Source organism: Dipodomys spectabilis, unplaced genomic scaffold, assembly GCF_019054845.1.
Source record: "Dipodomys spectabilis isolate Male_0828 unplaced genomic scaffold, ASM1905484v1 ptg000599l, whole genome shotgun sequence".
Lineage (NCBI taxonomy): Eukaryota > Metazoa > Chordata > Mammalia > Rodentia > Heteromyidae > Dipodomys > Dipodomys spectabilis.
Genome location: NW_024871276.1, coordinates 158575 through 300791, shown reverse-complemented (window position 1 = coordinate 300791; position 142217 = coordinate 158575). Strand labels below are relative to the sequence as shown.

At 49.3% G+C, this 142217-nt stretch overlaps 2 protein-coding genes across 3 annotated transcripts; one reads left to right on the top strand and one right to left on the bottom strand.

The window, feature by feature from the left end:
- Nucleotides 1-24976: 24976 nt before the first annotated feature.
- Prdm11 (PR/SET domain 11) lies at nt 24977-84937 on the top strand. 2 transcript variants are annotated; one of them, XM_042671112.1, is made up of 8 exons: nt 49613-49689; nt 50305-50429; nt 50739-50842; nt 51590-51849; nt 64568-64635; nt 78026-78213; nt 81049-81675; nt 82763-84937. In XM_042671112.1, the coding sequence occupies exons 2-8, from the start codon at nt 50311-50313 to the stop codon at nt 84925-84927; spliced, it is 3531 nt and encodes a 1176-aa protein (XP_042527046.1). In that variant the 5' UTR covers nt 49613-49689; nt 50305-50310; the 3' UTR covers nt 84928-84937. The 2 variants fall into 2 exon arrangements, with proteins under 2 accessions (XP_042527047.1, XP_042527046.1); XM_042671113.1 differs by lacking the exons at nt 49613-49689; nt 78026-78213; nt 81049-81675; nt 82763-84937 and adding exons at nt 24977-25006; nt 68462-68883; nt 71556-72722.
- An 11463-nt stretch (nt 84938-96400) lies between these two features.
- Syt13 (synaptotagmin 13) lies at nt 96401-135676 on the bottom strand. The gene is made up of 6 exons (XM_042671114.1): nt 135490-135676; nt 111729-111954; nt 108462-108596; nt 104736-105037; nt 99150-99279; nt 96401-96782 (listed from the first exon to the last, which is right to left on the bottom strand). The coding sequence occupies exons 1-6, from the start codon at nt 135670-135672 to the stop codon at nt 96478-96480; spliced, it is 1281 nt and encodes a 426-aa protein (XP_042527048.1). The 5' UTR covers nt 135673-135676; the 3' UTR covers nt 96401-96477.
- Nucleotides 135677-142217: the final 6541 nt, after the last annotated feature.

Here is a 142217-nt window from a genome sequence, read left to right as displayed (position 1 = left end):
AAATGAGCCAGGTGCTGGTTGTTCATGCCTGTAATCCTAGCTACTCAAGAGGCTGAGATCTGAGGATCATGATTCAAAGCCAGCCAAGAAAGAAAGTCTATGAGACTCTTATTTCCAATCAACCACCAAAACGCTGGAAGTGGAACTGCAGCTCAAGTGGTAGAAGGGCTAGGCTTGAGCACAAAAGCTCAGTAGCAGTGCCCAGGCCCTGAGTTCAAGCCCAAGAACCAGCAGGAAGGAAGGAAGGAAGGAAGGAAGGAAGGAAGGAAGGAAGGAAGGAAGGAAGGAAGGAAGGAAGGAAGGAAGGGAGGGAGGGAGGGAGGGAGGGAGGGAGGAAGCTGGGAAGCTCAAGATTGAGGCTCGGCATCTGAGGAGAGTCTTTGTGCTACACTGTCCTGAGGTGGATGGAAGATGAAGGTGGGGGTGGGCAGGAGGGAGGAGCAGAGCTCCCATTGACATGAAGCCATCCAGAGGTCCCACTTCTCAACACAGCTGCCCCACACAACCGTAAAAACACAAATCAGACTCTAGCATTGTTTCTTTTATATCTTCTGCTACTTTTTTTTTTTTTTTTTTTTTTTTTTTTTATTGTAAAGCTACTATACAGAGGGTCACAGTTACATGAGTGAGGTTATGAGTACACTTCCTCTTGAACATTGTTACCCCCTCCATTGTTTTCCCCCTACCATCCCCTCCCTCCCTCCCTTCCCCGAGGTTCTTTTTTTTTTTTTTTTTTTTTGATTGTGATTAAATGATTACATAATTTCAAAGTCACAAGTTCATTCTAACTTCCCTGGAGCAAATTGTCTACCACAGTCTGTAATATATAACAGTGTTCACATGTTATATACCATATTTGTGATCAGCAGCATGAGGATATTTAGTAGTGGTTCAACCAGATGAGCGGGAGTTCTTTGTTTCTTAAGTCCTGTTAGTTTTGTCGTATCACTAACCTTTTGGATTTAGCATCCACTTATGAGGGAGACCATGTACCGTTTGTCTCTTCGTTCTTGGCTTACCTCGCTCAACATGATTCCTTCTAGCTCCATCCATTTCCCTGCAAATGCCATTATTTTGTCATTTCTAATGGCTGCATAATATTCCATTGTGTATAGATACCACAATTTTTGGATCCATTCATCTGTGGTGGGGCACCTAGGTTGTTTCCATATCCTAGCTATTGCGAACAGTGCTGCAATAAACATGGAGGTGCACGTGTCCTTGTATATTGGTTCCTGTTGTTCAGGGTAGATGCCTAGAAGTGGTATGACTGGGTCGTAAGGGAGGTCAATCTTTAGCTTTCTAAGGACCCTCCAGACTGCTTTCCAAAGTGGTTGTATAAGTGTACATTCCCACCAGCAGTGTAATAGGGTTCCTCTTTCTCCACATCCCCTCCAGCATTTGTCGTTGGCTGATTTGTGGATGTGGGACATTCTGACTGGGGTAAGGTGGTATCTCAGGGTTGTCTTTATTTGCATTTCCTTCACCACCAGGGATGATGAACATTTCCTCATGTGTTTCTTTGCCATTTTTATTTCTTCATTTGAGAAGTCCCTCTTTAGTTCCCTTGCCCATTTAGTAATTGGTTTGTTAGGTTTGGGAGGGATTAGTTTCTTGAGTTCCCTGTATATACAGGATGTTAACCCCTTGTCTGATATATTGCTGGTAAATATTTTTTCCCAATTAGTTGGTTGTCTTTCTAGCTTAGTTGCGATAGATTTAGCTGTGCAGAAGCTTTTTATTTTAAGGTAGTCCCATTTGTCGAGTCTCTCTCCAACTTGTTGTGACCCTGGGACTCTGTTCAGGAAGTTCCTTCCTGTGCCTATTAGTTCAAGTGTCTCTCCTACTCTGTCCTGCAGTAGTTTCAGAGATTCAGGTTTAATGTTAAGGTCTTTAATCCATTTTGAGTTGATGTTGGTGCATGGTGATAGGCTGGGGTCCACTTTTAGTTTTCTGCATGTGGCTGCCCAGTTTTCCCAGCACCAGCGGTTGAAGAGGCTGTGTTTCTTCCATTGTATGTCTTTGGCTCCTTTGTCGAATATCAGCTGGCTGTAGGCCTGTGGATTTATATCTGGATCTTCTATTCTGTTCCATTGGTCTTCGGGTCTGTTTTTGTGCCAGTACCATGCTGTCTTTGTGATTATAGCTCTGTAGTAGAGTTTGAAGTTCGGCATGGATAGCCCTCCCATATTGTCTTTATCCCCTAGAATTGTTTTGGCTATTCTAGGTCTTTTGTTGTTCCATATAAATTTTTGGACTGTTTTCTGTATTTCAGTGATGTACGTCATTGGGATTTTAATAGGAATTGCATTGAATTTGTATATTAATTTTGGAAGTATCACCATCTTTACTATATTAAGTCGGCCTATCCAGGAGCATGGGAGGTCTTTCCATTTCCTAGTGTCTTCTGCAATTTCTTTCTTTAACTTTTTATAGTTCTCATTAAATAGTTCTTTTACATCTTTGGTTAGGTTAATTCCTAAATATTTTATTTTTTGGGAGGTTATTGTGAATGGGGTTGCTCCCTTTATTTCCCTCTCTTCCTGTGCGTTATCAGTGTATAGGAAGGCAACTGATTTTTGTGGGTTTATTTTGTATCCTGCTATTTTGCCGAAGTGACTTATGATTTCTAAAAGTTTGGGGATGGAGTTTTTGGGATCGTGGAGGTATAGTATCATGTCGTCTGCAAAAAGGGATAGTTTCACTTCTTCTTTCCCTATGCGGATCCCTTTAATGTCTTTTTCTTGCCTTATTGCCCTGGCTAAGGGTTCTAGGACTATGTTGAAGAGGAGTGGAGACAGTGGACATCCTTGCCTTGTTCCTGTTTTTAGGAGGATTGGTTGTAGCTTTTCCCCATTAAGTATAATATTGGCTATTGGTCTGTCATAAATGGCTTTTATTGTTTTTAGAAATGTTCCTTCTATTCCTATTTTCTCCAGAGCTTTTAGCATGAATGAATGTTGAATTTTATCAAAGGCCTTTTCTGCATCTGTGGCGATAATCATGTGATTCTTGACCTTGGCTCTGTTGATATGCTGGATTACATTTATTGACTTACGTATGTTAAACCATCCCTGTGTCTCTGGGATGAAGCCTACCTGATCATAGTGTATTATTTTTTTTATGTGTTTCTGGATTCTGTTAGCTAGAATCTTGTTAAGGATCTTTGCATCTGTGTTCATCAAGGAGATTGGCCTGTAATTCTCCTTTTTGGTTGGGTCTTTGCCTGGTTTGGGGATGAGTGTGATATTGGCTTCGTAGAATGAGTTTGGGATAGCTCCCTCCTTCTCTGTTTCTCTGAAGAGCTTGAGGAGTATGGGTATTAGTTCTTCTTTAAAGGTCTTATAGAATTCTGCTGTGAATCCATCTGGTCCTGGGCTTTTTTTTGTTGGAAGACTTTTGATAGCTTCCTGTATCTCATTATAGGATATTGGCTTATTTAATTGGTTAACTTCTTCTTTGCTCAGTTTGGGTAACTTGTATTTCTCTAAAAATGCATCCATTTCCGCCAGATTTTCTTCCTTTAGAGAGTATAGCTTTTGAAAGTAGTCTGTTAGAATTGTTTGGATATCTTGGGTACGTGTTGTGATGTTTCCCGTGGCATCCCTAATCCTATTAATATGGGTTTCCTCTCTTCTTTTTTTAATTAATCTTGCCAACGGGCCATCAATTTTGTTTATTTTTTCAAAGAACCAGCTTTTTGTTTGGTTTATTTTGGTTATGGTTTTCTGATTTTCTAATTGGTTAATCTCTGCTCTCAATTTGGTTATCTGGCTTCGTCTAGTAGCTTTAGGTCCCATTTTTTCTTGTTTTTCTAGCTGTTTTAGTTGCAACATGAGATTATTTACTTGGTCTGTCTCCATTCTCTTGATGTGGGCACTGAGGGCAATAAATTTGCCCCTCAGGACTGCTTTTGCTGTGTCCCACAAGTTTCTTTGTGAGGTGTTTTCATTTTCATTGAGTTCTAGGAAATGCTTTATTTCTTCTCTGATCTCTTCTGTTACCCAGGCCTTGTTAAGGAGTGTGCTGTTCAATTTCCATGTATTAGAGAAGTTTCTGCGGTATGCTTTGTTATTGAGAGCTAGCTTGATTCCACTGTGGTCAGATAGGATACAGGGGATTATGTCGATCCCTTTGTATTTGCTTAAGTTCCTTGAATGAACTATGATATGGTCTATTTTGGAGAAAGTTCCATGAGCTGCTGAGAAGAATGTGTACTGTGTTGTTTTAGGGTGAAATACTCGGTAGATGTCAGTTAATTCCGCTTGAAGTATGGCCTCACTTAATTCGGTAGCTTCTTTGCCAATCCTCTGGTTGGTAGACCTGTCCTTTGGTGAGAGTGGCGTGTTAAAGTCTCCTAGTATTATCGTATTGGGATCTATTTTATTCTGTAAGTTTGAGAGCATTTGTTTAACATATCTGGGTGCACCGATATTTGGGGCATATAAGTTGATGATGGTTATATCCTCCTCTTGGATTGTTCCCTTTATTAATATGTAATGTCCGTCCTTGTCTTTCTGTACTGATTTTAATGAAAAGTTTATTTTGTCAGATATCAGGATAGCTACACCTGCTTTCTTATTGGGGGAATTTGATTGGTAGATCCTTTTCCACCCCTTCACTCTGAGTTTGTTTGTATGTTTGGCTGAGAGGTGGGTCTCCTGAAGGCAACAGATGGATGGGTCTTGTTTTCTGATCCAGTCCTCAGTTCGTTTTCTTTTAATTGGCGAATTCAGCCCATTTATATTAAGAGAAAGTATAGAGAGATGCATTGTTGTCCCTGCCATTCCGTTTTCCTAAGTTTTTCTTCTTTCCTTTCCTCCTGTGCTTGCTCAGTTAGACTTTGAGTAATGCCTGTTTGGGGCAGGTCCCAGTTCCTGGTTGCTTTCTTCAGGTTGTGTCCCCCCTCTTAGAATTCTTTGTAATGCTGGCTTAATGTTTATGTATTCATTTAGTTTTTCTTTGCTATTAAAAGTTTTCAGTTCTCCATCGAATGTGAATGCTAGCTTTGCCGGGTATATCAGTCTGGGTTGGCAGTTATTGGCTCTCAGGGCTCGTATGGTGCTTTCCCAGGCTTTTCTTGCATTCATTGTTTGTGTGGAGAGATCTGCAGTGATTCTAATTTTTTTCCCGTTGTAGTATAGCTCCTTCTTCATTTTTGCTGCATGCAGGATTGTTTCCTTATTATTCAGATCCATCATTGTTACTATTATGTGCCTAGAAGTGTTTCTCCTGGGATCTTGCTTGTTGGGTGTTCGATAAGCTTTTGTGATGTAGTTAAGATGGTCGTTTTTGAGGTGGGGAAAATTTTCATTGACTATCTTGTTAAATAGGTGTTGCATTCCCTTGCTCTGGAATTCCTCACCTTCGTCCACTCCGATTATGCGAAGGTTAAATTTTTTAGCATTATCTGCTTGCTCTTGAATTTCCCTTTGGTTTAATTTGAGTGATTTTTCCATATCTGTCACTTTTTGGTCCAGTTGGTGTATTCTGTCTTCTGTATCTGACACTCTACCTTCCATTTCATTCACTCTGTTGACCGTGGCTTCTATTGTGGTTTGCATGATGGAAATGGATCCCTTTATGGATTCAATGTTGGTTCTCAGAGTACTGATCTCACCTCTCAATGAGGTGATATCAGTATGCATTACCTCTAATTTGGCGTTTATCTCACTTCTTACTGAGGTTTGTGCAGCTTCTATTTTTGCATCCAATTTTTGTTTGATATCCTGTATATCTTTTGATAGTTCATCCTTGTGCTCTTTCAATTTCTGATCCATTTCTCGCTTTATTTCTTGAGTCATTGCCTCCAGCAACCCTTGGATGTAGTTTTTGTCTTCCATTCCTGCTTTGCTCCCACTGGGGCTCTCCCCTGCGTGGCTGCTGGCTTTTGAGGTGAGCTTGCTGTCCTGGGTAGTGGTAAACCTTGTGATTTTTCTCTGTGATTTTCGCATGGGGGTTCAGGAGACTGCTCTTCAATCTTGTTTTGGTGTGTCTGTCTTTGCTTGGTTGCTGATTCTCTATTGGTAGAGAGAGTCTGTGTCTGATCTGGATTCTGTTGGGAGCCTATTTCCAGCTGCTATTCACTTAGGATTCTCAGCTCTCTGCTGTAGCAATTCCCGCCTTTGGAAGGGTTGAGCAGCCTAGACTGCTTGTGTTTGCTCCTGCGGGTGCTCTTGGGAAGATCAGATGCTCTGGATGCACTCTCCCAAATACTGGAGTCTGCTATGGGCTCCTGATGTGTTTTTGTTTGTTTTGGGCTGGTTGTGGGCTTGAACTCTAGGTTTGGGTGCTGTCCCTCAGCTCTTCAGCTCAGGGCTGGCACCCTACCATTTGAGCCACAGCCCCACTTCTGACCCTTTTTGCTTTGTTCAGGCGCCGGTCCCCTGGCCTGGTTCCGGCCCCAGCCTGGAGCGCGCTCGTTAGGCCTGTGCTAATGTGTATACCACCTTGGTTATGCAGCCTGGAGGACACAGTTCAAATTTCTTCTACTGTTGGTAGTCTTGACCCAGGGGCACTGTTCCTGGCTTGAGCATTTAAGCTCCCTTCCCGGGGCGCTCTTGCTCTGGCCTGGCCAGCAGAGTGTGCTCCACCGGCTGGTGGGGCTCTCGAACAGTTCCCAGTTTTAGTGGGTCCTGTGGTCCGGGTGTTGGGGTAGGGAGTCTAGGTCAGGGTCTGGGGATTCCCTCCAGCTCTGGTCTCCCTTGATGGATTCCCTGTCCCCTGATGGGTACTCACCCTGTAGGTCGTCAGTTGTTGTTGCAGTCCGTCAGTTGTTGTTGCAGTCCGAGTTCAGTTGGGGTGGTCGCGGGCTGGGTTGGGCGGCCCCCCGCCGGGTCGTTGCGATCGCGACAGGTCCCTTTGTGGCGCTGCTGGTGCCGGGCGGCTTTGGCGGGATGGAGCCTCTCCGCTCCGGTGGAGAGTGATGGGTGGGGTGGGATCCTCCTGGAGACTCCCGGCTGGTAGGTTTCTCTGTTCCTGGCGATCCGCTGTTCTGCAATCCGGTACCTGGTGATCTGCAAGCAGCCCCCTGTGTCTCTGTGGCTCCGGCAGCCCCCGCCGGGCCGGCTGGCCGGCGGCTTGGCGCACTGCCGCGCGGCCAGTAAAGGTTGGGGGAGGGGTCTTCGCTCTTCTCTGTTCTGAAATTCTTCTTTTCCTCTCTTTCTTTTTTTGTTATTTTCCACCTCTGGTTTTTCTCTGAGTGTTCGTCTTTTTGTTGTTGTCGGTCTCTTGGGGAGATTAAAGGTTGGAACTCGAACTCTCTTTTTGGTTGGAGAGAGCTGTGGCGTTTCCCTACTGCCCCGTCGCCATCTTCCCTCCACTCCCCCCTCTTCTGCTACTTTTAAAAATAACTCATTTGTAGTGCCAGGTGCCTTTTTCTTTGGTGAGGGGAATACCAGGGGTTAAATACCTGGAGCTTGCTAGGCAGACACTCTATCACTGAGCTATGCCCCTAATCCTAGGTCTTGACCTCTCTATTTTTGACACCATCTTTGACTCCATATTAGAAGATACAGGTACATCCTTCTAACAGTCCACTCCTACCTGTTCTTCACCTCCTCCCATCCCCCCATAGCCTTATCATCCCCCTTGATTTCCCTAACTCCATATTCTGACTACTTACTTCCCTTTCCTTCAATGGAAGTACAGGTATGGCTCAAGTGGTAAGAGAGTCAGCCTTGAGTGAAAAGCCAAGTGGGAACTCAAGGTCCTGAGTTCAAGCCCTAGTACCAGCACACACACACACACACACACACACACACACACACACACACACACACACACCAACTTTACATTCTCTTTTTTTCCCTTGGTATAGTCCTGAGGCTTGAACTCAGGACCTTGGCATTGTCTATAAGCTTTTTTGCTCAGGGCTGGTGCTCTACCACTTGAGCCACAGCATCGCTTTCCTTGGTGGTTAATTGGAGAAAAGAGTCTCACAAACTTTCCTGGTTGGGCTGGGTTCGAACCACAATCTTTATATCTCAGCCTCCTGAGTAGCTAAGATTACAGGCATGAGCCACTGGCAATTCTTTAAAAGGTATGTATTGTTAGAAGCAAAAATGATGACATAGTATGGAGTTCATGAAGGATACAGTTGTAGCACAGGTGATAAAAATAATGCACAAAACAGGTGGTTGCTGCAAATCTCTTACCGCTAATGGGAAATGACGGTGTTTGTGATAAGCTAAGGTTGTAGGATGACACATCTGGAGGAAATGCTTCGGAACAGCATAGGCAAGCTAAGCTAAAAGTTAAAAGAGGAACGTTTTGGTTATTGTTGTTGTTTGTTGTTTTGCTTTTCCATATTGCATTTATTCAACAGATAATTTTCAAGGCCACTTTGGACGACACAGGTTGAATACACAACTCTCAAGAGTGTCGTTCACACAATGGATAACAGATTTCAGGGCTGATGGACAAGCGCGTGATGGCAATGTTTGCTGAGCACCTACAGTGTGCTGGGTACTGACCTGTGACATAGGGAAAGGGTGTTTTAAAAATTCTTTAACTCAAAAGGAGATAGGAAAGGAGGAAGGAAGGTATAACAGGTAAAGAAGAAGACAGGGAACAATCAGCAAAGTGGATAGATTTCTATTCAACAATGTCAAAATTATGTTAAAGGAAAAAGGGATTAAACACTCCAGTTAAGCCAGGATTTGTGTAGTGCCAGTGACTTGCACCTATAATCCTAGTTACTCTGGAGGCTGAGATCTGAAGATTGAGGTTCCAAGATAGCCTGAGTAGCAAAGTGTGTCCTTGACACTCTTATCTCTAATGATCTCTTTAAAAGCCTGAAGTCGAACTGTGGCTTATGTGGTAGAGTACTAGCCTTGAGTAGAGAAAGCCAAGCAAGAGTACAAAGCCCTGAATTCAAATTTCTGTACCGGCACACACACACACACACACACACACACACATACACACACACACCACACACAGTTATATTAGAATCTTCCATCATGTAATCTACATGAACAATAGACAGCAGTCCTTTGAATGATAAGACATTAAACCACTCATCTTTAACCCACGGACCAAAGAAGAAACTGGATAGAAGAGTCCCAAGGATTTTGTACTGAATGATTAGTGACAACACAACATTCAAAACCTGTGGACTGCTCCTCCAGGATTGTCAGAAAAAAAACTTGTGTTTAAGCACTTATGTATGGTGCCACATGCTTACCTACGTGCCTGACTCACCACGGCATATGACTTACAATTCTTGACTTTATAATGGTACAAAAATAGTAGGAATTTGTTAGAAGCCACACTTTGAATTTTGAATTTTTCCAGGCTGGGCAGTGTTGCACTCTTGACTCTGGGTGGCAGCACTGAGCCACAGCTCTCAGCCACCTAAATGATCCCTGGGGAAAACAGCCCACATTCCCCATGCTATGCCCTTAACCAGGTTGTTTTGTTTTGTTTTTGATGTAGACAGCCAATAAATCACGCCTTACTATAAAGCAAGCTGTTAAGTGATTCTCCCCAACTATAGATGAGCAGAGTTCAGAGCACAATGGACGTAAGCCAGGCTAAGCTGTGGTGTTTCACAAGATAGGAGTGTTAATAGCATTTTTTTACTTCAATATGCTCAATTTACAACAGTGTGATCTGTATGTAACCCATAAGAAGTTGGGGAAAACAGCATGGTACAACATACTCCAGTAAGGAAGGAGGGGCTCCCCTCTCCCAGACGGAGAAGGAAACATGAGAGAAGCCTGCAGGAACATACTGCACTTCTAGAAAATCAGGAAGGACACCAGAGGAAGGTTCTAGAAAGTCAAGAAGGGCTCAGAGGAAAGTTCTAGAAAGTCAGGAGAGATTTGGGAAGAAAGTTTTAGAAAGTCAGAAAGGACTCCAAAGGAAAGTTGTAGAAAGTCAGGAAGAACTTGAGGAAAGTTGTAGAAAGTCAGGAAGAACTTGAGGAAAGTTCTAGAAAGCCAGGAAGGACTTAGGAGGAAGTTTGTCCAAAGTCAGGAAGGACTCAATAGGAAAGTTCTAGAGAGGCAGCAAGGACTCAAAAGGAAAGCTCTAGAAAGTCAAAAAAGACTAGGAGGAAAGTTCTAGAAAGTCAGAAAGGACTCAGAAAGTTCTAGAAAGTTAGAATGGACTCAAAGGAAAATTCTAGAAAGCCAGGAAGGACTTAGGAGGAAAGTTCTAGAAAGTTGGAAATGACTCAGAAAGAAGGTTCTAGGAAGTCAGGAAGGACTCAGGAAGAAAAGCATGTCCCACACATGGATGAGCCACATTCAAGAATAGGAATCTGTGGCACAAGGCCCCCGTGGTTCAGTGGGAGTCAGGGGAGCCATCAAGTTAACCAAATGTTAGTGAATAAAATGGAATCATAAAATAAATGTCCCTGAGTCCACATTGAAGCAAATTAATGGTGTGGTAAGTTATACGTGGGGGAGGAGGGGCAGAGTACTTGATCAGAACAATTACAAATAATCAATGTAATGAGCCAGTCCTCCAGAGAAGGAATACCACTGCTTGGGTGTGGCCACAGATGGCAGCCTCCTTCCCAGGGCAGTGGGAAATGGAGGGGGGGGGGGAACTTGACAGTGGGCAGACCTCACAGCACAAGCCAACACCCACAGCCAGCAACTATGCAGGTAACCGGCGTGACATGGACGGCCCCAGGGGTCTTCCGGGGCCCCAGTCTGTTGGCAGGCAGTGGCCTGCTGAATATGCAAACGACGTGATTAACCATTCATCCAGTGAACACACACTCATCCTTCTCCTGAACTGCCACCTAGAGAATCTTCTTTTGAAGCACTGGTAAAACATTTACAAAATAGACTAGACTGGCAATTAACATAGGCTCTATTAGTCACAAAGCAATTAACAAAAATTTCACAGGCTTGAAAATGATACAGAATGAGCTCCGGAGTGGAATAAAATCAGAAATGGGCACAAAAAGGAGCTAGACCGTCTCCAAATGTCTGGAAATTAAGCAATCCATACAAGCCAGCACTGGTGGCTCAGGTCTGCAATCCTAGCTACTCAGAAGGTAAAGGGGGAAGAATCAAATGGGCAAAATAGTTCACAAGCTCTCAACTAAACGCTGGGCAGGGAAGTACACGTTTGTAATGCTAGCTATTTGGGAGGCTGAGATGGAGAGGATTGCAGTTCAAAGCCAGACCAGGCAAATTTGGGGATCATAGACCCCCATCTCAACCAAATAACTAGGTAATGTGGCATATACCTGTCATCCCAGCTATGTGGGGAGTCTAAAGAGGTTATCACAACCCAAACTGGCCTAAACAAAAGTTAGACTCTAGCTGGACGCCAGCGGCTCATGCCTGTAATCGTAGCTCTTCAGGAGGCTGAGACCTGAGGATTTCAGTTCAAAGCCAGCCAGACTCTTGTCTCCAATTAACTACCAGAAAACCAGAAGTGTTGTTGTGGTTCAAAGTGGTAGTGCACTAGCCTTGAGCAAGAAAGCTCAGGAACAGCAAAACAGTTGGAAGAATGGCTCAAATGGCAGAGCATGTGCCTAGCAAGTACCAGGCCCTGAGTTCAAACCCCAGTATCACAAAGAGAGAAAAAGAGAGGGAAAAAAGACAGGTCACATGTCTGTGTGCAAAGCACCCAGAAGAAAGAAACAAGCCCTCTCTCTCGTCTGTGACCAGTGATCATTGGGTGTCTGTGAATGGGTCACAGAGGCAGAACTTCCCCTAAGTCCCAAGCCACAGGAAGTTGAACTCTCCTGGCCATCACCCCAAGAGTGGGAATAAGCTGAGCCAAGGCCTCCACCTTGTCTCTGGGTTATAAGACTGTGCTCACCTTTCCTAACATTTTGCTGTTAGCTTTCTTCATCAAACATGTATTGTTTTGTTTTGTATTCAAAACAGAATGTGTGTGTGTGTGGGGGGGGGGGGTTGTAGCTTGAACCCAGAAGCTGGGCACTGTCCCTGAGTTTTGCTGCTCAAGGAAAACACTCTACCACTTGAGCCACAGCTTTACTTCCAACTCTTTTGGTGCTTAATTGAACGTAAGAGTCTCACAGACTTTCGTGCCCAGGCTGGCTTTAAACCACAATCCTCAGATCACAGCCTCCTGAGTAGCTAGGATTATAGGTGTGAGCCACAGGTACCTGGTAAGAAAGTCTTACCACTGATTTTTTTTTTTTTTTTGGTTGGTTATAGGGCTTGAGCTCTGGACTGGGTGCTCTACCACTTGAGCCACAGCACCACTTTCAGTTTTCTGGTAGTTAATTAGAGATAAGAGTCTCACAGACTTTCCTGCCTGGGCTGGCTTTGAACTGCAATTCTCAGATCTCAGCCTCTTGAGTAGCTAGGACTACAGGTATGAGCCACCAGCGCCTGGCTTGGTTTATTTTTACCCTCCAGGTGGTCACCATCTCCTCTTTTCTGTTTTTATGCCTACTCAGACTCTGAGTCTGGACAGAGGAGACAGGAAGCCCAGGAGGGCAGCTGACCCAAGCTCACCTGCTGACTGGGGAGAGGGCCCCAAATCCAGGATGACTGCATGAGGGACCCTCCAAAGGACACAGGTGTCCCCAGTTCCAGGCTCTGTCTGGGGAGAACTCACACAGGTACGTGCCTTGTGGTGTCCTAGAATGACAGAAGAAAGGAGGCAAACAAGGCCCTTCTGTTCTCTTCCATACAGGCAGTAACTCCATTCATGAGGGCCCCACCCACACGACCTGCCTATCACCCCAGACCTCCAGTCTCCACCGGCTAACCCTACCTCATCAGGGATCTACTCTCTTTAGCAGGGGTGGGATTCAGATCACAGCAGATGAGTACCTCTTTCGTCACCACCTCCAAAGGAGCATGGAAGTTCTCTCTAGTGCTACCACTCTACTTTTGCCCTTGCCTTTTTCTCAGGCTCCATGCCCCTAAGCTGGAAATAGGCCTGATTTTCTCCCATTCTTTAAACAAGTGAAAGCCTCCTCTCCCATCTCTTGATCCAAATAGCTCACAAGATAACTCTGGTGGCTCAACACCTGTAAATCCTAGCTACTCAGGAGGCTAAGACCTGAGGATTGCAGTTCAAAGCCAGCCTGGGGAGGGAAAGTCCATGAGACTCTTATCTCTGATTAAGCACCAAAACGCTGGAAGTGGAGCTGTGGCTCGAGTTGTAGAGCTCCAGCCTTGAATAAAAAAGCTAAGGGACATGCCCAGACCCTGAGTCCAACCTAGGACACACACACACACACACACACACACACACACACACACACACACACCACACACACTACTCACAGGCTATTGCAAATGAAACCAAAAATGGCAGACACCAAAATACACTTTGTTTCTAAATCTCTAAAAACTATCTACCTGGATGCCAATAACTATAGCAATCAGTAGTCTGAAGAACTAACCTTGATACAATTGATTCTAAGAATGCAAAGCTGATTAAATAATTATCAAAACCTGTAATGGAATACAGTTTTTACAAATCATTGCAGAACAATAATTATTGCATTTAGAGGTTAATGTGGAAACGTAGGTGTTGATACTGACAGATAGCACAAAAAGCTTTTGACAGAATCCAATTACATCCTAATACATATAAACTGCTAAACTAAGACTGGAAAGACAATTCTTTCATTTCTTTGTTTGTGCCAGTGCTTGGGCTTGAACTCAGGGCCTCATACGCTCATTTGGCATTTTTTTTGTTCAAGGCTGGCACTCTACCACTTGAATCAAATCACTCTTTCTGGGGTTTTTTGGTGGCTAATTGGAGATAAAAGTCTCACAGACTTTCATTCCTGGGCTGGCTTTGAAGAGTGAAACTCAAATCTCAGCCTCCTGAGTAGCTAAGGTTATAAGATTACAAGCATGAGCACCAGCACCTAGCTAGAAGGACTTTTTTTTTGCAATTTTCTTATTGTGATTAAGAGATTATATAAATTTCACAAAATTCACAGTATTGTGGGATAGTGATAGTTAAAGTCACAAACACATTCTAACCTTCGTGGGGCAAATTGTCTTTATTGTGGTCTATAAAGTTTATGAGTTCCAGCCGGGTGCCGGTGGCTCACGCCTGTAATCCTAGCTACTCAGGAGGCTGAGATCTGAGGATCGTGGTTCAAAGCCAGCCCGGGAAGGAAAGTCTGTGTGACTTTTATCTCCAATTAGCCACCAAAAAACCAGAAATAGTGATTTGGTTCAAGTGGTAGAGTGCTCGCCTTGAGCTGAAGAGCACAGGGACAGCGCCCAGACCCAGAGTTCAAGCCCCACGACCACCACCACCAACAACAAAAAAGGTTATGAGTTCCATGAGCTTTGACAATACAGTTATTTCTCCCACACCGGGTGATATGTACATTTCTTTTCTTTTGCTTAGTGTCAGCTGTTCCCTCTTTCCCACTCATCCCCTCCCTCCAATCGCTGCCATTAAGTTCATTTTGATCAATGTTAGAAGGACATTTCTTTCTTAAATAGGATAAAAAGATACTCAGAAACCCAGAGCAAGCACCATGAGAACAGAAAACACTGATCCAGTGCCATCCAAAAGTACCAAAGGTGCTTTTGTTTTGGAGTGTCTAATACATGCCACCATGTGAGAAAAAGAAGTAATGTTCGCATATAGTTAAAAAGGACTAGGCAAAGTAATTATCTGCAGATCCTCTAGTCTATTCACAGAGGTCAAGAGATTCAACTCAGGGGCTGGGGGTTTAGCCCAGTGGAAGGGTGCCCGCCAGGTGCGCGCAAGGCCCTGGGTTCGGTCCTCAGCCCTGGAAAAAAAAAAAAGAGATTCAACTCCGAAACCATGCAGGCAGTATGTAAAGCTGGGAGAAATGCAGGTCAGAATATAAATTTATAAAAATCAATACCTTTCCAGTAGAGCAGCAGAGATAATTTGGGAAATAAATCTAATTGAAAAAGGTCCAGCCACAATAGCAGCAAGAGTCATTACAAACCTAGACCAAAAAATAAACAGACAAAAAACTAACAAGAAATATTATAGAAGAATAAAACCACAGGACAAACCTCATCTAAGAGTGCAACAGACTTGAACACTGTGGAGAAGATACCCATCCAAGAGGGCAATGAAAACAGCCTGGAAGTATGATCAGAATCCCACTGGTGCTCTGAAGGTGTGGCTCAGTGGTAAAGCACCTGCTTAGCAAGCACAAGGGTCCTGAGTTCAAATCTCAGTACTGAAAAAAAAATCACAATGGCTTCTTCCCTCAAACTCATACATCTGGCCCAACCATGAAGAAAACACTGGAAGAACTATAATAGAGGAGTAGTCTAGAAAATATCCACCACTTTCCCTCATAACTGGGATTGTCAGAAACAAGGGAGAGCCTCCTCAGCCAAAGAGGGGCTGAAGAGATCTAGGAATAGGTCACTGGTTGGACCCCAGAACAGAGAAAAGAATTCTCCATTCTTGAGGCAAGAATGAAGAAAATCTGTGCAAACGATGAATGCTAGCTCACATGAGTGTAGCAATACTTGTTCATTGGCTGCATCCAATACACCGTACCAGTGGAAGGTGTATTGCTGAGAAGAATTGCTGAGGGGTATAGTCTGTAGTACCTCATTTTTCTGAGTTGAATCTTCTTTAAAATTTAATTTTTCTGGTACTGGAGTTTGAACTCAGGGCCTTGTGCTCACAGCTGATGCTCTACCACTTGAGCCATGCCTCCAGCTTGGTTTTATTTAAGCTGGTTAATTGGAGATGGATTCTTTTTAGACTTTTTTACCCTGACTGGCTTCCAACCTCCACTCTCCAGATTTCAGCCTCCTAAGTAGCTGGGATTACAGGGCTGAGCCATGATCATGCTGCTAATTTGGATTTTAAATGTACGACCCCCCTCTCCCCCCCAGCAGCTCATGTATTGGAGCTTGGGTCACTGGCCTGAGATGCTATTGGAAAGGAGATGGAAACTTGGAAAGGCTGAGCTGAGTGGAGATTAGGTCATTCGGAGGAGGCCTTAGAGGAGGGTGTTGGGATGCAGGCTATCTCCTGGCCACTCTCTCTGCTCTTTGGCCACCACGAAGTGAGCAGCCGCCTTCTCCATACACCCCTATCTCAGTGATGCACTGTGCGGCCACAGGCCCAGAGCAACCAGCCAGGTTACCATGGACTGAAACCTGGGAAGCCATCAGCCTAAGGAAACCTCTTCTCTTCTTAAGGACAGTGGCTCAGGTATTTTGGTACAACCACAGAAAGCTAATCCACTTTACAAGTTTTATTGTGTGAAACTTTTTTTTCTTTTTGTCACTCATGGGGCTTGAACTCAGGGCCTGGGCGCTGTCCTTGAGCTCTTCTGCTTAAGGCTAGCACTCTACCACTTGGAGCCACAGCACCACTTCTGGTTTTCTGGTGGTCAATTGGAGATAAGAATCTCATGGACGTTCCTGCTTTTGGGCTGGCTTTGAACTGTATTCCTCAGACCTCAGCCTCCTGAGTAGCTAAGATTATAGGTGTGAGCCACAAGTGCCTGGCTTGTGTGAAACCTTTTCAGGCATGGTGAAAATTCAAGTCCATTTAAAAACAAAACACCCACCCCCCCAAAAAAAAAGCCATCGTGATTGGGGATGGGGAGTTGTAGAAGTTTGGTCTGCAATTGCTAGATTTTATATGACAATTTCTGAATCACAGGCCAAAGAGTTTGGGTTCAGGGGTGCCTGTGAAGTTATGGGAAGCAGTGAGGGCCCCATTCCCTGCTCCTCATGGAAAATCACCCTCAGGCAGGCAGAAGGGAGATGTCATATAAAACTCAGTTTCCTCACTGTCTGCACAAGAAGGATATTGGCGGGGGTGTTATTTGGGGAGCAGGTAGGGGACACTGCGCTCCCAGAGAATGGATGGAAAGAGGGAAGCTGCTTGCCCATAGCTCTGACAATCTGACTTTGGGCATTTTGATTTTACGCCTGTGCAGGAGCCGGATAAACAACCCATTGGTCTTCAGCCAGTCCCTCCTTTCCAAAAGCAGGATCACCCAGCTGTTGGGTGAATGGACGGGACCAGAACACAACTGTGCCTGGCTTAGCACATGGTCTGTGGAATCCAAGTCCCTTCAGCAGCTATTCCAAATGTGGGTTTATTCCGAGGATTTATTTTTTTACTATTTAAAAGGGAGGGAGGGAACATCCTTTAAAAAGAGGCTAAGCCAAGAGGGTTCAGAAGTGGATGGAAGAGTAAGAATGAGAAGGAAGAAACTGCCAAAGTTGAAAGGAGGGTGGAATTTGGCTTGGAGCATCCTGGCCGCCAAGGCAAAAAAAGGGAAGCCTGATGAATTACAGAGCTTCTGTTTTTAGCAAAGAAGATGCTTTACTGGGTTCCTCAGGGGAGATGTCGCTTGTGTCAGTTTCAGTTTTTGTTTTTGTTTGTTTGTTCCAAGCAGTAAATCCAGAGTGAAATGTCTTCCTTGAGGCTTTAGGAGAGATTAATTAGTGGAATAAACAAGGTTCTTGTTTTACAAGAAGTATGAAATGCATTCCCAGAGTCCTTCCTTCCAAGACCTGAGGCCCTCACTGGACACAGATATTGCTTGGATACCATTACTAGTGGGAGAACAAGAGCATCTGAATGTCTCCACCAGAATGGGAGAAGGCTGGATGCAAGCAATGACTTTACAAAGGGAGGTCATTAAGTGTCCTGTCCCTGTCTTAAAGTCCCTGGTAGCTCCCTTTGTGTGTGTGGGGGGGGGGAAGGGGGGATACTGGTATTGGGGCTTGAACTTAGGGCTTTTCACTCAACGCTAGTGCTCTACTACTTGAGCTACAGCTCCACTTCTGGCTTTTTGCTAGCCTGGAGATAAGAATCTCACAGTCCACATTCCTCCCCGACCCTCCCCACCCCCCCACTCCCCCATCCCCTACCTCAGTCCCCCCAGCCCAGGGTTGGCTTTGAACTATGATCCTCCGATCTCAGCCTCCTGAGGAGCTGGGATTACAGGCTTGAGCCACTGGAGCCCAGCTCAGGCTCCCTTTTTGTGACATACACACATGAGGGAAAATTAGGTAAGCATTTCACCAACCGTGAAACTGAAAAGCAGAATTATCAGAAAGGATGAAGAGCCAGAAATGATGGAGAAGACCGAGTCACGGGAGTTGGGCAGACCTGGCTTGGAATTCACCCTGCCTCATAATTATGTGATTTGGGGCAAGTCTCCAATCTCTCTGAGCACAGTTCCTCTGTGGATAAGAATGGTGAGGATGGTCTTTCCTTGGATCCCAGGCAGGGACTCCAATGGCTCCCATCACACCCCAACTTTGGATTTCAGGCTCCCTTTGGATCTCAGAGAAACTGAGGCAAAGCTCACAGGACTTAGCCTGTCCAGAGCGCATGCTTGTGCTGCCCTCCTGAGATGGCTTTCATGGTGTGCCCCCAGTTTGCTCTAGAGTGCCTCCTGGGTCTTGTCCCTGACCCTGGTATAGGGGCACCTCCTTGATGCAGATGGATGACCCCTGGTCTGAACTCCAGTGAGAAAGAGGCACCTGCTTCCAGTCACACTGGCTAAGGACCCCACCCAAGGCTGCCTGGTCATGGCATGAGGCGCTCAGGCCTGGCTGAATGGACCACAGATGGCAAGAGCAAACCAGGCCTGCCGGGAGCCCCACCCCCTCCATGACCTTCTTTTTCTGTCCTCTTCTCTCTTCAGGCTGGGTCAATTTCCTGGAAACTGATACCTGGAGGTCTTCTCCCTTCCTGGCCTCCACTGCTGCGAAGGACGCTTCATGTCATTTTTGAGGAGGGGCCTCCCCTCCTTAGAAGGAATAGTGTTTGATTCCTTGGGGCCCATTTTCTGCCTTGCCCTTGGCCAATGTGAGTTACCTACCTGTATCAAGGTGAGGTAGCCATGAAGATCTCTCTGAGCCAGCTCCAACCTCCATGAAGATGGCAATGCCAGGCTGTTTCCTCGATGTCCTCCCTCCATGGCACACAGCAGAACCCCTCAGCACACCTATATCCAGACCCCTGCCAAACAGTGACGGCGCTATTCTGTGTCTTCAGCAGTGACTGTGTGCAGGGAGGGTGCTGGGTGCTCTAAATACATGCATGCACCCACCCCAGTGTAGGGCCGACCCCCACACTGCAGATGAGACCACCAAGCCTCAGATGAAACCACTCAAAATCACAGAGCACGTAAGGGGGGGGGGGTCCTAGAAATGTCCCTGGGGCCAGAGTCAAGGGGACCCAGATATACCTACATGGAATTTCCTCCTTCACCAGCCCCACAGTCAGACTCGTGGGAGCAGATGGGGGCAGATAGGGGCAGGGAGCTCCTGAGGCCTCCTGGGGAAGGGCATCCTCGGGTATCTGGGGCAAGCGCCTTCCTGACCTGGGCAGGCCTTTGCCTGGGGTAGGGTAGAAACCTGGCTAGAGCTAACAGTCCCTGGCTCTCCTCCCCTTCTCCCCTGCCCCCTCCCCTCCCAGCAAGCCTCCTTCATCCTGTAGACCATGCAGGGTGAAAGGGGTATTGGGGGGGTCTTCCCCCTCCTCCCCAGCTTCATCACAGTCGGTGGGGGTGCTATGCTGCTGAGGAAGCCTATCAGGCTCCACACTGGCTCGCCTTCTTTGTGAAAATCCAGCCCACTTTTGTCCCTAGGACCTTTGATCTCTCCTCGAGCTTGAGGGCCATTTCACAGATGGAGAAACTGAGGCACCAGGCAAACGAGTGGAGCCCCAAACATCTTTCTCCAAGCCTGCCACAGACCAGCCTGGCCAACTTGTCAACTCTGTAATGAAGTTTGAGAACTTGTGGTTCATGATTTTAAAACTATAGCCTCACCATAAATCGTTAACTTTTTAAAAAAGTATTTCCCCCATCCTACCCCTTTCCCCTCAGCCCCCTTCCCCTCCCCAACTTTGGACAGGGTGCCTATGTTTTACAGCTCTGCGTTGCACCTCTAAAATTACCGGGCATTCAAAGAGTTAAAGGAGACTGGGAGGGGACCGGCTTTGGAACCCCGAAAGAGTTAACAATATAAGGGCATTTATCATCTCCCCCCCCATTTGTCCCCAAAAGGACATCGGGCGGACGAGAATTCCGAGGCGAAGCCCCCCCCATGATTCTCGAAGCCTCGGCAACTTTTAATTCCGACCCCCCAAAAGTATCGCGGTTGGAAAGTTCTTTCAACCTTTTCCTTTTTTTTTTTCTTTCCCATTTATTATTTTTTTTCTCGATTTCTCCGCGGGCTGATTATAAAGCTCTCCCTCTCCTTTTGGGGTCCCCCCCGTGCGCCAGGCGCGGGACCGCGAGAGGGGTCCCCGAGACTTCTCTCCTGGGACCGGGTTGGGACGCGGCTGGTGAGTCCCGGCTCCGGCCCCTGAATTGGGGGGTCCGCGTCTGCCCCAAACGCCGCTTTCTTCCGTTTTCCATGTCATTTCCTGTACTAATAAGATGGTGGTCAAAGCAGGGGAGGAGAGCAGCCGAGAGCCGCCGCCGCCGCGCCGAGGCTGGCGCTGAAACTTTGCCTCGCCGGGCACCGCGCGCCCGCAGCGCGGCCGCTCCCGCCGCGGGGGGCCGCCCGCCGGGCCGCGCCGCCGCCTCCGAGCCGGCCTCCGGGCCGCCCGCGCCGCCCGGGCCCCGCGGCTGCCGCGGTGATCCGGGGAAGGTGAGTCAGCCCGGTAGCCAATGTGGCCATTGAAAATGGCTTCGGAAAGCGCTCGGCAGTTTGCCAGCGAGCTCGGGGCTGGGGGTGGACGGGGGTGGGGGGAGCCGGGGTGCAGGCGGTCCGGGGGAGGGGGCCGAGCTTGGGCGGGGTGGGTGCGGCCCGGGCGGAGGGGCGGCTGGTCGGTCCCCCAAGGTGGGTTAACCCTCGGCAGGTAGCCGCCGCGGGACCGGGCCGCCTCCGCCTCTTTCCTCCGCGAACGCTCGCTCGCTCCCTCGCTCGCTCGCCTTGTTACAATGTAGCCTTTTCTCTCCGCGTTCGTTCCGCCGGCTGACGGACGTGGCCGCCGACCAATGGGAGCAGCCGCCCGGGCCCGAGCGTTCGGAATTAGAACGCGGTGACATGAGGGGGGCGGGGCCGAGCGGGGAGGGTTCACCGCGGCCGCCGGCCTAGTTCTCCGGGTACAGCGATGGAGAGTGGGGGGAGAGGGGGGACGCTTGGGAAGTGGGTTCGGGGAGACTTGAGGAGTGGATGAGGGGTTGGGGATGGAGATGGGGGCTTGGAGGAGGATCTTGGAATGGGGGGGGGCTTGGGAGAGGGGGGATGGGGATGGGGAGTTTGGGGACGAGAGATGGAGATGGGGGGGGGTGGCTTGGATAGGGGACGCCCTGCGGCAGACACTGAGGTCTGCTGCTTCTCACCCCTCGGTTTCCTGGCTATAATCTCGGTTGACCCCAAGGCGTTTCTTGAGTCTATTTTAAAGTCTCAGTGGCGGGGTAGACTCTAGGGGTGGACTATCCCCCCCCCCCCCCGCGCCCCCCGTCCCCGCCGCGCGCTCCCAAGGTGTTTGGAAGCAGAAACTGCAGGCACTTGGTGGCCGACGACCTTTCTCCGTCAAGGCCAGCGTGCCCTAGGCCAGTGGCGGCCAAGAGAATGCAGAGGCGCTGCCGATGCCCTCCCGTGGAAAGTTGCTGTGTGTCTTGTGCCGAGTTGGGGGGGGGGACTCGCACCCCAATGGTGGGCTGGACTTAGAAGAGACAAACATGAAAGCTCTCTTCTTTCTCATACTTTCTCCTCCATGTGGCCAAAGGCTGTGGGGTATAATTTAGGGTGGCTGAAAAGAGGCACACCCAGTTCTTTGGGGTGGGGGTAGGGGGAGGGGGGGGAAGGAGGGGCTGAGTAAAGCGAGATGGCTCTTGATGAAACCCCGTAAACTTTAAGGGTTTTGTCTGGGTTGAAGTAAAAGAATTTTCCGTGCGCGCAATGCCTGTGGCACCCAAGCTTGCCCTCCCCACAAATTGGCTTCTGAGGAAGGAAGGAGGAGGGAGGGCGGCGGGGGGACACCCTCTAGGGTCCTGGTTGGAGGGGTGTGGAGGGCCACAGACCAGGAGTAGCAAGCTGTAGTGTCTCTCCTTCCCTGGGGAGTGGACATGGCTGGGGAGGGCACTGTACACTGGGGGCTTGTGTCTACAAACCTTCCCTTCTGGGAACACAGCCCAGCCCCCCTGCTTTATTTCGCTTCCTGGAGAGGGCTTCTCCTTTGGAGTCACTACCACTCAGAACAGCTATTTGATTTCAGACTTTGGGTGGTTACCTTTGACCTCTCTGAACTCAGTTTCCCTTCCTTAAAGGGGTGGAGGGGGAGCATCCAGCCAGTCTGCAGACAACTGGATTGTTAAATACAGGCAGAGATCAAATCCAGGCCTGTGGATTCATAAGCCTCGGTCTCTCCCTCTGGAGGTACCCTTCTGGGAACAACAGAACTGCCTGACCACAGAACTGCCACTCAGTCCCTGATGGACAGGGCCCCCCAACACCCAAGGAGCAGCTGGTGCAGGCTCAGATTCTCTTCTTTGGTGTCATTCTAAAGATGAGGGGCTCTCCTGACTTGTCCCCAGGAACCCTTGACCAGCAATCACGCCTAATTCTGTACGATTTTGCCTTCACGTGTGCCTACTGGGATCACATGATTCACATTTGTTCTCCTTGGTATGGAAGATCTTAGCATTTGCCCCTTCCCTCTCTTGGATTCTCAAGACTTTCCCAGGTATGGACTCTTAAGAGCACTGGACAAGGAGTCAGGGATCAGACCTGCTTGTTCCTGGGCTGCCCTCTTGGCTGTCCTGAATCAGGACAAACACAGAAGGCCCCAGGCTGTCCGCAGCCTTCCTCCAGGGCTCTGATCTTAGCCAACAGCATGGAGTCTCATCAGTCCTTAAAGCAGAAGCTGGATGTTTGCTTCCCTCACGTCAGTCCAGTCTACAGGCCTAGAGAATGTGTTCCTCTCAAGCAAATCTAGCCCAAACTTTCCCTCCCTAGCATGCATCTTGGGTTAAACCATGCTGCCTTTCCCCAGGACAGTATCAAGAGCGGACTGCCACCACCTTGTCCCTCCCCGCGCCACCTGCTCACCACTGCAGCCAGAGATTCGCTTCTTGGTGCACATCTGATAGAAAACCAAATTGTTAAGTGACCTGAAATCCTCTCAGCCCTACCCTTTCCCTTTCCTGCCCTCCCAGACATCTCTGTGCTGTGTACCAAACCCTCTGCCAGGCCATCCCCTCCCCCTGGAATCCAGACCCCTTGTCATCTGTGAATGGATGGAGGTTAAAGAAGAGCAAGCTGGGGTGGAGAGTGGGCTGTTGGGTTAGAGAACAGAGATTTCCAGTTCTTCTAGGTACTGGCAGTGTTGAATGGAGGTCCCCTCATGCACAGTTGGGCTAGTGTGTTGGGAATTCCAGTGATGTGTCTAGGTTGTTTCTGGAACCATCCCCTCAGCCCTCACCTCCCTGTGGCATCTAGTGGTAGGCAGGATGGTGACTCTCCTGCCAGGGTTCCTCTGTCACTCTTTGAGCAGAGCCCCTTGATGGCTGATGGTGGGCAGGTAGCACAAGTGAGAACCAGACCTCTCTGTGCTTGGAAACCACCAAGATTTGGGGTTGCTTGTTACAGCTGCATCACCCGGCCTGTCCTGACTGCTGCAAGGATCGGCTGACAGGCAGAGAGACAAGTTGTGCATGCACATAGCTAGTGCACACAGGGGAAGGACCATGGCTTGGAAAGCAGCCAGGGAGACCTTTTTGCCATCAGATTTTGTGGTGGTTGTCACTAGTCATGGGTCTTGAACTCAAGGCCTGGGCGCTGTCCCTGAGAATTTTTGCTCAAAGCTAGCACTCTGCCACATTGCACCCTCTACCACTTTGTGAGTTTTCTGATGGCTAATTGGAGTTGGGCTCTTCTGCCAGGCTGGCTTTGAACTGTGCTCCTCAGATCTCAGCCTCCTGAGTAGCTAGGATTACAAGTGTAAGTCTCTGGCGCCTGGCTTAACGTCACATTTGATGTTACTTCCTGTCTACAAAACCTTCAGGGGCTCCCTACCTTTAGCAGGCAGAAAATCTTTTGCAGTCCACCAGTCTCTGTGGGAACACAATTTTGTATCCTCCTCCGTTGCAATGTGCTGTCAATCATGGCATTTTCTCCATGCTGTTCCCTCTGCCCCTTGCATTCTAGTCTCTCCCTCTCCTGCTGAGGCCTCTTCATCCTTTATCTTCAGCTTCCTATCACCTCCCCAGGGAGGCCTCTCCTGCTCTCCCCATCCTCTCCTTTGTACACTCATCTCTGAAAGCTGCTTTCCATTTGCTGTGTTGGATTTGGTTTCCTCCTTTCTCCTCCATCAGACCTCCATCAGCTCTGTCCACTGGCCTGAGTGAGCTGCTCCCTCAATGCCTTCTTCTGAGTTCCTTAGCCTTGATGGGGCACCAGACAGGGCCCGACAGGAGGCAGGGCTACCACTTCCTTCAGCTGTGGGCAGGTGGAGTCAGATGTGGGCAGGTAGGCTGCAGGAGGGAATGTTCCTGGAGGGCAGGAGAGGATGGGATGAGAGGGAAAGACTCTTGATGTCGCCACTGATTGGCAAAGGATAGAATTCCTTGGAAGGGCTGTAGAGTCGACCCAAGGATAATGAAGATGCTGATGGCGATGGCAGCCAAAGGTTGTTGAGGGCTTATGTGTGCCAGATACAGTACTAAGCATGCCACATACTGTCGAGGCCCATTTTCCAAAGCTACAACAGTTCACCTGAGGCTGGGTTCTTTGTAAGGGGGAAAAATGGTTTATTGACCTACTAGTTTTAGAATGTGAAAGTGCAAACCACATGGTTCTGGTGAGACTTCCTGTGTGTCGTATCATGGCGGAGGGCACCATCGGGCATGAAGCCAGTGACAGGGAGAGATCATGGGCCAAGACAGGAAGCCAGAGGGCATGGAAAGGTCAGGCTGTCTTCTCTACCATAACTCCCTCTCGAGAGCTCATTAGGATCTTAGGAAGAACTACATTCATGTCTTCCAGGGCTGTACCCTCCATGACCAGTGACTCCCTACACACAGAGGGCTGAGATTCAAACACACGAACCCCATCCAAGCCATAGCCTCCCACCTTATGTTGGGGAGCTGAGACAGGTGTTTCCCCTTCACAGATGGGGAAATCAAAGCCATGAGAGGCGAGGAGAGGGATCCCGGGAGAATGGTAGTATTGGTCCCATGACACTCCTTTGAGGGTGCCCTCAGCTTGGGGACAGGGGACCACCAGGGGGCGCCCTTCAGAAGAGTCAAGTGGGGTGATAAATCTCGCCCCTTGTGACAAGCTTCCAGTATGGTGATAGCCACCTAACACTGGGGTTTGAGCAAATGGGTGCCTGGCCCAGGAGGAGTCTGGAGGCCTTCACACCACAGCTGCTCTGAAGCTGGCTGGGCTGTTGATTGATTCCTCCACCCTCCACCCCCCTGCAGCCTGCCAGTCTTCTGGGTCTCAGAGAGGGGTCTGGGAGGGGCTGCCTAGCAGCTGGAAAATCAAGCCATGCGGAAAGAGAAAGAAGAAAAAGAAAGCATCCACAGTAAAGAAGAGAAAACTGAGCTGTTATTTGTTAAAAAGCTTATTTCCGATTGCAGATTTGTATCGGTGTTAGAGGAGCTGGCGTCCCCTCCCCCCTGTACCTCCCCTCCCCCACAATGTGCCACCCTCTTTGTCCCTGGCAGAAGCTCTGTCGGGGAGGGGACCTTGCATTCACTCACAGTGTATGTTTGCTGTCACTGTTGTGGTAGGCCCTGCACCAGGCTCAGAGAGGCAACTCATCGCCTAGTCCTTGCCCTCATAGAGCTCCCATGCCCAGGCCAGACATGAGCCCCAGGCCAGGCAGTCCCAGGCTATGGCAGCCTGTAGGCTGGCTTCTGATGGCTGGGTAGGATGAAGAGGGTAAAACAAGGAAGAGGCATCTGGCCTGGGACAGGGCAGGGGCACAGGGAAAGGCTTCGGGGAGGGTGATGGTCTCTGTCTTTTGTGTGGAGTGGGTGTGATGGAGATGGAGAAGACTAGACAGGACATAGGATGAACACACCTGTTGTGGTCCAGCCTCAAGGCCTTTGTACTGGTTGCCCCCCCCCCCCCCCCCCCCCCCCGGTGGAACACTCTCACTCTAGTTATCTCCCATGGCAAGCTACCTCGCCTCCACCAAGACTTTAGCATAAATATCCCCCTCTCGTGGGCACTGGGCACTTTCTGGTTTCGGCTTGCAATGGTACTGCATGATTTGGTTTTCTTTTTTCATTTGTGTTCTTTCTGTCTTCATTATAGAATGTCAGTTACCCGCACTGCTGTGTGAATAGCGAGAATGAGACTGAACTGCAGGCTTTTCTTGTGCACAGTGCTATACCCACCCTTCCCAGCAGTGCCCAGATACTGGCACCATTATTCCTTATTGCACAGTTCAGGAAAACAGGCTCAGAGACATGTCAGTAAACAGCACAACTAGGAATCTGAACTCAGATCATCGTGACTCCTGAGACCTTCGGCCTCACCCCAGTCCCTGACCCAAGCCAGACAGTAATGGTCCTGACTGCTGAGCTCAAGAGTTAACATCCTGTGGGTATCAGGGAGCCTCTGAGGGTTTTATAAGGAGGAAGCTGATGTGAGGTCCAGAAAGCTGCAGTAATGGCTGGAGGCTGGAGGCTGGGTAGGAGGTTGCTGCAGTAGTTGAGGTAGAAGAAGAAGAGGATTAGGGAGAAAGATAGGGAGAGGGACTTGGCCCTCCATACTGCAGGTCAGGGCCGACAGTGGGGTCTCAGTTCTGGAGGAGGGGCAGGGTCAGAGGTCTCCTAGTGTGTGGCTGGCCTCTGCTCCTAATTAGACCAGGACCCACAGGTGGGAGCCAGCAGAGCATGCTGGGTAGGTCCTGAAGTTTCCTCCAGACTCTGCCACTTGGCAGCCCAAGGACGTGACACAAGGCCGCCTCTCCTGGGACAGCTGTCCCCACCTGGCGCCTGGCTCAGGGCTGCACAGACAGCCCTCAGAAAGATGCACTGGGCACTGGTGATGGGTATCCTGCCAGCTCAGGGCTACCTCCCCTGATAGAAGGGCAGTGGGCACCGGGGACATGTCCTGGCCGTGGAGGTCATCTTGTGTCCCTGACCGGGGACAGCCTGCAGATGTGAAAGTGGGGCATTGGTGGCCTTGGGTTTAAAGGTCACCTGGCTGCATCCTCAGACACTCTTCTCCTCCCACTGGCTTGTGTCAAAGGCCCGTTGTTACACTGCCTGCGCCTCAGTTTCCCTTTCTGTACATGGAGTTGCTCTATGTGCTGTGGAGGACAACACCGTCCTTGGGTCTTCTGGACCTAATTGAAAATCCCATTTTCACTGGCATGGGAAGCTTCTGGAATATCAAGATCCTTGACCACATCCCCATGAAGCCTCTATGTCCACTTAGAGGAAGGAAATTGGGGCTCGGAGGGGTTCAGTGATGACAGCAAAGTCACACAGCCATGTTCTAATGTGTGTGTGTGTGTGTGTGTGTGTGTGTGTGTGAATCAGAGCTGGGTTTACCTCTGAGCTTTTCTTTTTTTTCCCCTCAGCTAGCACTCTACCACTTTAGCTACAGCTCCACTTTCTGCCATATTGGTAATTTATTAAGAAGTAAGAGTCTCAGGGCGTTTCCTGCCCAGGCTGATTGCAAACCACATTCCTCAATTCAGCCTCCCGAGAAGCTAGGATGACAGGCGTGAGCCACTAGCACCTTGCCTCTTAGTCTAATCTTTCTGGTCACCCTGAGGAACACACATTAATAAAGAAAGACTTGGTCCTTTTTTCTTTCTTTACCTGACAATCCTCAGCAGATTGCTTAGGCACCTTGAAAGTGGAGTCTGCTTTCACAGTTGGTGTCAGAACCCTGCCTCCTTGAAAATCTCAGGGCCCAAGGCTTGGAGACATGTTCCCATAGACCAAAAGCCTCCAATTAAGTGGTAAGCAGTGAGGAGTGTGGATATGGGGGTCACCTGTCTCCCCTCCCTACTTCTCCCTGGGTTTCAGCCTCAGACCTAGGACTGTTCTTTGCAGTGAGGCCCATCTGGACCTCTGGAACCTTCTGTGTTTTTCTGGTTTCCCTGCTAGTCCAACCTGACTCATAGGGGAATCCAGGACTCTCCTCCCAGCTTTACCCTTTACCCAAAGCCCTTCTCCTGTACCCTGAGGCAGCAGGCCAGCCCCAGGGACCCCCATTATACAGCTGAGAGAGGCAGGCTCGGTGATGGCAAGTGACTGATGTTAGAAAGTGACCAAGGTGAAATTTGAACCCAAATCTAGCACCCTTTCCTCTGTACCAACCTTTTCAGAACTAAAATAGCCAATGAGGACACCGAGGGTGTTTGGCTGGCATCTGTGGTCTGTCACCAAGTGAAGAGGTTGTGGCTGCCGCTTGAATGTTGTGTGACATGGAGCCTGCTCCTTGCCACGGGGACAAAGGCCACAGCCCCTCCCCCCAGCGGCGGAGTGACAGTGGGCTTCTGTCCCACGCTCAGGGCAGGTCAGAGGCAAAAGCAGGGCCAGCAGATGGGAGGATCCACGTGACTTGGGGACAGAGTGGGTCCAAGCGAACACACACACCCTCCCCCACCCCCAAGGGAAGGGTGAGGGCCAGGAAAGGATATCACTGCCTGCTGTCTACATGATGGAGAAGGCCAGCTGAAGGACAGGGACAGCAGCCACTGGACCCTCAGCCCCAGCCTGGGGAGAGCTGCTCCACAGAGGGAGGGACAACTAGTACCCAGCTAGGGTGAACTCAGCACTGTCCTGGTGTAAATGACCTCTGGGAGGCGGGAGGGCAGCAGACTGGGGGGAGGGGAGGCTGTCCCTGATACCACCTTCCTCCCTTCCCTGCCCTAATCCACAGTATTCTGTGTGTGTGTGTGTGTGTGTACACATACCCCACAGGCATGCACGGCCTCTCCCTAGAACAGCTGGGTCCCAGTGAAGTAAGGAAACTCACTCAAGGATTGACGTATGGAAGAAGAGTCTCCAGGTGTCCCAAGGAGGGATCTATAAGACTAGAGGAGAGAGAGGGGCAGGGCAAGAAATTACTACTACTGCTATTATTGTTATTTTATTTTGTGCTGCTACTGAAGGAAAAGTTGGGATTCAGGTTCAGTGACTGCCTCAAGGTGATATAGCCATAATTCTTCTAAATTGTGTGTTTGTGTGTGTGTGTGTGTATGTATGTGTGTGTGTGTGTTAAGTACTGGAGCTTGAACTAGGGCCTGGGCACTGTCCCTTAGCTTTTCCCTTCAAGACTGACACTCTACCACTTTGAGCCACAGCTCCACTTCTGGCTTTTTTTGCTGGCTAATTGATGTTGAGAGTCTTATAGATTTTCCCTGCCCAAGCTAGCATCAAACCTTGATCCTCAGATCTCAGCCTCCTGTGTAGTAAGGATTATAGCTGTGAGCCTCCAGCACCCAGCAAAAGAGGGGCAATTTGCAAAAGAAATCAGCCAACAGCCTCCAGGGCAGCACTTTCCCCAAAGAAAAGATCTAGGGCCTTGAGAGGCTAGGGGCTGAGCAAGAGAGGACCCAGGCCCGGGTCTCTGTCTAGAAGACCCCAGCTAAGCCTTACTAAGGGTCCTGGGGCACACAGATCCTGAATAGCATGTTTCTTTTTTGGCCTCCCTGAGGCACCCATGGTGCTGGCGTTATTAGGGCCGGTAGACACAGCTGAATTTGCAGCGTGAGGGGTGGGGAGTGCAGGGACTTACCCTAGATCCCACAGCTGCAAAGGTTGAGCCAGCTTCATCCCCTGTTACTGTCACTGTGGGAAATGCTAGCAGTGGAGTTGACCTGGACAACTTGAACCTTCCGAGTTGCTGGCCCTTGGGTGAGCAGGGGCAGCACAGAAGTGGGGGCTGGGACTCAGGCCAGTCACCTGGCAATGGGGAAAAGGGCCCTGATGTCGGTGACTGCCATGTTATGGGGTTTCTGGATTTTTCCTTCTAATATTTGATCAGCAAGTGACTGAGAGGCCATACACAAATTTGGGACAGTCAGTGAGCTCCACGTGCAGTCTCTTCTCGGGCATCAGAAACAGGGTGGTCCTGCCGGTGCCGTTGAGAGCCAGCTGTGCCACCCGCTGAAGCCACACTCTTCTAGGCTGCAAAGAAGGGACAGATACCCAAAGGAAGCACTGAGAAACTCGTATTGCAGCATCATTTGTATTGTATTTTATAAAAGCACCATTTGGCATCAGATTGGAAAAAAAAAGTATCGTTGCCACAAATCATTAGAGTAGCAGCTCTGGCTCAGGTTCCAACTGTGGTGGAAGGCAGGAAGTGGGGAACTCTGGGCAAGGGAGAGGAGAGACCCAAGGGCTTGCCTTGGGCACCCAGGAGGAGAGGATGTGGGGTGGGGGGTCCCAGAGGAAGAAAGGAGGGGCATCCTGTGTGGAGGAGCAGGAAGGGCATTCTGGCATCTGGAACAACATGGGGGAAGGTGGCATTGGGAGGATCCTGTGGCTCAGGAAATGGTGGGTGCTATCTGCTGTTTTGGTGGAGCTGGCCCTAGGGGTACAGAGCCAGAGGCTAGAGAATGCCTTGAACCCTGTTAGAAGGAGTAAGGACTTTGCCCCAGAGGCACTGTTTCTTGGTAGGGAAGCAGGCCTCTACCTGTCCTGTGGCCATCCTGGCTGGCCAGGCAAGCAGCTGGCCCAGGTGCAGTCTGGGCAGCCACCATACCAGGCTGTGTTTGGGGAGGGGTAGAAGTGGGAGGCAGAAGATGGGGTTAGCCAGCTATGGGAGCCTGGTATATGATGACATTGGGCCTATTTAAGACTTTAGTGGGGGACAGTGGCCTACAGTTGCTTCCTGTGTGGACCCGCTAATGGGTAAGGCTGAGGCCTGCGTTTGTGGAATCAGATGCCAATAAACACTTGACTGTGGTAGCAAGGGACATTCAGGTCCCAACCCAGCCAGCCCATGAAGGGGCAGCCAGCCTGGGGAAGCACTGCCTGCGTATGGGAACACCGCCAGCCACTGGGAACACAGCATCATGCCAGGAATTGCTGCACAGCCCTGGGCTCTACCTCAGTCTCTGCCCTGAGCTGAGCAACTCACTTTATTCGGCGGTTTCTGGGAACAAAGCCAGGTGTGTCTGGGCCTGCGTGCGGCCACAAGCCCAGGGGACATGGGCATGCCCGGGACAGTACTGTGGGGAACATCTCCCCACCAGCCCCACCCTCACCCCTTCCACTGGGGCCCCACTTTAGCCTACCTAGCCCTCTTCTCCCTCCTGAGGGTTCCCAAACAGGCTGGGCCCTGGCTGCAGGGTGGTGTCTGGCTGCAGTTCAGCGGGAGTGTCACCACTCAGGTCCTTGCAGAATGGGGCTGGGCAGGCTCAGGCTTCATGGCCAGCAAGAATCACAGGGGCTCCTTAGTGTTGACAGTGACTTTGGTCACACTAAGTGAGGAGTGGCTATCTCATATAACCTCTTAGCATTCGCAAGCTAAGATCTCTAAGGTCTTTTTTAGCAATCATAATATTCCAGATTCCTCTACCAGGTGACACATGACCCCAGTTTATTACTCTGGTATAGCCTTCTAGATTTCTTTTCTATCTATGGACGCACATAATGTAAAGGAATGTGTAGCACTTGTATGGGGATGCGTGTATGTTTAAACAACAGATTTCATGTAGCCAAGATGATTCTGAAAATTGCTCTTGTCAGGTAACATCCTATCGAGGATGTTACCTTGTTCTTACATAGTTACCATCATACCTGTCCGTCCTTCCTTCCTTCCTTCCTTCCTTCTTTTTTTTTCTCTTTTTTTCTTTCTTTCTGATTTAAAAAATGTATCATGTGGCATTTACAATTTGTCAGTTGAGAATTTATTTATCTATTTTTTTGGGTCCAGTCATGGGGCCTGAACTCTGGGCCTGGGCGCTGTCCCTCAGTTCTTCAGCTCAAGGCTAGTGCTCTACCACTTGAGCCACAGCGCCACTTCTGGCTTTTTTCTTTTTGCTTATGTGGTGCTGAACCCAGGGCCTCATGCATGCAAGGCAAGCGCTCTACCACTAAGCCACCTTCCCAGATCCTCAGTTGAGAATTTATATAGAGCAAACTGCCTCCTGTGAGCGTCCTGTTATTCCTGGCTATCTTTTTTGGTGCCAGAGAGAGAAAAAGAGTTGTTCTCTTGACCCCTGACAACTCCTCAAGAGATGAGAACAGTGGTCCAGGCCCTCCAAGCCTTCTCTCCTTCATACCCTGAGTTTTCTGCTCTTGTGTGAGCAGCACAATTCCCAGCCACATCTCAGAAAAATCAGCATGCCTTATTCAAGTCCTGGCTCAGCCCTTTCTAAGCTGTGTATTTCTGGGAAACCACACAAGCTCTCTGTGGCTTGGTCTCTCCTCTGGGGCACCCACATCATAGTGTTACCTAGAAGATGCAGAAAGCCTTTGCCTCCAAAGTACCAAGGTCGGTCCCCGGTGCAGGGAAGCCCAGGAGCATTCTTGTCCTGGGCCATCCTCTCATTATCTCTGAGTCCCCTCTCTGGACCCAGGGCCTGCACCCCTGGTGGGCAGCCCCATTTGACTTTAGCTGTCACAATACTCCATCTTCCCCCAGTCCACATATCCCGGAGGAGGCTACTGCCTGGGAATGTGGTGGGCGATCAGATTTCTCCCGTTTGGCCCTGAAGGTTCTGGACTGGGGCCTATACAGAAGGATCAAGAGGTCCAGCCCACCGTTTGCTCAGGCGAAGTGGCCAGGAGCCCGGTCACGTAACCCTACACCTCGGGCAGAGTTACTGGCTCTCAATGGAGCCCTTGTGGCAGCGAATTAGATCTACTGTGGCCTGCAGGGTGGACAGGAGAAGAAAGCAGCCTTGGGGCCAGCCTTTCCCTTGGGAGCCTGGGTACCTCTGGGCCATGCTGGCTGGCCAAGGTGGGGGGTTGGCCTCAGTCCCCGGGACACATCACCCCTGCCACTGGTCACTTAGGGCTGGAAAGTAGCCTTTTGGCTCCCTCCCTTTTCTCCCTTTTCTCCCTTTTCTCCCTTGCCTTCCTTTCCTCCCTTCCCTCCCCTCCCTCCCTTCCTTCTTCCCTCCCTCCCTCCCTCCCTCCCTCCCTCTCTCCCTTCCTCCTTTCCTTCCTTCCTCCCTTCCTCCCTCCCTTCCTTCCTTCCTTCCTTCCATTGTAGGGCTTGAACTCAGGGCAGTGTCCCTGAGCTTTTTCACTCAAGGCTAGCTAGCACTCTACCACCTTGAACCACAGCTCCACTTCTGGTTTTCTGGTGTTTAATTGGAGATAAAAGTCTCACAGACTTTCCTGCCCAGGCTGGCTTTGAACCATAATCCTCAGATCTCATCTTCCTGAGTAGCTAGGATTACAGGCTTGAGTCACCCCTGTCTGGCTCTGGCTCTTTTTCTTATACTGGCTTTTGGACTTCAAACTACCTTTGTGCCTCTGTCTGACCAGACACCTCTAGCTTGGCCCCTGTCTGTGCCCAGATGGAGAAACCAAGACTCTGGAAAGGTTAAGTGACTTTCCCAAAGCCACTCAGGTGGCCACTGGCAGGGCTAGGGGTGGAAGCCGGGCCATCTGGCTCCCCATCCAGTTCCTTCTCACATGGCCACCCGACCTGATGGTCTTGGCAGAAAGTGTCTGACCGGGCAGCCCTGCTTGGCTTGCCCTCTGTGGGCAGTGGCCTGTGTGGTCAGCCATCACAGCCAGCTGGGATTACTTCCTAAGAGGTGAGACGCAGGGCAGCTGGCCCTGGCCCAGACCTCCCTTGTGCTGGCCACAAGCCCTCGTAGGTAGCCAAGATGGCCGGCAGCAGTGTGTTTGCTACAGTGGAGGCCCGTGTGCACTGCCAGGGAGAGGATTTAACTGTCAGTCTGCCTGGTGGGCAGGGCATTTTAGTAATGCCTAGCACCCTGGGACTTCTCCAGGGAGTCAGGACAGCAGCTACCATCTGACCTGTTTTTGTGTGTTTGTTTTGTGCAAATCCTGGGGCTTGAACACGGGCCTGAGTGCTGTGTGCCCAAGACTAGTATTCTACTATGTGAGCCACAGTTCTACTTAGGCTTGTTGGTGGTTAATTGCAGGTAAGGATCATATGGACTTTACCACCTGCTCTGGCTTTACACCGTGATCCCGTATAGTCCCTGCAGCTGGGACTATCGGTGTGAGCCACGTGTTCTTTTCTTTGGGGGGGTGAGGGAGTCTGGCCGTGGAGCCTGAACCAGATCTGGGCCTGGGCGCTGTCCCTCAGCTCTTCAGCTCAAGGCTAGCATTCTACCACTTGAGCCACAGTGCCACTTCCAGCTTTTTTCTTTTTGTTTATGTGGTGCTGAGGAATCGAACCCAGGGCCTCATGCATGCAAGGCAAGCGCTCTACCACTGAGCCACCTTCCCAGCCCCGAGCCACGTGTTCTTAGAGTGGAGAAGCCAGTGCCAGAGAGGCTGAGGGGTTTGCCTCTGGCGGGGGACACAGGGAGGCCGTCTGCAGCCCCATCTGCCATAGACCTTCGTCTGGCTCGCACTGAAGGTCTGGTCTTGGCCTTGCTTTGAGTTAAGGCCTGTTGCAGTGGAGGGCTGGGCATCTGACTCAACAGTAATTGTATTTACTGTCTTCACATACCAGCTGCTACTTCTTTTAACTCAGCCATTAAGATCACCTTCAGAAGGGCAGAAACTGAGGCATGGAAGGCCAGGCAGCTTCCTAAGACCACGCAGGAGTGAAGTCAGGACACAGATCATGGGTATGTAGCTCCAGAATGTGTGTGAGAACCGCCAGTTTCTGCCGTGTTGGGGTGGAGGGCCATGCACACAGCCACAGCCTTGTGCACTCCTGCACATGGCAACTTATAATTCCTTGAGGCACAGTGATGAACGTGCCGGTTTTGATGGAAGGGTCTTGTGTAGTGGCCTGGCGGTGGCAGCTGTGGTCACTCTGGGAAATGGTGCCGCTGAGACCCTCTGACCCATGTCCTGGGGGTTAGGTGGAACTGTTCCAGCTGTTTGCACAGATGCCCCGGATGGAGGTCCACTCTCTCTATACTGGGGCTGATGGGGGGTGGGGGTAGTGGTGCTGTTTTGTAGTCACCTGTGCTGGCAAAGCCAGGGCAGCCGAAAGGGCTAGGGGAAGGCCATGTGACCATCTGTATGCCAGACCCCCGGTCCTCACTGAACCCTCTGGGCTTTCTGGGTGATGCGCGTGCGCGCGCGCGCACACACACACACACACACACATACACACACACCACATGCACAAACGCATGCAGCACATACATATACATACGACACATATACACAGTGTACATGCATGTATATGTACACACACATGCACACACGTGTTTTCTGGTCCATTCAGTAAATCCATCTTTTTTCTTTTTAATCTGAGATCAGGTCTCCAGCTGGGTACCTGCTGCTTTCACTCATTGGCTGTCACTCTACCAACTGAGCCACGCCTCCCCCCATCTTTAACCAAGGTGGTGGAAGGAAGAGGAGGACTCCCACATGGTCCGAGTCTGCTTCACCTCCTGCCTTCTGAGAAGCCCCTCCATGGCCCCAGGTCACCTGTGGGTGGCTGTGGTGGGACCACCTCCTTCATCTGAGCCCTGTTGGGCTCAGCACGTGACCCCACCTCAGCTGCCCAGCGTGCAGGGCTCCCCATATTTGCTCACTGTGCACATATCCCCAACAGCAGGGGGTCCACAATGGGACTTAGTTCTAGTCCTGGTGGGCAGAGCCACAAAGCGGATGGGTGGCTTTGAGTCCCACCCTCTCTGGGCCTTGATGTGCAGCCTCGCCCTGTGAGACCATAAGACTGCAGTTATGTCCCCCTTTCCCTCTGGGGTAGGAACTGGACCTCCAGGCTCACACAGACAATTTCTGTGTCTTTTAAAGACACTTGGATAGTAGGCACCCTCCACTTTTCTGGTAGAAACTTCCATGTGAGCTTGGATTTGAAGCCATGTTCTGATATGGACTCATCTGAGACTGGAAAGTTCATGGCAGGGTGAGGGGTGGTGACTGGGGGTGGGGGGAAGCCTAGGTTCCCTCCTTCTTACCTCAGCTGAAGACTTGAGTTCGCAAAGAGGTGCCCACCGCCCGTGGAGGGCATACCACGCTTACCTACCCGGAACTGCCCACGTAGGGTTCTCCCCTGTGGGGCGGGGGAGGTGGCATGCTCCTCTCCAAGGCTGAGGTAAGGAACACATAGTCAGGCACTTGGTGTGTGGACCCAGTGCATAGGAGGTCTGTGGGTGGGACAGGGAGAAGGCTGGGAAAGTTCCAGAAGCTGGGCCAACAGTCCTGGAAACTCAGAGATAGGGCTCCAGATGGCCAAGCTGCCCTCTGACAGCCCCAGGAGATCTCCCCGGAGCTGGCAGCACCGCCTTCCCTTCCTCCTGGGGCTGCTGGCTGCATAAAAGACTCCGGCAGGCCTTTGGGTTAATTTTACCTTCCTGATTTTCATGAATCATTTCCCTTTGGAGGAGTGTGAGAGGCATGTCAGTCCAAGTTGGACGCACCGGAGCCAGCCGTGGTGGAGCACCGGCACTGGGTCCCCTCTTGGGCCTGAGCACCCATGGCCCAGAGAGCCTCCTGTCAGCCACATGTCCACACCCCAAGGTTATCATGATGTGGCACAAGTGAGCTACAGCACGTCCTGGGGCTGTAACTTGGGCTGTGTTATGAAGGGATTTGGAACCCAGTGGTTTTATGGTGGAAAAGTTTGACAAAAAGATCCCCTGAGGCCTGTTGGCACAAAGGCTGGTCTCCCTCCTGGCTGCGGAGTATGGAAGCCCACAAGTCCTGGGGCAAAGTCAAACTTATTGTACAGATGAGTAAAAGGAGGCTCGGAGAGGGGCAAAGATTTATCCAAGGCCAGCACATCAGTAGAGGCAGTCAGAGGTAACAATGCTCATTTTCTGGCTGCTCAGCACCATACACATCGATTCTTTCCCCTCCACTCAGTGGCAGGCATGGCAGGGGCACAGTGGGTAAATAGGGGAGTCTCTCTCCAGTGCCTAGGTCTCTAGCTGCTTCTTGGGCTACCTGGCCAGGATGCCTTCTCCTGGGGATGTCTGTTCTTGTTGACAAGCTGGACCTGGATTCCTTCTGTGTGCAGGATATTTCTCTTCATCTTCCACCCGGTGTGGGGTTGCTGGTGGTGCATGGGAGGAGCCCCAGTAGGCACAGAATGGGGCCTCAGGGGAGACAAAGCTACACAGCACCTTGGTCGCTGCCACACAGGTCACCAGTTTGGGCACATAGACAGGAATGATGGGGAACGGTGGCTGAGTGCACCCCTGGGGAGTCAGAACATGTCACTGGGCAAAGCCACCACCATGTTCTGGCACCTGGCTGCCTTGTGGGAGTTCCTTGCATGGTATTGCTGGCTCCTCCAGTCTCCCAGGAAAGCTGAACAGCTACATTTTCACAATGAAATCTGTGGGGAAAGTCACCAATCTGCCCCCTGTCCTCCGGCCCTCTGTGACAATGGTAGGTATAGCAGATGGTTTTTGTAATTATTCCCCAGGGCCCCCCCTCTCAGGAAGCCCCTGTTTGCCTTGGGAGACCCCTCCCATCGCAGTTTGTCACCCACCATCCTAGAATGTCACCTGGGACATTAGCAAAGGTATAAGCTTTTGAGTTGGGCAAACTCCTGATATGCGTCCTTGGTCAAGATCCTTAACCTCTCTGAACTTCCATTTCCTATCTGAAATGAAGTAAGAGGTACTTCCGAGGTAGGGTAAAGCAGAAGATGCAATGTAATCTGAGAAACTTTCAAGTGGGATTAGGCAGAAATGAAATGTATGGGCCCAGTACAAGGCCTAAGGGGGTCCTGAGAGCTTCAGGCACAGTTGGAACCAGGGACTCATACTTGGTCTCAGCGTTTCAGTCCTACTTTGCATCCTTCCCTTCTGGTCCCATTCACAGACAGCTGCTGTGTGTGGTGGCCACCAGCACGCCCATATTCTTGGCAGTCAAGGGCTCTTCTCTGCCCAGGGTTTTGTCCAGGCCTCAAACTGCAGCACATCAATTGGCTAGTCCCTTACCTTCTCCTGCACCAATCACTGTGGCCAGCCTGCAAATCCAGGCTGTGATTGGTTGGTCTTAGCCACATGCCCCTTTTTGGGGGTGGAGTGTTTGGAGATGAGGCTCCTAAAGACACTGTTGGGGTTAATGTCAGAAGGGATAGGATCAGACACTGTACTCAGGGTGCAAGCCACAAAGGCATGGCCTTATTCTCCTGTGTGCCCAGACCTTAGGACAGTGCTGGTGATTGGTATTACAGGAATTCAAGTGGGGAGGAGACCATGTGTGTCCCTCCCACCCAGTGGAAGTCACTGAGGCACAGCCTGTCATCCACAGATGCCTGCCATCCCCCCTTCTTCCTGGAGGGAGGGCTTCCAGCTGAGGGCCCCCTTCCTGATGGAGGGTCACAGCTCTGCAGAGCTGCTCCAGAGCTCCTGTGTGCTCTGCATTGTCACCTGTAGTCATGATCAACACACCGTATCGTGGTGACTCCATAGCTTATTTATTCCCGGCAATCTCACTCTTCATTGCTTGGGGCCCAGTGATTCATACCATCTGCTATGCTTTGGAGATGGAGCTGCCAGCAGGGCTTTGATTCCCTAGGCTGCAGGAAGGGGGTGGGGGAGGGGAGCTCTGGGGGCCCACTCTGCAGAGACATGGTAAGGAGAAAGCCAACTGCACTGGGAAGGGTACGTTTCCTGTGGGAAGCAGGACTTAGTAAGAGAGAATATGTGTGTGTTTGAGACTCTCCCTCTCTCCCTCCCTCCCTCCCTTCCTTCCTTCTTTCTTTTCTTTTTGTTTTTTGTTGTGGGGCTTGAACTCTGGGCTTGGGCGCTGTCCTTGTGCTCTTCAGCTCAAGGCGAGCGCTCTACTGCTTGAGCCACAGCACCACTTCCGGTTTTCTAGCAGTTTATTGGAGATAAGAGTCTCACGAACTTTCCTGCCTGGGCTGAATCTCGATTCTCAGATCTCAGCCTCCTGAGTAGCTAGGATTACAGGCGTGAGCCACCGGCGCCCGGCTACCTTCTTTCTTTTCTTTCTTTCATCTGGTCCTGGAGCTTGAACTCTGGGCCTAGGTGTTGTCCCTGAGCTTTTGTGCTCAAGGCCAGCACTCTATCACTTGAGCCATAGCTCCACTAATGGCTTTTTGGTGGTTAATTGGAGATAAGACTCTCTTGGGCTTTCCTGCTTGTGCTGGCTTTGAACTATGATCCTCAGATCCATATACCCCAAGGGAGAATCCCAGACTTAAAGTGTATACTAACACACAAAGGAACTGCACCCAGTTCATTACAAGCCACACAGCACACAGTAGGAGCATTGACATTGAGTCCTTGGTGACTCACCCCCAGGCACCATGAGAGGACTGGATGGGTCTGAACCGTGACCCTCTACCCTTCATTATAACATGGCCATAGGATAGCATATGGTTGCTGCTGGTTTAGTCTCATTTTTGCACAGTATCCCATCCACAGAGTTTTTGTTGTTGTTGTTGTTGAAATGTAAGGATGCTTAGTGAAGACTAGTGCAGTGTCTCACACCTGTAGACCCAGCACTAGTTAGGGATGCTGAAGCAGAAAGAAAGCAAGTTCCAGGACAGGCTGAGCTACTGAGAAAAACCCTATCTGAAAATAAGACCAAAACAAATAAACAAAAAGCAGAAGCTTAGTGTCTATTGGGCTTTGGGATCAGACAGGATGCAGGACCCATGAATGGGCATGCCAACATTCTTTGTGTTTGCTTAACATACAAACAGGAAGTGGAGCTACAGCTCAAGTAGTAGAGTGTCAGCCTTGAGCAAAAAGGTAAAGGATAGCGCCCTTGCCCTGAGTTCAAGTCCTAAACTGACACACACACACAAACACACACACACACTCACAGAAATTAAGATGCAAACTACTAAGCACTGTGTTATTCCAGATCATCGATCATCTGAGTATTCTGTGAAGAGAAAACCAGAGAAGCCCTGATACAAGTAGTGTTTTAAGAGTCAGAGTAAAAAAAGAGAAAGGAAAGCCAGGATGCTTCCCAGGAGGAATCCAGAGGCTCTCGTGACCCTTTGTCTGATGCCATCATTCATCATGAGCAAGCCCAGTTCCATTTCTGTGCCGGCCACTCAGGCTCTCCCTTGGGGTTATGCTTGGAGTTCTGCTTGGACCCTAGCCTCCAACAGCATGATGGGTGAAGGTAGGAAGGCCTTCACAATGGTTTTCCCTAGTGACTTCCTTTTGGTATTTTTTTTTTTCTGTTTCCACTTTAGTTTTTCCCTCTTTAGTGCTTGAGATTGAACCCAGGACCTTCCAGAAGCCAGGTAATGCCTCTACCCCTGAAGAGCTTTTCAAGTGACACTTTCCCCCCTCTACCTGTAAAAAGTAGACAATAGAAACACATAGTCTTTTCCACTAACTGGGAATACTCCTGAAATATATCTTTCCACACCTGGTTCATGAAAACCCATGTTATAGTGAGAGATTTTTAAATATGATTATTATATATTTCTTTTTAAAAAAATAGATTGCTCTGTGTGTGTGTGTGTGTGTGTGTGTGTGTGTGTGTGTGTGTGTGTGTGTGTAGGTGTGTGTGCCAGTTCTGGGGCTTGAACTCAAGGCCTAGGTGGTGTCCTGAGTTTTTTGCTCAAGGCTAGTGCTTTACCACTTAAGCTATAGCTTTCCTTCGGATTTTTTTTTTAGTAGTTTATTGAAGAGTCTCAGACTTTCCTGCCTCATCTGGCTTTGAACTATAATCCTCAGATCTCAACCTCCTGAGTTACAGGTGTGAGTCTGACACCCTGGCACAGATTTCATTTAAAAAAATATTAGAGAGCAAGGGAAAGGGATGATATTGTCCAAGAAAAAGTGGGGGGGGGGCACTTATTACCTGACTTATGTAGCTGAAACCCTTCTGTAAATCACATTTGTAAGAACAATAAAAAGTGAAAATTACCAGGCGCTGGTGGCTTATGCCTATAATCCTAGCTATTCAGAGGCTGAGATTGAAGGATTGCAGTTCAAAGCCAGCCTGGGCAGGAAAGGCTGTGAGACTCTTATCTCCAGTTAAACCAACAGAGAACCAGAAGTGGCACTGTGGCTCAAAGTGGTAGAGCACTAGCTTTGAGCAAAAAAGCTCAGGGACAGCTCCCAGGCCCTAAATGTAAGCCCTATGACTGACAATAAATAATTAAGGCTATATTTTTGAGGGAAGTTTTAAGCCAAAGGGGTTAACTGACTGGAAGGTACAGCGGGGTATGTGTTAGCCAATGTAGCCAGCCTGGCCTTACTTGTCTTTTTACTATCTCCATTGTTTACTTTTCTTGAATGACACATAGCTGCAATTGTCCAGTACCACTGACTTGTTTCTCTTAGTAAATACTTTCTCTTTTACTTAATAATACGTTGAACATGCTTTTCTGTGTCAATAATCTCCTGTAGCATTGTGAATTGCTGATTACTATTTTATTATATGGTATGTGTTGACTAGTCTACTGTTAGAAGTTTGTTGTTTCCCAGTTTTTGCCTTTGTAATATAGATCAGGTTGCAAAGGAGAGCTTTCCCTCAAGTATGATTGCATTCTTTCACAAAGTACCAGGATGGAGGTAAGAGACTGCTCCTACATTTTTCTAATGGACCACACTCATGTCTTTTTGTACTTTTATTATTATTTTTTTTGAGGTAGGGTCTTGCTGTGTTCCGCAGGCTGGCCTAGAACTCACCATCCTCCAATCTCAGCCTCTCAAGTAGCTGAAATTTACAAGTGAACACCAGCACCATACCTACCTGACTTATTATACCCTTAAATAATAATAATAAGGACTAATGCTTATAAAATGCTCACAATGGGTCAGACATCATACTGAGTAAAACAACCCTGTAAGGCAGGTTCTGACTTCAGTCCTACTGGAGAAATGGAGAACCCAATGTAAGGGAGGCTAATTAATTTTCTCTAGATCACCCGGCTGTGGAGTGGCTGTGCTGGTATGAGTTGATTAAATAAGAGGTACAATGACAGAGGACTTATGTGAATTCCATTACAGTTCTCCTAAACTTACCCTGTGTGTATCCCAGAAGTATCCGTGTGTTGCAGAGCTGTCTTACAGTAAGTTTAAAGTTTGCAATATATTCTCTTTTTTCCATCCATCCATCCATCCTTTCTTTCTTTTCTTTTCTTTTTGGCTGGTCCTGAGGCTTGAACTTTGGGACCTGGGCACTGTCCCTGAGCTCCTTTTGCTCAAGTGTTATACCACTTCAATTACAATGCCACTTCTGGCTTTTTCTGTGATTTAATTGGAAATAAGACTCTCACAGGACTGGGAAGGTGGCTCAGTGGTAGAGTGCTTGCCTTACATGCATAAGGCCTTGGGTTTGATTCCTCAACACCACATAAGCAGAAAAAGCTAGAAGTGGTGCTGTGGCTCAAGTGGTAGAGCTCTAGCCTTGAGCTGAAGAGCTGAGGGACAGCGCCCAGGCCCAGAGTTCAGGCCCCACAACCAACCAACCAACCACAACAAAAAAAGACTCTCACAGACTTTCCTTCCCAGGCTGATTTTGAACCAAGATCCTCAGATCTCAGATTTCTTTTTTTTTTTGTAGTGGGGCCTGAACTCTGGGCCTGAGTGCTGTCCCTCAGCTCTTCAGCTCAAGGCTAGCGCTCTACCACTTGAGCCACAGCGCCACTTCCAGCTTTTTTCTTTTTCTTTATGTGGTGCTGAGGAATTGAACCCAGGGCCTCGAGCATGCAAGGCAAGCGCTCTACCACTGAGCCACCTTCCCAGCCCCAGATCTCAGACTTCTGAGTAGCTGGTATTATAGGTGTGAGCCACCATCTGCAATGTATTCTCTGTAAGTGATAGTTGGTGGATGTATAAATAAATTCAGGCATTCCCTTTAATAATTCCAAGAGGATAGTTCTTTTTTTTTTTTTTGGGTCCGTTCGTGGGACCTGAACTCTGGGCCTGGGCGCTGTCCCTCAGCTTTTCCACTCAAGGCTAGCGCTCTACCACTTGAGTCACAGTGCCACTTCCGGCTTTTTTCTTTTTGCTTATGTGTTGCTGAGGAATTGAACCCAGGGCCTCAGGCATGCAAGGCAAGCGCTCTACCACTGAGCCACCTTCCCAGCCCAAGAGGATAATTCTTATCCTCTCAATTCACTGTTCAGAGCCATTAGTTGGTTCTTTTGAGGAAAACTGAGGCTTAGAGCAAGGCAGGGCCTTTCTCAGATCACTTAAAACGTTTATAGCACAACCAGAGCTGAGGACCAGGGCTGTGTGTGATCTAGGTCATCCCTAGCCTTAGGTTCTTTTCTTTTCTTTTTCTGTGCCTGTCCTGGGGCTTGAACTCAGCCTGAGCTCCGTCCCTGAACTTCTTTTGCTCAAGGGTGGTGCTCTACTACTTGAGCCATGGTAATACTTCCCACTATTTCTGAGCAGTTTGTTGGAGATAGAGTCTCAGGGCCTTGCTTGCACTGGTTAGCTTCTAACCTGATCCTCAGATCTCAGCCTCCTGAGTGGCTAGGATTACAGATGTCAGCTCTCAGCTCCCAGCTGCCTTCTACTTATCCAAGGGGGCAGTATGGGGTGCTGAAGGGTGTACAAACTGACCAGGTTCCATGGAGCCAGGCTCTAGGGAAACCAAGCAGGCATAGACTCAGGGTCCCTTGACACACTGGCTGCCAGGCATTCCAGGATTCTGGCCCCCTGCCAAGGGTGAAAACAGAGCTTCTGGGCCACCCCGGGTTCTCTCTACCCCTCCTCTGGGTTTGCATCTCATTGCTGGGGTTGCCACTGCCTTAATCTCTGTGTGTGCAGACTCCCAGGAGCCAGCCGGAGGAGCACTGCCAGCAGCCTGGAGTCCTCCCCGGGACCGCCTATCACTCTATCCCAAGTCCTTTCACTGGACAAGTAATGTCAGAGAAGTCTGCAAGAAAGACTACTAACTCTTCATCTGGCCCAGGTCTCAACTAACTCTAGTCTCCGTCCATAGTCTGTTTCAGAGAAGAGATTTATCTGTGGTCCATTTCAGAGTTGTAACACACATCTGTCATATAAGCAAGGTTGGTCCTGGCACTCTGGGCAGCTGAGCCCTCTCAAGAATGAAGAGAACTGAATTATGCAGTCAATATATGGGCGTCAAATAATGAGAAAGCTGTAACTCAGCATATATCTTCTTTCTTTGCTTTGGCTGCCAGGATGCTCAAAATGGAAGACTGGATTTACTTATCCATCTCGCAACAAATTTTTGGTATAATTGGCTAGTCTTTCTCCTTGAGGTTCCTGACACTCTCTAATTGTTTTATCTTCTCTTACTTCCTGTGTGTGTGTGTGTGTGTGTGTGTGTGTGTGTGTATTGTTGTTGTTGTTGTTATTATTTTGAGACAGTTTCACTATGCAGGCCAAGCTGGACTTGAATTCATAATCCCCCTATTTTTGCCTCGTGAATGCTGAAATTACAGGTGCCACCACCATGCTTGGCTCTAGTGCTTTCTTAACTGTCCTATTTGGTACTGAAATAAGGTAGTGGATCTAACCAGCACCAGCACCATCATGGTTTAACTGGTGCCATCTTTCTTCAGGGTAGAGGCAGGGAAGTCCCCCCCCCCCCGCCCATCCCCCAGGGAATAGGGATGCCTGAATTCCTAGAGGAAGGGGCAGGGACATGGACGATAGGCTACTGGTCCTGTCAGTCCTGTGCCTTGAAGTCTCAAGACTCTATAGTTTCCTATGCCCCTGCCCCCTGCCCCTGGCCCTATGTAGAATTGGACCAGTTTAGGCACCATGATGCCATGCCATGTGTTTCCATGTCTCCTATCTCCTAGCTCTCCTCTGGTCACCATGGAATCCCACTTCAGCTCTCCATTGGGGCTGATCTGGTTTGTTGGTATTGTTTTTCTGCACTTTCTTTCCTGTCTTGCTCTCATAGCTCAGTTTTCTGACAGTGTCAAGTGTAGCTGAGGGGCTGCAGGTCTTCATGACAGGAATTCACCTGCAGTCACCGGCTTTCCAATAAAGACTCCCAATTCGACTTCACAAAATGTGGCTTCTCTGTTTCTCGAGATGAAGTTACCATACAACAGTCCAGTTTGTGTATGCCTTATCCAAAAATCCAAAATTCAGAAACTTTTTGGGCACTTACCTGAAACTCAGAAACTTAAAAAAAATCTTAGAGCCTTTTGGATTTTTAGATTTGGGATACTCAACTGGCTAGGCAAACATTCCCAAATCTGAGAAACTCTCAAGTCTCATGCAGTTTTGGCTACAGGATGTTCAAACTGTTTGTGCTTGTGTTGGACAACAGGGCAGATATTTCACGTTGTGATAGTAGATGTAAAGAGGAATGAGACAAGAAAGCAGAATGAATTAGTAAGACATAAGAGCATCAACCACAAAGTAAGATACAAAGGCAAGAGTTCACAGAAAAAGACACAGAAGCAAGAGGCCACAGAATGAGACACCAACGAAAGAGGCCACCGAGTAAGACACAAATCCAGCAGGCCCACAGACTGCTCTTCTTTGAGGCGGAAGGTGATTTGCTGGGGCCCACATGAGTTTAGAATGTTTGCTCAGTCCCAATTTCCCCTCTTTCCTTCTTCACTTTTTCCCTTCCCTTTCCTTTTGTTCTTTTTCCTTTCCCTTTCATTTTTTCTTTTTTTTTTTTTTTTTTTTTGTTTTGGTGCTGGTACTAGGACTTGAACACAGGGCCTTACATTCTTGGTGACTTTTTTTTCCCCTCAAAGCTGATAACTCTACCACTTGAGCCATACCTCTACTTCCAGCTTTTTGCTGGTGAATTGGAGATAAGATTCTCTTGGATTTTCTGGCTCAACTGGCTTCAAACCTTGATTCTCAGATCTCAGCCTCCTGAGTAGCTAGGACTGCAGGTGTGAGCCACATCTCCCATGCCCTCTTGTTCGTCTCCATATTCTACCTTCTTATTCTTACCTGCTTTCCCTCTTTCCTTGGCCTCCTTCCAATCTTTCTTCTTCTATTCCTTCTCCTCTTGTGTCTCTCCTCTCTTCCCTTCCTCTCCCCCAGCTTCTGGGCAGCTAAATTAATATCCTTACAAATCAAGAACACCAGGATCTTCCAAAACCTTGTCTTGGCCTCTTTCCTGCTTTCTGGCCAGAAGAACCCGCTACTGCGATTATTCGCATCTTACCGGTGAAGACTCCAAGGCCTCAGGAATTAAAGTCATATGTCTCACAGCTCACTCTTTACAATGAGATGTCAGAGTCTTCCTCTAAGCCCCCCACTCTCACCCACTGTGCCTTCCTACTACTTCTACTGTCTTTCTCACCATCTGCTTTGCCCCATGATATCGCTGGGACTGCTGCCTTAGAAAAAGGATTCAAACTCATAACTCACCCACACTGTCATTCCTTCTGGCGATTCTTACAGAGTCGAGGTTCTCAGGGGACATGCTAGAGAGGGACAGAACATTTGATCATTAGTTTGTCAAATATCAATTGAGAACTGTGATATGCAGAGACAGGGCTGAGACTAGAGACACTTTAAGGAAGCTCTCTCATTCTCACAGGTCAGCCCTGCCAGTGCAAGACCCTGACTGTGAGAGCCTCCTTAATATCCAGGCTCTTCTCCCAGGTGTCAGGTCCTGGTAGGGTTTCTGGGGAGTAGGTGGTGACACCGAGCCCTCTTCTGGCCCTCAGGGAACTTACAGTGCATGATGGGAAGGGCCAGCAAACGACCCTTACAATGCAACAAGTACAGCGAACTCTGTCTGCCATGGGTCCTAAGGGGCACTGGGGTGGAAGGATAGATGAGCAGGATTGTGGCAGGACTGTGAATGGAATATAGGTAGGGTTGGGGAAGGGAGCAGAAGGGTCACAGTAGGGGAGCCCTAAGCAAATGATTTATCCCCAAGTAGTGTGACCTAATGCAATGCCCACACTTGACAATGATGGACCTAAACAAACAAACAAAAAACAATTCAAATCCCCTCCTCTTCTCGATGTCATCCGTCTCTATCTTCCTGATCAGTTTTCTCCAGTGGTGTGCAGTGAACACGTCTCCCCTCCCCCTCCTCTCCTCCACTCACATCTGAGATGGATCTATGATTAGCCATGTTCTGCACATGAAGTAATGGGGGCACAGAGGAGTTAGATAGGCCGCTAGCTGTATAGGGCAGCTTGTTGTAGCATTGTAGGCCGGCAAAGATCTAGACCACATTTTAGAGAGGATAAAGGAGTTTACTGCCTGGCTGGTGACCCATTCCAGGGTAGTGTCAGGAGGAACTTCAGATCCCTTGGGAGGGGAGACCCTGGGTTTTATACAAGCTGGTTACACACAAACTAGGCATTAATCAGATCTACAAAAGGTCAGGCAGGCTGACACCAGCTTTGAGCCAGGTGGGCAATTGCTTTCTAGCTGTGCAGAAATGGGAACATCCTGTCACTACACTGTCTGTATTGTTATGAAAATAATGTCTGTGGGTCCCCCATCCCTGTGGATTCAGATAGCCTTATCTAGTCTGCCCCCCCCAACCCCCCCCCCCCCCCAGGCTACACAGACCAGGAGGTTTGAACTGTCACAGAATGCAAGTGAGGGTTCGTGAAGTGCCCTTCTAAAAGTAGGGACTCTTCCCTTAGGCTCCCTGACTTCGATCGTAAAGTAAGAATTTCTGGACAATTTACAATGGTAAGAAAACTTGGCAGAGCTTTATTGAGTAAATAAGCAAGTAGGCAAGCAGACAGACAGAAAGCAGACAAACAGACAAGTAGAAAGGCATACTCTGAACAGAGTGTGGGTCCTCTCAAAGGGAGAGAGAGCTCTTTGGCATCAAGGGTATTTATATGAGAAAGGCAGGGGGAGCCAGGCACCAGTGGCTCATGCCTGTAATCCTAGCTACTCAGGTAGCTGAGCTCTGAGGATCACGGTTCAAAACCAGCCCAGGCAGGAAAGTTGATGAAACTCTTATCATCAATTAGCCATCAGAAAACAAAAAGTGGCACTATGCCTCAAGATGGTAGAGCTCTAGCCTTGAGAAAAAGAATTCAGAGACAGAGGCCAGGCCCTGTTAAGCCCCAGGACAGGAAAAAAAAAAAAGGCACGAGGGTCTGACTTAAAGTTATGCAAAAATACTTACCTTTCTCTTAATCACTCTTGGTGTTGTGAGACTTGAAGTCAAGTTCCTGGGTCTTGTTTACTCTTTAATTTTTGAACATTTCTCTCAGGAAGAATTTTGCAACCAAACAGATGTTAGTTCTTGAGGTAAGGAATGCATCCAGTTGTCTGTCTTAGAAGCAAAGATAGTGCTTCTGTGTTTGTGAATACCTTATTTCTGAGTTGACTTTACCAGGCTTCATTTTCTGAGTCTACCCTACTTCAGATGAGGCGTTCTTGCTTGGTGCTGGGGCAGAGAGCAGCATCCTTGTGCCTGTTTCTCCATTCATCTTTCTCCTCTCCTCACAGCCCTGTCTCCAAATAGAGTCACATTGGGACCTAGGGTTTTAACTTAGAAATTGGGGATAGAGGTTCAATCCCAAGCACCTCTCCAGAGTGGCCCAGCAAGTGGTGGGATCTGAGCCCAGACAGTGCCTCTCAAAGCTGGGGTTGCTAACCAGAAGGCTTTTCTGATTCCCTAGAGGCACTATGTGTGAATATTGCCTATGCAAGTGGCAACCATGCCCTGAGACAGGGGGTGGCGCTCACAGGGCGTCCATCCTCACCTGGTGCTGGACCTAGGGGCCAAGCCCTGACCCCCACCCCAGAGACTGTTCTCGAAAGGGTCTGGGCCGAGGAAGGCATGCGAGTGAACCTCATCGGAAACATGGACTTGAGGCTGTTCCCAAAGACTCCCTCAGGCATGGTCAGCGTGACCTTGGGCAAGTCCCTGGACGGGACAGCTTCTGGCCCCAGGTTCCTGCCTCGGGGGTCTCTCCACGGGTGGCTAGGGACCATCCCCTCGGGCTAGGAGCTCGGATCCGGGGGTGAGACGCGGCCGGGGGTGGGGGGCGGGTGGGGCGGGAGGGTTGGCGGATGGGCGCCGCCGCTGCGCCCCCATGCTGCGTGATGCTGGCGGCCAGGGCGCCCGGGCTGGGCGAGGTGGCTGTGGGCTGCCCGGCCCGGGCTGGGGGTGGGGGTGGAGGGTCGCGTTGCGCCCCGGGCCGGGGTGGGGGTGTGGATGGGGGCTGTGGAATGCCGTCCTCGGCCGCCGCCCCTCCCGGCGCCCGCTCCCCGCGCTCCGCGAGCCCCTCCCGGCTGCCAGCCAACTGCGTGCCCCCGGGGCCGGCAAGAAGCCACATGCCCCCGCAAGGAATGCCGGGCTGCCGGGCGGGCGGGCCGAGCGCCCCGCCGGGAAGGTGGGTGAGGGCGCAGCCGCCCGGCCCCCCGCGCCGCCGCCGCCGCCTCCACACTCCCCCCTTCCCCGCCCCGCCTGCCCGAGCCAGGGGGTCTCCCGGGGGTCTTCGGGGAGCGGGGCCCGCGGGCGCCCGGGGCTGGGGGCGGGGCGCCCGGCCGGGCAGCCCCAGTCCCCTCCGCGCGCCCCCGGGCCCGGAGGAGGGGGCCGGCCATGCTGTTCCCCACACCCCTCCCTGCCGCCGCCGGCTTTGGGGCCCCGGTGGGGAGCAGGGGGCTGATTAGCCGAGGAGCAGGGGTGTGGCCAGCGGGGCCCCGGGTAGTGAGTCACACACGAACGCTGCTCGCCCAGTCCCGGGGCCCAGCGCGATCGCAGCCCGGGCTGAGCCATGGCCCTGGCCCCCTGAGCGTGTCCCCGGGCTGGCCATGAGGAGCGCGGGGCGCCGCGGGAGGGGCTGAAGCCCGGCGCGGGGCTGGAGGGCGGTAAGCCGGGGTGCACTGCAGAGACTCCCCTTGGTGACAGAGGGGTGCAGTGGCGCCCCCCCCCGAGTTCCCCCCACCCCCGCCTGTACCTGCTCAGGGCTGGCCAAGAGGCCTGGCCTCGCTCCCTGGCAATCCCTCAGCCGAGGCCTCGCCGCCAGCAACCATGGCCCACTTTGTCTCTGCACCCCAAGCCCCCCACCCTGGGCCTCAGTTGGACTTGACTTATCCCCTCCCTGTTCCCCCATAGCAGAGTTTTGTCCCCAGGCTCCTGGGGAGTGGGGGGAGTGTTCCTCAGGCTCTTTGCCTCTTAGTGTCGGGGTGCAGGCTGTGCTTCCCAGCTCTGCCTCCTGGCCTGAGCTGCCCTGGTCCCTTGACCCCCATGGGGCTGGTGGCTCCAGTCGTCCCCAAGACCAGCCTGGGATAGAAATGTCATTTCCTCTTGGCGAGGCTACAGCTGTTTTTGTTGTCTGTGTTCTCAAGCGCTTCCTCTAGGGATGGCAGGGAGGGTAACTAGACTCCAAGGGACCCCTGCTTGCCCTCTCCACCACTCACCCCTCTTCCCTTGTCTCTTTGATCCTTTTCCTGTGCTGGTCCTGCCTCCTCCTGCATCCCCAGGACAGAATGACTGAGAACATGAAGGAGTGCTTGGCCCACACCAAGGCGGCTGTAGGGGACATGGTGACCGTGGTGAAGACAGAGGTCTGCTCACCACTCCGAGACCAGGAGTATGGCCAGCCCTGGTGAGGCCCTCAGGCGGGGACTGCACGGTGGAAGGAGGTGGTGGGGTGGGCAGGAGGCATTGGCTGGGGTGAGTGTCTTGGGATCCAGAGAAAAGTTCCCATTCCCTGCCCATCTTCCTTAAGGCTACTGGGGTAGCTCATAGGGCAGAGGTGAGCTCAGGCTTCCCCAAAACCAGAGTAGCAGCCCAGGGAAGCCTAGGCTCAGGACTTTGCCCTGGCCAGCTAGCTGGCCATATCCTTGACCTCTCTTCCCACCGGGCTCTCACTGATGACTTCTTTGCTTTCTTTGCTGGCCCCTGTTATGGCCAGCTCTAGGAGACCCGAGCCCTCGACCATGGAAATTGAGCCCAAGAAACTGAAGGGAAAACGTGACCTCATCATGACCAAAAGCTTCCAGCAAGTGGACTTCTGGTGTAAGTGGAGCTGGGGGCTCCAGATGGATCCTTCCTGCACCCTACACTGCCCCTGCAGCCAGAGGCACTCAGTCATTTGAGGTTCACCAGGCCTGGCCCAGGCCTCAGTGAATTCCCTGTGAGCCAGGAAAGTGGCTATTATTGGTCTAATTGTCCAAGTAGAGACATCAAAGGGCTCACACACGTAATTCAGACCCAATCCATTGGTCCCCAAAGCCACGCTGTTTCTTCTCCTCCTTTCAAACTTGAGTCAAAAGCCTTAGCCTAGCTGGGCACTGGTGGTTCGTGCCTTTAATCCTTGCTTCTCAAGAGGCTGAGATCTAAGGATTGCAGTTCAAAGCCAGCCCAGGCAGGAAAATCCATGAGATTCCTATCTCCAGCTAACCACCAGAAAACTGGAAGTGGCGCTGTGGCCCAAAGTGGTGGAGCACTAGCCTTGAGCAGAAAAGCACAGGGACAGTGCTGCTCAGGCCCTGAGTTCAAGCCCATGACTAGAATAAAAAAAGGCCTTAGCTTTGGCCTTGGCAGGGAGGATAATGGGTTATGATGACCGATGGCCCACAGATATGCAGCTAGCTGGCTGGGGCAGAACCAGGGCTGGTATTCCAGAGGTTTATGTGGTATGCATTCCTGCTGCCCTAAGACGTCCCTGGTGTGGGCTTCCTTGTTAGCCCTTCAGCCTCCTCCATGAGGATCCCGCCTCCCACCCACTGCAACTGAGGCCTCCCTCTCTTTGCATCCCTCCAGTCTGCGAGTCCTGCCAGGAGTACTTTGTGGATGAATGCCCGAACCATGGTCCACCTGTGTTTGTGTCTGACACACCAGTGCCTGTGGGCATCCCAGACCGGGCAGCCCTCACCATTCCACAGGGTATGGAGGTGGTGAAGGACTCCAGTGGGGAGAGTGACGTACGCTGCATAAACGAGGTCATCCCCAAGGGCCACATCTTTGGCCCCTATGAGGGGCAGATCTCCACCCAGGACCGATCAGCTGGCTTCTCCTGGCTGGTGAGTATCCCCTTGTCTGTTGTACAGGAGAGGATGCTTAAGGGATGAGGAGAGAAACCAGCAGGGGGCACCATCAACTGGCCAAAGAGCTGCCTTGGTGTGCACTTCTGACCTAAGGGTGACTTATGCTTAGGGAGATCAGTAGCAAGAAGATCAGTAAATCACCAGGCAGACAGAGCTAAGGGCCATTTTCCCATAGGATTGTATGTGGGGGGGTGGGGGTGGGGGGGAGACATTTGGTGGTATTTACAAAGGATTCAGCCAACCCCTCTTCCAAAATGGATGGCTTTGAGTTAAGGCTGTCAGAACAATATTCAATTTAAAAAGCAGACCTGTTAGGTGGTAGGCCAGGTGCTAGAGAGCAAGCCTTTCATAGATAGATAGGATTCCTGTCCCCAGGGAACACACATTTTCATGGGAAGGCAGGTATTACACATGTGATCAAGCGATCGTTGAGGCCAGAGCATAGAATGCCCTGGGACTGTGGCATGAAGGGACATGTCAGTCAGTGCTCACAGCCACCAAGAACTTGGGACTGGGAGCCCAAGTTCAGAGTGTCATCTGACATCACTATTTCCTGTCTATTCTAGGATTTTATTTTATTTATTTATTTTATTTATTTTTGCAAGGGGCTGCACTGAAGCTTGAACTCAAGACCTTGAGCTCACTAAGCAGGTGCTCTTGAGCTCACTAAGTAGGTGCTCTTGAGTTCAGGTACTACTTGAGCCATGTCTCTAGTCCAGTATTTCCCATCTACATGTGATCACGGAAGAGCTGTTTTCTTCTCTGCATCTGTTTTGTAACATCCATAATTATTGCTTCTGGAGAAGATGAAGGGCGTAAATGTAAAGTTCTTAGTGTAGTGTTGTTCATTTGTCATTATTGTTGTGTCAGGAAGGCTGCCTTTAGCTCAGAACTTAAAGAAGTCGCAGCCAGTCTTTTAAGGATGGTCACATGTTCCCTGCTGGGAGCAACAATGAGCTGAAGGGACAAAGTGGCAAGAAATGGGAGGAGAGGAAAGGAGAGGCCGGTGGGGTGTATTTTCCAGGCCAAAGTACAGGGAAAGCCAGTGGTGAGGCCAAGCAGGTATAGTTTGGTTAGCTTGCAACTTGGAAAATCAGGAACCTAGACAGGACTCTGGGCAAGGGGTTCGTGAGAACAGAGATGGTGGCTTGAACTCAGCTGGAGGAGGTGAGCAGATATGGAAGAGGTTTAGGAGAGAGGATCGCTGAGATTTGTGGATAGATGGCATGCAAACCATGAAGAAGAAGGTATTTTCAAAGGGAGGAGGAGAAAAGAGCCCTAGACAACTCTTGGGAGAGGAGCTGGTCACCAGGCAGTGATGGGAGCACAGGGCACTACAGGGAAAGGCAGTACGGTCATCTCCTCTGTGTTGTGTCCTGCTGGCCAGAGGAGTACAGAGGCCAGCCAGGCACACAGTCTGACTCTCATGGAGCTTACCATATAGGACATGGGATTAGCCAAAGGATCTGGTAAACACTTATAACATAAACATGACCACTGTGACGGGTGATGGCAAGTGAGGCTGGGAGCTAGTGAAAACCAAGGGACTCAAAATGGCCTGAAGTCAGAGAGGGCTTCCTGAGATTGCAGGATGAGAATAAACACCAAGTGAAAATTGGTAAAGGGGCAGCAGGTGTTTGGGCCTTAGTTGGGAAAAAGCCAGCAGGAGTCTCAGCTTCACCTGCTTTGGTGATGGATGAGAGAAGAAGAGAAAAGGAGAGCTGAACCGTGGTGCTGATTTGGGATCTGGGAACCCCCCTGCCCCCCCATCCTACATGAACTGCATTCATTTGTCAAATCCTACCCTCAAGCTATCCCTGGTGCTATCTTTTCTTGACCTTTCCTTTGCCTTTAGAGCCCTGGCCTCCATCCAGGAAGGCCCTTTCTGTGCACAGCCCTGGGTTATCTCTGTGCATTGCACTCGAGAGATGGCAGGGTGGTCACATGAGCATGGCGATGTTTATTGAGACCTTGCACCTGTCTGGGGCCATGCTCCATTCTTCGCAATATTGTCTTATCCAGTCTTGCAATGGCACTAGCATGCATGCATTGTTCTGTCCATTGCACAAGAGGGAAATGGAGGCCCCAGGGACCTCAGTTCTGCACAAAGCTGAACAGCTGGCACGTAGCTAAGCTGTGTTTCAGCCTTGTTCCATCAGGTTCCAGAACCCACCTTCATCCTACCTCTTGGCTCTCTCTACTTTCCTTCCTGACCTCTTCCAGCCCCCTGCCCTTGGTTGAGTCTGTTCTGCTCCTCTGGCTCCACTCAGCCTGGAGGAGAGCTGGTCCTGTCATGCACAGTGAAAGCAAAGGTCTGGGTTTAGAGGGACCCCGGGCCCATTTCCCTTTGGAGCTCTCCTTCATGGCTTGCCCGTCCCACCCCAACCCCCCCCACCCCCGCCCAGGAGTTTTGCACTTACTTCTGCCTGTTTAGAAAATAAATACCTCTTTCTCTGCTTGTCCCCCCGCCCCATTTGAATTTATAAACACCACAGTCTATTGCCAAGGTCACCCAGGCTAGCCGCAGACGGTCCGGCTGGGATGAACTACAGGCACCGGGTGCCAGAGGCTGCTATGCAGCCTTGTGCTTTAATGAAGAGGCAAAGGAAAGAGGAGTTGGCACAGGGTTTCTATTTACGTTTTTCATTCAGACCCTGTCTACTTAGCAGGATACATAAAATATACCAGGATAGCATTTTTCCAACAGAGAGAGGAGAGGCGAGGGGGGGGGGGGGTGAGAAACAAGGATGGAGATCCCAATTAGAGCCAGAAATGGGGCTAAAAAATGCATACCATAATGACTTTTGTAGTGGGATTTGGGTTTTATAGGATCAAATCTGGCAGCCACAGGGAAAGACAGCCTAGCCAGTTTCTGGTGCCTTCCCTCCTCAACATGAAAAGTGAGAGCTCATGAGCCAGGGCCAGTGATTCCAGAATCACTTGCCCTGGACAGGGACCTCCAAAAAGAGTGCATTGCATGATGGGATTGATTAGGGGGCTTTGCTGTCACACCAGACCGCTGTGCTGGGGGCAGCAGACATGACACCTCAGCTGCCATCAGATGAGAATCTCTTCTAAAACTTGAACTTGGATGCGTGAAAGTTCACAGCATCACAGGACAGAGTCTGAGAGACCCTGGGGTATCTGGGCTACACAAGAGGTGTAAGCTAGCGGCTTACACCAGGTGTAAGCTGGAAGCAGGCTGGCTCTGCCATGTTTGGGGAGCTCAGGGGAAGGAGGGGTAACAAGCTCTCCAGGAAGGAAAGAAAATGGCCTTGAGGCAAGTTAGGGTGCATGTGTGTATACAGAGGAACAAGTGAATTTCATGCTTGTTTGTTTCATTTCTATTCACGAGTGTGTGTTGGTGCTAGGACTTGAACTCAGGACCTCATACCCTTGTTAGCTTTTTTTGGTCAAGGTTGGTGCTGTACCACTTGGGTCATCCCTCCACTTCTGTCCTTTTGCTGGTTCATTGGAGTCTACTGGATTTGTTTGTTTAGGCTGGCTTCGATCCCTGACCCTCAGATCTCAGTCTCCTGAGTAGATGGCTAGGGATGACTCAGCAATATCGACACATCCTGTCACCTGCAGAATGTCCCATGGTTTCTGTTTCTCTGACTGCTTCCTCCTGTGGTGTTGTTCTCACCGTCTAGAGACATGGTGGCAGTTTGCCTTGTCTTCCTTACCCAGTGTGTTGTAGTCCATCCCTAGCGCTCTCTGGTGCATAAACATCTTCGAGCCATCTCTCTTTGGAGTTGTGATTTCTTCTAGTGGGAAGTGGTGGTGTTTAGCAACCAAGATGTCTGGGCCCTGAGTGAGCAGGGATGTTCTCTCACTTCTCAGCCCGAGCTAGGAGGTGAGGGTGAGTTGAAGCACATGGCCTGCCACATCCGAAACTGAGGATACATGGCGTCACAGAGCAAAGGTCCAGGCCCCACCCTGGAAGGTTAAAGTGGGGTGGTCATCGCTACATCAGAAGTGCAGAGTGTGCTTGAAGGGAAAGTGAGAGATAATACCAGGAGGAAGTCATTCTTTCTGGGTGCTCTGTCATAAACCATGTCGATTCAACCTCGGCATCTCCGGGCTCGTGACTTATACCACAATCCTGAGATTCCTCAGCTATAGTGTTGTGTAGATGTTTTATGAATGGTGGTCATTGGTCATTGGGTTATGGAATTACAAACCAAATTAAAGCTTCCCCCCCAAAATATAACATGATAGTGAACCCATTCTGGCTAGAGTCTATTATTCCCAAAATCTATTAATACTGTAAGAAAAGTAGAACGTAATTCATGAGTGGTCCAATATTTCCAGACACTGACCCAGCCTTCTCTCAACCTATCATTCCCTCAGCTGTTTGTGGAGACTCAATGTGGCATTCATTTTATTTTAATCTTGCTTAGAGATGGATACACATAATAAGCTGGGTAAACAGAAGTTCTCATAACTTTTAACCAACTGGCTAAAAACCAAATTCTCTAATACAGAATGGATGGAACTACAAGCCCCCAACATGACTGTAATAAAGTCATTTTTTGGGAGGGGGGCTTGAACTCTAGGGCTGGGTGCTGTTCCTGAGCTCTTCAGTTCAAGGCTAGTGCTCTACCATTTTGAGCCACAGCACCACTTCCAGTTTTCTGGTAGTTAACTGGAGATGAGAGTCTCATAGGCTTTCCTGCCTGTGCTGCCTTAGAACTGTGATCCTCAGATCTAAGCCTCCTGAGTAGCTAGGATTACAGGTATGAGCCACCAATGTCCAGCTAACAAAGTCATTTTGACATAATGGATAGTGTCATAGTCATCACAAACAGCTGTTCAGAGGTCACCATAGCAGTGAGTCCTGGACCCAGATACATTGGGCTGGGAATGCCTGTTCTTCTGTGTGCAGTGTGATGTCTTTATTTCCCCATGATCTGTCTGGATTTGAAACACAGGGAAATCTTTGTTGGCAAATACTGTCATATCACACCAAGTGCCCTGGCCTTTCTTTACCAGAGGCATTATTTATATGAGAAGTCCTCATTGGCTCATGCAAGTCGTGATAACTGATAATGTATATTCAACTACTGTGAGACTAGTTGCCCTCAGAATTGGGGGTAAATAAAAGGGATCTGGGTTGGGTGCGGTACTCATACCTGTAATTCCAGCTACTTAGGAGGTAGAGGTCCAGGGGATTTCAGTTTGAGGATAGGGCTTGGGGGGCGGGGATGTTGGCAAGACCCAGTCTCAACTAACAAGCTGGATGTGGTGATTTGTGCCTATGATCCCAGCTATGTACAAGATCTGAATAGGAGAAGGATCTTGGTTTGATACCATCCTGGATAAAATGTGAGCCCCTACCAGAAAAATACTTAAAGCGGTCAATGAATGACTGGGAACATGGCTCAAGTGATAGAGCACTTTTCCATCAAGAGGTCTTGAGTTCAAACACATACACACAAAGCATATAGGTCAGCAAGCTTTTCTGGACAGGGCCAGCTAATAATCATAGGTTTTGTGGATCATGCAGGGTCTTTATTATGGAGGTATGTTTTTGTAAGCCCAATGCACACAGAAATATCTCGTCAAACCGCCTCTAATCCACCTGATACACTGAGGATTGCAACTCAGCAGTACAGCACACTGCAGAGCTGGCCCTTCCCCGTCATGGTCTATGATCTTGAGGCTATGACCCATGAGTCTGTGTGTTCTATAACAATTTACTTGTTAGCCAGGCATGGTTGTGTATGCCTGTAATCCCAGCTACATGGGAGACAAATTTGGGGAGTGTCATGGTTTGGGCCAGCCTGGGCAAAGAAAAAATTGAGAGAGACCCCCATCGTAGCCACTAAAAACTAGGTACAGTGGTATAGGTCTGTCATCCAAGCTACAGATTACTTAAATAGGAGGATCATGGTCCAGGACAACTCAGGCATAAATAAGAGATAACTATCTCAGAAATAACCAAAGCACTATGTAACTTGAGGGTCGGGGTGGGATGGAGAAAGATGGGGGAGAATGGTGGAAGGCGTGACATTGATCAAGATGCACTCTACTCATGATCTGACTTGTTCAGTTGAAAACTGTTTGTACAACTACTTAAAAAAAAACCAAAAAGGGCTAGGACATGGTTCAGGTAGTACAGCACCTGCCTAGCAAAGGCATTGTGCTCCAAGTTACCATTTTCTCCCTAGAGCTCATCCCTGGGGCTTCTCTCCCAGTGAGATTTACTCTATGAGTGAGTGAATGAATGAATGAAGGTTTGGTGGGAGAAAAGCTTGACTGGTGGGAAGGCTAAGGTGAGAAATACCCCTCAGAAAACTTGAGGACAAAGCCAGTGGCAGAGGTCTCTAGTGGCAACCATGTGGAGCCACAGCTCCACTTCTAGTTTCCTGGTGGTTAATTGGAGGTAAGAGTCACAGACTTCCTTGATCAGTTTGGTTTTGAACCATGCTCCTCAGATCTCAGCCTGAGATAGCTAGGATTACAGGCGTGATCCATCAGCTCCTGGCAGTGGGCTGCTTTTTACCCCATGCTACAGATGAGGACACAAGGCTGGCCCCTAAAGCCACCCATCCAACACCACTGGGCAGTGGCTCTAATGGCAAAGCTGAGGTTCTAAGTGTTTCCCTTGGGCCCGTGACTTTGACTATACCCTAGGTGCTCCTACCACTGGCTGACAGACTAGAGCTGCTGTTCCTTTATCCAGAGGGGAGTGGATGTTCACTTTGAAAATGCTTGGAGAAGGACAGGAGGGTCCCAGCAGAGTGGGATGAATATCATCTTGGGGGACCATGAAAGGATAGGAAACCTGAGCTGTGGGTTTTGTCTTTTCTGAGAATTTTCAGCACTAAAGGTAGTCAGGTCATATAAGTAGGCACACAAAGCCTCCCTCTAGAGATAACCAAAGCAGAGAGTTTGAAACCTGTCCCCCAGACTTGGCACGGCCATGCCAACATAGGCATGTGTACCTGAAGGAGACAGGCTGCTAGGCTGTCTCATGTGTCAGCGAACCTCCCCAGCTGGCTCCAGCTCTTCTTGCAATCATGGAATGTGGGGTTGGGAGGAAATAATGCCGGTTGTGTTGTAAGGTGAATCATCCCAGAAGCCACATTTTAAAGTATAGAATGTTAGAGTCTTTATTATATACTGTTAATGGGCTGCAGGCCGCCAGTTGTTACAAAGGCCTGCAGCACGCAAATACACATAACCCAGCTAGGAAACTTGCTAAAGAAGAAAGAAATAACAAAAACAATACCAACAGGCCAATTCAGCTCCAATGGAGAGCTAAATTGGGATGCCATGGTGACTGGAGACAAGGCAGGAGACAGGACACAGGACACGATCACAGAGACATACGTGGCATTGTCCCTGGCAGCTAGGCTGGCCTAAAATAGGTTGGCGCAGGGGGCAGATCTTCAGGAAATTCCCAGTCCCAGGCCTGGACTGACAAATTCAGTAACATCTCAGCCAAGTGCCTTCCCCTGCCTCCAGGGGTCCAGGCATGCCCATTACCTGGGAAGCAGGTGATGGGAGGGGGGTGGTTCTTTCCCCCAGCATGAAGGCAAGATGCAAGACTTTATAATCCACCATGTGGCCAGTATGGTTCTGGCCAGACCTAAGTTCCTTACTTCAGTTACAGTAGTTTCTGGTGTATCGTATTGCCAGGGCCCGGCACAGCGCATTCTGATGCTCTAGATGGGATGTGTGTGTTGGGCAAGCTTTCCAGGGCTGTGGCAGACACCTGGTTTTGGCAGTGTAGGGACTGGAAGCCAGGGCTTTGCATAAAGCTGGCAGCTGCTGTACTCTTCAGGTACATCCCGGCCCTGGTGACTATAATAAAATACTTGAGATATTCGCGTTCAGAAGAGGGAAGTCTTACTTTGGCTTACAGTTTTGGAGATGGCAGTCTGTAGGTAGGTGGTGGCCATGTTGCTTTCGGGCTTGTGGTGAGGCTGCATGTCAGAGGGGACCTTGGGGTAGGGGTGGGGGGGTAGGGGTGGGGGAGACAGGGAGGGAAAATTCCTTCTCTCATGGGTACTGGGAAATAAGGCAAGCAAAAGAGACCCGGGTCTCTAGTCCTTCAATGGCATGTCCCCAGTGACTTAGCCCCCAACCCCACTAGCCCCCACCTTCCTTTTTTTTTTGCCAATCCTAGGACTTGAACTCAGGGCCAAGGATCTGTCCCTGAGTTTCTTCTGCTCAAGGCAAGCACTCTAAACACTTGAACCACAGAGCCACTTCTGGCTTCTGTGTGGTTTATTGGAGATAAGAGTCTCACAGACTTTCCTGTTTAGGCTGGCTTCAAACCGTGATCCTTAGATCTCAACCTCCAGAGTAGCTAGGATTACAGATGTGAGCCACCAGTACCCGGCTTCCACCTATTCTTTTATTACTGGGCTTTGAACTCAGGGCCTGGGTTTGCTAGGCAGGTGCTCTACCACTTCAATGAATATGTGATTCATCGGAATTATATATGTCTATCTTTTTGTGTGTCTGGGGAGGGGCAGGGGAGGGAGGATCCTGGGATTTGAATTCAGGGCCTGGACACTGCCTCTGAGCTTTTGTGCTCAAGGTTAGCACTCTCCACTTGGGCACAGCTCTGCTTCTGACTTTTGGGTGCTTAATTAGAGCTAAGAGTCTCATGGACTTTCTTGTCCAGGGTAGTTTTGAACTCTGGTCCTTAGATCTCAGCCTCCTGAGTTGCTAGGGTTACAGATGTGAGCCACTAATATCCAGTTTCTATCATTAAAAAAATAATATCTGTGTTTAACAACTGCTTTCTAAAATTCTTGAAAATTTAACAGTTGACTCTCTTGTGTTTTGTGTTTTTTTTTGGGGGGGGGTGCTGAGGCTTGAATTTACGGCTTTGTGCTTTCGCTTAGCTTTCTTGTTCATGGCTGATGAGCCACACCTCCAGTGCGGCATTTTGCTGATTAATTAGAGATGGAGTTACACAAACATTTCTGCCCAAGGTTGTTTTCTAACCATGATCAAGTCTCAACCTCCTGGTGGCTGGGATTACAGGCATGAGCACTAGAGTGTGGCTAACTGTCAACACTTTTGAGTCATTACAAGCCAGCTCCAGCTATCACTTATTTCTTGTTACTGTGAACAGTAATAGCACATACTTTTTTCCCCCCTTTAACTTGCTTTTTTACCTAAAAGGCTCTTCATTCACTCAGGCATTCAGCCATCCATCCATCCACCTACCCAGTATTCTATCATGTGTTGTACACTGTGTTAGGGAGTGGGCCACTGCTATGAAAGAGACATGTATGTTTGCCTCTGTTCATTTAGGTCTGGTGAGAGAGAGGTGGTCTGTTCCCCAAACAACAAGTACACAGACACCATCATCAACAAAAACAAGAAAAAAAAAATTAAGACTTTGAAGAAAGTAGCAGGATGCCATGGAGCCAATGCCTTTGAGAAGCCAAGAGTGTGGCAGAGGAGAACTCACCTTAGGGTCAGATGAGGAAGTGACGTAGTCTGTGTCATAGACCTAAGAAATACAAAGGGACCAGGCATCAACAACTTGGTGGGTAAAAAAGGTTAAGAAAGGATGTATTCACTTAGGAGTCATTTCTGTAAACTTGCCAAACAGTATTGTACATTTGTTCTTAGAAATTCCTTGTGTGGCAAAAATGGGAAGTTTCAAGATCTAAGGATCCTGATTTGATGTCAGCCCAGGCAGGAAAGTCCATAAGACTTATCTCCAGTTAACTGCGGGGAAAAAAAAGCCAGAGGTAGATCTGTGGCTCTAGTAGTAGAGCAGCAGCCATCAGTGAGGCCCTGGGATCAAGCCCTAATACTGTCGTGAAATAGGATGTGTGTGGGGGGGTGTCCTACCACCATCATGATTGCGGTTTACATAGACAGAAGGGAGAGTAGGAAGAAGAGGGAGGTAAAAAGCAGGAAAGAGGGGAAAGAAGGAAGGAGGGAGGGAGGAATTGGAGGCATAGATGGTCTTCACTTGGGATTTTCTGAGATAAATGTGAGTTTTCTTGGCTTTTCTGATGGATACAAAGCTGTCAACTGATTTATTTATTTATTTCCAAGTGCTTGGGATTTTTTGTGTATTATTATTAATTTTTGTGCTGGTTGTAGGGCTTGAACTTGGGGCCTAGGCACTGTCATAGCTCTACTTCTGGCTTATGGGTGATTAATTTGTGATAAGAGTCTTGTGGACTTTCCTGCCTGGGCTGGCTTTGAACTGCTATCCTTAGATCTCAGCCTCCTGAGTAGCTAGGATGACAGGTGTGAGCCACCAGCACCAGGCTTGTGTTTATTAAGGGTGTGTGTGTGTGTGTGTGTGTGTGTGTGTGTGTTTAAAGAAGAGAGGTCCTAGGTAAAGAACTAATGAAGGCAGCCACAGGGCTGCAGCAAAATGACAGGACAGAGAACAGGGCAGGTGGGTAGGTAGGCATGGCCATTTCTCCTTAGTAAAAAGTATCTTTATTTCATTATCTTGAATAAGTGACAGGGTTCAGTCAGTCATGGAATTCTAGGCTGGTTTTTATTTCTTTGGAACTTTGAAAATCAAGGATAAGACTGATCTAGAATCACAAGCAACCCACTGGGTCTCTAACTTTAGTCTTTTATAGATAATCTGTCAGTGGACTCTCGCTTTGCTCATGATTTTCTGTCATTTCACTCTGTGGCTTTGAAGCAGAGCAGAGATTTATCTTACAATATTCTCTTCATGATGTGACAAGCTCTTTCAAACCTATCTCTTTTGATTCTGAGTGATTTTAATGCTTTTGAATATAGTTTTTTAGTAAATGGTTAAGGGCAGGGATAAGTCTACAGGACTGGAAGGCTGAGGCCTCAATATAAATTTATCATGAACACAGTGGATAAGATTTTGAGCTGCTGAGTGACATGGTTTGAGTTACATGGATAAAATATTGCTGTGCTGCTTTGGGAGAATAGTTAAGGTGTTAAGAATGGTGGATTGAAGCCAGGTGCTGGTAGCTCATACCTGTAATCCTAGATACTCAGAGAGCTGAGATCTGAGGATCATGGTTCAAAGCCAGCCCAGGCAGGAAAGTCTATGAGGCTCTTATTTCCAGTTAACCCAGAAAACCAGAAGTGGTGCTGTGGCTCAAAGTGGTTGAGTACTAGCCTTGAGCAGAAAAGCTCAGGGATAGTGCCCATGCCCTGAGTTCAAGCCCCAAGACCAAAAAATGAAAGGAAAGGAAAGACAAGAAAAGAATAGAATGGTGGATTGCAGTTTGAAGCCTGTCTGAGCCTGAAAGTCCATGAGTCTCTTGAATGAATTATCTACTCCTCAGGAAACCAACTGTGTGGTCCTTCATATGGGCTCAGGGACAGTGCCCTGGCCCTGAGTTCAAGCACCAGGATTGTCCCAAAAAGAAATTTTTGGAGACAAGAAACATCCATTGAAAGAAAGGGCCTTATTTTAAAAAAGGGAGCAAAGGAAGAAAAGAAAGACTTAATAGTTGGCAAACATGCGGGACTGGGTACTGTCAAAGAGAGAATTAGTGAGAAGAGATTCTCAGAAACTGCCCAGAAAAAGAGAAAAATATGGGAGTAGTTAGATGACATCAAGGATTAAACAGGATAGTCTCATACATGGATATAGAGCTTGTGTTTAATAGAAATTTTGCCAGAAGAAAGTTGGAGAAAATGACTAAGACACAATATTCAAAAGCATTAAAATTTCCCAGAATCAAGAAATACGTGTGCAAGTGCTTGTCCCATCATGAGGAGAATTCTATAAAGTAAGTCTGTGCTCTGCTTCAAAGCCACAGAATGAAATGACAGAAAAGGGGAAAGTCCTCAAATCAGACAGATTATCCATAAAAGACTCAAGTTAGACCCAGTGGGTTGCTTGTGGACCTAGATCAGTCTTATTCTCGATTTTGAAAGTGTCCAAAGAAAATAAAAACAAGCCTAGACAGACTTCCATGCCTTACTGAGCCCTGCTTTTAATTCAAGAAGAGATAAAGACATTCTTATAGAAGAGAAGTAGCCATACCCCAAATCCCAAGGATCTTAAATATTTAGAAGTTGGTAGCTTCTGTCTCCCACAGACACTGGAGGGGGAGGGGGGTAGGAGAGACTATGTTCAGCATTTTTTTTTGTTGTTGATGTTTTTCTTATGTTAGCACTGGGCCTTCAACTCAGATCCGTGCATTCTTACTTGGCTTTTCTGCTCAAGGCTGGTTGGTGCTCTACTACTTGAACCACACTTCTACTTCCAGCTTTTTGCTAGGTAGAGATAAAGAGTCTCATGGATTTGCCTGGGCTGGCTTCAGACAGTGATCCTCAGATCTCAGTCTCCTAAATAGTGCCTAGCTCCAGGTACAGCCTTGTAGTGTGTGGAAAGTGGCACTCATTGTTCATATTGCTGGGTATTCCATCAAATCTGAGGGGAAAGGTATTCCCATTTCCCTCTTCTTATTTCCCAAGAATTCAAAACACCTTGAAGGGTTTTATTTTGCTGATCTAGGGATGGAACCTGGGGTCTTATACTGGCTAGGCCAGTGCTTTGACATTTGAGCCATGCCGCCGGGGCTCTAGGATAATGGGAGTGGGTGGAGGCTAGGTGGCAGGGATTCCTGACCCTTGTGGCCATAGGAAGAGGGAAAGGAGGTGAGGTCATGGTGGACTGGGCCCTGGGCCTTGGAGGAACCCAGGGAGGCGAGATTTTCTGGAACAGCCCATGCTAGACGGTCTCTATCTCTTCTAGATTGTGGACAAGAACAATCGGTACAAGTCCATAGATGGCTCGGACGACACCAAGGCCAACTGGATGAGGTAAGTCCTGCCTGCTGCCAGTTCCCGGACCCTCATGGGCCCCTGGAACAGGCCAGAGGACCATTCCCCTGGATTGGGCCTATAGGGTCTCCAGGGCTGCTGTTTTCAGAGTCCAGCTATGAGGAACCTTCCTGTGATCTGAGGCTTCCATTGAGAATTCTAGAAATGGCCAGGCTAGTGGCTACAGGAACCCAGAGGCTGCTCACCAGCCACTGTCTCCCCCAGTACTCCAGGGGGCACAGGAGCTTCCCTGCCTAGGCCTATGCCCCCATTCCTCTGGGCAGACAACCTCTACAATGGTGGGGAACCACTGCAGGCCAGCTCCTAGCAGTGGTGCTGAGTGAGACCTTCCCATGGAAGGCAGGACTCCTGGCTTCCTCTCTCCAAAGGACTCACTGTTATGCTTGAGTTTAAGAGTGGTGTTATCCTGGTCCTGTGTGTGGCGAAGAAGTTTGTGCCAGGCCACCCACCCAGGTCACTCCAGGTGGCCTTGCCCAGTTGGGATCCAGGATCAGGGCAGTGAGCCAGGGCCCAGGATCAGGGCAGTGAGCAGTGGGGAAGAAAGGAGATCAGACTGGGCAAGTGATGACTGGGAAGTTGGATCTGGGCTGGGCAGGAAGGGAGGTGTCAGGGACTGGCCTCTGGCTGAGCACGGTGGATCAGAGGCTTTCTGGTGAGGTCCATGAGCTGTGGATGCTGGGGGAAGCAGAAGACAAGGGTGGGGCTGCAGGGGCTTCCTATGAGGGAGGGTGCTGTAGTTCAGGGCTGCATTTCCCAGCCAATGAGGAGAAGCATGTGGAAGATGGGCATCACAGGGAGATCTCCATGGAAGCAGTACCACTGTGATCTATCAGAGGGGCCTGGTTAGCTGAGAGCATGTAGGCCTCACCACCGCTAACAAGGTACAGATTCGGGGACTCCAGCAGCGAGAGAACTTCTGCCTTATAGTATGGTCAGCTCAACCCTATGCCACTGCCTCCCACACCACCTGGCCAGCCATTTCCTGAAGGAAGCCCCCCAAAAGAGGTTGACACTGCTCCCTGACTTGTTCCTGGCCCCTGGGCCCAGATCAGCTCCACCTATGCTGTTCATGCCCAAGTGCTGACTGCCTGCTTCTGAACAGATCCCATCTCTCTCTCCCCACCAACCCCCCATCCCCGACTCAGGATACCACCAGCCTGAGCATAGTGGTTTCAGACCTGTAATCCTAGCTACTTAGGAGGTGGAGATCAGGGAAATGGGGCTCCAGGTCAGCCTGGGCATAAATATTGGTAAGAATCCATCTCAACCAATGGCAGAGCACTGTAGTTACCTGCCTGTTATCCAGCTATGAGAAGAAGCATAGAGAGGAAGATAGAAGCCCAGGCTGGTCCAGGCATTAAATTATGACTCTACCTCAAATACCAAAAGGGAGGTGAAGTGTAGCTCAAGGCCTTCCTTGTTAGCACAAGGTCCTGAGTCAGTCTCAGTACCATCCTCCCCCACTCCCCAGAAAAGATGAAGAAATAACTCTCTCTAACATGGTTATTGGTGGGGTCACAGGGAATGTGCTGCAGGGTCTAGAAGAACATCTTGGTATGGGCCTTCAAAGGGCTAGAACATTGTAAGCAAGAGAGCATGAGGTTCTTAGTCCAGCTGTATATGGGCAGCACAGAGCCCCACTGAGCTCTTCCATCTCACCATTCCAGCCAGGCAAGTTGGGGAGAGAGTGTCTGAGGCATCCTGGCACCAGGCTTCTGCACTGTTAAAACTACCAAGGTGCCAGGAACTATGGCCCAACAAGCTAACCTGTTCCACATCTGCTCTGAGCTTGGGGCCAAGACTCTCCCAGGGATTTTCTATGTCTGAACCACCACCGTCAGTACTCCAGAACTTCTGGGCTGGGGATGGGCCCAGGGCACTGGGTTTTGCAAGCTCTCCATAGGGATTCTCATGGCTCTGTAGTGGTCTTCATACCACAATGACCAGAGCAGGGCCAGGTCTTGTCCAAGTTCATGCATACAGCAGCAGAGCAAGGACCAAGCCAGGATTCTTTCTGCTATACTGTACAGGGGTCCAGGTGAAGCATGGCTCCTTGGCCTATGAGTGGTCAAATGATGGGCTGGGCTGAGCTCCCCCCACCTCATGTGCATGGTTTTGTCCTGGTCCAAATGGCGCCCAGGTGGCTCCAACTTGTGGGACCTCAGCTGGAGAAGTCTTGAGCAGATGAGGCTTGGGTGCATGTATGGCTTCTAGTTGGACAGCTCCTTCTACTATTTGGACACTGTTAATTAATTGCACAGGTGGGACGTAAGGGCCTGGGAATGATGGGACAGATAATTTCTTTACAAAGTAAGTCATGGAGCAGGAAGAGGATGGCATTAGTTGACCCTCTGGCCACCCTGTGCTGGGCACCGTGATCATTTGTCCACCAGAGGTTGTTTTGTTTCCCTGTGGGCATTTGACAATACCGAGATACTGTGGATGAATACAGCTTTGTGCATGGGTGCTACTTGTTTACATGGGATAGAAGCTAAAGATGCTGAGGAGCAAGCAGTCTATTCTTTATAGTATCCCCTCTCCCTACCCCTGTTACTGGAAACTTCCAGCTCCAGATGCCTATAGTGACATGATTAAGAAATGGGTGTTTGGTTCTCCTGGCAGCCTCAGGAAGTAGCTCTAGAATGGTTTGCAGAGGCCCCTCAGCTACCCAAGGACACTTGACCTCTAGTCTCAGATGTGTCAGAGTTCTAGGCCCCCGTGTGTGTCAAAGTCTCTGCCTTTCCTCTCCCAGACTTCTGTACCCTCAACATTTCCATAGTGGTGTGGGGAAGGAGGTGAGGCTGGAGGATCTTAATGCCACTGGCCTCTGACTTGTAGTTTTAGAAGCCATCAGAGGAGTGAATCCTGCTCCCACGTTTTCCTCCAGACCCTGGTATTCTGTTGAAGGGGGACCTTTTGAACCTTGTCAGTGTAATGTAAAAGCCAGATAGAACCACAGTGTGGGGAAATTGGATCCTGAAGCCAGAGTGGATGCTCCATTAGATGGAAGAGCATCATTGTGCCCCTTGTCCGGGGCCTCTTGTCTGCTCTGTCTGTGGAGATGGAAGCCAGGGCCACATCTGGCATCCATCAAGGTGGCCCAAAGGATGCCCTCGGGCTCCCTGCTATTCTCCCAGTAAGCCACAGTAGCCATGTGGAAAACAGTGCCAGTGGGGTCCTTGAGGGAGGGAAGCCTGCCTGCCTGCCAACATACACACCCAGAGCTGGGGACTTGAGGGATGTGGGGAAAAGGAAGTGAGCCTCACAAGTGACAAATAAGCATTCTGCCATCACGTCCCCATGATGGGCGCCACCAGCTGATGCCACAGGCCACTGCAGCCCACTGCGGGGAGTCTTCCTGTCCAAGTAGTATTCCTTCAAGCCATCCATCCAGCTTGTGTCTCTGTGTAAGTGCTGTGTTATCTCCTTTCTAGGGCATTCTATACATTTGACTTTCCTTCCTTAGAACCAGCCGGGAGAGGTTGGTGTACTTGTTCTCATTCTGAATGGGGAGAGTAGGGCAGGACCAGTTCACTGAACTTGAACTGCCCTGGTGCTCACCATTGGTAAGAGGTAAGGCAGGTCCTAGCCTGTAGGCAATGAATGGACTGAGGCCAGCACTCCCTTCACCTCTCCACCCACCCTCCCCATGGAGGAGCAAGGAGTCCAGGGTGGGCCCTCTGTCGCTAGTAGGAGGAGGGTGTGGTGGGGGCCAGGTTGCCCCAGGTGCCTCCTGGGAAGGAGGAGGACCACCTGCGTTGACAGTCATTTACCCAATTGTACTTTGTGGGATATTCAACCCAAGGAACATGGCGCCCCTGGCTGAACGTAAGAGGAAGCCCAAGTTCTCCAAGGAAGAGCTGGACATTCTGGTCACAGAGGTGACCCACCACGAGGCACTGCTCTTTGGGAGGGAGACCATGCGGCTGTCCCATGCTGACAGGGACAAGATTTGGGAAGGCATAGCTCGGAAAATCACCTCCATCAGCCAGGTCCCCCGCTCCATCAAGGACATTAAGCATCGGTGGGATGACATGAAGCGGAGGACGAAGGACAAGTTGGCACTCATGCAGCAGTCACTGTCCAGCCCTGGAGCTGGGAGCCGGGCTCCTACCATTGTGCTCACTGCCCACGAGAAGGCCATCGAGTCTGCACTGCTCACCGCCCAGTCTGGGCACAGCTTCCCCAGGGCAGAACTGGACGGCACCGACAGCCCCTCCACCAGCTGTGAGTATCGCTCACCAGGCTACAGCCTCCTCTCGGGGCCTTCCTCACATACACCCCTTCTCTCCCTCACTCCTGACTCTTCCCGCCCATCTCTGGTCCTGCCTCCAATCCTTCTGATACATTCATTCTAGAGTATTTACTGTGCTGGGGAGCTGAATGGACAGGGCTGGGTATAAAGCTCTTCTGAAGTTTTTGGGCTTCGGGTATTAACATGCTGGGACAGAGAGGCCCAGGAAGGGTTAACAGGCCTTATGTGAACAGAGGCAGGCGCAGAGGAGGGGAGGGGAGGGTGCACAGGCTGAGAACAGCATGTACAAGGCCTGCATCAGGAAGGAGCTTGGCACGTTCCAGGAACTGCAGAAGCCAGGGAAGCCCCAGCCTAGCCAGCAGGGGGAGGGGTACAGCCTTGGCCCTGGCTGCCATGGAAAAGATCCTTTTGCTGTCTCCGTGTCTGGACCTGATCACTTTATTTCTGCATTGCGTTCTGCACTCTTCTGCGCTGCGCTGCCTTCTCCCTCTTCTCTCCGGTCGTGCCTCTTTCTGCCCCCCCCCCAGGCGTTCTAAGTCCCCTCTCTCTCTTCCTTCCCCCCTCCCATCCTGCTCCATCTATTTTGCCTCTCCCCCTGCAGTTGTCCCTCTTCCCCCACCCCTCCCCCATTTCCTGTGTCTCCATTGGACTTCAAGGCAGAGATCTTGGGGCTCACCAAGAAGAAGGGGCAAATCAGGTCTGCCCCGTGTGGAGCTGTACCCGCTTTATTTCTGCTACTCCACACATCCACCCCTGCCTCTCTTACTGCCCCCGTTGGAGGCCAGGGGCAAGGTGCGGGGAGGAGCTCCAGAAAAGCCTGCAGGGTCCAGCAGACCAGTGGGGAAGGTGGTTCCCAGGATTCTGCCTCCCTTCCTGGGGCCCCTTGCCATAGGGATCTGCTCGTTTCCTGTTTGGCTGGGGCTGCTGACAGGTGGCCACTCAGAGTCAGCTTCTCAGCACTGGAAAGGAACAAGGAGCCTCTGATGGTCTGACTTTTTTTGTTATCCACACGAGGACGCTAGACAGCAGAAACAGAGCATGCCCTGCTCCGTTCGGAACGGGGACTGGAGCCCGTGTGGGCCCAGCTCCCTGGGAATCAGGTTTCCTAAGTCCCCCTCAGTTAGGAAAAAAAAAAAGCTGAGGCCCAGCACCCCATAAAGTCCATGCCCTGAATCCATGGTCTGCTTACCCCTCCATCTCTCCAAAGGATGAGATTGTAAGAGGTAACCCAGCCTGGCAGAAGCCCCTCCCCACCTTCTGCCCCGCCACCAGCTGTTTCCAGCCTGGTCAGGGGGTCTTGGTAACACAAGGCGGTGGAAAGAGGAACAACACTGGCCCAGTGGGTCCTGCTCCTCCCATCCTAGGGGGCTATGGATGCCACCAGGCTGAGCAGACTCAAGAGGCACTGGCTGGTACTGCGCCTGGCCTGAGAAATCCCATGACCCTTGCGGAATAGGTGACCTACAGGGCAAACGTGCTGTCCTCCCTGCCATCTCCCAGGGGTTGGCTCTGAATTAGGGAGGGCTTGCCTTTACCTGACTCTGGGACTAGCCTATCACTTTTTGTTTTAAATCAATGCCATGGGAATCAGCCCATGATCTCCATCACTGGAAAGCTCAGCTCTTCTGTGAAAGGGGCTATGTCCCTGTGTCCAGTGACAGGTAGCAGCCTACCCCATGAGTCCTGCGTGACAAGAACTCATGGGTAGAGTCCTAAGGAGCCTGACCTGGCAGTCCACTTTTGGGGCCAAGAAAGGCAAGGGGGGAATACAAACATATCCAGTACTACGTCTTCTCTCTCTTCTGTTACAATGACCTTGTGGTCATTTCAAGTTGCAGGTTCCAGCAAGGCCACATGGTGGCCCTAGCAACTCAGAAAGGGCCTCGCTGATTTGAGGAGTTCACACACACAGAGCATCCCCAAGCTTCTGGCAGGTGTCAGGTCCCAGCTCTGCAAAACACCTGTGTCTGCATCTTATTTACTCTGTGTGTGTGGGGGGAGGGGGGGGGGAGGGCGGGGTTTGAACTTGGCCTGGGCACTATCCCTTAGCTTTTTCACTCAAGGCTGGTGCTTTACCACTTGAGCCACACAGCTCCACTCTGCTTGGGATTCATATTATCTCCAAGTAAACAGCAAAAAAGACAGAGTCCTGCCTGGATTGGCTTTGAACTGTGATCCTCAGATCTCAGCCTACTGAGTAGCTAGGATTACAGGACATGAGCCATCAGTACTTGGCTTATTTACTCTTCTTAACCAGGCCCGACAGCCAAGTGGATGGGTGGGTAGACAAAGCCACCACACTGTCACTTTGCAGAACATGAACTGCAGAAATGAAGTCACAGCGCAGGGGTTGCACCACTGGGTTTCATGGTGCTGCCAGGACTTAGGGCCTCCAGCTCCCCTGGCCTGGGCTTCTCCCCTGCAGTGTAACTGTCCCTGCAAGAGCAAGGGGATCTCTTCTCCCCGGTGCCCTATCCAGGCACCCCGGGGACTTGGAGAACTGGCACTTCTCCATGCATGGTGCCAGTGTGAGCCGAAGGGTGGCAGGGAAGGGGACATTATGGTGTTCTCAGGGGTGGGTCCACTCCTGGTCCACTCTTCCTCCCTTTTGTAATCATTTATCTTCTCTATTCTGTCCTCCAAGATGATGAAGATGAGGAGGTTCCGGGGTCTTCTCGGAAGCCTCTTCTCATGCCCCTGCCACGGCCTCCAGAGGAAGATGCTCACCCGGCCAGGCCTACCCTGCTCCGTTCGTCTTCCTCCTCAGACCAGTCGGAAACTGTGGGCTCCAAGACAGAGGGCTTACCGCATCCCTCACCCCAGACCCAGGCCTGCAGGACCCCGCGGCCACATCCCAGCTCGCCCCCTGGGACCCTGGACTGGCAGCTCCTCCATGTTCACACACAACAGACTGAGATGTTCCAACGGTTCTGCCAGGAGCTGGTGACTGTGCACCGAGACATGGCCAACAGTATGCACGTCATCGGCCAGGCCATGGCCGAGCTGACCAGCCGTGTGGGTCAGATGTGCCAAACGCTGACAGAGATCCGGGATGGGGTTCAGGCATCTCAGCGGGGGCCAGAAAGGGCAGCTCCCATGGGACTCATTCCCCAGGCTCAGGTGCCCCTACCGGACCCTACACAGGTCACCCCGATGCCAGCCCCAGCACGGACTACCAGATCTCGGAAGAGAAAACACATTTTCTAACCTGCAGTCTGCATGAGGAGGAGGAGAGATGGACCAGTTCTGTCTCTTGGGTCCAGGAACAGGACCGATGGCGCTGGGGGACACTGGGGCACTGCCATCCCCTCATGGTGCAGGCTGGCTGCTGGTGGTGTAACAGCACGTGTCTAGTCCCACTCCCGCGTCTCTGTCAGAGGCTCAAGATGCAAGAGAAGCTACCTGCTTGATGCTTGCTTGGCCTGGAGGGTCCTTCTCCTCTTGGTCTGTATCCCGTGGTACAGGCCTTGCTGGACAGGGGGGTAAGAGCGGGGAGCATCAGAGGGCATTCCCGCCTTGGATCTCAGGGCCTCAGTAAGTCTGCGCTTTCCTAGGGGCGTGGCCTAAGGGTGGGCGGGGCAAGTGCAGCCCTTAGTCCAGGGAGCTTAGCCCCCCACTTGGGTGGTGCCCAGCCTTGGCCCTTGCTTGTCCCTGTGCAGTGCCCGCGTGCTCAGCTGCTGTGCTTGCTTTTACGGAGGGGGAGAAGGATGGGCTGACATCGGGAAGAGGGAGGGGATGGTCTTGTATTCTTAGTGCACTGTAAGCATTTGTCAGGTGCCTGAGGATGTTAGGTGGTCTCAGGAGGAGGTTCTCAGGATGGGGAGGGGAGATGGGGGCAGGGGAGGGGGGAGGAGGGAGACAAGTCTGGCGTTTTCTTTTCTTTATCATTATTATCATCTGCATTTCACTGGTGACAAAAAAAAAATGAACCAGGCAGGTAGTTGGGACTCATTTCCTTGCCAGAAGCCAGATCTCAATTAGTGGCAGCATCTGGGGGGGGGGGGGGTCTTGCTTCTCACCTGGCCTCTTCCATTCCCCATAATGCCTCTGTCCTTGACTCAGCTCCCCTCCCCCCATGGAAATTGGGGAGGGGGGCATCCCACACTAGCCTTAAGGTATGCAGCCGGTGACTGAGGAGGGGTAGGAGCAGGTTTCAGGGAGCTAGCAGGTAGCTCCTCCTCTGGCTTCTGAAAGAATCCAGAGCCCAGCAGGGCTGTCTCCAGGCCCATATCCCAGCATGCCTTGCCTCTGCTTGCTTTGCACCAGCAACACATACCCCCTAGCTGCGTGTTGCATTGTGGACCTCAGGATGAGAGACTGTATTGTTCTGAGGCATGGAGGGAGGTGGCAGGTGGCAGGCGCAAGCTTAGCTCCCACCTGGCTGCATCTCCTCCCCTGTATTCTTCACTCCCTGGTATGGGGCTTGTCCTGGGAGATCCTTCCACCTTCCTCCTGTCCCCAAAGCCTGCTGAGGCCGCTCTAGGAGCTGCTTATAAACCCAGACTTTGCATTGTCCCACACAGGGAAAGTGGAAGGCATCCATCATGTCCCAGTGCGCTGAGCTCCATCTCCCAGATTATACATGGAAGTTCTTCTTTGGGGGATTTCCTGTCCCTCCCCTTCCCCACAAACTGAACACTGTTTTGTCCAAAGCCCAGTGGCTTGATAATTGCCTGGAATTACCCTGCTGTCCTCTGCTGGAATCATAGATTGCCTTCCCAAGTTATTTTTGTTAAGATGGCAATAAAAAGAAATGGATCTCACACTTTGAACACAGCCAGGCTCCAGGATCTTTCTTTGGTGTGTATTCTCTTTCTTCGCTTCCTAATGGAAATCTGAGATGCCCAGTTCAGGGCTTAGGTGAGGAGAAGCATGTGGGTGAGAAGGGCTTTGTGCCCTGGCATTTCCCTCATTCCATAAGCTCACAGGTGCCCATGTCCAGCCCCATGCTAGATTCTCAGAGGGAAGGACAGGACTCAGGGAGGCAAAGTATGCACAGGCTCGATTTCATTTCTCTGCATATCAGAAGTGGCATTGTGTTAAGTGAATTTTACTCTGTGTTCCCTAAAAGGAAGCTGGGGTTCTGAGAGGTGGGGAGTGGGGGGAATCATCTTTTCTGACAGGAGACTCTCAAAAGCCAGGCACTATTTAGTTGCCTGTACACTTAAGAGACCATCCCAAGACATGAACCTTGCTTTGCACACAGCCCTGCCGACCTTGGTGTCCTATCTGTTGCAGGCAAGGCCCTGCCTGCTCAGATCTGAGGCCCCTCAAAGTGACAGAGAAGCTTCTTCTGGCTCTCATTGGGAGGGTGTCCTCCTCACCCCCCTCCAAAGGATGGGCTCCTTACTTGTGCAGGGCCTGTGGCTAGCCACAGGGGTTTCTTCCACACAGGAATCTCCAAGTCCTAACCAGGACTTCTCTTTGTGTGTGGTCTCTAATCTTTGGCTTTGGAATCAGGCTATCCATCCTCTGCAGTTCTTAGCCAAAAAAAAGAGTGTGTCCTTGCAACTCAAGACCTGTCTAGACTTTCCAAGGAGGCACAAAGCTGAGGTGACACCAGTCTGGGGTCTTTTCTAGTCCTCAAGGTCAATATGACTAGCTAGTTTCTCCCTCTTATCCTGGAGACCAAGGGGCCAAGGGAGGTCAGAACAAAAGGGACAGTGGCTGGTTGGAATGAAAAAGACTTGTGTTTCTGAATCTTGGCATCAGTGGGGATTGGAAGCTGGCAAGGTAAGCAGGAAGAGGAAACAGCTGTTTGTGCCCAGGCTGGTTGGGTGGTGTTCTACACAGGCTAAGTGAATGCCTAGTAGGTGCTTATATGGCCCAAAGTTTCCCCCAGTCTGGAGACATAATCACATGAGATCACAGAGCCCAGCCTCTTCTTGGTTTGTCTGTCCCATTTCTTCCTTCATAGCTAAAACAGCATCCTTTCCACTGGATTACAGTAGAGGCTGAACCTGACCTTGGTTGGTCTCCTCTAACACAGTAGGTGCCCTATGAATCACTTTCTCTGGCTAGAACCCAGTCATTTCCTGACCCAGGTAGAAAAGATGGTGTAATTGATAAGTCTCAGTGGATGAGGTCTGACAATTTCCTCTGCGCTTATCTCTCTCATACCCAGAATCAGCGATTAAACAATGCATTATCTTCATGAGAGGTTCAGCACAGAAGCCCCGCCCTCATCAACACTATCACTTACCCTCCATTACTTCAAAGGTGCCAGAGTTGGGGAGGGGGTGGGGTTTAAAGTTCTGACCAATGAGAACTCACTTTGCAAGGTGGTTTGGCTAAGCATGATCTATCCTGTGTTTGGTGCTGTTTCTCCAACAAAGGAGTGATTTTGTATCTCCTCTGACCTTCACCCCTACCCCCAGAGAAGCTGCTCAGCACAATGAACAGGAAGAGTTTCCATTCCCTTCATACCTGGTGCTTCTCAGTGATGGCTTTTGTATCACAGCATGGGTTGGGACAGACATGATTCTTTGTAAAGACATTGCTAATAGGATCTCATAGAGAAATGGGTCTAACTACCATGTGTCACCATAAGATACTTAGAAGAGGGAACCTAACTAAGAGATGACAGATGTTGGCTTTGCTGGCTACATTGAGCTTTACTGGAGTAATTAAATCGCATAAACATTGTCATGTCAAGAAGAATGGGTTGTGGTCCATTAAGAGTTACCATGTAGAGCTTATGTCATTCATTGAGGTTCCAAATAACCAAATCCCATAAGAATGCTGATCAGATTTTGATTGGCCTTTGAAAATACTTTGTGATTGATACAAAGACTTGGGCATGGTGTATTAGTTCTTGTAGGGTAGAAAAGAATCTACAGCTGGAAAGAGGAGTTGGTTTGAGTCATTCTAATCTTTGGATGCACTCTAAATAGAGATTGCTCTTTAGAATAAAATGTTCCTCATCTATCTTCCTCTCTTAAAGTTGAGTGACAGTACAATAGCCTATAGAGCTTAATGGGTGTTTAGTGATTCACTCTTTTCCCTGGGACAAAGAAACCAGAATGCAAGTTTGTGTTCCCATCTGCCCTTTTCTTAGTTCCTCTGGGGTCTGTGCTATATCCTGTTGCCAGAATGGACTCAGTGGCCCCCCTGCTCCAAGCCTATCTAGGAAATTGGAGATAAGGGCAGGTTGGATAGGAGGGTTGCGGGTGTCCCTGAGGTGTCTCCAATGTAGATTCTCAGTTCTGCTGTCACTTCATTCTGCTACCTCATACTGGAATCGGTGTTTGCATATTTTCCTTTTCTTTCTGTGTGTGGGAGGGACAAATAGTACCAATTGCTTATTGAGAACACCTGCAAGGTACAGAAAACGACAAAGAAGGTTCACATCTAATGGATAATCATTGTTAAAAACATTGATGTATTTCCTTTAAGCAGTTTGCCAAGGCTTGTTTTTAAAACAGTATTACAACCATAGTATAAATACCTTTGGCAATGCATCAGCTCTGTTTTGCCGTGTCACAACAGAATCTTTTGAAGACACTTTTTCTATGAATAAGTAACATTCCATGTCATTGCTCTGGCATTAGGCACCAATAGATGGTCAGACTTAGCACAGTTAGCAAGTGCAGCAGGCAGATGCAGAAGTGTGCATGGTGTGCATTCTTTGCTTCACCCGAGTCCCTTGTGGCAGGTCGTTCTGCAGTGTCAGAATGGAAAAATCACCCTTTCCATCACATTGACCAATGCAGATACTGTCATTAAAAAGCCTGCGCCAGTGAGACCATATGCTACTCTGTGCTTACGAATTACTGATTATTGCTATTGCTGGTGTTGAATACTTTGCATTAATTCATTATCCGTTTGAGGTTGCTTGTTTGTTTGTTTGCTGTGAATTAGTATTTGCCTTGGACTGCTTAAGATCTACTTCTCTTATGCTGATCAAGCCAACTTTGACTCCTAAATCAAAAGATGTGTTTATTTTTAGATAGCAGTTACTTAAATGTTCATAGTAGCACAGATCCTAAATTTGATCTGTGTACCTCCGCTTCCCTAGATTACTCCACCTTTTGCAGGTGGATAAGGTGACAGTCTAGACGTCCAAATGTCATTTTAAGGAAACTGGGGAGAGAGGGCATAGGTTAGGAGTTAGATAGAACATTATGAGTTACCTGGACATTTACATGCCCCCACATAACAAACCATGATATATTGGGTAAAAGTTCATGCCACAAAGCGGATTTGCCATTTATGAGCTATGTGGCCCTGGACAAGCTGCTTAGGTTCTCTGGGCCAAACTCTCCTCAGGTTAAATCATTTAATTAGGTTAAAAAGTGGTTGCCAAGCTCTCCTTGTCAATTCTTTACCCCCTCTCCCATCCCCATTGGACACTCTGCAAAGACTTTAATCTTTTAACATTTCTTAAGTGATCTCTTGGGCACCCTTCTAGGATAGGTTATTTCTATTAACATTGTGAAATATGGGAAAACAACTGTCCAAGGACTCATTGTTACCACTGTCAGAGGCCTGAGGAGGTCCATGGGCTAAAAGTTAGCAAGAAATGATTACTGATGGAAGTAATGTCAACGTTTGTCACTGTGATTTGATTATTATATATTATATAAATGTAATGACTGGTCATAATGTACTTAATAAATAAGTGGGTTTTTTAAAAAGTGGTGAATGGATAAGATGTGGGTGGAGATCTAGAAAGAAGTGTGGCTTCCCAAGAGAAACTACATCTAGGACTAGCTAGAACCACCATAAGCAGTTTTTTGGGAAGACCACAATGACTCCTGTAAGCTGTGTGATATACGCCAGTGTAATGCTACACATTTCTCCTGAGCCAACTTTTTCCAGCAATAAGTAACAGACATTAACTGTCAAAAAAAAGTTAGCAAAGAGTAGAACAAGGTAATCTGTGTCTCAGCCACACTTACTTATGCAGGGCAGGTGTCATTTCTGATATCAGAAAACAGATTCTGGAGGTCACACAGGATAAGTGATAGCTGGCATTCTTTCCTCCAAAAAGCCGCCTCCTCTGTTCACCTGCCCGCCTACTTGTGACTGGTATCCCTCCACACCTGTGTCTTGTACTAGCAGGCACTCAATCAGATGTAGCCCAGGCTCTTACCTGTCCTCTTGCTCTCCCAGGTACGTGGTCATTTCCCGAGAGGAGAGGGAGCAGAACCTCCTGGCATTCCAGCACAGTGAGCGCATTTACTTCCGGGCATGCAGGGACATCAGACCTGGGGAGCGACTGCGGGTGTGGTACAGTGAGGACTACATGAAGCGTCTACATAGCATGTCCCAGGAAACCATCCACCGCAACCTGGCCAGAGGTGAGTGTGCACTCAGGGAAGGACACACGCCCATCAGGAAGGCCACACCTACCATAAAGGACATGCCCACTGATGAGAGGCCACGCCCATAGAGGGAAGGCCCAGCTGAGTCCCCAGGAATGTGAGAAAGGGTGAGGCAGGGTAGCAGATGATTGGTCCAGACCTGAGCAATGCACTAGTCTCCTAGCCTCCTCTTTCCTGGGAGTTGTTCCCAGAAACCCTCACCGCACACATTCCAGAGCACTGTCAAGAGAGACAAATCCGAATCCTCACAGCCAAGCAATTAAATTGAATCAGCACTAATCCTATTTCCACAACTCAAATGGATGAAAGGATGTTTTAAACAGTCCACGCTTCAATAATGCTAGCAATAACAAAACATTTGCTAAGCTTTGTATGTTATGTGCTCCTTGGATTGTCCACACATTCCTATAGAATCATCATGAGAATGGTCAGGAGAATTCCATGAGCAATTCCTACCTTGACCAGGGAAGCCCTCCATCATAAACTTCTAAAACTAATGATCCTTTGTGGATTATCAGCCCATCTTACCGACGCATGAACAACATCACATTGTGGCTCACCCAGGGTCATGTGTTTTGGGAGAGCTGAGCTAGGTTTCTAACTTGCTCTTGTCTGACTTGTCTAACCTCCAATGGCCTCCCAGATAAAACTAGTCCCTTCTCTGCTTCTTCATTGTCTCATTCCTGGAAGTCTTGATAAATCAAATAAAGAAGTGGGTGGGAAGGTGATCCAGGTGTGAGGAGACTGATGGGTGTCCACTCAGGCTCCACTGAAATGAATTACTTGAAAGTGGTTTGAAATATTCCCCAACCTCTAGCTGTTTACCTCTTCATTCCATCCACAGCCTGGCCAGGGTAAACTAGAAACCCCAAGTCCTTCTTTCAAGGACTTCATTTTCACTAAAGCCATACATCACATCAGAAGCCACCTGGTCTTCCAAGTAAAGACTTCACCCCAACATATCATATACCTGACCAGAATCTACTTAGTAGGGGAAAAAAGACTTCATTTGGGATAGGAGTGACTCATTAACATTAAATTCTCTTTAAAGACAAAGCAGAAAAGAGTCTGCTATGCACATTGAGTGCTCAATGGCTGCCTGGCTTGGTAAAAGGTACCTGGTGATTGGTCGGACAGAGAGAGGATGCTCGGTAGACAGCCTCATGTCTTGTCTCCTTTGGGACTGGGGGTTGGGCCCATGCTGATTTCACTTGGGAAGGCATGCTTCCATGATAAGGATGCAGTGGCTTCCGTTTGACCTGTGGAAATGCCTCATGCAAAAGTGCCCGAAACATAGTAGGTGCTCAATAACATCTTTGTTGAATGGATAAAAGAAGAAGTAAATGAAGACAGCCAAGAAGTTTCCAAAAGACACTTGAACCCAAAGAAAAGAAAACCAAGAGAAAGTCATTCTCTGAGGACACAGGTTTCATCCCTGCTTGAATTCTTCTGGATTTGTGAGGTCCTTTGGTCCCTCAGTGTCTTCTCCAGAGCAACACAGCTACATCGTCCTCAGAGAGCCATGTAACCCAGGGAGCTGCTCAGAGGAGGGAGTGAGCTTTCAGGAATGGAGGCTCATGGGAGGTATGTCAGAGAGGCCTCAGAGGAGGTGCACGGAGTCATGTGAAGACACAGAAGGAAGGCATCTGTCCTTGGCCAGGCTGAGTAGTAAGCAGCAGAAAGGAACCCAAAAGACAATTAGGAGAGGACTAGAGCTTATGGGAGGTCATGGTGCTGAAGGAAGCCCTTGGATTCACTCTTGGAGCCCAGAAGCTGTGCTGCGTGTGTCTTTATAACCTGCACCTTTAGCAGACTCTGGGTCTTTTTATTGTATCTTAGATGGTAAGACGGTCTTGCTTTGCAAAGAGTGCCAGGTAGTGCCATGATAGTGAGATTTGGTCACTTCAGGTCTTACATAGAAGGGTTGTTCATAACTGGAGGCTGGTATCTTAGGAAAAAGGCCAAAGCATGAGTTATTAGTCCTTATAATGCAAAGTGCATTGAAATCATTTACAAGATAGAATGAAATAGAAAAAAAGAAATGTCTTTTGTCAGGTAAGGAAACCTAGTTGTGTTTTGAGGTGGCTTTGGGTCTTGCGGCTTACCTGGTCCTTATCTTTTCAGAAGCCGCCATCTTGGATCCTGTAGGTATTCATTCCTGTCATCCCTCTCCTTCCAGCCTTAGTCATTTCTAAGAACCACAGAAGTTCAGATCAACTTTTCTCATGTATTCCTGTGCTTCTGACTGCTAGGAGAACAACAACAACAACAAAAGACCGTTGCTATAGGATGGACTTTTCCCTAAGTAGCTTGCCTCTGGTGCAGCCAGAGAGGAGGAAGGAGCGGGGCTCATGGCATTTCATGTGTACCTTTTACCAAGTCAAAGCATCTGTCTTCTAATTGCTCAGCTGTCAGGAAAGCCTCTGAGATGTATGGGTGTGGGGGGAAGGAATCAATACTTGGCTCTAAGGTATGTAATGACTGGGTGGGATTCAGGATGGTGAGGCCCTTTGAAAGCATTTCCAGTTGCCTTCCCCCATACATCTCTCTCAGCTTACAAGGATAAGAGTTCACCTCCGTGAGGCTTTTTTTTTTAAAACAAAGTTCTTTCCACTTACAGGGTCCCATGGCCCTAACTACCATGATTCACTGTCTGATCTACTTCTCCATTTTTGTAACACCTACCCCCAGAAGGCCAGAGACGAAGGGATGCACCGGGCAACTCGCTCACAGAAGGCCTGTTCTGTTTTTGGTTGCTTTCTCCATTCGGGGCTTTTCCCCTCTTCCTTACACCCTGGTTTTCCTTCCTAGGAGAGAAGAGGTTGCAGAGGGAGAAGTGTGAACAGGCTCTGGATAGCCCGGAAGACCTGAGAGGTCCCATTCACATCCCTGTCTTGAGACAGGGCAAAAGGCTCTTCAAGCGTGGTTTTGACGAGGGGGATGTGCACCCCCAGGCCAAGAAGAAGAAAATCGACCTCATTTTCAAGGATGTGTTGGAGGCATCCCTGGAGTCTTCAAAAGTAGAAACCCACCAGCTGGCACTGAGTACCTCTTTGGTCATCAGGAAAGTCCCCAAGTACCAGGATGATGCCTACAACCCATGCACAGCGACTATGGTTCATGGTGGGCAGAATGTCAGCCGGACCCAGGGGGAGGGAGATTGGAAGATCCCCCAAGGGGTAGCCAAGGAGCCAGGCCCGTTGGAGGATGAAGAAGAAGAGCCTTCATCTTTCAAAGCCGACAGTCCTGCGGAGGCCTCTCTCGCCTCAGACCCTCATGAGCTACCAACCACCTCCTTTTGCCCCAACTGTATCCGCCTGAAGAAGAAGGTCCGGGAACTGCAGGCAGAACTAGATATGCTTAAGTCTGGGAAGCTACCTGAGCCCCCTGTTCTACCACCGCAGGTACTGGAGCTCCCCGAGTTCTCAGACCCTGCAGGTAAGTCAGTGTGGATGAGGTCAGTGTCAGAGGGAAGAGTGGACGGTGCGCAAGGTAGCAGGTGGCCCAGAGCACTTTGTTATAACCACTTGCTGAGAGACCAGAGGAGTCCAGCGTGGAAGGGGCCACGCCCAGGGTGGGGTTCCGTGTCCTCAGGTGCCAGTGTCCAGCTCACTTCCAGCACTGATGGAAGGCTTCATGTGTCACCCCTGTATTCCTCCTGGTCAATAAAGGAAGTTTCACTGCAGGAGGGGGTGTGTGCTGTGTTCTTGACCCATTGCTTTTCTTTGGTGGTCCCACTGGTGTCCACCCTAAAGTTCGACTTCTTTCCCCAGAATCCTGAATGGGGTGTCCAGTAAGGAGCTCTCATAGGTCCCCAAAGCCATGCTGGATATCCTGGCTTGTTCTTCCCTTCCACAATCCATGCTGCTCATGCTATGCTAGTTCCTCAGCCTGCTGTTTCAGAAGGTCAGAGACCTGAAGTGTTCAGGCACATGGTTTTCCCCTAACTGTTGGCATCCAGGGTCTCTTGAGAGTTGGAGAGAGACCTCAGTGCTCTCATGCAGTGGAGCTGGGTGGGAAGTACTTCCTGCCTTAGCCACACCCCTAGAAGAAGGAGGAAGGAGGTGGCACAGGTATTCAAAGCATGCATCAGAAGGAAGCTGCGTTTTGATTCTGCAAAGGCTTGGGGCCTTATCCAAGCGACAGTCATTCGAGGACAGCATGCCTCTTGTGGCCAGATGTGTGGTGGGCAGAGGAGTCTCCAGGTCCTCCACGTATAACCTGAGAGTGTTTGGTATACCCTGTCTTCCTCCATCTGTTCTGATCTCCTCTTCTGCCTGGGATCCATTTCAATCCCTGAGGAGTCAGGGATTGGAAGTAAAGGCTGGCTACCTACGGCACAATGGGTAGTGACCAAAGACTGCCGTAGATTACCCGCAGAGAGGGAAATCTCACACAAGAGTGCTTGTAAACACATTCTAGATTGGGCTTCAGTCCATCCACATGCTTTCATATGGCCCCTACTTACTTTCAGGTTGTGTTTTCCCCACCGGGTGTAAGTATTTCTTTCCCATCTGTCTTCCAGCCTCAGAGAACATGGTATCCGGCCCTGCCATCATAGAAGATGATGACCAAGAAGTCGATTCGGCAGACGAGTCTGTCTCCAACGACATGATGACCACCGCCGATGAGCCCTCCAAGATGTCCTCCGCCACCGGGCGCCGGATCCGACGCTTCAAGCAAGAGTGGCTGAAGAAATTCTGGTTTCTGCGCTACTCCCCGACCCTCAACGAGATGTGGTGCCACGTCTGCCGCCAGTACACGGTGCAGTCCTCCCGCACATCCGCCTTCATCATCGGCTCCAAGCAGTTCAAGATCCACACCATCAAGCTGCACAGCCAGAGCAACCTGCACAAGAAGTGCCTGCAGCTGTACAAGCTGCGCATGCACCCCGAGAAGACGGAGGAAATGTGCCGGAACATGACCCTGCTCTTCAACACGGCCTACCACCTGGCCCTCGAGGGCAGACCCTACCTGGACTTCCGGCCTCTGGCAGAGCTGCTGCGGAAGTGTGAGCTCAAGGTGGTGGACCAGTACATGAACGAGGGAGACTGCCAGATCCTCATTCACCACATCGCCAGGGCGCTCCGTGAGGACCTGGTGGAGCGCATCCGCCAGTCCCCATGCCTTAGCATCATCCTGGACGGGCAGAGCGATGACCTGCTGGCCGACACCGTGGCCGTCTATGTACAGTATACCAGCAGCGATGGGCCCCCGGCCACCGAGTTCCTGTCTTTGCAGGAGCTGGGTTTCTCCAGCACGGAAAGTTATCTTCAGGCCCTTGACCGAGCCTTCGCTGCCTTGGGCATCCGTTTACAAGATGAGAAACCAACGGTTGGTCTGGGCGTGGATGGGGCTAACATCACCGCCAGCCTGCGTGCCAGCATGTTCATGACCATCCGCAAGACACTGCCCTGGCTCCTGTGCCTGCCCTTCATGGTGCACCGGCCTCACCTGGAGATCCTGGATGCCATCAGTGGGAAGGAGTTGCCCTGCCTGGAGGAGCTGGAGAACAACTTGAAGCAGCTGCTCAGTTTCTACCGCTACTCGCCACGCCTCCTGTGTGAGCTGCGCTCCACGGCCTCTACCCTGTGCGAGGAGACGGAGTTCCTGGGGGACATCCGTGCTGTGAAGTGGATCATTGGAGAGCAGAACGTGCTCAATGCCCTCATCAAGGATTACCTGGAGGTGGTGGCCCACCTGAAGGATGTCAGCAGCCAGACTCAGCGGGCGGACGCCTCCGCCATCGCGCTGGCCTTGTTGCAGTTCCTCATGGATTACCAGTCCATGAAGCTCATCTACTTCCTCCTGGATGTGATCGCTGTGCTCTCGCGCCTGGCCTACATCTTCCAAGGTGAGTACCTCCTCGTGTCCCAGGTAGATGACAAGATCGAGGAGGCCATCCAGGAGATCAGCCGACTGGCCGATTCCCCAGGAGAATATCTGCAGGAATTTGAAGAGAACTTCCGGGAGAGCTTCAATGGGATCGCTATGAAGAACCTCAGGGTGGCTGAAGCCAAGTTCCAGTCCATCAGGGAGAAGATCTGCCAAAAGACCCAAGTCATCCTGGCCCAAAGGTTTGATTCCCGCAGCCGGATCTTCGTGAAGGCCTGCCAGGTGTTTGACCTGGCCGCCTGGCCCAGGAGCAGTGAGGAGCTTGTGAGCTTTGGCAAGGAAGACATGGTACAGATATTTGACCACCTGGAAGCCATCCCCACCTTCTCCCGGGACGTCTGCAGGGAAGGGCTGGACCCCCGGGGGAGTCTGCTGATGGAGTGGAGAGAACTCAAGGCTGATTATTATACCAAAAATGGCTTCAAAGACCTCATCAGCCACATCTGCAAGTACAAGCAGAGGTTCCCCCTCTTGAACAAGATCATTCAGGTCCTTAAAGTCCTCCCCACGTCCACAGCCTGCTGCGAGAAAGGCCGCAATGCTCTCCAGAGGGTCCGCAAGAATCACCGCTCCCGCCTGACCCTAGAGCAGCTCAGCGACCTGTTGACAATTGCCGTGAACGGACCGCCAATCGCCAACTTCGATGCCAAGCGAGCCCTGGACAGCTGGTTTGAGGAAAAGTCTGGCAACAGTTACGCCCTGTCGGCCGAGGTCCTCAGTCGGATGTCAGCACTTGAGCAGAAGCCGGTGCTGCAGAATGTGGACCATGGGTCCGAATTCTACCCAGACATGTAAGACACTCCTGCTGCAGAATAAGCTGTCGAATATTTTTTTAATCTAGACTCATAGGCTTTGATATATTATATAAGTATATATTATGTTATATTATATATATATATATATAAACTCACACTGAAATTAAAAAAAAAAAAAGTGACATGTCCACCGGAAGCTTCTGGAAGCTTCCAGAAAGGAATCATGTTGGAAACTGACTCTTGTCTAAACTTGGCAGCTTCAAAATGACCAGGCAACTCGTTTTCACTCACAGGAGCACGTGCGGGAGCCACTCACGTTCCTGCCTAACCATCATTCAACCGCATAAGCTAAAATGATGGCTCTCTGCCGTCACTTTTAGGTAGCTCATGTTGTTTATGTTTTCATTTGGGGGTTGAGGGGTTTACGGTTGGGGTCTGGGGTTTATGTTCTTACCTTTCCTTTGTTCGTATAGTTTTACCATGGGATGTTTCCCCGCCTCCATGTAGGGACTCTGGTCCAGTTACATCAGGGTGAGTTGTGTGTCTGGATTGGAGTGTCTTGATTTTTCTCCCTCCCCCAACTGACTTGAAAGATTTTTACTATTATTATTATTATTGTTGTTATTATTATTATTAATGACAATTCTTTCACTGTTCTGTAGACATAAATGTTGGTCAAACTGTGAACTCCTCACTCCTCCCCAGTGCTTCTCCCCTGATCCTTTGGTAGTTGGGTTTCTTCCTTTCATGCTCCAGGGACTAAAGCTATTATTACCTGTTACACTGAAGGCAGTCTTGCCTTTCAACTGAGCTTGAAGTCCCCGGAAAGGGAGAAGGCTTGAGCTACTTGCATTCCTGTTTTTACATAGTAGAGAGTAAAATAGTATAATCAGATCTGGGCTGCTGGGGAGACAAAGAGCCAAGAAATCCAGACCCCAATAAGGCAGTGATTTTTTTTGGCTAAAAACAAGTAAAATGAAATGAATATATCCAATATATCTATATCTATATATATATATATTATTTATACTTTGTCTTTATAATCCTATAGTGTTGGAGGTATTTTTTTCCTTTAATAATCAAGGTGTATCTGCTATGTGGTGCAGAAGTATCAACGCAACTTGTGCCCTGGGTTTTACATAACTCAAATGAGAGTTCCCAGAGAGATCCTTGTGTGACAAGGCAGACCTGGCAGGAAAGCAGTGGGGGCATGGGCAAAGTCCCTATACCTGTGAACTCTTCCTTTCCTAAACAGGGTAGAGGTGTCCTAAAGCAAAGATCACACAACACACGCGCGCGCACACACACACACACCCACACACACACACACACAACCATCAGATAAGCTTTAGAAATGGCTATTTGCCTACTCCCTGGGGCAGGCCATGGTTTAAGAGGAGTTGATCAAATGTTCTTTCGTTCATTTCACCTCCGGTATACCTCGCAAGGGAGTTTTCAAAAGTGTGCGTGAGCTGTTCAAAACTTCTGTTTGTGTTTCTACATCTGATTTATGCATATCTTATGTGCAGAGACCCTGTAATAATATGGATGCAGGTCATCTTTGAGGGATGGGGGTGAGGAAGATCTGCGCTCCCTGCCTGTGGGCAGTTGGGTGGAAGGTGTTTGGATCTAGCCACCAGCAAGACCCTCATCCCCTCAACCTGCTTGGCCCCTTCTTGGACAGTGATGATTTCCTTCTTTTCTTCTGAGTTTTTCCTTGCCTCTGGAGCTTTGTGCCACCATGGAGAAACATAGTGGAAATGTCATTAACACTGAACCTATTGCTTTCCTTTTCTTGGTCCTGCAGTGAGTCCTGTCAGTCATTCCTCAGATCCCTCCCCCACCCCCCTTGGTCTTGGTGCTAAGATAACTTTAGAATCATTGCTGCTAGTCAATAGCTTTTCATTATATAAATATTATATATATTACATTATTTTTTTGAAATATTTTCATTTGTTTTCAACAGTGATGTAGCATGTTCAAAGGAAAACTTACACAAACCTGAGTTCCTCCAACTGTCCCACTGCCAGACCTCATATGCTGCCTTCTTCAATAAGTCAGTGCACCCCTGCCTGGTGACCTTCTCCCTCCACCCATTGCTGTCACACCCACCCTTTCCTCTTCCTCTTCTGAGCAAGGGGTGTCAGCAGAACTAGCCAGGGAAGACTCTTTCTGATGCTTGCAAATCTCCACTTGTGTCACCCTGAGCTGGGGTCTTCTTCCCCTCCCTGACTCCTCCCATCTAGACCAAAGCCTAGCTGAGGTCAAATGTAATGCTGTTGTCAAGGAGACACAAAGTTACCCGCCCCCATGCAAGCCCCCAGTCTGGGGACATCCTCTCCTTTCACACACACACACATACACTCACAGTCTGCAACCTGGGAGGTTTCACCAAACATTGCAGGGACTGAGGCAGGTTGAGGGCAAGGGAGACTGGCAAAGTGGGCTTTGTGGGAATGAGAAATAGCAGTTGGAGGTCTTTTCTTGCCAACAGTTGCCTTACATCTTCTGCTCCCCTCTGCGCTTCCATACCTGCTGAATGGGGGCCTTTTGCCCAGTTGGGAGGACCCTAACCCAGGACAGAATCTGTGTCTGTGTCTGAGCAGTGGTCAGGGCTGTGACTGTTCCCTCCCAAGAGACCATGGCCCACATGAGCTCAAGCCGTCAGCTAGAGGGAAGAGATGCTTTGAGCTTATGCCATTGCCTAGCCTGAATCTCCAGAGGGAGTTAGGCAGGGGAACCGGCGTCTAGGCCTGGAGGAACAAGTTGTCCTCTGGCAAGCATGTGGCTGCCTGCCCCCGATGGCCTCTGGCCTTTTAAGAAGCTGAGCTCTCAGGTGTCTCAGGTCAGGCCAGGTGCCTCTGAAACTTCAGGTGCTCATGGCTTCTGTTGAATTCAGGCAGGCCCGGGCTGCGGCAGGTACTCTGTGGACGGCTTTGTTCTGAGACAGGGAGTGACAGGCAATGATGTGAGTGGCATGCCGCTGTAATGTGTACAGGGTCTTTTCTTGGCCTGTAGGCTCCCTGGGAGGCTCAGGGCTCCTTGATTCTCCTCCTCCATAAATTCTGCTGGTGATGACCCCTAGTGTCTGTCCTAGGCACCTCCCAGGCTCAGATGATGGGACCCTGGGGGAACCAGACATCTCTCTAGCCTAATATCTTGGATGGCAGAGTATCCTGTGGAGAGTCAGGCCTTGGTTCTCACTTCAGATGAGATAGCCCTATATCTCAGCTCCTGGCACAGGAGGTACAGCTTGGACTTAAAATAAATGCATCTCTAGACTGAGATCTGTCCTATTTGGACTGGTGTTGATTGTGTTTGGGTCAGAGTGGATGAGAGATGAAGTGAACTGTGAGGCTCAGGTTTGTGACCAGTTGTGCAAAGTGTGTACATTTCCAGAGCTAGAAAGGGGAAGGAACCTTCATGATCAAAGTGGAGATCTTGGCACCTGTAATGCTAGCCACTCAGGATTGTGGTTCAAATCCAGCCCAGGCTGGAAAGTCTTTGTGACTTATCTCCAATTAATCACCCAAAAGCAACAAATGGAACTGTAGCTCCATTGTGGTAGAGCACTAGCCTTGAGCCAAAAAGCTCAGGGACAGTGAGTGCCCAGGCCAATAGTTCAAGCCCCAGTACCCCCCCCCCCCAAAGGCAAACCTTTTCTTTAATGGGGGGAAAACAAGAATCCATTGCCAACTCATGTCTGCAATGCAAGAGACCTGCCCAGCCCTGCCTAATGCTCCTGCTCCTCAAATCCCCAGGCACTGCCCGCCTGGTAGGACAGGAGAGTCTAGGCAAAATGAGCAGTTTTGTACTTTTTCTTTTTGTATTGGCTGCCTGTGACATCTCACAACGCTGGGTCCATCTGTGTGAGCAGCATGGGACTCCAGGACCCCTGGAAAGCCAAATTTATTGTCAGGACCTTGAGTCTGTGGCTTGGGGGAGGGTCTCTGCCCTCAGCCCCCCACTGTACAGCCTCCACCCTTTGACATGCTTATGCTGATTCTTGGGTTTAGAGAAAGATCCTGTCATTACTGAAAGCAGTGTTGAATGTTTTCCATTTGTTTGGAAGTATCTTTAAGAAGGAGGAAACAGGGAAGAGTAGGACAAAGGTGAATACAATACGAGAGACTAAAATAGGCCACTGACTTACCCAGTCTGGGCCTGGGGACTGGCATTATGTTATCTGCCCACCTGAAGCCTAGTGAGACCCAGGAAAAGGCCAGATGGGTTGAAATCTAATATCTCTCTTCCATAGTCCCCACTCCCTTTGTTTTCCCTCATAGCCTTCCCCACTTTCAAGAACAGGCATCATCGTGTCTCTAGCTCTGCTTTGGGTTTGTGGTGTGGGTGACTTAGTTGGATTTGTGCTTTTCTTTGGTCGGTGCACCCCGTTTTGGCAGAAGGTTCCAGTGACACTGGAATTCACGCATATCTGGGTCCCTTCGAGAGGCAGCCTTGTCTGTCTAATCTGGACAGCCAAGCAAGCAAGCAAGCCAGGCCGCTGTAGGCAAGAAAGGAGAGACCAGAGGACAGAGGAGCTTGAAATGCCCTTTCCCTGTATCCCTGCTGGGGAGTTCTAGTCTGGCCTCCTCTAGTTCTCAGGGGAGAAGGTACGTCAGGAGATACGCAAGGTTGTTAGCTTGAAGTGAGGCCCTCCTCCTGCCTCTGTCCGTCAGGGTGACAGAGCTAGGATTTTAAGGAGCTTTTGAGGTGGTCTTTGCATGTTTGCCAGATGGAGAAAGAGTACCCCTTGGGGAGGAAAATGGTACAGCTCTCCTCTTCCATCTGGCACTCCCCACCCCCATATCCCTTCAAGTGGTATCACCCTGGGAATACCTATGCAATCCAGTCTCCCCAGGAGACAATGCATGGAAGCAGGGGTAGGTGCAGTGTACATAGTACTTATGCTACAGCATATATATTGTATATACAGACATATACAGTACATATACACACAGAGTAAGAGATGAAATCACATCTATATATCTATAAATAATATCCTATATATTTATACATTTCTATGTTTTAAATCGATATAAGAAATAGAGTCTATAGAGCTGGAAAGCAGCAGGAAAGCCTGGTGCTATGTGTGCAAAGGGGGAGGACACAGGGTTTTCCCTTCCAGGAGGGAGGGAGGTGGGGTTGCTTAACGGGCAGGCTTTGCTAGCAGTGGGACCTCCTTCCCAGGGTATTGGAGAGGAGGGTGGCTGGGTCCTGGCCCTCTTGTGCACTTTCTCTCCTCTTCCACAGGCTCGGTCTGAGGTTGGAAGGAGATAGCCCCAGAGCTCCAGCTGCAGTGTCCCTTCTCCCCCTCCACCCCCCCTCCAAGCCTATGCTTAACTAAGGTGGTCCCTGCTTTGCAGTAGAGTATAGGGTAACCCTTGGTGGAGGGACCACTGCACAAACTCCCCAACACCCTCCCCCTCCAGGAATGCACTGGCATCCATGCCAATAGAAAGAAAAGTGCACCTGGGAATCAAGAGTGGTCCAGTTGAAATGCTCCTGCTGCCCCCTAGAGGCCAAGCCTCAGAAGTACAGCCGTTCTCTAGCCTCCACCCATTCCACCGCTGCCCCCCACAGGGGAGGGGGAAGATGAAGAGTGCAATGTCGCCCTCCATCCAGAGACTTCTGGCCAGGGCATGGGACACCTGCTCCCAGGGAAGGGTGGGAGGGACATTATCCACATACTCAGAAAGTCAATGGCAACTTAAGTTCAGAAGCAGGGGCTTGGCTCCGCCCATTCAATGCAGCCAGGGCTGCTGCTGGCTGTACTCAGGACAAAGCTGTTCCCCTAGTCTGGCACAGAGGCCCAGCGCCCCCCACCCCCACCTCCGCTGCAACAGCGCATTAGTTCACATACACTGTTCCCATTCTGTGATGTGATGCCCAAACCCATGCACTTCCTCAGCTTGTCCCTCCGTCCACCCAGAGCTGGGTGGGTGGGTGGGTGGGTGGGTGGGTGGGGGCCCGGTCAGATGGCAGCATGACGGAGGGCTAATGCAGCCCTGACAGGAGTCAGACACCCATTCACTTTCAGGTTCCTCTCTGTCGTTTCCCTTAGAGGTAGAAGAGAGGGTCTGATGGGCTGCAGGGTGGAGGGAGCCCGAGGGTGGAGGCTTGCACTCCAGACCAGCCTCTGCCCTTGGGCTCCATGGAGACACTCATCTCCCATCCCGAGCCTCCTCTAGCCCTGTCTTACTCTGCCTCATCACCCTAACAACATACCTCAGTCTCCAGCAGACCCACTCCGCACCACAGTCGGAGTCCAGGTCTGCTCTGCCAGTGCCCACGTCCTTCGAGCCACAGCTGGCTGCCATCCAGGTCAGAGCATCCTCCAGTGCCTGGCTCAAGGTGGCCCCGGCCCAACCCGAGCCTTCCCACTGCAGGAGGTCAGCATCGGGCTGGAGGATGGGCATCCCCAGTAGCAATCCCACAATGCACTGTACCTCAGAGAGAGAGCGCATGCCACGGGGCATCGAGGGCACAGGGCCTCTGTGCAGAGGAGGACAGCCAATTCCAAGACTGCTTACAAGAAGACAACAGCCAGGCTGCCTGTGGGCACCCCGCAGTCTAAACTTTTGTCTCTTGGGAAGAACAAGCAGTCTGATTCTGTCTTCTTCAACCTGGCCTCTCTCCTTCTCTCCACACCCACGCTGCTGAATCATTTTCATTTCAATCACAAAGAAAAAATATCAAGTGGGGGTGGAGGGAGACACCTAGGAGTCTATTATCACATACCTATTGATATGTTAATACTTTCTTTCTTTAAATAAGAAACAATTCAATGTTATTATTTCCTCAGACTACGCTTTATAGTACCTGTGTGGCGGGGGGCCTAGAACACTGGATACAAATAGAGCTATGTTGGTTTATCATAATATGTACGCAGAAACTTTCCTTTTGTCATATTATACCTGTAAGATTGTTAATAAAAGCATTGAAATTTACTCAAAGTTGAATTCCTGCCTCATTGCCCATGTTCTGAATGACTCCATCGACCATCACCTGGATGGCAGGGAAGAAAAGCCTGCCTGGCATCAGGTTAGAACTAGAAGAGATCTCAGTAGCTGCTTCCTGCTCTTCACCCCCTCCTCCCATTGGACGTGACTTCCAGCAGGTAATTCAAGGGCTTCGTCTACAGATCTGGCTGAGGGAAGTATTGCCCACACAGTTTATAATAAAACGGCTCCTTCATATGTATTTACCCCACAAGAATCTCTTTGAGAAAACCCCTCCAGCCATTGCAGATAAACCATTCCTCCTCATCTCCCATGTTTCCCACTGTGTGGGCCTGAGCCTTGATTGGACCGTGTTCCACCAGCAGTTTCCCAATGGTGCTGCTGGGGATGAGTGAAGCTTTAGCCCAGGTTGTTTTCAACAGAGGATGTGCCTACATTCAATAACGTTGTTAATTTTTTCCACTCAAGATGTTAAGACCATTGCCCATCCAGCTTCTTCTCAGTAGTCCCCCCCCTTCCTTTCTCCTCACCTCTGCCTTCTTAGTGTCTGTTTGGTCACTGTGAGGGTATGCCATAACCCCATGGAATGTTCTGGTTCTCTTCTTCTCAAGAGAGTATGGGAGGAAGGAACAATGGAGCTCAGCTAAGTGGACCAGAGTTGTTCCACCACTGCACAGACTTACATTAGAGAAATGAACTAGAACTACATATGTCTGTGTAGATGAAGCTCGGGATTTTAACGTTGAACAAAAGTGGGGTGATATGATTTAAATAAGCATAGGAACACACTCACAAAGTACTCCATGCTGTTGAGGGTTTGCTCGTACATGTCTGTAGCCCAAACATAAATGAGTTTTAACGTGGTGAGCCCAAGTTCAGGATCCTGGTCTCCTGAGGGAAGGGCACCGAAGGTATGTCAGCTCTAGTTGGCAGGTTGTAGTAAAGTTGATGGTGGCTCACAGTGTTTACACAGGATTTTTTCCTACATTTTATATGTTGAAAACATTATGTAAAGGGGGATAAAACAAAAATAACATCAAACTGCTGACTTGGGAAATCATTTATTTACCACGGCAAGGGTTTTGCTCCAAAGATTGACACCAGACATGACTACATTGTCTCATGCGTCTTTTTGTGCTTCAGTTCAGGACTGTAAAACACACACACACACACACACACACACACACACACACACACACACACACACACACACACGGCATTTGACAATAGAAACACAAAGGCAGAAACAAATCACAAGGACTAATTTTCTGTTTTGATGGTGAGGGTTAGACTACAGTTCCCTTCCACCCAGGACTCTTTCACACTGGAAAGGAACTAACCCTGAAGAAGGGACTGACCTTCTTGCTTGCTCTCTGCCTAGCTCTGATTTGATGATTTGTCATTGAACCCACATGAAGTCATCTTGGATTGGAATGGACAGCTGCATGCAAGGTCTTGATGGACAGGCACTCAACAAGTATATCTTGATCAATACGGGGGGGGGGGGGGTCACAGATGAATGAGAGTGGTTTCTAATGTCTCAGCACTGTGGCTGTCTCTCTTCTTCCAAAATGCTCCCTGCACACACACACACACACACAAACACACACACACACACACACGCACGCATGCACGCACAGTGTGTCTTTCAAATAAGATCAGATGTGTTTACACAGACTCAATTCCTTTCATTTGGCAGTAAATCACAAACATGTCTGGGATGAAGTAAGGGAATGCAAAGATTACTGGAAGTCTGACATCTCTGGGTTAATTTTAAATGTGTCCAAATGAAGTTTGGGTGGGAAAGTATCATAATTAGTCTTCTTCTGCTCATTACATGTAAATGAGGAGCGGGAGTGAATAGAGATATTGTAATGAGTTCCCAGGCAACTTGTGAAGGTGCCTGAGATAATTCACCAAGACTCACGATTAAGCCATTTACAATGTCCTTGCTTGGCTTCTCCCCCCACCCCACCCCTTCCGTGCCCCCTCCAATCTATTCTTCACCCTTAATTCATCTGGGCCCTAATGAGACAACTTTATCCTAGGCACTTGGAATACACAAGGGAATATGCAGACCAAGCCCTGTCTTCTCTGCACATCTGCTAGCTGAGGTGGTAGAGCATACCCGAGATACCCGTGGTGAAATACGGCACCAACCAGGACATGATGTGTCCACACAATGGAATATTTGACAGCAGTGAAGAGGAATGAACTAGCACTACATATGTCTGCAAGCTAAGCTTCTAGAAAACAATGGAGCCTTTGAGAGCTAAAGAAATGAATGGAATGCGCATGAGTACTCTGGGATCAGGACTCCTTCTCCAGCCCACCTCAAACGTCCTTTGGTGGGATTATAAGATGGACTGAGTGCAGGTTTATAGGCCCAGGTTTCTTGATTTTTTTTTTAAAGTCTAGAACCCAAATGTTCCTAGATTAGAATCACAGATGTTTCCAGGAAGAGAGTTGCTGGCTAGCTTTCAGCTTCCCTGGGGAATATTTAATTCTCTTGTTGTTATATCAACCAAAAAGAAAGGGCCAGGGTAGAGAGAGCAACCTTATAAACATGATGTTGGGGACCATGGACAAATATTCCCCCCCCCCAAAAAAAACTTAGCAAGGACTGGAAAATTATAATGACCAATGTTCCCAACGATCTGTAATGTCTGTCCATGGAAGAGCTCTATACTCTCTGTCTCTTCAGAGAGAATGTGTTTCTCTGTGCAGAAAAGCCAAGTCATGAACCAAAAGTTACAAAGTCCTGCTCAGCTTGTCAGGGAGAGGCCCAGAGGGACACAACTCACAGAAAGGACAACATCTTAGCCATCTCCTCTAGAAATTCTCACTTAGATCAGGGAACTAGGGTACCATCTGAAGACCCAGAGTTTGGATGTAGACATAGAGGAGTTCCATACTGCAAAATCGATGGGTCTGGAAAGAGCTGGACAATTCGGGAACTTTCTAGCTTTCTAGCCACAGGTTGAAAGTGAAAGACTATAACCTAAAGAAGCTCTGCTGGAACCTTGGAGCATCTTCCCAGCCAAGGAACACCTGCAAGCATGGAAACGCTTCCATCTGTCATGGCATCCACACAGGCTGGCCCCCATGACACAGGTCTTAGTTAACAAAGGGCAGGACTTCGGGTTCACAGGTAGGGACTATTATATCCACGTATCCAGGTTCATCATTTAGATTTAAGTAACAATGGGGACATTGTTACAATGGGGAACAACACAGTGGACAGTTATCATGAATTGAAATCCCCAAACTGGCAGAGGAAGACACTTCACTTCTTTGAAGTTGTACCCATTGTCACTTTTGTGAAACGGATGCCACAGACCAAGTTCATCATGCGCTTCTTCCTGAAAGGCTGGGATGCTGAGCGGGAAGGGTCTGTCACTCAGGTTGCCATGGTGATGCTGGAGAACAGGACAGCACACACTCAGAATCCAGCCCAGAGACCGGCGCGGGTGTTTCAGCTGTGACTTGTTAGGGAAGGTCTTCCCAAATAGAACACAAACCAATTTTAAGATGTAATAATAAAATCCTTCTATAAAAAACACACAATGCAGTCCAAAAGCAGGATCTGAAAGGCACAAATTAAAACCTAAGACTTAAAATAATTAATAATAAAAAAAAAGAAGACTCCTGAATTTCACGCTGGTGGTTGAGGTATCCAGCATTGGAACTGGCCAATACTAGTATCGAGGTCTCCTTGGGTGTCTGGAAACCAGTGGTGGTATGTTGTAGAAGGGTGTCTCCAAGAGCAGCCCTCCCTGCACTGCATGGAAGCCCCCGTGTGCTTGTTGAAAGTGGAGCACTGGTCTAGGATGTCCACAGTGGCCCTGAAACCTGCTGGTAACTCTTCCGACTGAAGTCTGAGGTCTGCTGAACTGCTGTGTAGAGTGGCAGCTGGGATAAAGGCTGGCTAGTTTTCTCATGCCCATCTCTCATTCTCATTCTGTAAGTCGATCCACAATCATTTCATTTCCTTCACCATGGAGTGTATTGTGTGTATGTGTGTCCTGGGGCTTGAACTCAGGGCCTGGTAATATCCTCAGCTTTCTTATTCAAGATCAGCACTCTACCACTTGAGCCATAGCTTTAATTCCAGATATTTGCTGGTTAATTGGAGTCTTACAACCTTTCCTGCCTATGCTGGTTTTAAACTGGGGTTTTCAGGTCTCAGACTCCTGAGTAGCTAGGGTTATAGATGTGAGCCACCGTTGCCCAGCTCTTTTACCACTTTTGAAATGCTTATTTAGAAAAAAAAAATTCTTTGCATCTGTGTTTCCCAAATGGAGCTTTGTCTGCATCTGGCCTCAGCTCACCTGCAAAACCCACACAGGAGTATATCTTGGAAGAGTCTCTTCCCATAAAACACAACTGAGAGAAATATAGGCTTCAATATGACCCAAATGTCCCATTTCCACACTCTGCCCTGCTGGCTTTGCTCATCTGTTAGAATCAGGAACATGCCGAGAAAGGAATAGGATCCTGATGTTGGCCAGTACATCCGTCTGTGTTCTGAATGCTGGAATGAGGATGGGACACAAGCAGGAGATTACAGAGGGCAGCTGGGGTGGAGGATGGGTTGTGCTCGAGAAGGGAGGTTGGCAGTGGCTGGCTTACAGGTGCAGCTGGTGCCACATGGCAATCTGCCGGCGTGGGTTTTTTAGCATCTCTTCCCAGTGGCTGCGCTCAGAGCCCGAGGCGTGCAGGCCCAGGCTGCAGTGGCCAAGCGCCCAGCTCCGCCCCTCCTCGTCCTGACCCAGCACCTCCAACTCCACACTGGAGGCCCGCAACAAGTCGTCAGGCAGCTCAAACATAATCATCTCATTCCAAACGGGGTTGATCTTGTGTTTGGCCCGTTTTGTCTGCTTCTTCTTCAGCTTCTGAGCCTGGTGCTTCAAGGTCACCTTGACGGAGACATCTGAAGATGAATAAAGAAGAAAGAGAGAGAAAGGTCAAATGAGAATAGTGATACTTCTTGGGGCTCCCTTTCAACCCGACCACTGAGCAAGGCATTCACCTGATAATTAAGAACCTACTGAATAGCAGGCATTTTTCTAAAGGGGGACCAAGACAACACTCCTGCCTCAACTGTGGAAAATGGACAATATGGACTAAGTAGCCCTCACCTGAAATGCTTGGAGCATGTAGATGGTGTTCAGACTTGGGAATATTCACATATGCATAATGAGATATGTTTGTGTACTACAAACATAAATTTCATTTAAGCTTCATATATATATATGTCTGTATATATATATATATATATATATATATATTTATATATGTATAAAACAAACAGCTTGAATGTTTTTTGTTGCTTTTTTTGTTTTGCCAGTCCTAGGGCTTGAACTCAGGACCTGGACACTGTCCCAGAGCTTCTTTTTGCTCAAGGCTAGTATTCTACCACTTGAGCCAGCATGCCACTTCTGGATTTTCTGAGTAGTTTATTGGAGATAAGAGTCTCACAGACTTTCCTGCTCAGGGTGGCTTTGAACCATTGTCCTTAGATCCTTCTTGAATAGTTAGGATTACAGGTATAATTACTGGTGTCCACTTGAATATAATTTTATTCTGTAATGTTTAGTATTCTTGTGCATGATGCTAAGAATGCGGGTATGAAATTTTCCCCTTGTGTTCAGAAAGCTTCAGATTTGGGAAAATTCTGGATTCTATTTTTATTTTCTGGTGCCAGTACTGTGGCTTAAACTCATGGCCTCAAGGTCTTGCTTAGCTTTTCTTGTTTCAAGCTGAAGATCTCCCATTTGAGCTATACCTCCACTTCTGGATTTTTTTTGTTGGCTAATTGGAGTAAGAGTCTTGGATTTATCCACCCAGGCTGGACTTGAACTGGGATTCTTAGATCTCAGCTTTCTGAGTAGTTAGTATTATGAGACACCAGTGCCTGACTAGCATTTTTGGTTCAGGATGCTCAACTATGGATGGCTCATTCTGGGCATATTTCTGGCATATTTCTATGCCACCAGGAAATCAGGGCCATGAACCCTTCCATAGATCATTTCCTCAGAGCAATGGCTTCTATGCCCTGAAGATTGGTTTTTAAACTTGGATCAGAAAAAAGTTAGCCTTATGTCCTGTTGATTACTGAGACAGAAGGTCTCCTGCTGGCTGGCTGAGCCTTCTTACACTCTGTTAAGTTTTGCTGGAGTTGCTTAACTTCAAGACACATTGCCTTGTCCCCTAGCACCTGGGTCCTGCAGTGGTGGCCCTGATTACACATGGTGTCCCCTCCCAGAAACCCACAAACAGGTCACCAGATGAGCTCTCAGAGCTCAGATTCAGGACATTGCTTTTTCATCAGTCAAGGTTCTTGAAGCTAATGTGAGAATAATTGTTACGTGGTATTTATTGCTATAATTATCACCCCTGGGTGGTTAGTTTGTTATTTCAGTGGGACAGTTGAGAGATAGAGAGTTGTGCTGTAATTGTCCTGATGTGAGCTATAAAGAAAAAGGAAGACCTCAGAGAACCAGTCCTGAGGGAACAGGGAGAAAGCATTGAACTCTGACCTTTGGCTCAGAAATCCACCTGCCAGCTCAACTCTTCCAATTTTTATTTGCCCCAAATATTTTGCTCAAAGATTCTGAATATAATAGTGATTCTTTGTATTCCGCTATAAATAAAAGTATATTTATAGGTTGCTCTGAGAACTTGGCTCTCAGCCTGGGTGGGATCCTGCTCATCCAGGCTCCTTTCATGCTTGGACAGGAAATGGTGCTTCAAACCCCAAGGTGTGGGACCTGTGCCAGGCTATCCAGAAGGAAAAACTGGAGCTTCCAGAATCTTGAAAAGAGGTGGGCAGAGACACCTCAGCCCTGATTCCCACACATTCTCTGCTGTCCCCCACACTCAACGGGCATTGGGCTGGCAGATAGCCAAGGTAGAGAGGGCAGAAGAGACAGGAAAGGGTCAGTAATGGCCAGCAGAGGGTGTCAGGAACAAAAGAACCTGGGTGAACACCCCACATTGGCACCAGCCCCGGGGTATGGGCAACCAGCTCTAGATTTTCCTGGATCCGGAAGATTCCACTCCATGACTATACAGTTTTGCCCTTGCATCCTGCAACTCAGTAGTGTTCTCACGGTGGATTTGCCAAGCAAGGAACCCCAGAGTCACCTGCCAGGCCCCTTGTGGCTGGAATGGGTTCAGGAATGAATGGGTGTGAACCCCAAAGAGCACGTATACCCTTTCCAACCAGGGGAAGAATACTGATGAGGGAAGATCCAACCACACCACTGTCCTGGTGCTAGAGAGGCCCCTCACTTACCCTTGCCCAGCAGCTCCTTGGACTGGTTGGAGAGGAGGTTCTTGGCTTTAATCAGCACCACCAGGAGGCGGCTGGCAGCGGGGAGGTAGCTGATAGACAGGAGGACCTCCCCGGTTCCTGTGGACGGCTCCTGAAACACAAGGAGGACTCAGGAAGGGAGCAGTGCCAGCAGTGGCTTCTGACCCATCAGCCCGCAAACTGCCCACCTAAGGGTGCTCTGCATTTTCTCAGAAGGCAGCAGAACACCCAAAGCAGGGTGACGTGCTACCTGGGCACTGTCCCTGAGCTGCTTTTTGCTCAAGGCTAGCACTCTACCACTGGAGTCACAGCGCCACTTCCAGCCTTTTCTGTATATGTGGTACTGAGTAATTGAACCCTGGGCTTCGTGCATGGTAGGCAAGCACTCTCCCACTAAGCCAAATTCCCTAGTCCTACCATCATGTATTTAAATCCCAAGTAAAAACACACTGAGCACTGGTGGCTCACACCTGGAATTCTTGCTACTCAGGAGGCTGAGATCTGAGAATTTTGGTTCAAAGCCAGCTCAGGCAGGAAAGTCTGTAAGACTCTTATCTCCAATTAACCTCCAAAAAGCCACAAATGGAGCTGTGGCTCAAGTGGTAAAGCAAGCTCAGGAACAGCACCCAGGCCCTGAGTCCAAGCCCTAGAAGCAGCACAAACCAACAAACAAAAAGCAATGAGTGGCCACTCAGCAGAGAGACAGAGACATCTAGGAGACCCCTTAACCCTTACTCCTTGCTGCCTGGCATCTGGGGTGTCTCTGGAAGTCTAGGGCTCTGGAGAAGATAGGTTGAGAATAACTGATTGACATCTGTCTCCTGGGGGGCGGGCAGGGCAGGAGCAGGAGGTGTGATTCATTTCTTTATTTGAATAGATGGCCCTGGCCAGCTGTTGCTGGCTGAGAGAGTCAATAAAGTGTCATGATCAAATGGGCAGGGGTTTGCTTTGTCAACAGAGAGGCCAGAAATGACAACATAGTGCTGCGGACCCATGATGGCAGATGATGCACTTAGGTCCCTGGAGAAAACCAAGTATCAATAACCACACGCAGCAGAGGAGGCTGACACCAGGAAGCATCTGAGCACGTATGCACACGAGCGCATGTACACACACACACACACACACACACACACACACACACAATTTAGAGTGTGCCCATGAACTCTTACAAGAGTTCCTTTGAAAGTTCAAGTCCTTGAAAGACAAAACATTAAAAAAAAAGGTCCCTTCCAGGACAGAGAAGGAGTCAGCCCATGGTGGAGCTCTTCCTCTGACTGGAGAGCAGATGGCCTTCCCTCAAAGGCTGCGGTACAGCCTGGCCCCCTCCTTCTAGCTCTGACTTCCTCATTGTACACTGATGATAATTTGGGGAGTCCTCTTCCATCCTGTACTCCTGGTGTAGTTGAGACCCCTGGACAACAGCACAGAGCACCCCAAGCCTCCTTCTAGTACCACTAGGTGATGCTTTTGAGCTCAGGGGGGTTGTAATAGGTTTTCCTGTGTACCCTATACTGGGTCCCCAGCACAGGACTCAATCCCCAGTGCAGTGCCCAGCCCCAGCCCAAGACTGGACCCCGCAGTCCAGGGCCAAACCCCCAGTACAAGACTCAATCCCCAGCCCAGGGCCCAGCTTCCAGCAGATTCACAGAACCTCTGTGCTTAACAGAAACTAGACAGTGGGGTACAGCCCAGCACCGTGCGAAACATAACACTGCCCTTCCCTTTTCCAAATGTCCTTTATCAGGAGGAAGGGGATTTGTCCAGTCAACAAACATGCTTAAAGGACATATTTTGTGTTCCAGATGCTCCTGTAATAGCAGAGAGGAAAATACAGTCTGCCTCCAGGAAACTTGCAATCCATGAGAGAGACAGACTGGAAGTGATACATCAATGTCGGCTAATGGGAAAAACAGAATTGATTCATTTAGTAAGTCCTCATTAATTGTGATAAATTATAATTCAAATGATGATTCACAAGACCACAATTTTTATTATCAATAATCCAGAGCAAGGTGACATAATGTTGAGGGAGGGCACAGACTGAGAAGTTTGGTCCTATCCTTTACAGCTGTGTGACCTTGGGCAAGTTCCTAGACATTTCTGCTTCCTCATCTATAAAATGGGCATAGATGAGCTCCCCTTATAGAGTTATGAAAACTTAAGGAGCTTATATTCCTAAAAAGAGTAAATGCCACTTGTAATCCTAGCTACTCAGGAGGCTGAGATCTGAGGATTGTGATTCGAAACCAGTCCAGGAAGAACAGTCCAGGAGACTCTTATCTTCAATCAACCAACAACAACAAAAAAAAAGAGAAGTGGAGGTATGGCTTAAGAGGGACAGTGCCAACCTTGAGCAAAAAAGCCAAGCAAGATCATGAGGTCCTGAGTTCAAATTCTAGTACCAGTACAAAACAACAACAACAAAAGGAAACCCCAGTCCCAGATCCAGTGTGCTCTGCTCCTAGTAAACAGTCTGCCCATACTCTCATTTCACAAGGAAGTCACAAAACCTGAGGACTAGTGCCAGGCTCCCAGCAGGGTGGTAGAGCTGGGATGGACACCTACTTACCATTTATCAGTAGTGGGTCTACGGCTGGCCTTGGCTGTGGCCCTACAGTGATTAGGCTGGAGGCCTCTACTCCCTCCCCCTCCAGACTAAGAGGAGCCTACACCTGTCTACCCCAAGGGACTTCTCGTGGCTGTGCAGGGTGAGCACCTGGGCCAGCCCTGCTGGCTATAGCATCGATAGCAGATAATGCAGCTGCTTAAAATACCTGCCAACAAAAATAACCCTTTCTTCCTCCTTCTTCTCCTGGGTAGTCCTCCTCCCTTTTCTATGCCTCTCAGTGAATCATTCAAGGCCTCCCTGGAAGTGGGGCGTACTGTGGTCCCTGATGACGCACATGCCACTTTGGGCTGAATGTCTTCCATCTAGAACCAGGGCACTGCGGCATCTCTGTTAACTCACTGTAGCCTGGAGAAGAAACACCTCAGGGTGCAGCATCTGCAGTCACCCTGCCCTCCTCCCCCAGTTCCAATCAGTCCCTCCCTCCACCCAGGTGGGGCACCCTGGCCGGGCCTGGGGCTCCCTCCTGCCTGACACACCATTTGGGGAGGTGGATGTGACTGGATATTTTTGGAGCAGTGACGGCTGCAAGGAGAATGAGGAGTCATGAGGATGGATGAGCTGCAGAGGGCAGGGCTCCAGGTAGAGATGCAGAGCTCCAGGTACAGACGGCTCGGTTGCCAGATCCTGGCATGGTGCCCAGTGCACTGCAGGAGCTAGCTGAGGGATTTGTGGGAAATGCACACTAAGGCTTTCCTGGGGGAACAGAAGGGATCTGGAAGTCATCAAGGTAGCTGAGACTGCTGCCTAGACTGAATGAGAACCGTGCTGGGGCCATCCAAAGCCTCAAACCCCACAGGGAAGCCTCTGTTCCTTCAAAGCCAGTGTACTAATATAGGAAACCCAAGTGGTAGTTTTCCTCCCAACCCCTCCCCCGCATGCCCTCCCCACACCACCCCCCCACAAATTCCCCACCCATTGAAGAGCATGTTTGAGCTATCTAGCAACTTTCTAAGACTGAGAAAAAAAAAAACATGGGACAAGGAATGATGGCAAAAAGTGGGCCAGATGTAGCCAGGCATGTACCATGGCTCAAGCTTGTAATCCTAGCTACTTGGGAGGCTGAGATGGGCTGGCAGCCGGGAGAAGAAAAATCTCACAAAACCTCATCTCAACCAATCCAATAAAAAGCTGGGCACAGTGACACCACCTGTCATCGCAGCTATGTAAGAAGTACAAACAGGAAGAGAGTGGTCCAAGTGAGCTGGGGCATAAACTCAAGGTGCTCCTTAAAAAGTAACTAAAGAGGGCTGGGAAGGTGGCTCAGTGGTAGAGCGCTTGCCTTGCATGCTCAAGGCTCTGGGTTCGATTCCTCAGCACCACATAAGCAAAAAGAAAAAAGTCAGAAGTGGCGCTGTGGCTCAAGTGGTAGAGCGCTAGCCTTGAGCTGAAGAGGTGAAGGACAGTGCCCAGGCCCAGAGTTCAGGCCCCACGACCGGACCCAAAAAAAAAAAAAGTAACTAAAGAAGAGCTGGGGGGGGCGGGGGGGGGGGGAAGGGGCTGGGAAGATGGCTCAGTGGTAGAGCGCTTGCCTTGCATGCCTGAGGCCCTGGGTTCAATTCCTCAGCACCACATAAACAAAAAGAAAAAAGCCGGAAGTGGCACTGTGGTTCAAGTGGTAGAGCACTAGCCTTGAGCTGAAGAGCTGAGGGACAGTGCCCAGGCCCAGAGTTCAGGCCCCATGACCGGACCCCCCAATAAATAAATAAATAAAAAGCTAGAGGCATGGCTCAAGTGGCAGAGTACCTGCCTAGCACGCAGAAGGCCCTGAGTTCAAACCCCAAAGAAGCCAGCAGGAGTGAAATGTTTTCTTCCCACAATCTAGCAATCTAGATGCTATAAGGAAAGCAATCTAGATGCTACAAGGGAAGGCCCCCACCAGTCATGAATCTTACTTGTCAGGCTGACTAGGTAGCCCAGGATTTAGAGTCAGAATGACCTTGCCTGGGTGAGCATGGGTGGGCTCAGTCTATAAATGGGGTGAGTGATCCTGATATTCCCCCCACCCCCATCACCATGTGGCTCATTGGGAAAATGGGAAAAAAAGTGGGGTAAAGTCCTGAGAGTAACCACCGAGGTACAGGGAGTCTCAGAAACACCACCCTGATGGCTGGGTTGATGACTGCAGCCCAGGACACAGCAAATGCCCCCTGTGAAGGCTCTGACAGGAAATCTCAAGCCCATCCCTAGACACAGCACAGCCCACAGGCCCTGGAGGCCCCACACAGCACGTGCACCTTCCCCAGCCCCTTGCTGCCCTGGCCAGTGGAGGGGGGAGGCAAGGGTTTGCTCTCAAGAGCCCCTTTCTCAATAGGGTGGTGTCACAGCAGAATCTGCCACTCATGACCTCCAGGGCAGGGGAAATCATCCAGGAGTGTCTGCCTAGACCACCCAGCTCTGGTCTGCGGGCCCCCCCCCTTCCCCCCACCCTACCCCCTGCCTCCAGGTGGCTCCATCAGAGCCTAGTATATACACTATTTACACACACACACACACACACACACATACACCCCTCAGGCCTTCTAGAATTCTCCATCACAGCTCCTCTTAGATATGTCAAGGCAGGTTAGTTTGTCATGATCACTGTGAGCTGCATCAGCTCATCCCTTGGTCTGCAAATTCTACAAACAGAGGGACTCTACCCTCCTCCCTTCTTTCCTCTCTCCCTCTGCACTCATCCCTGCAGGGCCTATGCAGAGCAGGGAGACAAGGACAGTCCTGGAGCACACACCACGTTACTGCCCATGATGGCAGGGACATCCGCGTAGCAAGCAGGAGGACCCCCTGGGAGCAGGTGCTAGGAACCCTGAGTTTGGGGCCTTGGCTCAGCTCCAGGATGGCCTGTTCAGGACCCATGCTGCCTCTCTGCCCAGCCTGGAGGTCTCCCCTCCTGTACTCCACTAGCAGGCTTCAGCCTTCCAGCCGCAAGGCGAACTTACCTTAGCAGAAGTCTTCAGCTGGCCCCATTGCGCGGTCCCCAGAGGCACGGACACCCCATCCAGGCCCAGGCGGAGCTCCCCAGCCACGCTGTGGCGGGAGAAGCGGTCGCAGGTCCTCAGGGTGAGCGTCAGGATGGCCGTGGGGAGCTCCTCCTCCGCCAGGGGCAGCGCCAAGCCCTCCTCCCAGGTCGTGTGCAGCTGCCGCTTCTTCAGGGCTGTCTGGGCCTCCACGGAGCCAGTCTTGATGGCCACACTGCCTTGGACATAGCAGTCGCAGCCTCCTTCGTGGTCACTGGTTACAGCTGCAGGCCAGAAGATAAGGGAACTCAGACGAACTACATCCTGGATCAGAGCTGTAGAATCCACCTTAATGGTAATGGCCTTCAAGTGTCGACAGATCCCAGGGATAACTAACTACCTTGGGTCTCAGGAGTGGACTTGTAGCAAGACATTTAGAAATGGGAAATGAGTCAGGTGCAGGTGAGTCACACCTGTAATCCCAGCTACTTGAGAGGCTCAAATATGGAGGATGGCAGTTTGAGGCCAGCCTAGGTTAAAAAACAAACAAAAAAGCCTGCAAGACTCCATCTCTAATTAATCAGCATAAAGCTGTACTAGAGGCATAACTAAAGTGATACAGCACCAGCCAAATGAGAGTGGAAGGCTCTGAGTTCAAACTTCAAGACTGTCCCCGCCCCAGAAAAAAAAAGGAAGAAAGGAAGGAAAGGAGGGAGGAGAGATCACCATCAGTACACCTCATCTTCCATCTTCCTTGGAGAACTATGATAAGAATCACTGCTTCCTGGAGCCCCTCTGACCAGAAGACTCTGCAATTTCCCCAAGCCCCCAGGGTCCTGGTTTGACTCCACTGTCCTTAGGGCCACTGGGGACACTGTGATCCATAGGTTCTGTACTTTGCATATTTACCCCACAGCCACTTACAGTGTGAATCACTTGGATGCTCCCCTATTGATGTTGTATAATCTGAGCCTGGGTGCATTTAATGTGTCATAAGGCGGACCGTGTCAGTCGGCTTTCCATCACTGTAACAAAACCCCATGAGGACCAGCTCATAAAGAGCAAAGAGGCTGATTCTGGCTCACTGCTTGTGACCTTCTATTTCATGATCAATTGGTCCTGCTGCTTTTTCAACCTGTAATCAGGCAGCTGGTCATAGTGCAGGTGGGTAGGTAGCTAAGCAAAATTATTCATGGACTGCCCAAGATGCAAACAAGAGCCAGAGGAAGGACCAGGGACCCACAGACCTCTTCAGGGACATATTCGCAGTGACCTAAAGACCTCCCACTAGGCCTAACCTCTTTTGTTGTTGGTGGTGGTGGTTGTGGGGCTTGAACTTGGGGCCTGGGTGCTGTCCCTGAGCTCTTTTGCTCAAGGCTAGCTCTCTATCACTTTGAGACATGGCTCCACTTCTAATTTTCTGTTGGTTAATTGGAGATAAAAGTATCACAAACTTTCCTGCCTGGGCTGGCTTTGAACCTTCATCCTTAGATCTCAGCTTCCTGAGTATTTAGGATGTCAGGCATGAGCCATCAGAACTCAGTTAGGCTTCACCTCTTAAAGCCCACTCCCGCCCCGCCCCCATATTGCCACAGCAGGGAGCAAGGCTTTACTCCATGTACTTTTAGGGGAACATTGAGGGGCCAAGCTATAGCCTCTGGGTAAGTCACATGGCAGGTACATCACAGTGTGATTTACCCAGGTATCCTCCTCCCCTTACTGAGGAGCTTGGGTGATTAGCACCTCAGTGGAAAATGTGGCAAGTGGGAGCTGACATTTCACCGAAAGTGCAGGGGAAGAACTGACACCAGGCTCCTGACAGAGCTTCCTACTGCTGGTTCGGACTCATCCTGGACAAGTCATACAAAGGCGTTGTCACCCCTCAGTTTGCTAATCTGTAAAATGGAACTTTGATGAAGACCAAGTGTGATAAAGCATATGAAAGAGCTTAACAGTCTTAAAAGACAATAAACTGGAAGAAGAAAAAAGAAAGAAAGAGAGCAAGAGAGAAAGAAAGAAAGAAAGAAAGAAAGAAAGAAAGAAAGAAAGAAAGAAAGAAAGAAAGAAAGAAAGAAAGAAAGAAAGAAAGAAAGAAAGAAAGAAAGAAAGGAAGAAAGGAAGAAAGAAAGAAAGAAAGAAAGAAAGGAAGGAAGGAAGAAAGAAAGAAAGAAAGGAGGGAGGGAGGGAGAGAAGGAAGGAGGGAGGGAGGGAGGAAGAAGAGAGGAAGGGAGGGAGAGAGGGAGGGAGGGAGGAAGAAGAGAGGAAGGGAGGGAGAGAGGGAGGGAGGGAGGAAGGAAGGAAGGAAGGAAGGAAGGAAGGAAGGAAGGAAGGAAGGAAGGAAGGAAGGAAAGAAACCACAGCCTGGAGGTATAGCTTAGTGGCAAAGCACATGTTTAGTATGTGTAAGGCCCTAGATTCCAACTCCAGTGCCAAAGATAAAACTGTGAGGAACTGTATCACAAATGCCCACGGAGGCTCTGGATGTGAGGTCACTGGGATGTAGCCTTGACTTCTCTTTTTAAGTTAATTTCCTCAGGCATTTGGTCCCAGTGATAGAAAGGCAATACAGAAACAAAAGGAAATTAACCACAGAAATCAAACATCTGGTGCCACAGCCAGCCCTCATTCCTCTGCAAAGTCTTGGCTTCGATTGTTGATAGTGAAGCGAATTGTCAGGGGTAGCAACACTAAGAACATCCTGGCCCCTCAGAAAGATGGACTGGTTCTGACTTTCCAAAGACCCTCTTGTCCAGCATGAAGCCCTGTCTGATTCAAAGGCCCCTATGACAGAGATTGCTTTTATTTACCAAAAGCTCATATCCCTTCTTCCTGGGCAGCTCCATAGGCCCACACTTCCCAAGCTCCTTTACAGAGAGGTGTGACCACGTGACTGGGCTCTGGCCAATGGATGTGAGCAAAAGTGACTTATGCCATATCCAGTTTAGACTAATTGGGAGCAGCTGTGCCCTCTGGTGCTCCCATTCCTCCATCCACTTGTGAGTAGAGTTAACAGGAGGCTGAGGCACAGGGTAGGTGGGAGGAGCCTGCTCCCCAAATCACCATTTGGATGAGAGATGTCTACCAATCAAGAAACCCCATTTTTTTCTGGAAGCCAGTGGTTCATACCTATCATCCTAGCTACTCACGTGGCTGAAATCTAAGGATCACAGTTCAAAGCCTGCATGGGTAGTTAAGTCTATGAGACTTATCTCCAGTTAATCTCTAAAAAGCCAGAAGTAGAGCTGTGGCTCAAGTGGTAAAGGGGTAGCCTGGAGTGAAAGAGCCAAGGGACAACACCTAGTCCCTGAGATCAAGCTCCAGTACCGGCTTTTAAAGAAAAAAGAGTAAGAATCCCAGGCTGGGAAGGTGGCTCAGTGGTAGAGTGCTTGCCTTGCATGCATGAGGCCCTGAGTTCGATTCCTCAGCACCATATAAGCAGAAAAAGTCGGAAGTGGCGCTGCGGCTCAAGTGGTAGAGCGCTATCCTTGAGCTGAAGAGCTGAGGGACAGCGCCCAGGCCCAGAGTTCAGGCCTCATGACTGACAAAAAAAAAAAAAAAAAAGGTAAGAATCCCCATTTTACATGGTTAGGGAGAAAAACTATTTCCGTGTTGGAGCAGCCTGTGTTGAGGATATTTCCTGGAGTGCTAACCATGCTCCTCCAGCTGTAGACCCTCTCATCCGCCTGAAAACCAACAGCAAAGCAGTACCTTCCAGGCGAGTCACGAACAGCTCAGCCTTCTGCTGGTCGTAGTCTAAGCAGTAGTGGAGTTTGGGGGCCTGGTTCCAGCTGGCAGCCTTCTCTGGGTTCCACGTCTCCATGACACAGACATCCTCCACCACTCCTGTAAGATAGTCAGGGCTCGCCACTGAGTCCCTTGTCACACTTGTCCCACAGCAGCCACCTAAGCCACAAACCCAAGCAGCCCCAGGCAGCAGCCACGCCAGGGCAATCAGCAGTCACAGGGGGCTTTAACTCAAAGGACATCAGCACCCAGTAGTCAAGATGTGGGCAGACATGAGATGCTACATAGTACCAGTGTGGTCTTGCACTTCTCTGAACCTTAGTTTCCTCATCTGTATAATGAAGAGGTTAAGAGCTCCTCTTTTCTATAGTCATTGAAAGCATGAAATGAATAAAGGCAGGGGAAGTTCCTAGCCCAGAGCTTGGCTTATGCTGAGTGTTCCCAGTAAGGGAAGCTGTCCCAGTCTGTGTCGCCCTGGTGATCATGGTTGTCCCCAGCTGATACCCAGTGCCACCTCCTCCTGTTCCCCAGGGTGATCAGCTGGGAAGAGACCTTCAAGAGCAAAAGGGTCAGGGTAAAAGTGTGTGTGTGTGTGTGTGTGCACGCGCGCATGCACATGTGCATGCACATGCGCACACACCAAAACTAAGACAAACTCAGGGCCTGGATACTATCTCTGCACTGTTGTGCTCAAGGTTGAAGTTCTACCACTTAAGCCATACCTCCTCTTGGAGTCTCATGGACTTTTCTGCCCAGGCTGTCTTTGAATTGCAGTCTTCAGATCTCAGCCTCCTGAGTAGCTAGGAGTACAGGTGTACTCCTCCACCAGTGCCTGGCTGGTAAGTGTGCTTTTGCTTTAATATATATTCAACACTTACTGAGTGACTAGATGATCTTATCTTTAATTTGGAAGTTCCTAAAACCATCAGTGTTACTCGTTTTGCCCATCTCCTGAACAGGATCCCAAGATTCTCAGGTATCAAACATAATGAAACAATTAAAGGCTACAGTAGCAGCTGGGCACCAGTGGTTCACACCTGCAATCCTAGGTACTCAGGAGGCTGGGATCTAAGGATAGCCTTTGAAGCCAGCCCAGGCAGAAAAGTCCCTATGAGACTCTTATCTCCAATTATCCACTCAAAAACTGGAAGTGGCACTGTGGCTCAAGTAGTAGAACGCTAGCCTTGAACACATAGAGGCTCAGGGACAGCGCCAAGGCCCTGAGTTCAAGTCCTACAACCAACAACAACAACAAAAAAAGGCTACAGGAGCCACAGTTACAGCAGATGCCACTAGAGGCAAACTAGAATTAGACTCTGGTTCTCAGAACAAATTCAGAGGGTACAAATATAGAGGACAATTAATTCCCGCAAAAGGGCTTATTATGGGATTCCTGCGAGTAGTCAAATTGTCCCTGAGGCATCTAACAAAGGAACAGATCAGCCAGGATGTTCCAGTGTATGGAGATGCACCTGTGCCCAGGGCCTCCCTGTCTTCCATCTTTCAGACATCCAGAGTACCACCAGTGTTAGGATGGCCTTAGTGGTACCCTAGCTCTCGGCTCTCAGGCTGCCATCAGTCTGCACCGTCAGAACCTCTCCTCTTCTCCTCTTGGATCTCTTATAGTAGTTGGGGTTCGGGTCAGCATCTACAAGTGGACTCTGCCATTTACTGTCTATCTCATCAGGGAGAGGCCAGGGGCTGGCACCACTCACAAAAGATTTCCATGGATCAAAACTAAGCTGTTGTCTTCTAAGGCATTCTTCAAAGGCCAGATGCTGCTCAGCTCCCCATGTTCCTTTGATTCTCTCCAAGCCTTAAGCCTCCTTGGGCTCCTGGGAGAAGGGGTCCTGAGTGATGAGTGACCCCTAGGATCCTCGTGTGGGCCAGTCCTCCCCGCAGCTTTCCAGTCTTCAGTGGGTCCATTTAAGCCTATTTAGAATGGGCTGCAGTATGCATGCCTCTCATCTAACCACCCAGGTGTCTGAGATCTAGAGGACTGAGGTTTAAAGCTACCTGGGATAGAAACTGTGGGAGTCTATCTCCAAAATCCCCAGCAAAAACCTAGGCTGGGGGCATAATTCAAGTGCTAGAGTGAAATCAACCAAGCGAGCCAAGTAAGCAAAGCATGTGCAGGATCCTTGAGTTCAACTCCATTAGTGGCCCCTAAAAGAGGTGTGGGGGGAGGGCGGGGGAAATGCTCCAAATGAGCAAAGCTCATGAAAGTCAGTCAGGATTGGTTCACCCTGTACTGTGACTTGTATCGGTTCCAGAAATGCCAGGCTGACCACTGTGCTTCTGAGCCAGAACAGGGGGGCACCTGTCCAATGGCTAGAAGATGGTTCAAGGTGAGGTCAATGTCAAAGCTGGTAGGATGCTTTCACTCTACCACCTCCCTCACCAATGGCATAGAATAAAACCTAGGTCACGTGATGGGTGTCCTCAAGGCTTCATGAGTCCCTTCCTAAGAAGCTCCTACCTCAGTGTCCCAAGCTGTCCCCTTTCAGACATTCATTCTAACAAAAGAAATATAAACAATAGCCATGCCTTTTGAGGTTTTTGGTCTTTTTGGTGTGGAGCTCGAACTTGGGACCTGGGCGCTGACCCTGAGCTTGTTCACTCCAGGCTAGCACTCTACCATTTCCAGCCACAGCTCCACTTCCGGTTTTCTGGTGGTTAGTTGGAAATAAGAGTCTCATAGACTTTTCCAGGCTGCCTTTGAGCTGCAATCCTCAGATCTCAGCCTCCTGAGTAGCTAGGATTACAGGCATGAGCCACCAGTGATGGCTTTAGCCATACCTTTTGAAAGCAGGGAGCTGAGAGTTTTATAGGCAATATGGTACTTCCAAACTAACTGGCAGGGCCTAACAGGATTCCATGTTATAGGTGAAGAAACTGAGGCCTAGAGAAGTTAGTGGTGTTGATGCCACACAGCAAATATGTAAAAAGGCAGACAATTTTACCCAGGCTCAGAAGCCCCTGTTTTTAGCCACGACGCTGTGTCTCATTCATATGACTTGAAAGGGACTCTTGTTTTTCCTAATGGAGAGCTAAAAGGCTTGGCCAAAAGCTGAGTAACAGCGTTCAACAGGAAGACAGGCCCTGTTGCCCACTGGCCTGCCCAGTGTCCAGTGCCACATCACCAGAGCCAGGCCAAGGAACGCTATCCCCAGACACACTGGCTGACCAGTCCCCACTACGTGCTGCCCATGAGGGGCAGGAGACCCTTACCATTCTGGGGAAGGATGAACAGCTCCTCTGTGACTCGCTTCTTGAGGCGGCTGTCACTGGGGGCCTGGGAGCTGGTGGGCGCAGTAGTCTCCTGGGTGGTCCCCAGTTTGTAGTCCGCATAGTTGATCACTTCTGGAGCCGTCACAGCCGGCCTGGGGCCGTAGATGTCTGGGAACTTGAGAAGGGCTCGGGGCTGGACAGGCTCCGTGGATTTCTTAATGTTGAACTGCAGATACAAATCAGGCTCGTTAGCAAAACAGGGGGCTTCCTGCCTGGCAGTCACCCACCATTTGCATGCACGAGTCACTCAAACATCCATCGCTTTCCCCATCCTTTTGTCTGTCCATGTATCTATCCATGGCAATGCCAGTGATGGCCTGTTGTAGTTAATTTTGGGGGGGGGTAGAGTGGGGAGTCCTCCTCTGACCCCTTTCCTCTTCAGAAGCAAGGTTAAACACAGTCCATGTTTTCTTTCTCACTGGCTTGGAGTCACCCTGTCTGCCACTTGTTGGAACCACAACTGAGGACAATTCAGGAGCTTTGGGCATTTGTGTGTGTTTATATTTGGCTTTATTTCAACACAGTCAGTTTTAGAGGAGGGCTGGGTTTATTTCCCAATTTGGTCTGGCTTGACTGATTTGGGCTTATTTTCTTTTCACTGTTTTCTTTTGATTTTTGTTTCTTTGTTTTCCCTGAGACAGGTTCTTGCCTTGTGGCCTAGACTGGCCTGAATCTCTACATCCTCCTGTCTCTGCCTACTGAATGTGGGGATTACTGTTGTGTAGCACCACACCCTACTCTGATTTTATGTTTTGAATGTGAAAATCATTGCCAGCTCAATTCTTGTGTGTGTGTGTGTGTGTGTGTGTGTGTGTGTGTGTGTGTGTGTGTGTGTGTGTGTGTTCTGTGTGTATGCCAAACCTGGGGCTTGAACCCAAGGCCTGGGCACTGTTACTGAGCTTTTTTGTTTAAAGCCCGTGTTCTACCACTGAGCCGCAGCACCCTTCCAGTTTTCTGGTGGTTAATTCGAGATGAGAGTCTCACAGACTTTTCTGACAGGGCTGGTTTCCAATTGTGATCCTCAGATCTCAGCTTCCTGAGTAGCTAAGATTATAGCAGTGAACCCTATTCATGCCCAGCTCCTGGCATGAATTTTGTTTAGTCTGATCTTACTAGCTCTCAGCCGTATCTTAATGGCTTTTTGTAGCTCTGGAGTGGTACCTGTCTTGGTACAGATAGTTGTAGTTCCCCTCCCCGCTTCCCCCCCCCCCCCCCAACATCCTAGGCAGGAAGCTTGTGGCCCTATTTATGACTGCAAGATGAGTCACTGTGGAAGTCAACATAACACCGGGCAGAGGAGAGAGACAGAGAGCTTCCATCCCTGATGCTAATATCTGCAAGCCTCTAAGTCCACCACCTGCTGTCTGGCTACATCTACCCTGAAGGCCGGAGGAACAGTGTTCGTGTTTCTTTGTTAGTCATGGGGCTTTAACTCAGAGCCTGGGCGCTGTCCCTGAGCTCTTTTGCTCAAAGCTAGTGCTCTATCACTTTGAACTACAGCACCACTTCCTGTTTCCTGGGGATTAATTGGAGATAAGAATCTCACAGCTTTTCCTGCCCTGGCTGGCTTTGAACCTAATGTTCTTCAGCTCTCAGTCCCCTGAGTAGGTAGGATTACAGGCATGAGCCACCAGTGTGAGGGAGTGTTCTATTGAAACCAGCCCAGGCAGAAAGGTCTGAAAGAACCTGACCTCCTACTAGCCAGCTAAAAGCCAGACTGAGGTGTGGTTCAAGTATCATCTTAGAACAGCCTCCTGAGTAGCTAGGGATGACAGATGTGAGCCAACAGTGCCCAGCTCCTTTTTTTTTTTTTTTAAGATGTGGTAAAATACACAGAACATAAAATTCTCCATCTTAACCCTGTGTTATGTTCCATTATAAATGTAACCCATTCCTAATGTACCAAGGTCTCCCTCTGTCTCTACTTAGCTCTTCCTATTGCCCGCTCCTGGAACCATCTTTCTACCTTTTGTCTTTGGGATTTTCACTGTTCAGAGTCTCTCCTATAGGCAGAATCTGATAGGACTAGCTTCATTCAGTAAGCATAATATAATTCTGTCTTGTCTATGTTGCAGCAGGTCAGAATTTCTTATTGTTTTATTTTTAATCATGTTTTTATGATCTTTAAGTAGTTATACAAAGGGGTTACCATTCAACATGTCAGTTTATGACTAATGAATCTTGATCAGTATCACATCTTTTATCATTCTCCCCCACATTACTTTATTTGTTTGTTTGTTTTTGCTAATTCCAGACCTTGAGTTTGCTCAGCTTGTTTATTCTAAGATGGTACTCTATCACTCAAACCACACCTCCAGTCTAGCTTTTGGCTGGCTAATAGGAGATCAGATTCTTTCAGACTTTTCTGCCTGGGCTGGTTTCAAATTTTGATCCTCAGAATCTCATCATTCTTAGTAGCTAGGATTATGGGCATGAGTCACCGAGAAAAGAAGAGAGAAAAAAATCTCAGTATCTCTGAGAGGATAATTTAACTCCAGTGTGCAGGAAGACAGTGACAAGAATCTTCTCCCTCCTCTTGCTCTTTCCGAGGGGATCTTGGATGGAGAAGACACCTGGAGACCCAGCTGCCACTCGGGAGGCCAAGCACTGGTGGCTCATCCCTGCTTGCCCTCCCCCGTCCTCACCTCAGCCCACCTCCTGCTCCCTAAGGAGGCATCGTCCAGCTTCCCCCGGAAGCCACCAAGACAGATGGCACGGGGCAGGACAGGTGGCCCCTGCTTCCACCTAATGACAGCGTGCTACCTCAGGCCTGGTACAACAAAGCGTCAGGAACACAAGCTTGAAGTGGGCAGATTTCCCCCCCCGATGGGTGATGTCAGGGAAGCAGAATTAATTGTGTAGCTAATGATCTGTACACAAACTCCAAGCCAAACCAAGGATGCCAGGCAACCTTTCTGTGATATGATTCACTTTCCACCAAAAGGCTGTTTGTTGACACTGGGACATACCACTGAAAATGACGAGGAGCCTGTCACTCAGGCTCTGTGCACACTTAAGGTACAGAGTCTGTTTGAAATACAGCCAGCTGGTCAGTCTGTCTCTAAAATGAGACAGCTTGGTTATAACCAGGCACATTCATCCAGTTACTTGCTGTGTGGTCTTGAGCCTGCCTACTTACCCTCTCTAAGTCCAGTTCTTTCATCTGGAAATGGGGAGGCTAACGATTGCATCTCTCTCCTAAGCTCGGTTGAGTGACCCATGTTGAGTTCTTGGCATAGAGGCTGGCCGGCCAAAATTCCAAAAGTGTTGGCAAGAATTGTTAGACATTGATATGAGAGTGGTGGCCCATGCCTGTAATCCTGGTTCAAAGCCAGCCCTGGCAAGAAAGTCTGTGAGATTCTTATTTCTAATTAACCAGCAAAAGGCCAGAAGTAGTACTGTGGCTCAAGAGATAGACAGTTAGCTTTGAGCAAAACTAAAACAAGACAAAACAAGTCAAGTTCAAGCCCTAGTACCAACAGAGAGAGAGAGAGAGAAAGAAAGAGACAGAGAGAGACAGAGAGAGAAATAGTGCAAAAGATGGGCCAGAGGTGTGGCTAAAGCATTGAGCACCTGCCCAGCAAGCATGAGGCCCTGAGTTGAATCCCTAATAGTGCCAATAAATAACCAAATAAAAGTGAAAGCCATTTCACACTGGGTCCTTGCCGGAGTCATCGAGGGGCTGGTGCATTGGGATGCAGTCTTCTGCTCATTGTCCTCCTCAGTGCACAGAGCAGCAAACCCCAGGCCCAGGCCCCTCTCCACCGGTTCCCCAGACTACACCTCATTAACGTGGGGGATGAACCACTCATGTCCCCCAGCTAAGCCAGGGACCCGGCACATGTAGGGAGCTCCCGTGTTGTCCTTGTGTCTCCCTTGGGCCATTCTGGACTAGGAGTCAGGTTCTGGTAGAGGTAGAAATGTATGCATGGGGTCGGGGGAGGGAAGCTGCTTCCAGGCAGTCTTCTCCCTGCCCCTCCAGTTGGTGTCTCCTTGATTCCTCCATACATATTTATTATTGTGGCAGAGCTCTACCTCCCAAAGATCAGCCAGTGCTCAGACCCTCAGCGCCCGAGGTGAGGCTGGGTAAATCCACTTTGGAGCAGTAGCTTGTCTTCTGGTCCAGTAGCTCATCTTCCTAGCAGTGTTTCCATGGCGACCCCATCATCTCCTCTTCTGTGAATTCCAAGCCTGTCTTCCATCCCTTCCCTGAGGACTCACTGCTTTCTCTTCTTCTCCTCCCCTCTGTGGTTAGGTTGGAATCTTAAGAGGCTCATTTGTGGTAGACCCAGGACCTGACACCACCCCCACCCCCGCCCTTATCCCCAGTTTACCCCCCTCACCCCATCTGGGAGCAGACTAGGAGACTTGGTGTCGGGTCCGCAGCTGTCCGCCCAGTGAAGGAGCCTCTGCCATCCCAATAAGACGGGACACCACGGGAGTGACAGCCCCGGGGCGAACCCTTCTCTGCTGTGAGTCATTCAGCCATTCATTCATCGTTTATTACATCTCTAGGCACCAGTCAGCCACAGGAATGTCACTGTCTAATTATTGTCCTTTCTGGTGGACATTTGCAGTACACAGAGCACAAAATCAGCACAGCCCCAAAAGGCTGCTTTGGGTGGGAATAAAATAAGCGTTATTACAACCAGGCCAGGTGGCCCAGGATAAGAGGGAGGGAAGCCCACGAAGCTGAAAATTTAAAAACCAACCAAAATGATCATGTCCACCATTCACCACATGTCACACACAGCAGGGAAGTACCATGGTTAGCCTTGATTTACAGAAGAAGACACTGAGGCACAGAAGGCTTTAGTGCAAAATCCTATGGTTAAAAAGATACTGAGCTGGGATTGGGAGCCCTTGTATGCTGGTGCCCTAGATAAGACCAAACAACCAAAGAGTTGGTGGTCTGGCATCTGCCTAAAGGCAGGGAAAATGTAAAGTGAAGCCAGCCTGGGTGAGGGGGGCTAGGCTTCACCTCCATCCTTCTAGCTTGGCCATCCAACCCATATTAAGGACTTTCGCCATGACAGAAGCATTGCAGACACTGGTCACTGTGCGCACACACAGTGTGTCTGTGCATATGGGAGGGGAGGGGCACAGCAGGGTAGTATTGTAATAAGTTGACCAATAAAAAGCCAACGATCAAGATGCACTTATGGTAGGCCACGCACATTATCCAGGGAAGAAGGAGGGGGAGACAGAGACAAGAGACAAGTGGGGAGACACCCAGGGAGCCCCATTTTGGGTGGTTGGACCAGCAGTGTTCACTTGAGTCCTTCAGACGTTTCTGTCCCTGTTTCTTATTTGTGGTGGACATCTGTTTAATACTGGGTTTCCTAAGAAAATTATGTTGGCACTGAAAGGCTGAAAATGTTGATACTCTGTCCGTTCCCTTTGACATTGAATTTAGAATCTTCTCCCAAAGCAGCTGTGGGATTTTCTGATTCCGTCGTCCTCAGATAATTGATGATTGTGCTAAGGTAATAATTTTCAACCCCTGTCATTGTGCCAATTTCTTTAACATGTTGGGGGAAAATGCTGAAACTGCGTCGCTTTTTTACCCACAGACAGATTGATTGGAGACCTTCAAGGTTACCCGTTTAACAATGCCCCTTTTTACATGTTTGCACAGCTCTTGTCAGTTTGTTCTACAGACTCTTGAAGCCTGGAGTCGGCTGATCAGAGACCACGTCGGGGTGGGGGAAACCCAGATTGCCGCAGAGACAGCACAGCACAGTCCACCCCAGAGTTGCAGCAAACAGGACAGGGGCTCTTTCACTGGACTCCCCTTTTACGTTCCACACCAGATTGCTACTCAGTCCAACAGAAATCAGCACACATTTGATGCCCCTCATGGATTCGCCCAGTCTCTACACTGTGAATAAGTCTTGCCCTCAGGATTGGTACCGCCCCACGGGGGAGACAAGACAGTCCATACGTGGGCAGGAGGAAGCACAGACAATACAACTCCCCGAGCCGGTGCTCATGGAAGGCATGACTAATCAATCCAAGACTTCTTCCTGCTGAGCCGAGACACTGTGTTCCCAGCTCAGGGTTCTACATAGCCACCAACAATGGATACGAATTCATATGCAAGAGGAAAGCTACTTGCTATTTCTGATGCATACTTATAAAAAGATAAGTCGAAGAAAGTATAGATAGTACTCTTTTTACTTTTTTTTTTTTTCTTCAGTGAGAGAAAATGAAGCCAGGGCCTCCCATATGCCAGGCAAGTGCTCTACCACTAAGCTATACCCCTACTTTCTAAAAGCACTTTTTTTTTGTCATTCTTGAACTCAGAGCCTGGGTGCTATCCCTGATCTTTTTCATTCAAGGTTAGTGTTCTACCACTTTGAGCCACAGCACCACTTCTAATTTTCTGGTGTTTCATTGGAGATAAGAGTCTCATGGACTTTCCTGTCTGGGCTGGCTTTGAACAGCCATCCTCAGATCTCAGCCTCCTGAGTAGCCAGGATTACAGGCGTGAACCACCTGCACCTAGCCCTAAAAGCAGTCTATAAAACCAAGTGTACTAGAAAACGTGCATTAAAAGTCCAAGGAGCTGCTCCTCGGAAAGGACTTCCAAAAAGATGTTGAAACAATGCCAGGCACTGGCGGCTAGAATCCTAGCTACTCAGGAGGTTAAAGTCTGAGGACCTCAGTTCAAAGCCAGCCCAGGCAAGAGAGTCCATGAGACTCTTATCTCCAATTAACCACCAGAAAACTGGAAGTGGCACTGTGATTCAAAGTGATAGAGTGCTAACCTTGAAGGAAAAAGCTCAGGGACAGTGCCCAGGCCCTGAGTTCAATCCCTATGACTGACAAAACAAAAGAAAGGAAGGAAGGAAGGAAGGAAGAAAGAAAGGAGGGAGGGAGGAAGGGAGGGAGGGAGGGAGGAAGGAAGGAAGGAAGGAAGGAAGGAAGGAAGGAAGGAAGGAAGGAAGGAAGGAAGGAAGGAAGGAAGAGAAAAGTTGAAACGAAGAACTGTGGGAAGGAATTACCTGGGGTTGGATTAGGAGGACTCAGAGAGTAGCTTTGCAGGGCTAAAAGACGATTCCCAACCCAGCACTCTCTACATGATGGACACCATGTTTGGTAGATCATCTGATCTCATCTCCATGGCCATTCAGTGATGAGAACGCACTAACAGGTGGCCATACTGAGCTGTGGACGGGCTGTGCCATGGACTTTACAGTAAGAGCAGAGAAAGAACTAGAACTCATGGCCAGCTGCCTAACCAGCTCTGCTCAGCTAACCCACAGTATTAGTCCTTTAATGAAACTTAATTATTCAAACAGTTTATTAGTTCAATTACCATTTCATTGACTGTGGCAATTAGCACAGTCCCCCAAGGCTGCCCGTCAAGTCCCAGAGCTGGCTTTCTTCCCAGCCACATAAGCTGCAGCCACAAGCACCCCTTCTGTGCGCCCCCCCCAGGAGGCTGAGGTCCTGAGGTGCCTGGGCCAGGACACGTATGCAGCGGTGAACATTGCTGGGTCCTTGGCCATGGCCTTAACCCACTTTTCCAGACTCTAAACCACCGGCACAGCCAGACACACCAGTGGCCTGCTGTGAACACCCCTGCTGGACAGCACCATCATGGACTTTTGGGGTTACAGAGCCAAGATGCCCTCTTCAAAGGAAATCTAGAAAATTCTTTAGATTTCAGAAACACTGCACAGCACATGTACTGCGGGCTGACAGGCTACTGACTCCTCTGCCGTTGACGGCTCGTCTGATTCAATGTTCACTCAATATATAGTTTGTCCCCCTACCCTGCCCCAGCCCCTACCTGCCTCCCTGTGAATGGAAGGACCACCTGGCTCCTCTTACCCTGTCTGAGCTCTGACAAGGGCTCTGTGACAGAAGCCAGCACAGTGGAACCATGCAGGACAGAGATAGGCCACAGAGCAAGACAAGAGGCCAGAGAGTGACTTAGAGTCAGGCTCACTCTTCTCTAGAGACCCTCTCATGAAGACTTCCTTGGGATCCATTAAGAAAGGCCTTAATCCCTCCAAAGCAAAGTTCTCAGTGACCCCAAGACCTACTAGGTCCCACCTCTTAAAGGGTCACCACCTCTTACCACTACTACATGGAAGAGCAAGCTCCCAACACCTGAATCCTTGGGGTACACCCAAACCATAGCAAGTCCTTTTAAGGTTGAAAGCTAATGCAAATGCTACTGGGTCCCGGAACTCGAATGCAAGACAAGGTGGTAGATGGTGTTAGGTCAGGACCTTTGCCCTCTCTTGATTCCTTTCACTCCTGTCCCGTGTTTGTGTGTGTGTGTGTGTGTGTGTGTGTGTGTGTGTGTGTGTGTGTGTGTGTGTGTTCTGGAGTGCCACACAAAAGGTGGCAGTCATGTGGCTGCTTCAAGCATCTGCTCCCTGCACTCATTAGATGACGCATTTGCAGACTACCAAAAAAAAAAAAAAAAAGTCCTGCAACTCAGGCTGATGTTTCTACTTAAAGTAACATCATCAGAGCCAGGTGCTGATGGCTCCTGCCTGTGATTCTACCAACTTAGGAGGCTGAGATCTGAGGATTGTGGTTCAAAGCCAGCCTGGGTAGGAAAGTTCATAAGTCTCTTATCCCTAATTAGCTACCCAACAGCTGGAAGTGGAGCTGTGGCTCAGATGGCAGAGTACAAGACTTGAGTGAAAAAGCTAAGGGACAGTGCCTAGGGCTTGAGTGCAAACCCCAATAAACACAGACACACAGACAAAGACACACAGACATGCACACCACGTAACATGACCAATTTTACTGTCTTTCTCTATCCGAGCACTTCCTCCATGCCTCCTCTCACCACACCCCTCCTTCCAGGTAGAGACTAGGCTCGAGATGGAAGTGAATTTGAGGACTTTGGTGATGCTCTAGAGGAAGGTAAGCTGTGTGTAATGCAGAAGGTGGGGCAGCTAAAACCCAGAGGCCTTGAAGCTGCCTCTGCCAGCATCTCCTTCGGCCTCACCAAAGTTCCTTCCCTAACTGTCCCTTCCTCCTCCAGGACATTCTTCTTCATCTTATTGGAAGAGTAACGTCTTTGTTCTCCTGCCTCAACTAATGGACACCTCTCCCACAGGCTGCTGTCAGCACAGCCAGGTCAAATTTCGTGGCCAAGTGAGGATGCTTGTCCAGCGTTTCCCGGTTCCACATCAATAACCTGTTGAATGATGACCGAGTGGGTGGAGACTGAAGGGAGGGACGGCAGCGTGAGGTGCCCATACCCCAAGTGCATTTAATTCCTTGGTGATACTGAAGACAGGGGCAGAGGTCACCCAGATAACTCAGTGCCTCCTTCTCCTCACTGCTGCTTTTTTTTTTTTTTTCCTTTTTACAATAGCTGCAAGCAGAGATGGCTGCCCTGGTCCTTTCTCCCCATGCAGATACCGCGCAATCATTCACCCATTCAGGCCTCCTCAATTCCTGCCATGTGCTCAGCCTGCACTGTTTCCAAGAAGCAAAAGGATGCCTTGAAAGTAACGGAAGCAAGCAGAGAAGTCAATGAACTACATTACAATGCCCTGGGGTCTGTGTCAGGTGGACTCAGTTTCAGTTTGCAGAATTCCCTGAGGGTCCCGAGCCTTATTCATATCTGCAAGCACCTTGGCTACTGGACTCTTAATGTGGTCCTGGAATAGTACTAGCTAGTAAGTCTCAGGAGGCAGGCAGTGGTGCTCTATTAATATTTGTGGGAAATCTTAATGCATACCCAAATCCCCAATCGGCTTCCTAGAGTATTCCCCTGACACCCTTCAACACATTGGCCAAGCAATGGAAACCCTTTGCATAATGAATTAGCACTTAGCCAAAGTCCTATGTAAAGAGGCTGCATGTGCATCACCTCACCTCATAGTGACACAAAGTTCACCTGACATGAGCAAGCCCAGCAGTGTAATTAGAGAAACAACACAGAGACACTAAATACCACCCCAGGGGGCTCTGAGAGTGTGTGGGCCCAGGTATTAGGATGGGACCAACCCCACTGATGGAAAAACACCCATCAGCACCCTTAAAGCAGCTGTGCTGGGATCCACCCCTAGGGGCCCCATCAGCAATCCTGGAGGCTCACTGGTCCCTACCCAGCCTTCCCAGAAGTCCCTGCAAGGTTCCTATCTGCCCACGGGAATTTCTGGAAAAAGGCTGTAGTTCCTGGAAGACCACCCAATGCCGCCCACCGACCCAGTTGAGCCCCTATCTGTATTTCAAATGGACCAATAAACCTTTTGCCTGTGGGCTTACCTAACCAAGCCCCTGGCTCTAATTCAAACTGAGCAATAGATCTTGGGGGTGGACTCCAACTCAGATGAGGGAATAAAGGGAAATAGCCCACCGCCCCAGAAGCCTAAATTGACAACAATGATGTTTTTGGCCTGAGAGTTGCTCTTCTGAGTGGCCTTTGGCTTTTGCTTTGCAATGAACTTTCTCTTGTTTGAGTTTCTGCGGTTCCTGACTTGACTTCTAGACTGCTCCAGAGAATAATCGCTGAAGCATGGGGAGGGGGGGCGGTAAAAGGTAGGGAGGGGGGAAGGTGGGACTATGTGGCTACCTTCAGGCTATCTGGAAAGGGGAGCAGCAGATGGTGACTTACTTCACTTTTCAGTAAATATTTCTTGGGGACTTAGGGGAAGGAACATTAGAATACAGGCATAAGAATAATTTTTAAATGAGGTAGAGTGCCTGAATAAACCGTAAAAGACCCTTGGAGGGCATCTATTTCATTTCCACTATTACGGTTATAAGGAAAACAATGACAAGGTGGCTGGGTGCTGGTGGCTCACACCTATAATCCTAGCTACTCAGGAGACTGAGATCTGAGGATCGCAGTTCAAAACCAGCCTAGGCAGGAAAATCTGTGAGACTATCTCCAATGAACCACCAGAAAACCGAAGTGGTGCTATGGGTCAAAGTGGTAGAGTACTAGCCTTGAGCGAAAGAGCTCAGGGACAGTGCCCAGGCCCTGAGTTCAAGATTAAGACCCATGACCATGACCAAGAAGGAGGATGGATGAGGGGACCCTTATCCCTGGGGTAGGGGGAGCTTACAATGCCTCTGTGGGAGACAGCCTGGCTCCCACCAAGACATTGTAAGCTCCCCCTCCACTCCCAGAAGCACAACCAAGAGAATCAAGGTAGGAACCAGACCAATATCGGTACAGGAATGTCAGAACAGCCCTACTCAAAAGAACCCAAAGGTTCCAATGAACCCAGGCGTTCATGAACTGCACCTGGAGGAGGTATGTGCCCCACAGGATCAGCCATAAACACAAATTCCTCATTTGTGCTCTGATGGAGAAAATCTTAAAGACATTAGGCTATGTGGGAACAAAGGTCACAATGGCATTCTGGGAGAGGTGAGCGGATGTGACAGTGAGGATCTGGGACAGACACAAGGGTGCAGAGACAAAAGTCCCACAGGGGACTAGTTCACAGAATATTGTCAGTATGTGCTCATCTCCCTGAAATACTCTATGCTAATTTCATGGCAAAATAATAATAATAACTGCATACAGTCTTCCCTGTTGCTAAGCAACCAGCCCAAACATGTTTACTGTGTAAAATTTCTCTGGAGGGCCCTGGCCTGGAGCAGAACGTGACAGACCCACAAGGAGACAAAGAAACAATCCTAAGTCTCCTGAGGAGTTTTCTGAGGCTGGCAGGTAAAGAGGTAGATTCCCAGGAACTGCCATTCACATCTGGAGAAATACAGTGGTTCTGAGGTGTGATAGGTTAGGGAAAATGAGGCATGGCAAACAGCTGGCAGAAATTAAAAAACTGAAGCTATTCGTTGTAATAGTAATCTGGGGAATAAATCATTTAAAGAGCTGAGACCTGGGATGGGGGTACAGCTCAGCGGTAGAGTCTATGCTTAGCATATAAAGTCCTGGGTTCAACCTCCAGTGAACAGTCAATATCACCAGGGAGGGAGGAAAGGAGGGAGGGTAAGAAGAAGGGAAGGAGGGAAGAAGAAAGTCTGTCTGAGCTGAGTGTGGTAGTACATGCCTGTAATCATAGCACTTGGAAGCCAGAGGCAGGAGTTTAAGAACATCGTTGGTACTCAGGTTGGCTGAGATCTGAGGATCACAGTTCAAAGCCAACCTAGGCAAGAAAGTCCATGAGACTCTTCTCTCCAATGAACCACCAGAAAACTGGAAGTGGAGCTGTGGCTTAAAGCAGTAGAGCACTAGCCTTGGGCAAAAGAGTTCAGGGACAGAGCCTAGGCCCTGAGTTCAAGCCCTACAACAGACAAAAATAAAAATAAAAAAAAGACATCCTAAGTTCTTAGGTCCAAAACAAACCAACCTCCCTAAGGAGAAAAAAGAAAAGAGCAGAAGCTCCACAGAGGTGAAACTTCACAGCATCCCAGAGTTCAATCAGTTCCCAGAGTGGGGCTGGTATTTCTTGTTGCCTCCTAGGGCCAAGGATGGGCAGGAGGCCCTCAGGAGAGCAAGACACATGAGGAGGACTGTGCTTCAGGCTGCAGTGGGAAGCCCTGGTGCACACTTCATGGCAGTTGCTTGCTTTGTTGTCTGTCTTCCCATTTCCCAGGAAGAGCAGATGTCTGCTCCTCATAGCACTACGCGTGGAACCTTTAATGAGCAAACAAATTAATGTGAGATGCAGTGCCTGTGCTCTGCACTCCTGTGATCTGCCCAGCCAGTCTCCCTTATGGGTAAAATAAAGACCAGTGATCCAGGGTGCTGCTCTGGAGAGCAGGAAGAGGTCAGGTGCAATGTTCCCAGAGTCCTATGCATGGTACCCAGGTCCCTGACCCGAGGGGAAGCGTTTTATGACACAGCAGGTGGCCACCGGAGAAAGAGCGACAGCCCTGAAGGTAGGTCACAATCGAGCAAGAGAAGGTGGGCACCTTATGCCTCTGGAATAATCTAAAAGGTGTAATAAAAATACTGGCCTAATACTCAATTTGTGTTCACAAACATTAAGTCACAATCGATTCATCTCTTAATAAGAACCTCCCTGCTTATAACCCCAAACAAGAAAAGTACACAAATCACAAAGAGCTGGATGAATTTTTACAAAGAGAACACACAAGTATGACCAGCATCCACATTAAAAGATAGAACAGGGGTTCTCAAGATGGCGACGGGGCAGTAGGGAAACGCCACAGCTCTCTCCAACCAAAAAGAGAGTTCGAGTTCCAACCTTTAATCTCCCCAAGAGACCGACAACAACAAAAAGACGAACACTCAGAGAAAAACCAGAGGTGGAAAATAACAAAAAAAGAAAGAGAGGAAAAGAAGAATTTCAGAACAGAGAAGAGCGAAGACCCCTCCCCCAACCTTTACTGGCCGCGCAGCAGTGCGCCAAGCCGCCGGCCAGCCGGCCCGGCGGGGGCTGCCGGAGCCACAGAGACACAGGGGGCTGCTTGCAGATCACCAGGTACCGGATTGCAGAACAGCGGATCGCCAGGAACAGAGAAACCTACCAGCCGGGAGTCTCCAGGAGGATCCCACCCCACCCATCACTCTCCACCGGAGCGGAGAGGCTCCATCCCGCCAAAGCCGCCCGGCACCAGCAGCGCCACAAAGGGACCTGTCGCAATCGCAACGACCCGGCGGGGGGCCGCCCAACCCAGCCCGCAACCACCCCAACTGAACTCGGACTGCAACAACAACTGACGGACTGCAACAACAACTGACGACCTACAGGGTGAGTACCCATCAGGGGACAGGGAATCCATCAAGGGAGACCAGAGCTGGAGGGAATCCCCAGACCCTGACCTAGACTCCCTACCCCAACACCCGGACCACAGGACCCACTAAAACTGGGAACTGTTCGAGAGCCCCACCAGCCGGTGGAGCACACTCTGCTGGCCAGGCCAGAGCAAGAGCGCCCCGGGAAGGGAGCTTAAATGCTCAAGCCAGGAACAGTGCCCCTGGGTCAAGACTACCAACAGTAGAAGAAATTTGAACTGTGTCCTCCAGGCTGCATAACCAAGGTGGTATACACATTAGCACAGGCCTAACGAGCGCGCTCCAGGCTGGGGCCGGAACCAGGCCAGGGGACCGGCGCCTGAACAAAGCAAAAAGGGTCAGAAGTGGGGCTGTGGCTCAAATGGTAGGGTGCCAGCCCTGAGCTGAAGAGCTGAGGGACAGCACCCAAACCTAGAGTTCAAGCCCACAACCAGCCCAAAACAAACAAAAACACATCAGGAGCCCATAGCAGACTCCAGTATTTGGGAGAGTGCATCCAGAGCATCTGATCTTCCCAAGAGCACCCGCAGGAGCAAACACAAGCAGTCTAGGCTGCTCAACCCTTCCAAAGGCGGGAATTGCTACAGCAGAGAGCTGAGAATCCTAAGTGAATAGCAGCTGGAAATAGGCTCCCAACAGAATCCAGATCAGACACAGACTCTCTCTACCAATAGAGAATCAGCAACCAAGCAAAGACAGACACACCAAAACAAGATTGAAGAGCAGTCTCCTGAACCCCCATGCGAAAATCACAGAGAAAAATCACAAGGTTTACCACTACCCAGGACAGCAAGCTCACCTCAAAAGCCAGCAGCCACGCAGGGGAGAGCCCCAGTGGGAGCAAAGCAGGAATGGAAGACAAAAACTACATCCAAGGGTTGCTGGAGGCAATGACTCAAGAAATAAAGCGAGAAATGGATCAGAAATTGAAAGAGCACAAGGATGAACTATCAAAAGATATACAGGATATCAAACAAAAATTGGATGCAAAAATAGAAGCTGCACAAACCTCAGTAAGAAGTGAGATAAACGCCAAATTAGAGGTAATGCATACTGATATCACCTCATTGAGAGGTGAGATCAGTACTCTGAGAACCAACATTGAATCCATAAAGGGATCCATTTCCATCATGCAAACCACAATAGAAGCCACGGTCAACAGAGTGAATGAAATGGAAGGTAGAGTGTCAGATACAGAAGACAGAATACACCAACTGGACCAAAAAGTGACAGATATGGAAAAATCACTCAAATTAAACCAAAGGGAAATTCAAGAGCAAGCAGATAATGCTAAAAAATTTAACCTTCGCATAATCGGAGTGGACGAAGGTGAGGAATTCCAGAGCAAGGGAATGCAACACCTATTTAACAAGATAGTCAATGAAAATTTTCCCCACCTCAAAAACGACCATCTTAACTACATCACAAAAGCTTATCGAACACCCAACAAGCAAGATCCCAGGAGAAACACTTCTAGGCACATAATAGTAACAATGATGGATCTGAATAATAAGGAAACAATCCTGCATGCAGCAAAAATGAAGAAGGAGCTATACTACAACGGGAAAAAAATTAGAATCACTGCAGATCTCTCCACACAAACAATGAATGCAAGAAAAGCCTGGGAAAGCACCATACGAGCCCTGAGAGCCAATAACTGCCAACCCAGACTGATATACCCGGCAAAGCTAGCATTCACATTCGATGGAGAACTGAAAACTTTTAATAGCAAAGAAAAACTAAATGAATACATAAACATTAAGCCAGCATTACAAAGAATTCTAAGAGGGGGGACACAACCTGAAGAAAGCAACCAGGAACTGGGACCTGCCCCAAACAGGCATTACTCAAAGTCTAACTGAGCAAGCACAGGAGGAAAGGAAAGAAGAAAAACTTAGGAAAACGGAATGGCAGGGACAACAATGCATCTCTCTATACTTTCTCTTAATATAAATGGGCTGAATTCGCCAATTAAAAGAAAACGAACTGAGGACTGGATCAGAAAACAAGACCCATCCATCTGTTGCCTTCAGGAGACCCACCTCTCAGCCAAACATACAAACAAACTCAGAGTGAAGGGGTGGAAAAGGATCTACCAATCAAATTCCCCCAATAAGAAAGCAGGTGTAGCTATCCTGATATCTGACAAAATAAACTTTTCATTAAAATCAGTACAGAAAGACAAGGACGGACATTACATATTAATAAAGGGAACAATCCAAGAGGAGGATATAACCATCATCAACTTATATGCCCCAAATATCGGTGCACCCAGATATGTTAAACAAATGCTCTCAAACTTACAGAATAAAATAGATCCCAATACGATAATACTAGGAGACTTTAACACGCCACTCTCACCAAAGGACAGGTCTACCAACCAGAGGATTGGCAAAGAAGCTACCGAATTAAGTGAGGCCATACTTCAAGCGGAATTAACTGACATCTACCGAGTATTTCACCCTAAAACAACACAGTACACATTCTTCTCAGCAGCGCATGGAACTTTCTCCAAAATAGACCATATCATAGTTCATTCAAGGAACTTAAGCAAATACAAAGGGATCGACATAATCCCCTGTATCCTATCAGACCACAGTGGAATCAAGCTAGCTCTCAATAACAAAGCATACCGCAGAAATTTCTCTAATACATGGAAATTGAACAGCACACTCCTTAACAAGGCCTGGGTAACAGAAGAGATCAGAGAAGAAATAAAGCATTTCCTAGAACTCAATGAAAATGAAAACACCTCACAAAGAAACTTGTGGGACACAGCAAAAGCAGTCCTGAGGGGCAAATTTATTGCCCTCAGTGCCCACATCAAGAGAATGGAGACAGACCAAGTAAATAATCTCATGTTGCAACTAAAACAGCTAGAAAAACAAGAAAAAATGGGACCTAAAGCTACTAGACGAAGCCAGATAACCAAATTGAGAGCAGAGATTAACCAATTAGAAAATCAGAAAACCATAACCAAAATAAACCAAACAAAAAGCTGGTTCTTTGAAAAAATAAACAAAATTGATGGCCCGTTGGCAAGATTAATTAAAAAAAGAAGAGAGGAAACCCATATTAATAGGATTAGGGATGCCACGGGAAACATCACAACACGTACCCAAGATATCCAAACAATTCTAACAGACTACTTTCAAAAGCTATACTCTCTAAAGGAAGAAAATCTGGCGGAAATGGATGCATTTTTAGAGAAATACAAGTTACCCAAACTGAGCAAAGAAGAAGTTAACCAATTAAATAAGCCAATATCCTATAATGAGATACAGGAAGCTATCAAAAGTCTTCCAACAAAAAAAAGCCCAGGACCAGATGGATTCACAGCAGAATTCTATAAGACCTTTAAAGAAGAACTAATACCCATACTCCTCAAGCTCTTCAGAGAAACAGAGAAGGAGGGAGCTATCCCAAACTCATTCTACGAAGCCAATATCACACTCATCCCCAAACCAGGCAAAGACCCAACCAAAAAGGAGAATTACAGGCCAATCTCCTTGATGAACACAGATGCAAAGATCCTTAACAAGATTCTAGCTAACAGAATCCAGAAACACATAAAAAAAATAATACACTATGATCAGGTAGGCTTCATCCCAGAGACACAGGGATGGTTTAACATACGTAAGTCAATAAATGTAATCCAGCATATCAACAGAGCCAAGGTCAAGAATCACATGATTATCGCCACAGATGCAGAAAAGGCCTTTGATAAAATTCAACATTCATTCATGCTAAAAGCTCTGGAGAAAATAGGAATAGAAGGAACATTTCTAAAAACAATAAAAGCCATTTATGACAGACCAATAGCCAATATTATACTTAATGGGGAAAAGCTACAACCAATCCTCCTAGAAACAGGAACAAGGCAAGGATGTCCACTGTCTCCACTCCTCTTCAACATAGTCCTAGAACCCTTAGCCAGGGCAATAAGGCAAGAAAAAGACATTAAAGGGATCCGCATAGGGAAAGAAGAAGTGAAACTATCCCTTTTTGCAGACGACATGATACTATACCTCCACGATCCCAAAAACTCCATCCCCAAACTTTTAGAAATCATAAGTCACTTCGGCAAAATAGCAGGATACAAAATAAACCCACAAAAATCAGTTGCCTTCCTATACACTGATAACGCACAGGAAGAGAGGGAAATAAAGGGAGCAACCCCATTCACAATAACCTCCCAAAAAATAAAATATTTAGGAATTAACCTAACCAAAGATGTAAAAGAACTATTTAATGAGAACTATAAAAAGTTAAAGAAAGAAATTGCAGAAGACACTAGGAAATGGAAAGACCTCCCATGCTCCTGGATAGGCCGACTTAATATAGTAAAGATGGTGATACTTCCAAAATTAATATACAAATTCAATGCAATTCCTATTAAAATCCCAATGACGTACATCACTGAAATACAGAAAACAGTCCAAAAATTTATATGGAACAACAAAAGACCTAGAATAGCCAAAACAATTCTAGGGGATAAAGACAATATGGGAGGGCTATCCATGCCGAACTTCAAACTCTACTACAGAGCTATAATCACAAAGACAGCATGGTACTGGCACAAAAACAGACCCGAAGACCAATGGAACAGAATAGAAGATCCAGATATAAATCCACAGGCCTACAGCCAGCTGATATTCGACAAAGGAGCCAAAGACATACAATGGAAGAAACACAGCCTCTTCAACCGCTGGTGCTGGGAAAACTGGGCAGCCACATGCAGAAAACTAAAAGTGGACCCCAGCCTATCACCATGCACCAACATCAACTCAAAATGGATTAAAGACCTTAACATTAAACCTGAATCTCTGAAACTACTGCAGGACAGAGTAGGAGAGACACTTGAACTAATAGGCACAGGAAGGAACTTCCTGAACAGAGTCCCAGGGTCACAACAAGTTGGAGAGAGACTCGACAAATGGGACTACCTTAAAATAAAAAGCTTCTGCACAGCTAAATCTATCGCAACTAAGCTAGAAAGACAACCAACTAATTGGGAAAAAATATTTACCAGCAATATATCAGACAAGGGGTTAACATCCTGTATATACAGGGAACTCAAGAAACTAATCCCTCCCAAACCTAACAAACCAATTACTAAATGGGCAAGGGAACTAAAGAGGGACTTCTCAAATGAAGAAATAAAAATGGCAAAGAAACACATGAGGAAATGTTCATCATCCCTGGTGGTGAAGGAAATGCAAATAAAGACAACCCTGAGATACCACCTTACCCCAGTCAGAATGTCCCACATCCACAAATCAGCCAACGACAAATGCTGGAGGGGATGTGGAGAAAGAGGAACCCTATTACACTGCTGGTGGGAATGTACACTTATACAACCACTTTGGAAAGCAGTCTGGAGGGTCCTTAGAAAGCTAAAGATTGACCTCCCTTACGACCCAGTCATACCACTTCTAGGCATCTACCCTGAACAACAGGAACCAATATACAAGGACACGTGCACCTCCATGTTTATTGCAGCACTGTTCGCAATAGCTAGGATATGGAAACAACCTAGGTGCCCCACCACAGATGAATGGATCCAAAAATTGTGGTATCTATACACAATGGAATATTATGCAGCCATTAGAAATGACAAAATAATGGCATTTGCAGGGAAATGGATGGAGCTAGAAGGAATCATGTTGAGCGAGGTAAGCCAAGAACGAAGAGACAAACGGTACATGGTCTCCCTCATAAGTGGATGCTAAATCCAAAAGGTTAGTGATACGACAAAACTAACAGGACTTAAGAAACAAAGAACTCCCGCTCATCTGGTTGAACCACTACTAAATATCCTCATGCTGCTGATCACAAATATGGTATATAACATGTGAACACTGTTATATATTACAGACTGTGGTAGACAATTTGCTCCAGGGAAGTTAGAATGAACTTGTGACTTTGAAATTATGTAATCATTTAATCACAATCAAAAAAAAAAAAAAAAAAAAAAAGAACCTCGGGGAAGGGAGGGAGGGAGGGGATGGTAGGGGGAAAACAATGAGGGGGTAACAATGTTCAAGAGGAAGTGTACTCATAACCTCACTCATGTAACTGTGACCCTCTGTATAGTAGCTTTACAATAAAAAAAAAAAAAAAAAAAAAAAAAAAAAAGATAGAACAGGAACCAAAGCCCAGACAGATCCCCCTTCCTAAGCCCTGAAACCCCCTCCTTCTCCCCAGGCTGTCCCCAGCTGTCTTCCCGATGGTCAACATCCCCCATACACATGAGTGTCTATTCAGAATGCACTCCCCCAGCCTCACCACACACTATGAGGGCTACAGAGAATGTGAAGGACACACTCCTGACCTTGAGGAGAAAGATGCTACTCCATATGTATTGTTGGAAACAGATTTAACATTTATACGATTTCACAAAGACTTGGAATCAGGGCTGGGCACCGTGGCTCACCTCTGTGAAAAATAACTAAAGCCAAAAGGTCTGGAGACGAAGCTCACAGGGTCAAGTCCAAGACCCTGAGTTCAAATCTCAATACCACACACACAAAAAACTAACTTGGAACCAACCTACTAGGTTCTGTGTCCTAACACTATTGAAAGGATAAAGTTTCCCATTTGGTAAAACAAGGTTGGTTTTAACTGTGGGATGTGGACAGAAGAAGGTATGATGACCAGAGGACCAAGCAACTTCAGGAAAGCCTTTGATGACTCCTTAGTTATGAGGGGGCAGCACCCAGGTCCTCTGGGGGTTTCTTGCAAATTTACAATGATCCAGTTAAGGTTCACACACAACCAGGTAAATACCAGGGAGGGAGGAAAAGAACAAGGTCCCAAGGCAAAAGCATTTTGAGAACAAGTCCAACTCTTGGCTAGGTGGTGGGCTTCAGGGTCCTGTGCTGTGGGCAGGGAAGGTCTCCATCCTTTTGATGGCTTTTCAAGGGGGGAGAGAGGTTCGCTCTGAGGGAAGCAGGGGCACCCACAGCCAGGCTCTCCTGCATGCCCCATCTCACCTCAGGAATGGCTGAGAAGCCTGTTCAGACAAGAGCAGCAGAAGGAGGAAATTCAAGGAAGGAAGCCAGGATCCAGCTGCCCCTTGCAATTCACTAGATCTGCCTCCTTCCCGTGTCACTGGGTCACTGGTGGGTAATGGCAGCTACACTTGTTGAAATGGGATGATGGCAGGGGTGTCTAGCAATCCAAAATCTGGCCAGAGCTGGAGAGGACCCAGATGTAAACAGAGTGAATTCCTTTCCTCCTTCAAAGGCTGCATGTGGGTGGGGCAGGCACTGTCCAAGCAGACATCATGAAGGTGCAGAAGCAGGTAGTTAAGACAAGCAGCTTTACAATTATATATATATATATGAACACTAAGATTTTTTTCCTACTCCAAACCATGACCCTCTTAAACTCTGAATCCTGGGAAAACAGACAAGTTCTTTCCAGAGCTTCTGTGAACTTGAACTTCATCTCTGCATTTGGGGCAGAGATCAGATTCCCAGGCCTGGGCCTCCAAAAATCCATGGAACTTTCCCAGCAACACAGCTAGTGAGATGTGGGCACACAAGCAGGCAGTAGTTGTGTACCCCCATGAACACCCAATTCTCAATGGAACAAAGAAGCCCCAGAAACCTCTGAGGAACCAAAGCCATCCAAGCCCCACCTTGCTGCCTTCTCTTCCTGGGGCACACACATCTTCAAAGAGCCCTTCCCTGATCCTCCTGCCCCCATATACCACCTGTGCTGCCACCCAGCCTCCACATCCTTTGCCTCTGAGTCAGCGTGTTGACTTTTCTCTGTTTACTTTATCTGGGTCAGGAGCTGAGCCAATCTGAGCACAGTGACCACCAAGCCATTGTGAGATCTCCAGTCACCACATTTACACCTATACATCTAGCCTAGGTGGCCTGATTTCTTGTCCCCAAGGGAGCAGGGGAGGAAATACAGACAGGAAGGTATTTTGTATCAACGCATCTTCATGGTATTCTAACTTAGCATGGGTTGTGAAGAGCTAACCCACAAACCATCTCATCCTGGGCAGCTGGAGGGTGGCAGGCCCCTCTTTGTCAATCTTTTCTCTGGACATCTATTAGCTCACAGGTGTTAAACAGGTAGTGGGAGACATTATGTAAGAAAGCAGATAGGAAGGGTCATGCCTAGTTGTAACAAGTTCTATCAAGGTTTGGAAGGAATGATGAGGGAGAAGGTTATGGGGGTGGGAATGGGGAGATGTTTGTTTTTAATATGTGGACAGGTAAAAACCCTCTCCTGAGAAACTCCTTTACAAGGGACCTGAAGAGACCGAAGGAAGCCATCTGTGAGAATATGCAATAGGACAGGAGAGAGAGAGAGACAGAAACAGCTTGGTGTCTTGGAAGAATGGTCATAAATCCAGCAGGACTGAGGCTGCAGAAGAGGTCACCCAGGTGAGCTTGGCAGCTAGCTGGATGCTTTAGGTGAGGGAATGGAGAAGAATCATTACTAGCAAGGATTCAAAAAACTCAGACCTGCCGTGTGTGGCCTTGGCCGAGTCCCTGGCCGTCTCTGAACTTCTCTTTCCTAAGCTTTGTGTTGGATCATCCTGTAGCTTCTTCTCTGGGTTGTTAGAACAGAGCCTGGCAGGGTGGCAGGGAAGAGCCACATTCTGGTGGCCCCAACATTGGGTTGGGGGTGCTGGCTGTCAATAAGAGGAAGAGTTGGAAGGGATCCGGGAGGCCATGCATACCGTCTGCTTCCCAGTGGATCTCTGGGAAGTGGGTGGGAACAGCGCCTAGAGAGCCACCACTGAACAGAAGCAGGAGCCATCTGTCCCTCAGGTGTCCAGGGCAGGAGAGAAGGCTAAGAGGCACACAAGGCAGCCGACCATGATTTCTAGACAGGAGCACATGACCCCCATAGGGCCCCCAGGCGGATCCCTAATGTCTACTGGCTCCTTTCTACCAGCGTTCCTGTCACATCCCCTGATTCTAAGTGTCATGTCCTGCCTGCTGTCCCTGTCCAGTGAGGGACACAGGTCCACACACTGGAAGCTACTGAATCATCAGCCGAGGGAGCAGTGCTGCTCCCAGGACCCTAAGATCTATGGGGACTTGAGAGGGCAGGGGTGGGAGGTGGGAGGGGGGATGGGGGGGTCACCTAAGCCCTCCACCCACCTTTCTCAAATCACTCCAGCAAGACCCTTGGATTTCTCCAGGGCTACTGCTGTACCACATTGAGAAGCATCCTAAAGATCACAGCTTGGGGGTGGGGGTCTTCCAAACCTCCCATCCCACATCCCAGCCCAGGCCCGGCCCCCAAGGGGTTCTGGGGAGGCGCAGATGGAAGGGATTAAAGCCTTCCAGTCCCTGCGGATGTCCTCAAATTATGTCCTCAGACATGATGGGGGGTGGGGGTGGGGGTTGTGGCAGCCCCTCGGGCTGACTGGAACTGCTTCTCCAGACCCCAGGCTCTCTCTGTGGCCTCTGTGTGTGTGTGTGTGTGTGTGTGTGTGTGTGTGTGTGTGTTTTCCTCTCAGTTATATGTGTTTATGCACCAGCTCCATTAGCCCCCTCCCCTCTCCATCGTCCTTGCGCTGATTGGCGTCAGGGAACAAGCTTCTCGCTGGCCCTGCGTTCCTCCTCGTCTGGCCCCCACCTCAGGGCCCTCCCGGCCCCCTCCCACATCCCTTTCCATTGCACTTTAGGATCACAGCCTTCCCCCAACCTCTCCCCCCCCCCCGCGCCCCCTCCTCCCCTCCGCTCCCCCTCCTCCTCTCCCTCCCCTCGCCCTTCCTGCTCCTCCCGCCCCGCGCACCCCCCAGCACCCCCATTCCTACCCCAAGCCCCTCCCCTCCCCAGCCCACCATCTCTGATTCTCCTCCAGGACCCTCGCCCACCCCTCCAGGCCTTCCGGACCCCCTGGATCGAGGCCGCCGTGCCCCGCGCTCCCCCACCCCCGTGTCCCCCGCCGCGGCCCCGGCGACCCCACCTGGCCGGCACGGGGCGGCTGCGCGGCGCTCACCTGTTGGGCGGCCCCGAGCACGCCGGGCCTGGGCTTCTCGGGGTCGGGCTCCCGGTCCCGCGGCTGCAGCCCCTTCTTGGGGTGCATGTGCCGGCACAGGCAGGTGACCCCGCACAGCGCGAGGATGCTGGTGGCGGTGCCCAGCGTGGCGCCCAGCGCGATCACGGGCACCGACAGCACCATGGTGCCCGCTCCCCGCGCCCGCGGTGCGCGCCCCGCTCCCCGCGCCCGCGCGGCCCCGGCCCGCCGCCCGCCAACCTCGGCTCCGGTCCCCGCGAGCCAGCGGCGTCCGCCGGCAGAGGGGCGGGGCGGGGAGGAGGAGGGAGGGGGCGGACGTCAGAGGAGGGGGCCGACCCTGGGCACGTCAGCCGGCCACCCCCCCCCCGCCAACACGTGACCCGGCCCCCACCCGCGCGCGGGGCCGGGCCTGGCCGCGCAGGGGCCTGGCTGCCTGGGCCTTTCTTCATGCTGCACCTGCTCGCGGGGATGGAGGGGCCGGGAAGCCCTGTGAGGTCGCCCAGGACTCAGGGCTCAGACCTGGATCTGGGGCTCCCTCTGGGTAGCCGGGCACTTTATCAGACTAGGTACACCCTTTGCTCACCCTCTTCCTCCGCCCAAGGTCTGCAAGAAGGGCCTGAGATGGGGTGGGCTGGGAGCTTTGCAGTCACAAAGCTGGATGTACTTACAGGCCGCAGGCCGAGGGTTGACCCGTCAGCTGGCCTGAGAGAGAGAGAGAGAGAGAGAGAGAGAGAGAGAGAGAGAGAGAGAGAGGCCCCGTAGTGGGGCTTGAACTCAGGGCCAGGGCCTTATCCCTGATCTTTTTGTGCCTAAGGCTAGCCCTCTATCCCTTGAGCTACACCTCTACTTCTGACTTTTTTTAGTGGTTAATTGGAGATGAGAATCTCACTCAGCTGCGTGCTAGTGGTTCATGCCTGAATCCTAGCCACCCAGGAGGCTGAGATCTGAGGATCACAGTTCAAAGGCAGCTGGGGCAGGAAAGTCCCTGAGAAAACCAGAAGTGGCACTGTGGCTCAAAGTGGTAGGGTGCTAGCCTTGAACAAAAGAGCTCAGGGACAGTATCCAGGCCCCAAGTTCAAGCCCCATGACCAAAAAAAAAAAAAAAAAAAGAATCTCACTGACTTTCCTCCTAGCATGGGCTGGCTTTGAACTGTGATTCTGTCAGATCTCAGCCTTCTAAGTAGCTAGGACTACAGGTGTGAACCACCAGTGCACTGCTATGTGGAATGTTTGCTTCAGTGAACACTGGCCATGGCTTGGCAGTACTTTAGGTGTGCTGCACACCTGAGAGAGGAGCGGCAAGGATTTCATCCTCATCCAACACTCTTACCAGTGCTGGTGGCAACTTCCAGTCTGTGGTCTCCAGCCAAGGTTTTCTGCTGAGCTGCCAATCTGATGGGTACCTGTGTCCCTTCCTTCCTTCCCATTTAGTGTCTCAGATCCCTATACTTAAATATAACACCACCCATGACTTCAGGGTTTCAAACAATGATTTTTTTGTTTTCTGCTTACTCTGACTCGAGGCTGGCTGGGCTCAGCCGGGTGGGTTTTCTGCTCAGCTGGACGTTGCCTGGGGCTATAGTTATCTGAGCACAGACTGTCCAATCAGGAAACACAGAGGGACCGTCAACGCGCACCTTTTGGTCCCCCTCCATGTGGCCTTCCTCTGTGGCTGAGAAGACCAAGTTCTAACAGAAAGGAATCAAAAGCTGCCTGTTCCTTGAAAGTCTGCTTCCAGAAGGTCTAAAACACTGTTTCTTTGGTTAAAGCACTATTTTTCTCTCCAGAGGTGAGAAGCCTGTTTTTATTTTGTTTTGGTTTTTTTTTCTGCCAAGAGCCATTTGGATATTTATAACATTGTTCATTTGAGGGCCATACAAAATTATCAATAGAGGCAGGACAAGTTGTGAGAAGCCAACAAGACACATAGATATCTGTTCTGTTATGGACCAAACACAAAGGGCCAGGCAGTCCCCACCCCTCCATCCTTCCCCTACAACACACAGAAAAGGTAGTTTCTGAAATGCCAAGGTGGTCCTAGTAGTTGGATGAACAACCATCTTCCAAGGTTCTCCAGGGAGAAAAGCAAGAGACAGGTCAGATCTAAAGCTTTCTTACAGGGACCCTGCAAACCCCTCCATATTCCTCTGTGCATGTTTCCCAGCATGCCTTGCTTTTCTTCTGCTCCTGGTAGCTGGGGCTCATTCAGGAAGTTCACAGCATGGCAGCTTCCCCCCCCCCCCCCCATTCTGTCACTCACAGCTGCATCCAGCTGGCATTCCATAATTGTTGAGCAACTCACATGATCATCTCAGAAGGAATCTCATCTGCTCTGGGAGTTCCACTTGATTTAATGGTCTCTTTTTCACAAGTATTGATTATGTGCCTGCTGTATACCAGGTATGTTTTCCTATGACATTCCGTTTGCTGCTAAGCATGGAGCTGAAGCACCTCAGTCTCTGGTGTCAGATTTAACAATCTCTCTCTGGACATCTTCCCTGAGACGATGTCTTGGCTCCCAGGCCTGGCAATGCAAAATGTTCCTGGGAAATAAGAAGTTTAATTAATGCCATTTGCTGCAGGTCTCCCAGGCGTAAGCTGTTCCCCCGAGAGATCCTTGATGTTCCTAATAGGAGCAGGATTTGGTACTGGAGTACAGGGAAAGATGGAGAGCACTTAACATCAGAAAATGTCCGATGGAAATCAGACACTTGCCACGTGATCCATGGTTACTATGGTTACTGGGATGTTGGCAGCTGCAGTGGCCTTCATTTCACATGCAAAGGACCCATGGCAGACCCAGGAACAGACCACAGGAGAGGCAAACCCCAATAGACTGATCAGGACTGAGGCATCCTTGCTACTCAACAAGATGTCCTCATACATTTCATCAAAGAGGCAAGTTTTGCTTCTTATTACTAACGTTGGAGCCATCATCTTTAATGACAATTCTCTCAGAACAGATATCACTGGGGTTTTGAAAAGTGAGAACAGTCTACTGAGAAAGGTGGTCAGAAGAGTCTGCTGAGGGCAACAGTGGAGACAATCAGAGGAAGAGGCCTGTCGATAATTGGAGACAATGGTACTGCCAAGCTGCCAAGGGCAGTCAAGGGCAAGATGAAGGGCAGGCCTGTAAGGCTGGTGTCTTGATGGATATTGTTTGTCCATGGCTGTATAATCTGTGGAAGAATCACACTGAATTTCTAAGGTATTAAGATGCCTTCATCTGGGAGAAAGGATGTCAATTCTATCTAAGGGTCTCTTAATTATGGGGAATGTTCTCAGGACTTCAGTGTTGGGCACACATCACAGAATGTACCTTCACACACAGAGGTGCTACAGGTCTCTCAACACCCATGGCCTTCTGCTACAAAAAGACAAAAAATATATCTTGATGCACAAAATAAATGAGGCTTTTGCCAGGTGAATGCAAATAGTTTTGCAGCCATTCTTGATACACAGAAGGACTGCGCTCTAAGATTAATGAGTATAGTATGGTGAATACATAAACCAGTAACATATTTTTTATGCTCATTATCAAGTATCACATTCTAAGCCAAGTGTGTTAGCGCTAGCCTGTTTAGAACTCAAGCTCAAAAACAGTTCAAGGCTGGTTTGGATATAACAGTTCTAGAGAGACTCCATCTCAACCAATGGCTGAGCATGGTGGTGAGTACCTATTATCTGAACTATAGAGCAAGCACAAAATACGGAAGCACAGTACTGGCCACTTGGAGCTTAAAGCAAGAAAGTAACCAGTGGAAACAGAGAAACAGGTGTGGCTCAAGTAGCAGAGTGCCTGCCTAGCAAACATGAAGCGCTGAGTTTGAAGCCCAGTACTGCCAAAGATTTTTAAAATAAATTTAAAAAGAAGAAAGCGTTCTCTACCTTATATATGTATACTGCTATGCTTCGCTAGGAGCAGCATCGCCATGGAAGAGCGAGGCCTACATCACACTCTGACATCAGAATCGCAGGGACCACCTTTGTCTACGCAGGACCCAGACTCCATAGAAGAGTCTGGAGGTTAGCACACACCCACGGTGTAGGCTCTTGGTGCCAAGTGGGAGGGAGGAAATCAGATTATTTGAATGGCTGAATTTCACTACTGGAAGGATTTTAGAGAATACCTTCTGTAATCCTTTCATTCCCGCGCCCCCCCCCCCCCAAGGAAACTGAGGCCCAGAGAAGAGAAGTTGAGTGACAGCTGAGTGGGTGTTTTAGGTCAGGGTTGGATGATCTACTGCTGCAGTAATAAGCAAGGCTTTGAAGTAATTTATTGAGCTAAAGGACAGTGCTATCAGGTGACTCACCTGGCACTTTCCCCATCAGCAGCTCTGGAATCTGGGCTTTTTCTCTTCCGCAGCTCCTTAGCTTGCAGCTGTGCAGAGACTAGGAGGCGCTGATGACCGCTGGTTGTAGAAACAGAAGATGTGGAGCATTCCATTCCTGGGCCAGAATCTGCTAACAGCACAGATATACCAGGGAAACCAGGGAAAGATGGAGAGGCACGTTCGGAAGTAGTCTCTGGGCCAGGCATAGTGGTATCCATAGGAGGAATATGGTTTGAAGGTGGTCCAGACCCGGGGGAAAGAAAAAGTTATCAAGAGTCCATCTGGGGCCTGATGGATCACACCTGTAATCCCAGCTCTGGGAAAACAGGTAGAAGAATTATGATCCGAGGCCAGCTCGGGCAAAGTTAGTGAGAGCCTAGTGCAGATTTCACTAAATCACTCACTTGTTCAGGCCCTGTGCCAGTGATGGAGCACTGGTAGTGAGCAAAACCAGGCATAGTACCCTTCACCAGGGAGGGTTTACATTCCCATGGGGGGCATCACAGGTGTGAAGTTACAATTGCGATTGATTGATGCAAGTGAGAAAAAGAAGGATTACAATAGGGATTTAGCTTAATTGGCTCAGAGACGCCAGAGGACTTCCCAGAAGAAGGAACAATAGAGCTGAGATCTGAAAGAGCAGTTGCCGGAGAAGAGTGGGTGTTAGGCTGAGCAGTGGCATGTGTAGGGGCCCTGTGACACCTGTATCAGGAGCAAGGCACGGGGAACAGTAGACTGGTTCAAGTGATGCTCCTCCCTCCCCCAATTCTGATTTTTAGTATTTGTTGATTTCTTTAATATGAAATATTTCCGTCAGGTGCCAGTGACTCATGCCTATAATCCTAGCTACTCAGGAGGCTGAGATCTGAGGATCATAGTTCAAAGCCAGCCTAGGCAGGAAAGTCTTACATATGAGGCTCTTTTATATTCAATTAATCACCACAAAACCAGAAATGGCACTGTGGCTCAAAGTCGTAAAGCCCTAGCCTTTGAGCGCAAAAGCTCAGGGACAGTGCCCAGGCCCTGAGTTCAAGCCCTACGACCGACAAAAAAGAATACAAAGAAAGATTTCCTCTATGGTCAATATCCAGCTCCCAATAAATTCCTATGAAGCGCAAAGCCCCAAGTTCAATCAGCAACTGGTAAGTAAGTTTATGGGTTGGCTCTTGTGATTGGGGAGGAGGAGGCTCTGCCACAGGCCTGGAGAAGCTCAGCCTGCAGTTAGCCCAAGGCAAGGGCGATGAGGTCCCATCCATCTGTGCTTTGAGAACACCCCCCTGACTTCCGATTGGGAGTGGCTGCTAGGGGACTGAAGAGCAGAGCAGAGCGGACCAGATGGGGGCGGGGGCAACAATGGAAACCTCCCTCCCTTTAGACACGTGGAGCCGGTGGTGGGCTGGCATGGTGATGACTCGGGAGAGGACAAGCGTACTGTGGACAGGTTGCCTGGAAGCTCTGCCATCACCCCTGCTAAGGGGGAGTTCTCCAAGCCCCGGCTCCACCCTCAAGGCAGCTTGTGTGGGCCGAAATGCCTGAAATAGGGTTGGGGGGGAGGGGTGGAGATTCAGGGTCACACCGCAGCACCTTGCAGAACCCAGGAGAGCAGAGGCAGCTGCAGGATCAGTTAGGCTAGTGCTAAGAGAGAGGTCACTTCTAGGACCTCTGGTTGTATCTCTGGGCAATACTGGAGCCATATCTGGGGGTGGGATGGGGGGCAGAAAGGTAGAAGGGTTGTCCCAGAGGCCCTGACCCAGAGATCCAGGTTTGTAGATGGCATACACATTAGTGTTAGAGCACATGGCCATATCCCTGCCTGAGCACGGCTAAGGCTTTTGCCTTGGCAGTTTTTTCTCCAATCTGGGGTTCACACACATTGGGCCACCTTGCTTCAGGTAATCTGAGGCCTCCACTTCTGGTTTTCTGGTGATTAATTGGAAATAAGAGTGTCACAGGCTTTCCTGCCCTGGCTGGCTTTGAACCACAGTCCTTAGATCTCAGCCTCCTGAGTAGCTAGGATTGCAGTGTCAGACAAGGTTAAGACTTGCCTAGAAATGAGCTACTTGCTTTTGTGGAAGGCACAGACTCCTTTGACAATCTAAGAAAAGCCATTTCCTTTTCTGTAAAATTGCCTGAATGCTGTGTGTGCTATGTAATATAATAGGTAACTGTACATGTTCAAGGACTCTAGGATGTCTTCTGGAAGTTTCTGGATCCCAGAACAGGAGTTTCTAGTATGCTTGAAAGGATATTGGACTTAATTAACAGCATAACTTGAAATTTCCCTCTGCCCTCTCCCTCCCTAAAAAAGAAATGATGAGTTCAAGTCTTCTGTCACTATGGAAACGGTGATGGCATCAAGTTATCTAGGCATTTCTG

Bases quoted from the DNA above. Each gene is read 5' to 3' on its own strand.
- Prdm11 (XM_042671112.1), top strand. From the start codon at position 50,311: ATGACTGAGAACATGAAGGAGTGCTTGGCCCACACCAAGGCGGCTGTA. The intron at 50,843-51,589 runs GTAAGTGGAGCT...GCATCCCTCCAG, and splicing joins CCAGCAAGTGGACTTCTGGT to TCTGCGAGTCCTGCCAGGAG. The intron at 64,636-78,025 runs GTAAGTCCTGCC...TTGCTCTCCCAG, and splicing joins ACCAAGGCCAACTGGATGAG to GTACGTGGTCATTTCCCGAG.
- Syt13 (XM_042671114.1), bottom strand. From the start codon at position 135,672: ATGGTGCTGTCGGTGCCCGTGATCGCGCTGGGCGCCACGCTGGGCACC. The intron at 99,280-104,735 runs GTAAGTTCGCCT...CTTGTGTTTCAG, and splicing joins AGCTGAAGACTTCTGCTAAG to GAGCCGTCCACAGGAACCGG. The intron at 96,783-99,149 runs GTAAGTGAGGGG...ATTCATCTTCAG, and splicing joins CAAGGAGCTGCTGGGCAAGG to ATGTCTCCGTCAAGGTGACC.